Raw genomic sequence first — 144179 nt, 5'->3', positions numbered from 1 at the left:
AGTAACCTCCCCATAGGTGCTGGGGGGGCTGCTGTCAGATCTCCCAAAGCCATTTCTTCTCCAGGCTGTCACAGCCTCTACTGAAATATTTTATATAGATATACTGGTATTTTTAATATACTGATACATATTTTAATACAGAAAAAAATTAGCTAAAGATGGCAGCTAGTCCAAACTGGTCAGATTCTGCAAAGTTTTTTCAAACAGAAAGGGAAGGAACAAATATCATGCCAACTTCACTACATCTCTTCAGACAAAGGAATTAAATCGTACACTTTGTCTGATAAGCCATTTCAGGACCTCACAAATCAGCAAAGAAATGTGCTAACTTTTCAGTAAGTATTTAATGACATTAGAGTAAAAGAGATAAAACATTTTTCAGTCCTACATTAACTTTTCAAATTCTGCTAGGATACATTTTTCATGCAATACCAGCTTTTCAAGGGGAAAAAAAAAAGAATTTCCAAAAATTACACATTTTTAGAGGCTGTTCTTGACTATTGAGCATTATGAGTCATTTGTGACTGTGGAAGTTCCAGTAAATCAATGGAGTTACATCAGAGCTGAACTGGACTCTCTAGTTTCTAACAATACATCCTAAACTACACAAGCAAACGAACTCCCCAAATGTGAAAGGAGGAAAAAAAATATTCAAAAATGGGTGTTAGCCTCTTCCATATTTTAAGGCACCTCTCAATCGCCCAGATTAGACCCAAAGTTGTTCCCCGTTCTAGCAGGACACCTAAAAACCTGTGACCTCTGGATATACGAAACCTACATAGGTCAATCTGCGTCCTAGTCAAGTCCTATAAAGCTGAAGCCAATTGAACAAGAAAGAGCCCTGTGCTGTGGTGTTTGAAATTTGTTTCTGCAAAAAATAAAACACGACAAAATGGGGAAAGAAATGTTTTAATTAAATCCCCCAAAAAGTAACAGAATATCTTGAAATTTATTTCCCCATCAGTCAAACAAATAAATAATAACTAGAGGTGTAGCAGCCTTAACTATAAGCTACTATAGTTAGGTATCTCCTGGAAGATCCAAGATCTATTTTTCTCCTAGGAGGAATCTGGCATTGCATCCGTTGAGTTGCCTGACTGAGCAAAGTCAAAGTGACTTTTACATGATATCGACCCTCAACAGACATAAATAGATACATCTAAATTACTTTTTGCACAGCAAAGCCAACTTTCATCTGTTAACGATTCGACTTTCTGTCTAACTGGAGCATAATAAGATTTTTCGAGAACAGCAAAGAGCAGAATTACTTCTCTGGACTTCCCATCAATTCAAGACTTTCACAGAGTATTTTGGAACATGGAGCAAATCTTATACAGTGAAAGTCAACAGCTGCATAAGCACACTGGTTTACATTTTATACCCAGTGAACTCACTTACCCACGTGTTTCCCATTGCTTTCTGTGGGGAAGCAACAGAACGTCTATAACCAAACCACTGACTGTATATATTTTTTGTACGAGCAAATCACATCATCTTTCTGTTTCCTGTTCAACACTCTGAGGAGAAATTCCAGCCCCAGTATTGAGGAAAATGTCTTTACAGTAATAAAGGTCAAGAACAGTAGTAAGAGATGGAGCATCTACACAGATGGCAAGACTGTGTTCTCAATTACGTCAACATCCACACCTCCTCTTGAGTTCACATCAGCATAAATTTGATGAGAATTTAGTCTCCAGACCCAACAATCTTTACACAGATTTATCTGCTATCATTTCCAAAACTGCTGCTATTCTTTCTGCTATGAAAATCTCAGGTGTCCCTCAACTACATCTTGGACATCAATACTTACTACAACAATCTTTCCACACTTCAAATAAAGAAATTCAAGACCAGCAGCCTTCTGTAGAAGTTGCACCTGCAACAAAAACATGCTTGTTCTCAAAAATACCAGTATGAACAAGAAATTCAACACACATCCCTCCCAGTCCCCAAATGTCTCTGAAAGTTTGATTGCTGCAGTGGATTTGAGGGGTCCCCCTCCGAGGGCTGTTTTTTTATTAAAAGCAGTCATGTGCAACTTAGTGGTTTCAACTAGAAAGAGCAGCCATCCATCCTTTTCTTGTTTGTGGCAGCGAACACGAGAGAGCCCTGTGCTGTGGTGTTTGAAATTTGTTTCTGCACAAAATGAGAATTCATTTCAGGGGTGAGCAATGATGGCAATTGTCTTGGTCCTCAGGCCACAGGAAGGGGCAGGCGGGGAGGAGGAACCTGGGCCAGGTCAGGCAGCAGGACTCGTCATCCAGCATGTGGGCTGGAGGAGAGGGGCAGGGAGGGGTTCACACATTTGTCTCTGCCCTAGGCCCCATGCACCTCACCACCAGCTCTGCCCAAGCTCCTCCAGTGGCTTCCTCTTGCCCGCACCTGCGCGGCAGAGCCGGAGAGCCTGGCTGCTCGCCGCCGCCTTGCCCTTCCTCCGAGCAAACAATAAGGTCTCAATTATGGAAACACGTGGGTTGACTCACAGGTTGCTCATGTGCCTGAGTGGCTACAAGATGAGGGCCCCCTGTTTCAATACGGGAAGTTTCAACACAATAAATGCACATCTTAAGTTGTACTGAGAGGTTTTTAATACCTGCAAAACCCTTTCCCAGGGACCAGTGAGTTGACGCTACCCACGCCGCTCCCAGAACGGCATGGGAATCGTCTGCCGAAAGATGTGGCTGAGTCACAGAATTCACAGGAGGTTATGTCTATACTGTAGTCACAACTGATGTGACTGCAACACGGTGTAAACATAGCCGGGCAAGCTTTAAATTAGCTAGCTTGGGCAGCGGCAGTAGACTAGCCATTGAGTTTGGGCCAGCCTAACCACTGAAGTATTTACCCAGCTTTTTGGGCATGTTTTCCAGCCGGCTCCGAGCTCCATGCTGCCACAGCTGGATTGCTACCAGCTCCCCAGTTGACTAGTTTAAAACCTGCTCAGGTATGTCTGTGACTGCAGCGTAGACATACCTAAGCTTCTAAATCATGTAAACTCCTATTTGAACTCCTACTGTCTCAACTTCCACACTTCTGAAAACTTGGAATTACAACACTGGCATGTATCACCACTGTACTGCTGAGATTAAACATTTCGGGTGCAATAAATAAATACCGTTTTAAGTGTGGTATTTATGGTTCTTCCAAGACGTGAACTGTGTTTAACAAAAATTATGACCATGGCTGGCTATGTGACGACCTGTCTCTCACACCCTTCAGGAGCAGTTCAGTGAGCACCAGATGTATGAGGTGACTATCTGACCAAAAACTCTGCAGAACACAGTAAGTTTATACACAGATATCCAAATACCTCAAACATGTCTAGGCCTGTACCTGTGGACTAAGGCAAAAGTCCGCTGGTTCCAATGGACATTTTCCCTGCATAAATACCACTCACTGACTATATAGTACATTTTCTAATGCAGAGCAACTCGGAAGAAATGCCAGCTTAACACTTGCATTGCTTGGGACCAGCAAACCACTCCAACTTCACTCCATAAACTGAAATTGAATTAAGGACTGAAAAAGTACACAAAATTCTTAACTACTTCTTTTAACTGATTTTTGGGAAGCTTTTACCTTTGAGAGTCATCAATTTAGTACAATTTCAGTCACGTTCATCACAGTGGTAGTTTAGCTGATTGTAGCATGGGTTCATTTCACCATGACTGGATTTGATCCTTTAGCAGATCTCTGAACTATTGTATCTTTTCATTTAACATTTTAACAGTGATTTGTTCATGCCAAAGATCCATACGTTCCCGTCCACCCACTCTACGTACCACCTCCTGTCTGCTTATACCAGAAATCTGTATGTATACATTATCTCTCCCTAACGCTTCGCAGTATGAATCCTCAAGGCCCCGTCATGTCAAATTCTCCGTCTCACAGCAAAGGGCTCATGCCATGTGCTAAAACCAAAGGACACCCAAGTAATATTCTTTGTTCTTTCCATACCAAGGACTTGTATACCGCTGCTCTTCCTTCTGTTTTGAGAGAGAAGTCAATCAGCATGTCAACATTTGAAATGCTGCGGGGATGATGGGCAGAGCAAAGATGGAGGAGGTGTTATGCTGGAAGATGTTAAAGGCTGCCATCAGCCAGTCCTTTGATCCAGAAACACTTCCAGACCTGGTTAAAACCGCTGGGTCTGCTAACCAGATGGCAAGGACTGTGTTCCCAGCTTCTCCCTCCTGGTTTTTCAATTCCCGTTAAAATCAATGAGATTCTGCTCCCTTCAGAATTTGAACATCACTTCAAATTTTTTAACTGTTAAAGTATGAAAACCAAACAGGAAGGCAACAAAATGCTGATAGGTATACAATCTTGCTTGGCACCGCAAAGCATCATTCACAATCCTCCCTCTCCCCTTGCCAATATACATCCAAAGTGACTTCACAAGAAGACAGTAAAATTATACCAGATTAAAACAGGTTCATCTGAGGCCAGAACTAGGTAACAGACAGCAGGAAAACCCAGCGACTGTACCAGGAGCAGCATGCTAGCTACTTCTAAGTATTTTGGCATTTCTCATGATTTGACATCAAAACAGCTCTGCCTCTGACCTAAGGGTTCTAGTTAGCTGTGTAACCTCTGCTAGTTCCGAGAATAAAAGAATGCAAAACCGTGACATAACTACTTTATCTTGAGCATGTTCATGCAAGAAAACTACAGCTCCTTTTCACAGCCTTAATGAAATGGTTTGTGTCTATGTGTATGTTCTAACACAGCAATGCTGTTTATTTTATAGGCTTATAATAAAAAAATGACACTTTATGAGCTACATGATAGTATTTCAACAATACCTTGTTGTGACATGATACAGTGTAATTACTTAGCAGGAGATACTACAATTTATTGTTATGTGATTGAGTCATACCCTTCAGGGTTTCAGATTGCTGCCTTAGTTTGCTTTTTCAAGCCATACAGACTAGCAAGCTAAGTCAAGGGATGCCTTAAAACATCCTAGAAATAAAGACATAGACCGAAGATGTGCCTGCACACAGCAGCGCCTTTGAAAACATTTCCCCGATCCTTTCCCCTTCTCTCTTTGTTTTGCTTTTACAGCATTATTGACCAGGTTAATAATAATGAAAGAGAACAGAAATAACCACTCCAACGTGCAAAAAACAGGTATGTTACAATAGGGTCCTGGTCAGGTAATTAAATACACAGGCTGACCCTAGGGAGCCGGAGATGCTCAGCACCTACCACTGACTTTACCCACGAGACAGAGGATGTAATCAGAGTCCCGCGGGGTGACCTCTCATTCCACCAGCAGCACTCCTGGCTTTTCACCTATCCACGCAGTTTTCACTGCAGGACACGGCCTTGCTAAGCGCAGCATTTGCCTCTTCCTTGGCGTCAATTTTAGGTACCGTCAGGAGAGGACGTGATTTCATATGGCACACTGTAACAGCTGTAAGCACAAGACAGTGAATTAGCTGCAGCGTCTTCCCCTAACCCACGGCGTTGAGACAGAAGGCCAGGATAGCTTTTTTTTTTACAAAAAGCACTGCTCTGAGCGAAGTCCCTCAGTCTACCCGCGGGCGTGGCGCTCAGCGCTCCCGTTTCGCAGGCGGTACGCGCCACGCACCCCGCGGAAAACTCTTGTCTCAACCGGCAGGCGCTGCCCCGGGACAGAGCCAGCCCCCCTCCGCTGCCCCGGTGCCCCTGCGCCTCGGAGCGCCGGCAGCCGCAGGGCCGGGCCTCCTCCAGCCGAGCCGGCCCCGGGGCAGGGCGGCAGCCGCCGCTCCCCCGCTCCCGCCCCCCCGGCCGCGAGAGAAGTCCGGAAAGGGGGAGGCGCGGGGGCGGCACCTGCCCCCGGCCGGTGCGAGCCCGGCCTGGGCAGGCAGGGCCGGCGCGGAGGGGGGTCCGGCCCGCCCTGGGGCCGCCGCCTCCGCCTCAGGAAGGCCGAGCAGAGGCGAGCTGGCAGCGCCTCTCCCCGCCTGCCCTTTTCCCTCCCGCGCGGAGCCTCTCCCCGGCGGGAGGCGGGGGCGCACCCGGGCACGACGGGCTGGTCACAACCGTAAAAACACACCCCGGCACGGGCCCCAGGCAGCCAGCAGTCCCGGCGGCCGGGGCGGGCGAGCCGCCAACCCGGGGGGGTGGAGGCGGGCCGACACCCCCACCCCACGCCCGTCGCGCTGCGACTGCCGGCCCGCACCGCGGCCAACGCCCCCGGGCCGGGCCTCGCCTCGGCCCGCCTCGCCTCGCCCGGCCGCGGCTCGGCTCGGCCCCGCCACCTCCCCGGCGCGACGGGGCGCGGCGCGGGCAGCCCCGCGGCGGCAAGGCCGAGGGAACCGCCGCCCGGCTCCGCGCCGCCCCGCTCCCTTCCCAGCCCCCGCCAGCGAAGCCAGCTCTGCGGCAGCGCCCCAGAGCGAGCACCTCCCTTCCTGCCCCCCGGGCGCTGGGTGTTGCTGTTGTTTTGCCGCCGCCGCCGCCGCAGGTCGGCCGGGGTGGGCGCGGAGGGAGGGAGGGGAAGGGGTGAGCTGCGGTGCCGGGTGCCAGGCGCACGCCTCTGCCTGACACACGGGCGGGGAGGAGGAGCTGGACGGGCAGGTTTGTCAGCGGGGCGGTGGCGGACCCGCTGCGCTCCCCTCCCTGCCCGCGCTGCTGGGGATAATTAGTGTCTGTGCGAGTCTGTCTGCCCCCGGGAGGCAGGGCGGGTGGCGCGGAGTCAGTGCGTGCCCGGCTGTTTGTGCGCGGTGACTCGCCCCGGCCCCTCGGCGGAGCCTCCACCCCGCGGGCGGGGAACCGCCCGGCCCGCCCGACCGCGCTCCCCGCCGTGACCCTCCCACCGCCACTCACCCCGCCGGCCCGGGGAGCCTGGCAGGGCGAGCGGCGCCGGCGTCATGTGACAGCGCGGCCCGGTGCCAGGAGCCCGCGGGGGAAGGCGAGCGGGCGGGCTGGGCGGAGGGCGGGAGGCAGGGGCGGGCCGCTCCTTCTCGCACACACACCCGGAGCCACTGCTGAGGCGCCTCAGCCGCGGGGACGCGGGACACGCCGGCCTCACGCCTCGGTGCCGCCGGAGCGCCCCCAGCCCCCGCCACACAGCGCGACCCCCGGCACCGCGGGAGCCGACGGAGGCCCGGCGCCCTCCGCGCCGCCCGCCGACCGTAAGTGTGTGGGGGGGGGGCCGTGGCGGGCCGGGCTGGGCTGCGGCCGGCTGCGGGATGGAGGTGCCGGAGGAGGAAAGTTTCCAGGCGCAGCGAGCGGCGCGGAGCCCGGGGCGGCAGGGGGTGGGACGCCGCCGGCCACCCGACGAGCGGGAGCCGCGGCGCGGACGGGGACAGGGTGTCCGGCCGGCCGCCGCTGCGGGTAGCAGGACTCGCCGCGGGGGCTTACAGCAGGGCTCCCTCCGCGGTGCGTGTGGGACTTCCTGCGTGGCCGCCGGCGCGGTGAGGCGGCGGGAGCGGGCCGGGGGGGGCCGCTGCCGGCCGTCGCGCCCGCCCCGCCGGGCAGCACACCTGTGTGGCCGGCGGCGCCGCTCGGGGCCCCCCCCCCCCGCGGCGCCCTCCCCCGCCGGCCGCGCTCCTCGGCGGCGGGGCCTGGGGCCGCCCGCCCCTGCGGGCCACCCTCCCGCCGAGCGGGGCCGCTGCCCCCGGCCGCCCGCCGAGCTGCGGCGGTCCCGACTTCGGTTAGAGGCAGCGGTGTCATCGGATCACGCACGGGATATCGCGCCGGCCGAAGCAGAGGTGAAGAGCCCGGCGGATTCCCTCCGTTCCGAGGGCGGCGGGGGACATGCCGGGGCACGGGCTCGCCTCTTGGCCGTGTCCCAGCAGTAGCGCGAAGCGGCTTGGCAGCGCCGTGCCCCCGGTGTACCTCCCGGTGGAGTCAGGGATGGGACCGGCTGTCAAAAATTGATCCCTCGTGTCGCCGTCAAACCGTAGCACCGCTTAGCCATCCTGCAGGCGAAGTTAAATCGCGTGGCGCCTGGGACAGCGTGGAGTTGGAAATAACGACCGTAATTAGCCTCCTTTTTCTGGATGCCGGGTTTTTGGGGGAGTTTTTTGTGTTGTGTTTTTTTTTTTTCTAAAGCCGAAATGGGAATAGGAGTTATTTACCTTGGACCTTTGTCAGGTGAGCGCCTGGCTCACCTCGGGGAGCCCTGGGAACAGAAGGTTCCACGAGTGGAGCCCACACTGCGAGATCATAGCACCTAACAGTATCTTGGCAGAAAGACCTGTTTCAGAGTAGCTCAAGTGGTCATTCAAGAGTTAGACTGAAAAAAAAAATACATTAAAGTTGCTTTGTGTACTCCCCTGGTGATTCGGGTGCTGTACCTTCACTGTCTGCTGTTTTATTTGTTTCCTCGCCTTTGAAAATTCAGGAAGTGTCACTGTTTGCGGAGCTGAACTCTGAAGGTTTTATTGGTGGGAAAAGCTGAATTTGGGTGGCTGAGAGAGGTTTGAAGACTTGACTTTATTTAAACTAATATCCGTAAATGTTCATTACCTGTATTGAAAACAAAAGATTACACGGCTGCTCACTAATGACTTTTCCATAGAATACTTTTAAGATACACTGTCTTGATAATCGCATGGGGAACTGCTGCTTGTGTGAGAGGAATTACATCTGGATTTGATAATCTTGCCTGACCCAGAAGAAATTAGTTTGAAACTAACTTTCCTTTTGTATTTTTAAGACTATTTCCTTTACTACCACAATACAAAAAAACTTGAAGCTGATATCAGTGGCCTTTCTTATTTTTTCCCAAGCAGGCAAATACTTTTTTTTTTTTTTGCCCCCCTGCACACCGTGTTGCAGCTACGTTACAGACCGCAAGGGAGGCTGGGAGTAAGGGCAGGGGAAAAAAAAGGTACTAAATGGTCTCTCCCTTCTCTGAGAAACCAAGCAAAATTTCCTCTAAGTAGCAGAGCTGCAGGGCAGCCCTTAGGTACTTTGAGGATTTGACCAAGGCAACACCTGTTTAGCCAAAAGCAAAAGTCTTCAGATAAATAATGATGTAAATGTGAGTGAGATTAGTTGAAGGCTCTGAGATAATAGAGCTGGGAATTACACAACCAACAGATTATTTACTTTCTTCATACCAAATATCTGGAAATGTAAGGAACTGATACCATCGGTATAAAATCTACACCTACATGCTGTGTAGATGCCATACTAGCCAGTTGTCACCTCATGTGAGTTGTTAAACTTCAGGCATGAAACCCCACAGCAATTACTAGTGTTAACTGTGGTACTTGTCCACGTAATTTGCTGTTACACATTCTCACGTTGGATAGTATTATGTCCCACCCATGGTATATAAATAACCGATGCAAAATGTGTAAGAAGAGAGAGTATTTGAAACCATGGCTTTGAAGGAGAAGTAATGTTGAAGTTGTTCTGTTGCATGGCAGCTAGACAAGATGTGCCTTTCCTCTACCTCGTGTTGTCAGGTTTTTTCATTTATTTGCCTGTATGTTTGGGTGCTTCAGAAATAAAAGTATTACATCCACAGAAAAATCAGGTCCTGAGATGAAGTCTGAGTGCATAAGAAACAGGGACGTAGCAGGCTAAGTGTGTGACGACTTAGAAAAATATTCTTGGGTGCACTGAAGTGATGTTGGTCCTCAGCTATGGAGCAGTACTGGTCAAAAGCGAGACATGGTCCAGGAGCAAGCCCTGGCTTTACCAGTCACTCCTGCAATGGTCGAATCCCCCTCGCTCTGTCTGCAAAGAAGGTGCTTACAGTCAGGCTGGGCACTGCCGGTTTGATGTCGTGAAGCTGTACCTCTGTTTAGCTACCGGCATTCTGTAAATACAGTAATAAACCAACTGGTCCTGGGGAAGGTTTCAGCTAATCGTCATGACCTGTGGTGTCTAAAAATCTCCTGCTCCCTTGTGTGAAGGGAGCCTGTTTGTAAATAGGGCAGGTCCCCTGCATGAGGACAGTGTTTTTATTCACACCCAATGAACAAACACCTCCACCCACTGTTGTTGTTTTAAAAGACTCCAGCTGCTCATGAATATAGGGTCAGGGAGGGCCGCCTAAATGTTTCTCTGTGCTTTCTCCCCAGCGCAGCCAGCAGAGCTGTTTCCTGTTCTTTGTTTCAAGGCTGGGGTTTGCGTCACACATTCCAAGTGGCATATGTGGTGCTCTTTCCTGTTTCGGGCTGTTTTCTGGCAGATTGGTAGCCTCGTCCAGGCCCCTTGTCACTGCCCCTCAACTCCCAATCCCCACCCAATGAGTTATCATGTCTCTACACACTCACGATTGCTTAAGATGCCTGTGTTCTGTCATAACGAGGCTTCCAAGTTAACCTTTAACGCACGCCCTCGACTCCAGTATAGCTATGGGGGTGAACTGGCGAGCTGCGCTCCCTTCGCTGAAAACTCACGCTCAACTCTCCAGAAAGCTGTGAGCCAGTTTTCTGCTCTCGCTTGCTCCTCAGCCGATCTGGAATAGCTCCATTAAAGTCACGGAGTTACACTGGTGTAAAAAGGGCGTGAGAAGAGAATCCACATCTGTAGGCTCATACTTGTGAGAGGGTTTTGGTTTCTGCCCTTACCCAACCCAAATGGCCCACCATAAGCGCTCTGTATTTCCAGATCGCAAAAGGAATAGGTATTTTCTGCTTATGCAAACTAGAAGATTCACTCTCTTCCAGATGTGATACAGAAAATGAGGCACTGCTGGCTAACTTTTCTTTGGAATAAATAGGTATGGCTGTCCCACATTGAAGGCATAAAAATAAATCTTTTACTCCCTTTTTTGTATTGTGTCTTCCCCCGCTTCCCCTGCCCCTTGCAGGCAGACATAGAGAAATATCAAAAGGAAATTCAGAAAGAGAACATACATCTTTCGGTTGCTTTGGATCTGACAGCAGAAGAGCTAAAAGACCCAAGCCAAAGCTCATTGAAATCAAGAGAAAGACTTGCATTAACTTCAGTGGGCTTTGAATCAGGCCCTGGATGAAAATGCAAGATGGAGTGTCTGTTCTACTCTGTCACTTAGAGGCCAGGATATGCATCATTTCTGTACACGTAGAAATTTTATTTTACCCTTTTTTTTATTTCACTCAGTTTTTAAGTAATCTTTGAGCTCCTGCTGTTGCTCTTTCAGATGCTAAAAGTTATCTGTTTGTGATCGTTGCAGGTATCTTTTAAGAAGTATCTGAAATACATGCTTTAAAACTTCCTCTTTCAGGGCACTTGTATGTGAAAAATAATTTTTACTGAATTATGTGCACATCCTTAAGTCAACTTGTTTTTTGTCTGTTCAGAAATCCAGATAACAAGAAGTATTTGGCCACACAGTTTTGGTAAGTTGTTTATTGATTATTTTCATTTGTTACTCTTAGTTGGTTTTACTTGGTTGTTTTTCTGTTTATTTTAGAATACCATGGATGAGTTTATCCATTAGAACGCAATTAAATATCTTAATTCTGGTACTGTTAATTGGCACAGGCTTCCAAACATATCTAATCTTTATTTCCCATGACAGAGGAAAAGTGTTGCATCTAACTGCATTTAATATTGGAAAGTGGTGTATAATAAATGCAGTAAATTTTGTGGTTCACACATTTTGTAGCCAGAAGTCCTACAAAATCAGGGACTGAGATTAAAATTATAATAGCTTTGTAAACCAACTTTTTAATATTAATTAACACTGCTAACAGGAGGTCTTTTAGAGTTCTTTTATGCTGTCAGCATTGAAGCTTTGTGTTTTCATTCCAACGCTAGTTGCTTCCAATCCAGAATATGAAGTTTGGCAGAGCTGGTTTTAGGAGAGATTTAACCCTTCCCTGCTAAGCATCCACTTGATGCTGAGACTTCCTTTGAGGGTTTTGTAGCTGTAGTTGATATCTCCCAGGGGAAGGAAGTGTAAGTGTAGATCAGCCAAATGGAAAGATAAAGCTCTAACGGGTTTTTAATAGTAAACTAAGTCAGAATGGAAAAAAAAACAGACGGATGGTCAGCCTATCATGCAGTGTGTGTTACCAACAAACTAACCTGATCCATGAAGGCATCACAGACTTTCCACTTTTAAAGAGTCTAAGCTGCTTTGATCACTGTCTCATTTGTACCCGCTATGCTATCCAGCTCTTTTCCTTGTTTTGTTTTTTTTTCCCCACTTCGTGGGTAAATAGAAGTTCATAGACATTTGCCCTGTATTCAAATCCTCACTCAAATTAATCATTTGGGCTATTGTTCATAAATGTACACTTCCTTTCTTCAGGATTAGATTATTTTTTCTTCTTCCCCATACTATCAAAAATGTTGAATCTCTGTTTGGTGTGTTTCATGAAAGAGCAGAACTCTTTATGTAAGAGACACGTATTTTCTGCCATTCTTCCCTTGTAATAAAAAGATAGGATTTATATTTCTCCTTTTAAATTATCTTCAAAATTAACGTCTTAAGAAAAAAACAACAAAAAAACAAAGTTCAGTTTGGAAGGGAAAAATTATCATACCATTCCACATACTTGACTTGTTTTCAAAAGTCTGATCTTTTATCCTTACTAGACTGTTTCTCCTTCTAAGAAGTAGCTTGAGACAGGAAACCAGACAGCAGTCTGCCCTGATAAGGGAGAATAGTGTCTAATAGAGGTGCCTCAAGAGCTTTTCTTTCTTCTCTCCCTTAGGTTCAGTAAATATGTATCTGAAGGTTGAACAGGGTTTACATGGGCTCCATTTTTCCTTAGAGAAGATACCTCCTTAATGAGCGATGCAAGAACTTCTCTGCCCAAAATTTTTACGTGCAAGAAAGCCATTTCCACGCATGTGGCTTCAAAGAGCCTGCAACAGTATTATCGTAAATTTAATGGAAATACTGATTAGTCTGCTACACAGCCGATAAATGATAGTGTCAAAACAATTCTAGGTCAAACAAACTGACGTCAGCAAAGTTAGGATGCACAAGTTGTGCAAAAAACCAGATCTTTCAGCCTGCTTGCAGTTCTGAGAGGAGGAAGGTAAATGATTTTCTAGTCAATAAAAAACAAAAATCGTCTGAAATACTATATAACAGAATCTGGTAGAAATATTCCTTTTTCTTCATGTCTATCAAGTGAAACCTGCTGAAGAAAATTTTTGCCCAGGTACCCTTTTCTTTTTATGTGATATCCTAACTTTTTCAACAGTTATTACCGTTTCCCAGCGGAAAATCCAGAGAATAAACAAACGCAGAAGGCTGCGGATCACTGAAGTCTTTTCTTTGTGTACTAGTTCTTCATGATTCTCCCCCTGCTCTTTTCTTCATGGGCTAGCTGCTCCAGTCCCTTCCCCCAGCACCATGTCTGGGCCTTTGCTCCTTCCCCTGCTCTTGCCTGCTTTGACTGAGTCTGACTGCTGTGCTGAGCTGGGAGTTTCTTTGCCTGCTGCTATTTTGGGGCCCCGTGCAGTTAAGCGCTTGCTTACTTCCCATTAAAGTTAATGGAACTTTAGAAACACTTTTCTGCTGACTCGGGTCTTGATGAGCAACTGGTACAGTAAGTGCAAACACATCTTGTTACTAGCCCTGGAAAACACTTTTTGTACCTTTTGCAGGGAATCCTGCTCTCAGAAACTGGCTTTTTTCTGTCAAACTCTCTTTCAAGGTTCCACCAAAGATGACTTCTCACCCAGGTTTAGAAAACCTCCCCACCCTTTGGATTTCATCATTGGAGAGTCTTCCAATATTATCACTTCTCCTTAGTATTGGGGGAAGTTTGCCTCAAGGTTCACAGTAGAAGTAATAGTTTCAGGGCAACAGCCTAAGTCCCAAAGTCCATTTGGACTGAAAGAGCTTTGGCCACACGACTTCATGTTGGCTGCTAGGTACCAACAGTGCTGCAAGGGCTGCAGTGTCTTTGCAGAGGGCACTCATGCAGTGCTAATTTGGTAGATATCATTACATTATTCTGTAATTACACCAACAATAACAGTCATACCTTGAAGCTTCAAAGAGAAAGCTTCACTGTACCACAGGGCAGCATTCCTTGCTTCCCCGGGGTGCAGAGGTTGAGAAAGCAAACCCCATGCATGCTGTCATGCAGGGCGAAGAGAGTTTAGGATGAGTGAAGAACTTACGGTGCCACCCCCCTGTCCCCAGCAGGAGTCAGGTCACTGACTGCTCTTCCAGGTATTTAATGAGAGCAAAGGCTCTATGTTAAAGAGAGGCTTTGTAGTTGCTGGATTTGCACAGTCAAAACTGGCCCTCCACCCCACCCTTTCCTTTCATAACAGGTCTGCAGAGTTGGTGGACCTTGAAGGTAGATGTAGAGAGCTGCCGGGAGTAGCTGCAATGCGGTTGCTCTTCTCCAGCTGCTCTGCAGTGCAGATGTGTAGCCTGGGTGCGTTCTTTGACAGGTTTGCTTGTCTCATCCAGGGTAAATAATCTGTACAAGTCCTTATTGTCAGAATATACGTTAAGTACCTTTAAGCTTTCATTTACTCTTAATTATGTCTCTGAAACACTAAACCATACCTGTCAGGAAGTTAGTATGGAGAAGTCTTCAATCCTGACAAGGCGATGAGCTCTGTTGATGGTGAACTTCCCTTCTGGAAGGCATATTTTGCTGCATATTGGATCATAAGGGCAGAGTTTGTGTCTTTCCTGGCTTGTGCTGTCTTCACTGGACTTCAGATAGGAAAATACTGAGGGACTTTGCCTGGACTTTACCTTGCACCTGTCCTTATTTGCATACAAAAACCAATTGCTTCATTTGTCTTTCTGAAGTACAGGGTGTGAGCAGAATCTTATCAAAAGCCATGTCCTGTTTGGACAAGTTGGACTGACTTGGCAGAGATCCACAGGGTGGAGTGAATGGGAGGAGGCAAGAAAGTAAAACTGGGTGGCTTGTTAGCAGAAAAAGAGACGGAGAGCAAAAAAAAGAGAGGGTGGAATGTTTGCCTACCGGATTGTAGTTAATTATTTAGTTTCAGATTACACGCATTTTAAATTCTTTTAACCCACATGAAAAAAAACCTTTAATGCAAAATAGTTTATCTAATAACATGAAAGACAAAGGCCCTTATTTTTTAGTATGCTTAATAGTAATACATTGTTGTGTCCTCACTGTTTTTTCCAGGGTACCTCAGGAATGAGAGACGGTATTTTGATTTTCCAGAAATTAGTTGTATTTACTAAACAATTTGTGGTCTTTCAAACAAGTACATTATGAAATCAGTGTGTAAAGTAGAACCCAACTGTTTTTTCATTCCTCTGTAATAGAAACAGATAAGACTGTTTACCTTCCCTATTGCCCCCTTCTCAAATGTTTAGGAGGGAGAGACTGGGAGGTTTTGAGTTAGTAGGCATGATTTTACAAATAGATTAGGAAAAAATACTGACGACTTAGTAGAAGTAGCATGCTTTATTTGTGTGTGAGTGTGCATGCACGCATTTGCTTGTGAATGTGGTCCAAGCTATCAATTTGGAGCATTATTTTTAACTACAAAGAGAATTGTTTTTGAGTTTATTTGCAGCCTTAGGAAAATGTCCTCCTGAGCTAAATTTTAAATGCCAGACCCAAAGCTGGTTTATATTGACTCTATAGCAGCTCTATCGGTTTCCAACAATTAAGAATTTGTCCCTCTGATCTGGACCAACAGGACCAAGTGTTACATATTAATTAATTTTACTTCCTTGAAAGTTGGTTTCCAGTCACTGTGAAATGGGGAAAAGAAACCTACTGTTTAAGAGTAATGTGATAAAGAAGTGCTCGATTTCTGCACTGTGATGCAGCAATAAAAGTAGTGTTTTCCTCTGCTGTTCTTAGGTGGCTGCACCTGAGAAAGATTGAGAATTACTTTTCACTTTTGTTCAGTGCAGTACACTTTCTGTGTCTGTGTCAGTCCAGTTCCTACACAGTGATTGAGAGCCCTCTCAGGAAACGCTCACAGGTGTTGCATGACATGTGAAATGTGTATCAAGTGTCTTTCACACACTTTCTTGGAGTACAAAGTGAAAAGGAGTAACTCTTAAACTGAAGAAAATCCAATTTTAAAACAAGAAAAATGACAAAAAGTATAGCCTGGGAGCATGGCTGCTTACTTAGAACAAATTCTTTCCTTCTCTCTTTTCTTTCTGTTTTCTTCTGTTCTTCCTTCCTTCATTACAGTACAAATTGGTGGGTCACTTTATGCACATATAAACTAAAAACGGAAAGTTTCTAGAAACCTGAAAGCAAGTAGTTCCAAATTCTTATATATTGAGGTCTGAGAGGCAACATTTTACTGTAAACATTTGTTATGTCTAAAAGTATACCTGTTTTCACAAGGCATACATATGTGTGGGAACATGTGTGAGTGATATATAGATACACATACATGTATTTAATGCATAGATATGTGAATGTATTTCTGGGAAGACAGTCTTTTGAAGCATTAGTTCTAGCTATGTGAAATATTAAAAACCTGGAAAAGATAACCATTATACAATAGTATAATTAATAACCTTCTGAGAAACATACTTAAAGTATCTACAAAATTATCACAACTTGTAGCAAATAGTGCCATCTTACACAGCTGCTTCTAAAATAAAACTACACATTAAGTTTAAGCTGGAAATTGCATTGAGCTGCTCTATTTGTTTTACTTCTTTTTGGTGATTTGGTTTTATCAGGCCTTTGACTTTTGCGCGAAGAATTATGAAGATACTTTAATTTACTTTTGATACTTGTTTGTTTCCATTTTTCAAAATGTACACCGTTGTAATGTATTTTCAAAGTCTTGAAGCGTTATTCATATACCTGAATAATTAATCATAGACTTGTATCAACTCGTGCCATGTTTCTCTGGCAGCTCTTAACAAATTTTTATCTGTAAACACACATGATAGTTAATTGCAAGTTTGTTCATTAGTGTAGAATTGTTTTAATTTGAGCAGGTAAAAAAAATCTTAAAATTTTCATTTACATTTCTCTGAGAATTTTACGGCCACAACTACAAATCTGTTGCTGAGCCTCTAGCCTACTTCTGCAGGGTGAAATTGTCTGGATGATGCAGTCTGGCCGTATTTGTTTCTTTCCAGTGCCATCTGCTGGTCAAAATTGAATTTGTGTAATTTTTTTTTTTTTTTCTTTCCCTGTCCTTGCATCTTAATAGAGGTCGTACCACTTCCAGGCAGGGCTGTGAACTGTACAGAGTATGGTCAGAACTTGCTCCTTTAACATCCATATAATGTATAACCTCAAGTGATTTATAAAAAGCTCGCTAACATCTAAATGTCATTGAGAACATCTTTCCTTTGCTTCTCTTGGTTTTTGCTCTGTACCCTTATGGCTTTGCCCAGAAGAGGTATGGCCTCCTTTCCAAGTTGACTATGGTAAATGTGTAGTATGATAGTTAAGTTATGACATGCTTTATGCTAAATGCTTTTACTTAAGGCAGTTTGAGATAAGCTAGAATTGGGCGAGTGAAGTTGAACACTGTAAAAAAAACAACTGAAGCTGCATGGAATACAACCAGATTTTTTGAAGTGCTTTTCTTTTGCACAGTTAGCACAAATTTTTGTTGAATTGTAAGTAAATGTATTCTCTCAGGGAAATAACTGATGTATGTTCTATGTAAAGTCATGGCAGCGTGTTGAATGTACCTCTCGAAATGAGTTCTGGATTTTAATCTTTCTTTCGCGTTGATTTCAATGTCACTGTACATGAAAGTTTTAACTTTTCTATCAGGACTCTCAGGAGAGGGAAATCCTCTCCAGGATCAGTTTACTTGTATAAACAAGTTTATTCTGAAATTGTAATGCTGATGAGAAATGCCTAGTCTAAACTGTGATGTGTTTACACACTGTGACAGCTAATGAAAGTGACAATTCTGTGATCTTGGTATGCTGACATGCACAATAAAAATTCAAATTAGCTTTCATAAAAGTGAGCAAAGGTCCCTTTGTTTCAGTAGCAATTGGGAAAGAATAAACTTACAATAACTGAAATATTTAAATGAAGTCCAGTCAAGTATTTAAGAAGCTATGTTAGAGATGGATAAATATTCACATTAGTCTGATGAAATAGTAAGTTCTCTACAATTCAGAAAGTTGATTCGGGGATTTCCTGTGGCTTTCTAACACCTTGTATTTCCCCCGCAGGCCAAGACATCAGAGGCATCAGAACAGGTGAATAAAGAAGATGCTAATGTTTGACCCAGTTCCTATCAAGCAAGAAGCCATGGAGCCTGTTTCAGTGGTAAGATTTTTAAAATACATTAGCCTTTGTGATGACTCTATAGTTTTTCCACCTTTAAATTCATTCCAAGATTTCTCTAAGCTTTGGACTAGCTTAGGAAAGGCTGTGAAGTTATATTGTGCTCTTAGGGCAATCAAATTCACATTCTAGGAAAACTTTTCTGTAGTTTATGAATTTATTGCCCCTAAATGACCTGCCCCATTACCTCTGCTGATGCTCCCATCCCCAGAGCAGAGAACATCAAAGTACTCCTCAGCCACTGCTGTGCAAATACGATGTCTGTAGCTCACGCTGCTGATGGAGGTGGGTTGAAATTAAGCTGCCAGACTTCACAGTGAAGTGGCAAGAACCTGTGGTTTTGATGTTACACCTTTGAACTAAACAAGCAGCTTCTCTACTGTCCCCTTTTCTGTTTCTTTCCTGGTCTTGACGACATGAGCCTGGGGCTAACTGCACTCTAAACAGCAGGAAATTAATCCTGACAAAAAAAGCAATGGCTTTTTGCTGGGTAAGCTGGGTGTGTTACCTTACCGTGTGAACAGGTGAGAACCAGGGCAGTGGAGGAGGAATGGGCGAAAAAGGGAAGGGGAGACTTTTCAGTTGGGTTAATTTTCTGTCAACCTGGTATATAGGATCATCTCATGGGAAGAGTCTGATAAGCAAGAGCCACAGGAACATGTAGCTGGGAGGGGGACAATGGGAAGTGTGATGATTTAGGCTGCCATGGAAATATGGCCTTAGGAAGCAGTTCCACGTATACTTCACTTAGTCAACAGCAGGCTGCTGCTGAAAGGGGAGGTTCAGGCTTTTCTCTCTTCTTTCCATCTTTGTATCTCCTTTGTATGACATGAAGCAATTGTGCGGCCACAGAACGGTTTGGATCCTTTGGATCAGCTCATTGAATGGTCAGAATTGGTAACCCACCAAAAGTACCCATATTTTTTGGTCAGGTCAGGAAGCTGATCTGACTCATTCTGTGCAGCTGCTCAATGCAGGAGCAAGGGGAGGACAAGGGAGCAGGACCTCCCCCTTTCAGTAGCCTGCAATAAGATCAGGATAAGTGTAGCATGAAACCACACCCCTAGAAAGGCTGATCAGTTAAAAAGGGTGAATTCAGTGTGCATAGAGTTCATTAAACACATGCTCTGAACGGCATCTTTCAGTGAAAAGTTTGCTCCCTGTTTTATTTAAAATGTAGAACAAGTGTTTTCAATTTAAGTGCATCTGTAAGCAGTCTGATGTCCTCAGTGCTATTAATAACACTTTTTGAGAGTTAAGTTTATATTCATTTTAAAAGTACAGTTTGACTTTCATGGGGTTTATTTGCTTGAGAGCAGTGACAGAAAAATAACTTATCTATTGCTGAGAGTGATCTTTGGGTCAAGGAATAACCCTAGTATTGATCAGTCTGTCTGTCACTTCAATCATTATTGTATAACCTTATTAAGATTGGTGGTTATCTACAGTTATCTAAGGATATCTAGTGGTGTCCATCAAAGGCAGAAAGTGGGCCACTTTTACATAGTGTTATTACACGAACAACAGAAAATGGCTATAGAGAGACTGTGGGCTGTCCCTTGTATGCATCTGCCTTCACCTCCCAAAGAAGGCTCTGCAGTGGCTTACGACGATGCACGTGAGAGACACGAGATCCTGCCCCAGACAACTGTGTCCGTCTGCAAGATGGACAGGGTCGGTCCCTCGACAGGCTGACCGGGAGAGGTCTGAGTCCCCCCTGAACTGGCAGATGAAGGAAAAACTGCAATGGGAAGAGCAAGGGAGCATTTCTGAGCCAAGTGCATTTCAAGACTGTAGTTCCAAAAACGGCTTATTCTGTACCATATGCTCCTTGCAGAGGTGTGGTACCTTCCATGTGTTGGATCTCTGGAGTTATCTTGGATGTTCTTAAAACTTCGTGTCATCACGCTGGCCGGCCGTTAGAGACTATTAAGAGCATTTTACCAAATCTGTATACTTTCCTTTTTGTAATTGCAGAATGCTAAAAAAACAAAAAAGCAGGAAAGGAAAATCAGAAAGTCCAGAGGAAAGGACATTTTTTGAGTGAAGTTCCCCTCGTGGAGATAACTCTGTTTTCCTTCGGGCTGAGGAGTGTGTGTGTTTCAGCTTCTGTACACACACAGGCTCTTTAGCCCCAAGCCCTCGAGATCCTGGCTTCTCCTGTGCTTCTCAGTCTTGCAGCTTCCTTGGAGACCTGCTGCCACGGCTCCCCAACAGAAACTGCTCTGGAAACACCTCTAAAGGGAGGAATCGTGGTATGGAGAGAACATAGGAAAGGACAGTAGCCACTGAGCATATTAGTTCTCTTGACCTTCTTTTGAGAAGGTGGAAGGAAAGAGAAACTGTCTGTGAAGTTTTGGAGATGCTAAGCGTAGCATTTAGTTCACTGCAGGCTGACATAACTCAGAAATCTAAAATCAGGGTTGATTTTTAGGTTGGTATCTTTCATTCTGATAGTATCATTAGAGGCCAAACTAAATGGAGCCCCTGAGGAATTATTCATTATTTTACCTGAACACACGCTGTCCATAGGTATAAAGTCTGTCTTTAAAAAATCCCATTAGTTGGGGTGGGAGAAGGAAACAAATTACGGTTTTGACACCGCTGTATTTCAGGGTGTGTGGCTGAAAGGATTAACTATACTTCTCAGATGACTGAAGCTCACACCCACAGTATTTCATCACTCCAGCAATATCTCATGCTACTTATTTAATTGAATTACTGAACATATTTTATGATTGTTCTTAATGAAATAGTGACAAAGTTATCTGAGTCCTACCTAAATATTTGCTGTGAGAACTTTTTAAACATTTGGACAAATACCAGTGACCATTTAGTGAAAGAAGTTGCTTTTTTATGTGTTACCATCTTTCTTTGAATTGAAATAAACAGCTTTTCTCTGCCCTTCCATCAGTCCCAAAACTACTTGTTTCACCCATTTTTAAGGAAAGCTATGTGCTACATGAGGGGTTGATGTCTTAAGCAGTGTACTGGAATACAATTTGCATGTGGTGAGAATGCTTTTTCATGTATTAGCTACTATTTGGATTAAATCCTATTCATCCTCTTACATGATACTGACTTGACAAGTAGTGTAAATAGGTAAGCAGGTTCTTCATCTGTTTCTCTTTTTCCAAGAGTCTGGCTAAATTTTTAACTTAAGTTCATTGGGTCATGTAGTTTATAAAAGACTGGCAAGTTGCTTCAAAATCTGTTTGCCTGTACAACAAAGACGATGTTTCACTGTGGCAGTATAACAGAATTTAGCAAATTATATCAGGTTAGTGCTTGATAATGTCCCCTTGTGGAAGCAGCAGTCTTCTGAGTGGTGGTAGGTGTGCTTGTGACATATTTGGCCAGTCTTTATTCTTGATAGATTGATCTTGATCTTGATAGATTGTCCAGAGGAAAAGCATGATGATTCTTTCTCCTTTTGGATTTACTGGTCTAATTGTATGAGCCCCATGGATATGACTCATAAATATTAGAAGTTCCTTTGATTTATTTTCTAGTTTCTTTGTGGCTTCAGTGCTGTGTGTTTTATTATGGACAACCAGCAAGAAAAGCTAAATGAATTGCTTTTTAAGGTCCAAAGAGGGAAAGTGATGATATCAAACATAAAAAAGAGCTAGATGGAGACTGTAAAGGAATGTTTGTCGAAATACAATCTGGCATCTCTATAGTGATCTATTGTAGTGACATACCATTCTGCACAGGGATGTTTAGGAAAGCAGAATTTACAGGAAAGTGGGAGTTTGTTGGGTTTTTTTTCAATCCAAACCAAACCAAACTCCTGCATACACTGTTAATTCCCACAGTAGAAATCCAAGGAAAATGTATCAGCTTAAATTTTTTTGGTGAACAGAACAATGATACCTAATTTTCAGTTGTTCCACCGGAATACTTCGCACAAATTCTCGGACAGGTGAGAAAAGACTGCTCTTGCAGGCTATGAAGTACACTCCTGCTTCCTGCAGTTGGTGGCATTTAGAAAACACAGGTAGTTGGACTTCTTTTTTTGTTGGCTGTGTTTAATGCTCCCTATTTACAGAGAGAGACTGAAGTCTTCCTTACTCTCCCATCCAAGGGTTACTGTCCGCTTCCCTTGGCAAAGAATGGGAAGGTGACTTACAAAATTTGAAAGCAGTGGTTCATATTGACCTAATGAGAATTGCTGTGTCCCAGGGAGCTAGAAACTGAAACTTTGCTATGCTAAAAGGTACCGGATGCTTAACTTCAGAACCAGGAGATAGATCTGAGTGCGACTTACTCCAGACGAACAGGGTTTCAACCAGGCTTCATTGATAGCGAAGCAAAACTGTTTTCTACCAAACCGTCTGATTGACAGCAGGTAGATACTCTCCTTTTCATTGTTCTAGCATACTTCTCAACTTTTTCACCCTTTTTCTTCCCAACACAGATAATTTGTCGCACCACATTTTTCTACCACAACTTTATCTGCAGTTCAGATGGAAACATAGCAATTAAAATTGCAGAAGGAAAGTTTACAAAAATGATTCAGCTCCCCCAAACTGCCAGAAAAAATAGCTGATGTTAAATCTGTGCCATCTTAACTACAACAATGAAAACCTTCTATGCAAAATAACACAAGGCATATGGGGTAAAATACCACGTCCCTAAAATAATCACTTCTTTAAAACATCATTCTTTTCTTCCTAACTCTTGGAAAATATTTCTTGCTTGTCTAAATACCTTTTACTTAACTTTTCTAGATTATAGTTCTCTGCACAACATTTTAATAGTTTGGTATTTTTTCAACATACACACCTGGTGTTACTGGAGTTGAAAGAGGTTAACTGTTTATATAGAAAGGTTACAGCTCAGAGATGCTTTGTTCTTTATTATACTCGTTGACTGAAAACATTCCCTAAGATTTAAATTGTGTAGTCTTTTTCCTTTCTAGTATTCTTGCGATGGAAGAAGTGTTTGTAGGTAGTGACCTTGTGATCATCCCTGACAAACCTGCGGCACTGTAAACGCACTGATGTTTAGTGGTAGAACATTTACAGTTTGTTGAAGCAGAGTAGACTTCGTACTGTAAACCAATAACAGCAATTTTAACGGAAGTACTTAATATCTCTTCTGTGTTTAAAATTTTGAATTTTGCCCATGCCCATAACTTGATCAGATTTAGTAGGTATTAAATACTGTTAAATATTAAACTCTATCAATATTCAGTGGCCTGCATCACTTAGAATGCTAATAATTTCATCACTTGGCTCAGCAGTGGTGGGAAATCTATAGAACTTGTTTTAGCCAGCACTGCTTGCAATACTGTCATTTTAATAGAATTCTGAGGAACCAATTACCACTGAAGACGAAGGTTTTTATAGACTGAATTTGTAAGAATAGTCATAAAGAGAATAAGCAGTTTCAGAGGTTTTAATGTGATATTTATGGTTTGAAAATTAATCACTATTGTGTATGCTGCTTTATTCGAGTATTTTATGGAATAGGTGACTCAGCTTTGTTGTTTTATCACAGTGCTATGAGTGAAGCAGGAAAATTTAATATTTTCTAAACTCACTGTTTGAAACAGTAACTGAAAATAAGACAAATACATTTGGGTCGCTTTGCAAAAATACTTTTAGTTAACATTGACATTTAATTGTCCCTCACACGGAAGACAGAGGTTAAGAAACCAGGAAGATGTATTGCTAGAATTTTTTAAGCCAGGAAAAAAATAATTGAAATGTCATGGAAATGATTGTATAAAAATAAAATAGTTTTATACTTCTAGTCTGTTTCACTTTCTACCATTTTGAACTTTTTTTTAATCCCACTCATCAAAGTCTTTTTGGTGCCAAAGAATTCGACGGGTTTTTTTAATATTAGTATGAAACTGCTTAGTCTTAATGTGACGCTTTACTTACCTAGAATTCAAAGATAGCATTTTATTTCAAAAAATTTACAACATCTAAAGGCTAAAAAACTGTGGATTGCATTTGCTATGTCTTATCTATTATGTTAGAATATTACATCAGTTTCTGTTGTAACTTATCTGTTAGTAAACAACCTCAGTTTTCAACACTTTTTAAGTGCAAAATTGATCTGGACAGTTGTTTAATAATACTGTACTCTGCAATGAATGTTAATACTTCAATACTACAAAAATTATTTCCACTAAAATGTGGAGATTGTCACGTAGGTCAAGGTTAGCTTTGGGGTTTATATGATCTTGTAATGAGAACTGCTAGCTACCACTAACAGGAATATTCTTCCAACACACCAAATGTTTATTCTTGTACTAGTTTACCAAAACCAGACTGGCTAGTTAGCTGCTCTATTTTTAAAAAAAAAAAACGACTTGGAATTTACCTTTTGCACTCTTGAGTTTCTCACCCATTGCTTATATAGTTCAGGTCGGTATTTTTTATTGCTTGTGGGGTTCAGATACATAATTTATTGCTTTAGTGATGATTATTTTCCAATTACTTAAGCAGTTGATTGGGAACCATTACTTGCAATTGAACTCCCCTCTTGCTTCACTTCATGATCCCCAGTATATAGTTAAGTGCTGAGCATGGCACCATGTATCTCCCAGGTCAGTTAAGTAATATGCAACTTAGTATCTGAAAATGGGTTTTTAAGGGAGAAAAAGGGTTGAATAAGCCTTGAGGATTTGTTTTCATCATCTGTTTTACATTGCTTCTGAAACAGTGAATCAGTACTTGAATAACTTCCTTTGCATGAAGTCTTAGTCTTTATTTGATTAGCTTTTATTTAGAAAGTTCATTAAAGTGCTTTCTTGAAACTTTTTCATTTTGCCTCAGTTTTATTCGCCGCCTTTCTTTTTCAGCAATAATGGTGTTGTGTGTTGATTTATTATTTGATTTTCTTTTTTTTCCCCACTCCTTCTGACAGTCATACCCGTCCAATTACATGGACCAAATGAAGCCAAACAAATACAGCGTCATTTATTCTACACCAAGTATGTTGCACAATAAATTCTACTCAAACCCCGAAGGACTATCAAATGGAATCCAGATGGAGCCAGTAGACCTTACGGTGAACAAACGGAGCTCACCACCTTCAACTGGAAGTTCTCCTTCCCCCCTCAAATTTCAGACTGTACATAGGAGAACTTCACCCGGATTGACTCTGTCCTCACCCAGCTCACCTCTCAGTAAATTCACACCATCACCCCCAGGAGTACAGCCTATTTCCATGCCAATAACAATCCCACCTGTAATGGCCGCTGCTCTTTCACGCCACGGACTGAGAAGCCCTGGAATACTCCCAGTGATACAGCCTGTTGTGGTCCAGCCGGTTCCGTTTATGTATGCTCCCCATCTTCAGCAGCCCATCATGGTGTCCACAGTTCTTGCAGATGAGATGGAAACTCCAAATAGCATGCAAGGTTGGTGTTGTCAGAGTTTCTTCTTTTATGCGGTCTCATCCTGTAATAATAACTGTAGTATGCCCAGTTATTTTCCATCTTTTTGTGTGTTTTTTTGCATTTTAGGAAATGGAACATAATTCCTGTTCTTCTAAAATATGCAGGGATACAATTTACTGTGTGAATATTTTACCAAACTTACCAAGGTCATATTCTGATTTATACTTGCATAAAGCTGTTTATTTACTGAGATTTGGATTGATAAAAATGTGGACTGATGAAAATCAATAGAATTGGTTTGAATCATAGTTCTTCAGGAGATAGACTAAAACTGGAATATTTTGTATTTTAGCATGAATTGTTGCACTAAATATAGAGCTGGGGGATTTCTTTTGTTTAACTGTAGATTTTTAGGTACATTTTTTATTTCCATAACTCTATTATTGATGTGTTGCCTTCCTTATCCTACCCTCCCCCATACAGTGCCTGTCATTGAGTCTTATGAGAAGCCTGCACTGAAGAAAACAATCAAAGTAGAGCCAGGAAGTGAACCATCGAAGACTGACTTCTATCCTGAACAAATGTCACCTCCAGTGATGACCTCATTGTCTCCCCAGCAAGTAATGTTGCAAGAGTAAGTAGCTAACAGCAGTCCCAAGATCAGCAGAAGAATGAAAAGCAGTTCATGGCAGCAGTTACCAATTTTGAGAGTTGGAGAGTGTGTTGCTGTGCTTCACAACATGTGATAAAATACAGAAAAACATCCTTCCCCCTCCTCCTGCCACTGCGAAATGTGGTTTCAACCTTTTTTTCCCCTCTTTAGCAATACAGGAGTTGATACGTATTTATATGTCACAACCACATGGATCTGCCTTTTATATAATGCATTTCTAAAGCAGTGCTAGTCCCAATCTTAAAATTTACTGCAAGTAGTACTCCCAATAAGCTAGTGATACCTGTTTGTGTAAAACCAGCAGCAAACTGGAAAGATGCTGTAAAGACAATTCATACTGATCTCTGTACTTACGTTACCCAAAATACCTTTCTTTTAAAAGATTCTTGTGACATGCTTTTCTTGGAGGACCTCTTTGTCTTTTAGAAAATTTTGGCTACTTGGTGGAAAGAACCCCCTCAGGCCTACAATTTCTGTATATATCCAGTGAAATTCCATGTTTACCTGAGGCCATTGTTCCGTGGGTGGATTTTTTGGCAGCTCAAGTAGTTCCTGAAGCTCTCTTTCCTCCCAGCCAGTTGTTTCCACTTCATTACCAACTCATTGTGCTGGTACAACTGTCACTGGGGCCACTGCACGAACTGGATCACAGATCTAATTGGGTTTAAAACAGTCCTGTTTGAAGAAGGCAGAGCAAGGGCTAGAAACAAGAAGTGAGGTCTGGGGCAAAAACTTTTTAATTGGAAATACGAAAAATTTCTCAGCAAGCACCCAGGGAGTCATGGGCACACTTCCATTTCCCGTTTTCTTAGGGAAAGTTCTGTCAACTTACCAAATCATGGAACAGCCTGGAGCCCAGCTCATTCTTCAGCTTGGCAGTGCTCTGGCCAGGCATGCAGGCTGCTGCTGTGGCTTTGGCAGGAGCTGGAGCTGGGAACTGAGCTGGGTTCATGGTACCTCGGAATCCATTTCTGCCCTTTCTTCCTGCTCGCCGTCACCCTCAGAGCGGTTGTGTGAGACCTCACCTCCTAGAGTGGGGGAGAAAAGCTCCAAGCCAGAGCCCAAACCAGCATGTGAGTGTGGGGTGATTCAGAAAGAGAGAGAAAGCATAGGACGGGCGCTCTTCTGCATTTCCTTCGGAAGGCAGCCTCTTCCTCCTGCTCGTGACCATTCCCAGGTTAGAAGGCGCACTGCGGCTCCAGGGCTACCTACGTTCTGCACAGCCTTCTTGTGGGTACCCCTCCTCGTTTTCAAGTCTCTAACCAGCTTAGATCCAGCTTCTGGACTGCAGGCTCTTTGCAATAAGCTAGTTTCCAGCTAGCTTTTATAACTGCTATTTAGTTAAAAATAACCTTATATGTTTTATTGTAATAAACATACAATGAAATAGTAAACATCCGTGTTTACTAGGTAGTTACTTCCATAATGGACCTGCCACACAAGGGAGTCAGGTATGTATGTGCTTGGAATTAACTTCTGCTACATCTGAACTATGATGGTTCAGTTTACTTTTGCTAGGCCTCTTGAACAAGAGCAAACCAGCAAGTGCTGTTCCTGGCTGATGCCACACCCTTCCTCCCTTCCTCCAGGGCTGACTTATGCAAACTTGTCACATGCATTAGTGATCTGCATTAATTATTCCCCAGCGAGTCCAGTTTCCACAGAAAACCCATCTGCTGAGCAAAAAATATAAAACTTGGTATAACGTGTAGGTAGCATTGTTACAAAAAAAACATTTGAATAGTCCGTGTTTCCAGAGCATCTCCTCTGCTTGCCCATGCAGAGCGTTGTGTTTATGGAGACCCTGTCCTCACATCGTAATGGCTTAAATCGCTTCCTGGCTGTCCTGTAGAGCTGCCATTCTTGCTCATTCCTAAAGGCAGCCTGTTCACATTCTGCCCTATCTGCAACAAGAAGTTTGTAAATAGTAGTTTTTATCTTTTTATCATGTAAAAAACATATGTAGACAAATCACTCAAGTTACAAGATGAGAGACCTAGACCTTTATACAATTTCCTGTTGTCTCACAGCTTCATCAGCCTCTCTCTCTGCAGTATGAGCTATAGTTAGGCAGTGATTTTTTATCATTTTCCATAGGTTCCAACTGCCCAAAGTGCACTGTTCAAACATCTATGCTACATTAACAGGGCATAGGAAACCTTCAGTCTCACTTTTAAGTGGCTGATTTAGCTTTAGTGTTAAGCTTTTGGTATACACATTATACATATATATAATGTTGATGGCATTTCTATAGGGATTGCTGGACTCCCTAGTATGATAATTGACGTAACTATGCAGTTATTTCTAATATCAAACTTGAGGGGATAATCTCTGACCAAATATAAGAAGCCTCGTTAACGTTGTATTTTCTTGCGAGTGCAAGTGCCAAAGTTTAACTCATGCTGTCAACATAGTGTGATCTGTTAATATTTACCTCTTATTTTTGACACAGCCTTAACCATTTTTTAAAACTGCCACACCCTGTCTTATTATTGATAACATTCTGTAGTCTTGCCAGCCTCCTTTCCTCTAAAGGGAAAATGAGAGAGACGAATTCTCAGCACTTTTTTTACATGCTCTTAGATTGAAAACCATCACAAATGGTGTACAGCCAATATCCTTTTTCTCCCTTTGTCCAGATGTTACCATGTCCAGCACAAGCCTCCACACAAAGGGGTTTAAACCAAGTTTGCTGCTTGTCCTAAGCCAGAGCTTCTCCAAAAAGACTGGTATGCAACAGTGTTAAAACTGAGCATTGCTTTAGAGGAGCATTTCTTTGGAAGCTAAAAGCCTGCCTTTCTTATTTAAGAGTATGTACATCTGTGTCTAACATTACCATCTGGGGTCTCCTGCCATTACAATATTTTTAGCTAGTTTTAATATGTTCTTTAAGAGTACATCACTCAGCAATCACAGAAACACCCAAGAAAGCGAATTTGGCTCTCCATTCCAAGCTTGTAACTCTAGTAAGAGAATTAATAACGGAATTAAACTTTTCCCACACTGGTAATTCCCATCCTGCTGCTGTGGAGGGAAATAGGAATTTTTTTTCTTGTTAAACTATGCACAAGATTTCCTATCTTTAGCATATGCCCTTTGTTTTGCTGAGAGATGTAAGTGTTCAGTGCTTCTGAAAATTAGGCCCTAAAGGAACTTGGTTTAAGAACTAATGTAACGTAATGTTATAAAGTGTAATTCAATCAGTAAAGAAATGTGAAATACAGTAACTGAGGAACAATGGGAATTGTAGAAAGCTTATTTCTGTCACTTGGAGGAGCTGGTTTTGCCACAAGGAATGCTAATAGCTGCCCATTATATACTTAGTTTTGGTTAAAAGCTAAAAAATACCTTAAAAGTGCTGATCTAGATAGGCTAATGGGTTGAAAAGTGCAACTTTGTGAGGTTGCAAGATTTGTGATGTCACTTAGCTTTTTGACAAACGTACTTACTTCCTTTTCTAACACTAACGTGGAAGAAAGAATCAAGGTTGTCCCCAGTTCTACACTAGGGGTGTTGTTCCAACCTGAATATCCACAGTCAATGACACTTTTGAAGAAGCTTGATGTGTTTTCATGTGCGTGAACATTTTATGTTTTTGTTTGTTGCAGAAGTCTGTATGTAGTTAGTACATGTCTTACCTGCACTGTACCTGTGGGCTTCAAAAGCAAAAAATGATGTTTATGAAGGTGGAGGGACAACTTCAGACATCCTGTGGGTGTGCCACACAGGCTAAACTCTACTTTTAGGAATTGACGTCAGTGGTATAGGGAGGCCGCACCCTCCTGCCAGCACCAAACAGGAAATTCTTAATTACTCTCTAAAGGAGTGGCTGGAACAATAAAGATTGAGTTCTGCTTTGAAACCCTAAAGATACAATTTCTTTAATAATATGGAATAGCTGCTTACAATTACAAGTGAATTAGTTAATTTGAAGGAGGAAGAAAAATTCTGAACACATACAAGGAAAAGTTCACTATGAGCTCAGAGTTTGAGAAATCTGGATTTCACCGAAAAACAGGAATTTGAAGGGGGCTTTTCCTTTGTAAGTTTAAAAAAAGCTAGGGAGTAGTAAAAATGGCTACATCATGCCACAAAGTGAGTAAACATTTAAAAATACCACTGCTAGAATACACAAAATTTGCTAAACCCTCTTGAATTTTTCGACATGCATGTAATGGTGTTCTGTCTGCCAAGAGACAGAGTGGTAGTGAATAAAGGGCTCTGTCATGAATGATATTAGCTGAGGTTTGATGTTCTAAATGTTTTTCATTTTTAACGTTCGATTTGACTTTGCAGGAATCACCCATCAGTTATAGTTCAGCCAGGAAAGAGACCTTTACCTGTGGAATCTCCGGACACACAAAGAAAACGCAGAATACATCGATGTGACTATGAAGGCTGCAACAAAGTCTACACTAAAAGCTCCCATCTGAAAGCTCACAGAAGAACCCATACAGGTTTGAGCATTGCTATGCTTTTCTTTCATCAAGTCTGTGGTAAAGTAGGAGACTAAGCTTTTTGTTTGTGCTAATAGCCAGATGACCACAGGTGTAAATAACAAAATGACAGCAATTAGATCTGGCATTGTCCTGAATGTAATTATAGGCTGAGCAAAAGGGAGAGGATGAAGCAGGACAAACCCACAAGAAGAGACTGTAAGCCAAAGCAGGATCACAGTGTGTGCTGGTATGCTTTACATTCACTGGCTCTTCTCTCATTTTCTGTCCAGTTGCTTGCAGATTAGTCATTCTGCATACCATGTAAACACCAAATCAGTTCAAACTGCACTACCTCACCTCTTACATCACTGTCAAATTTGACTGAGACTTCCATGGGAGTAGCCCATTTGCAGAAGTCTGGACTGTGTGTCAAATACAAACACATCTGCTTCATGTGGACATGCTAACCACTGATCCGATTAGTGCTCTTTTCTGAGTGAGCGTTCCGATAAACATAGCCCCGTCTCTGTTCTCCGCAGAAATGTTCATCTTGGCATGCTGAATGAATATATGTACATCCAAGTTTTTTACAAAGTCAAGGGACACTTCTAGGTGAAATGGAGCCTAGTCCATGTCTGTCTTCTCTACGCAAGCCAGCCCTTTACCTGTTAGGCAGCGCAGTGGTGTTACGGAGAAGGAGGATCACACATTAGAAAGTAATGACCAAGGAGATTTTAAGTTGAGCTACTCGTGACAGTGGTGCCAGTTATTTATACTACAGTAACTTCAAGAGGTGAAGATTTCTACCTGCTGTGCTGAATGGTAACACCAGTCCTTTCCCCCAACTAATCTAGAATACAAGGTCCTGGTTTTGAAAATACTTGAACACATGCTTAAACCTTCACACTTCTGGGCTCGATGAGACAAAACAAGTGCTAATATGGCAGAGGGAGGAACACAGAGACAATAAAAAAATAAGTTGTGGCAGGAAACAATTTTTTTTAATCTGTTAACTTTGACTACGCAGTTTCTAGCACAGAGTACCCTGCAGCCCAGTGCTGTTTGGAGGCTTTTTGAGTAAGCGTTAAGTACTTGCTGAAATTTAACAACGCAAGAGGATAAATTTGTCAAATATTTAACTGATGTGTTTGTGTCTTAAATCCCCACTTCTGTGTTTCTTTTTCCAGGTGAAAAACCATACAAATGCACTTGGGAGGGATGCACGTGGAAGTTTGCTCGTTCCGATGAACTAACGCGGCATTTCCGCAAGCATACAGGAATCAAACCTTTTCAGTGCCCAGACTGTGACCGTAGCTTTTCACGTTCGGACCATCTTGCTCTTCACAGAAAACGCCACATGCTAGTCTGAATGTCTTCTGTCCCTGACTCCTGTCACGTTTTGTTTTTTTTTTCACACATGCATTTTAATTTGGATTCAGCTGGTCTGAATCTCTGAGTTTATACCATTAAAAGCTTACATATGGTCAGTAACAGATGTTATCTAACCCTTCTATGTCCTTGCCACGGGTCAGACCTAAAGAATGTGAACACTTTTTTTTTTTTTCTCCTGGGGATGCTAAGCAAACCCTTTCTGCAGACAGTATGTTTAATGTATTCCATTGTGAATAAGGGAATTTGTAAACTAACAGCTTTTGTTGGTTTCTTCATATAATCAACCCAGCATATACTGATAAAGTAGTAAATGTTACTGAATATCCAAAATGCTAGTCCTTGCCAGAGACTTATATTTATGTGCCCTGTAAGGGGTACACTCTCATTTTATGCTCTACAATGCAATGAATGGACTCTCCCAACTGTGTTGATTTCTGCAATACGGTTAATACCGCAGCTTCAGAAAGGCATCCGATTCAGAAATCCCCTCTGCCCAAACAGTGAGTAACACTGTAGAAATACATCTGAGCAATATAATACTTTACGGAAAGATTGAGTCCCAGTATCATTGACCCCAGTCAAGAAGAAAAATTGGAAGGAATTGGTCTATACATAGTATTGTGCATCTAAACCAATGTCGTCTGTCCTCTGTATTATAGTGTAGTATATATCCTTGTTTTTATTGCATAATGCCCTGGTGGATTTGTTAAATGAAGACCTTGTGTGACGCTGTATGTCTGGTTTCTGTGCAAGTGTATGGATGGAACACACACGGTACTCTCCTATGACATGGCATTAAATGATACTCGTAGAAACCTACCACACCTCATTTCAGGGATATAGACTATCCCTCTATAATCACTCCCCAGCATTTCCTCTAAATAGTTTTTCTCTTTGCTGTACCTCAGAAAATGGCAATTGTTATGTTAAAAATGCTCCGAACTGTATTGTTGTGAGTGCCACTTTCATACACTACAGTATTTAAAATTATTAATCCACAATATTTTTATGAGAAGATGGCATCAGATACGAAGCGCTTCTGATGATAAATTGAGTCATGTATCTGTTTTAGATAAAATTGTATACCAAATCATCCATTTGATAACTCTGATTTGTGACTCTGGTAGTCTCTCAATGTTAGGTAGGCTGATGTGTCCATCGCATTAAAAAAATCACATCAGAAAGTCTTAACTCCCATGTCAGTTAGCAAACACAACTCCGTAGATAAAATAAACCAAACTCAAGCAACCTGCAGTTGACCCTAGAAATGTTCCTGTCTCTGGGAAGCCCACTGACAGGCAGGTTTCTGTCTTTGTCATCTGGCAGATTTTGTGGCACTGCAAGGAAACGGGATGTATTTCTCTAGACTCTCGCGCACCAGCCCCTTTCTCTTCTTTCCCCAACGTGAGGTAACCACCGTTCCTGCAAGTTAAACGTAACTGAAGTCAGATTTTCGTTTCTCGTGGAAAAACCCACTGGCGAATGGAGGGGTGAGGGGAGGAGGAGTTTCATAAAACTCTCCAGGAGGAGGCAGGTGGGTATGCGTGCGCTTACGGGGCAGGCAGGCTGTGCTTCTACATCATGTGGAGTCCGGCGGCAAACTTGAGTCTTGCAAGAGTTTGAGCGCAAAGAGCCTTCCCGTGGCCGTAAGAGTTCACCGGCTGCTCTGCGGACAGCCACGTACCCGTAGAGCTAGAGAAGGAGAGGGTCTGTACTTGTGGAGAAAAAGGCTCCTACAGCAATCGCTATGAAATACGAAGTGGTGGTCCAGTTGCGTAACTAACCATCCATGTGGGAATACGAAACCGGCAATTTTATTTAAGGAATAGAGCCCTGAAAGGTGCGTTGTGCGAAGGGGAGAGCGGGGATTTGCAAAGCGGGGCTGGGAGAGTTGCAGCAAAGCTTTTGCGAGGAAGCTCCGTGCGCTCTTGTCACCGCACGGTAGGTCCTCGCCGCTTCGCTGGGACCGAGGGGAGCTGCGCCAGATCTGCCGTGGAACTGGCCCTCCCCTGCTCGTCCGTGGGGCTGAAAAACCGGGGCGGTGCGTGGGTCTTTTCGGGACTGGCCATGCTGTTGCTAGCGCTGAGGAACTTGGCGGGGAAGAGAATGGCAGTAACGAGCAGCGGTTCTAGAGCGGGGATTTTCGTTGGGTATTTCTGTTGCCAGCGGCAGCAGAATCGGCCGCCTTCATCAGGCTCCGGGTTTCGTCGGCAGCTCCATAAATGCGGACGCGTCGCTGACCGAGGGGCTGCGTGGAGCCCCTGTAGCATCAGTCACGAGTCTACCTTTAGTATCCTGGGGTGAAAGCAATTCTCTAGTCTATTCTAGGGGAAAAAGCAGATGAGATTCTGTAAAAATAAGCAGCTTAATGGCAACTGGTCCCATTTTTAGTGTAGCAAATGCAAACGGGTAAAATTTGGGATGTTTAAGGAACATTTCTTTCCAATGCTCTGTTTCTCTTTCAAGGCTTTCACAAAATGTTTTCCTTAATATTTCCCCCCCTTTTTTTTTTCTTTGAAATTGGAAATCTAAAATCAACTACCCTAAAAGCAGAACTTTTTGTAACTAAGAGTTACTTTTGAGAATTTAGTTTAGGTTATTTACCATGTTCATTCATTAATCTATGTACCTTTTTCCTGAAAATATTTATGCTAATGGTGGGGACGAATACAGTGGATATTCAATAGAACTTTAAATATCTTTATCCATGTGCCTTGTGATTTAAGACAACAGAAATCTAAATATTAAATATAAATATTTGAGATTATTTCATGTAAATGCCTTTCATTATAGGATTTTTCATTTGTGTCTGGTGTCGTCGGATGTCAAAAAAGTCGCAAATACGCTTTCCTCTTTCAGCTGAAAATATGAATTTACATCTTAACTGGCTCATTGATTCATTTTGTCAAACTTTGATTTGAGGGGTATCTTGTGATTTTTAAATATACACAACTAATTTAAAGACAGTCCTTCTGTCTTTGCCCTAAAGAGAAGCCAGTTTAGATATAAAGATCAAAAACCCTAATCCTGCAGAATGTGTATATTTTAAAAACCCACTTTTTTCCCTAGCAGTATTGCACTGTGCAGTGCATTACAGGTAATACTGTTTTACTAAAATGTGCCTGCTTAAGCCATTTGATTGTAATAAATTACTAGTTTCCAAGAAAATCTCAAAAAGCTAAGCAGGTATTACTGTGTGTGGTTTTATTTAAATATACACCACCATTCTGCAGTGAGCTTTCTAATACCACATCTTGTCCAAATACGTTGTTGTCTCTGTCAAGGTTAGCAACATGTAGATGAATACAAATCCTTTCTATAAAAAACTGCAGTGCATTTTACGTATCTTGAGGGCTATACCAGTTTTCATTATATTTTACAGATATTAGCACTTTTTTTAACGTACTTTAAATATTAGAGGGTCAAAATAATCTTTCTGCTTAGCATCTCTCACCTGCAAATATAGCAGGGATGTTATATGTACCTGTATAAACTATGCAGAAAATTTTTAATAAAATGTAATATATTTTATAAGCTAATAAGACTGAATGGGTAATTAAAGGTTTCTAGCGTGCATTACTATAACTTGCAAATACGGAGACATTTTGGTAATCTTTTTCTTACTAAAGATGTGAACGTTTAATGTACTTTCACTGTTTCTACTTTGGTAGTCCAATGGGAATTCAGTAATGACATTTTGTCATGTCAAGCTGTGAACATGAATTTGTACTGTACAGTCCTCCTACTCTATTTAGTACACAGTGCATATGTATTATACTTGTTAATAAAACCCGCAGAAGATTGTTTGTGGTGATGTCATCATACGCTGTACGAGAAAGAGCAATGACACAGGCACACGGGTCAGGGCTGCGCCCAGGCATCCCTGCCGGCACGCGGGAGCCCCTGGGTTTTCGGACGGCCCCTCTGCTGCGCCCGTGCGCGCCTCCGACAGGTACCTGCCCCGCACGCCGCCGAGGGCAGGAGCAGGCAGGGCAGGGGCGGGCAGGGCAGGGCAGGAGCGGGCAGGGCAGGGGTGGGAGGCATTACCCGCGCTTCTTGCGGCTCCCGCGCTGCGGCGGAGCGGTGCCCAGCAGTGCGCTTCCAGGCAAAGGGCATTCCAATTAGTCCACTGGCGGGTCCGGAGCACCGGACGTGCAAGTTTGCATTTCTTATCTCTCGCGAAATGGCCGTCTGGGCCTGCTCCTTCAGCCGCGCTCGTCCCCGCAGCCCCGTCCCGGGCCAGGGTGCCAGAGCAGACGGTGCAGACGCAGACTGCCAGCGCGTCGACACGCGCGAATCCTGCTGACCTCTGGGCGCACCCGCAGGCCTAGCTGGGCGGTGATGATGTGTAGAGCTGCCGAAGAACGGGTTTATTTCTTCACACCTTTTCAGATGCCTAAAAGGAGTGAGCCCGGTTGAATTCAGTATGCACCTCTTCACGCTTTCCATTCCTGCTGGGGTGACTGCGTCGGGATGTTGGCCTGTTGCTGCCTGGGACCCAGCGGATCAGCCTGGTGAGCGCCTACGCCATGCCGGGGTGACCTCCAGAAGGGAAAGCAGGTCCAGCAGAAATGAGGCATAGAAATCATAGAATCATTAAGGTTGGAAAAGACCTTTAAGATCATCAAGTCCAACTGTCAACCCAACACCACCATGCCCGCTAACCCATGCCCTGAAGTGCCACGTCCACACGTTTTTTGAACACTTCCAGTGACGGCGACTCCACCACCTCCCTGGGCAGCCTGTTCCGATAAAACCCTGCAAACAGCAAACAGACTGTGAGAAAATGACTGGCTTCTATTACTGGGCGTCCTGCTTGAAAGTCAGGATTGCTCATTGTCAAGGAAGAGTCAGCGCTTGTATCATGCTGTTGATTTATAAGGTTCATTTGTTAGCGAACCAGTCGGTATCTGTGCTCCACAAGCCTACCGGGCAGGAGGGACTGATGGCGAAGGGGATCGAGTCCCAGCCGCTGACCCAGCGTGGGAGCTGCCATGACGAAGGGCTTATCCTGACCTGTCTGCTCCAGACCACACACACCTGCAAGAGGCTCCTGCATCTGCTGGGCCCATGTGTTTGTTTATTTCAGCTTCCCCAAGAGGCAAAATGCGTTCTATGTATTCAAGCATGAGCGACCATTTTCAGGAAATAGTCAATGATAAACTGATCGGCCACCGGGTGTCACTCTTAGTCTGAGAAAACGGCAAAATTGAAGCGTACGAAGTTGTGATTTAAGAAAGTATTTCTTTTCTCACAGTTAAGAAATGAAGCTGTTCCCTCTGTCTTACCTTCTATCACTGAGTTAGATCCTGTCATGCACAGAAATCTACTCCAGGATTCAAGATTGATCTTTGTTTCTCTACTGCAATCTTTAGCCCTAAAAAAACACATTTAACTTACCCTCTACAATTAAAACTCTGGTCTGGCCAAACACTAACAAAGTCCACGCACAAGGTCACTTTCATGTGTGGTCCCAGGCCTCTGAGCTCAGTGAGAGCAGCACCCGACATCATTTTTATAAAAATGGACATTAGCATGACAGTATTTCAAGAGTTCAACCAGATACTTGAGTCTGGTAAGCCTTGAAAAGTTCTCCGCAAGAAACACCTCTATGAACACATTTTACAAAACAATCTTCAGTAGCACATTGCCTCATAAAAACCTGTGAAGAAAAGAGTTTGCTACATTTGCACAAAACAAAACAAAACAAAACAAAATCAATATCTTATGTACCCTCTGAACAGAAACAGTTTCAGGGAAGAAGAAAATGGAAGTTCCAACAGAGAAGTGATGAGAAACATTGTCAAATGCTAACAAAAAACACCAAACAAAATGAATCTGCTTTATCAAAGGAACTCAGAAGTGTATTTTAAGCAGCTACAAGGTATAGTAGACTATGTAAATAACTGAAATACTTGGCATGTGGATGAAAGATTTGTGAGGTAGGAAGGACAAAGTATAAAGGGGTGTTACAGGGTTAATATCCAAAACCAATATAATTGGCAGACTTCAGAAACCAAATTATTCCTTTCACACCTGCCTAATTGTAACTTAGGTTTCAGAAGAGTCTTAAAGGTGAGGGACTCTTCCACGGCCCAGACCCTGTGCTTTATTTAGGACATAAAACCCAGTTTGCTGATGCATTACATTTACAGAGACCGGAAAGCCTGATTTGACAAATTTTACTTCCTCTTTTCTCATCTAGTAAACAGGACAGGGATCACACCCTCCCACTGGCTTGCTCACCACGCGTGCCGCTCATGGCTGTCACCAGCGGGCTTTGCATTTCCATTTAGCGGTAGGTATAATTACACAACTCCTCATCACCCGTGAAATGGATGACACCAGGAAATTTAATAACATTGATAAAAAATGAGAGGTTTATTAGATTGTCAAATTAAATCCAAGCACAGCAAATGATTAGATGTCTGCTATCAACACATACCATTAATCAGTTTGATTTTAGTAGAGAAGTTATTTCCCAGTGAAAATTACTCCTTTTTCACCTGCATGATGACCCTCACAACTCCTAACAGAAGGGCTGAGGTAGCAGAGTTCAGTGAAAGTCTGGAGATAAAAAGGGATTTACCTCCAAACATCAAGCTTCTGAGTTTAAGTACTTAGTAAATGACCTAATTCAGTGACAGTTCTGGTAATACCACTGTTTCTCAATGGTTGTGCAAGTTCTGTTTCCTAGTGTTCATTTGCAGCATTGCCAGTTTTCTATAAATATAAAGGGTTTCCCTGTTATTACCACATAAAATGTATTCTAAATACCTAGAAAATGACATTATAATGTAGGTTACTTGTTAGCTGCAGCAGAGAGGTAGCAGTAAAATATGTTCTACCATTTAACAAAAGAATTACAATGGTGCAACTGAGGGAAGTTTTTGTATGAAACAGTCATAAATTGAGGCATCTCATTTTTCTTTGCCCTCTTTCAGCTGAAAGAGTTCATAATAAGAAAAATATTTTATTGAAATAGATAACTATGTTTTACAAAACAGGAAAAACAAGCAACCCAATACAGCTTGATATGATCATAGCAGAAAGCAGAAATATTATAATACTTCTAGAAAATTCCTACGTTCAGATACTAACTATTATTTTGAAGATAATGGATAGTGAATTCTATGAAATCATGACTTGGTAGGTAAATCTAGGCAAGTGGGAATGTTTAGTACAGCAAAGGAAGAATAATATTAAATGGGAATTAATGGTTCTAGCTTTCAGCTCTGACCCAGAAAACTCTCTGTCTGTGATGAAAGTCTTCCAGGAAGGGAAAACAGACTCTTAATAAGGCCCAGTAAGGTCTGAAAGTGTAGGGATACTGTACCCTTGACATGTACTATACCAATGTACAGGAAAGGATTTAAACAAGTTTTCTTCTTAGTATTATTCAATTAAACCCAAGGAAGCAGATCTCTTCTACCTCAACCGCACAACATCCATCACAGAACAAAGATTAAATGCATGCCTTGAGAGTCCTGATGACATGGAAGCAACCACTACTTTTGTTACTTTCGAATATGGCTAGAATCAATGGGAAAAGTACAAAATAAAGGAAACCCAAGTCTACAAAAATCAGCATAATCACTATGAAAATTTCTCTCTCCTTCCCTTTGTTGATGATGGGCACATACAGAAGACTTCTGACTACTTTCATGAAGAGAATAAGCAATAGCAATTTCTGTATGTATCACAACTACATATGTAGTTGTATCACAACTACATATCTCAACTACATTCCTACAACAAGGAATACTGTAAAAAAGGATAAAATTTGATTAACACAATTTAATGTGAGACACTCAAGTCAATTATTCATATACTGACTTGCACTACTAATAGAAGTAACATCACTCTGCTCCTCATTTGCTTCAAAGGACGTTGGCAGGTTAATGCTAATAGCTGCCCTCAGGTTAGCCCAGAAAAGGGCACGCTTGCTCCTCTCCTTCGGCCACTCCAGGTAGGTTCGCTTTGCCATGAGAGCCTTCAGCTTGTGATACCGCGCAGGGATAATATACGGAGGGATCGGCTCCAGTAAAATGAGGATTAAGCTGTTGGAATTCCCACTGAATAATTTGTGATGGGCAAAGTACAGCTCATAGTGACACCACTCGCTCTGCACAAAGTTGGGAGACAACACAAAGATCGACTTGTAGCTCTTCTCAATACAATTAATGATGTTCTCCACAATGCTCCTGCCGGGGATGAAGTTTCTCTCGTGCTGGCACAGTTGTACACAGCCCTCCCCCTTCTCCAGGTTCGGGATCAGCTCGTTCTTCACCCACAACGAGTCGCGCTCGCTGTAGGAAATGAAGGCGTGAAACTGCAGAACGGTCCCCTGCTCTTCGGGGTGGTTGTGCCAAGCTCTCCGCTTCGTCTGTGTCCACTGCCACGTCATCTGCACATACCACGGCACATCCAGGTAGACGCACAGAAAGGTCACGACAGCCACCAGCACCAGCGTCAGCAGCAGGGCTGTCACAAGCAAGAGCGTCGTGTTGCAAGCCAGTTCAGTCAGGTGGAAGTCCTTCAGCTGCGTACCTCGCAAGTCTTCCGGGTACTCGCACACGTATGCCGCCGGCCAGCCGAACAGCTTCCCCCCAGACTGCCCCTCCAGACGGATAAAGTCTCGCAGTTCACAGGAGCACTTGAACGGGTTGTACCCGGCTTGGAGCTCCCTGACCCTTGGGCAGCTCTGGAAGAAGTCGGCAGATGGGGTGAGGATCGAATTCATCTCTATGTTCAGGAACTCCAGGGATGTAAAACCACTGCAGCCCGGCAGGTCAGCCAGCCTGTTCGATGCCAGGTTCAGCTCTTTCAAGGATTTCAGCTCAGCCATCCCCTTGGGGACACTGGTGATCTGATTGTTTTGTAGGTCAAGTATTTTGACGTTGACTGGCAAGCACTCAAACACGGAATCCGTCAACTGATTTGAGGACAAGTCCAGCTCTGTCAGAGACTCAGCCCATTGGCATTGCACATCAGCTCCATCGTGACTCAGCAAGTTGTTGCTCATGTCCAGATATTTCAGCGATTTCATACGTCTGGTCATGAAGCTTACCTTGGGAAGGCTCTCAAATTTATTCCTCTGCAAAATAAGTAGTTTCAGATCTGTCAGAGTGCCACAATTCTGGAACAATTCATCTGTCAGGGCATTATGAGAAAAATTTAAATACTGAAATGGGCTTGTTCTATTGGGGCAAAGCATGTGTGGCATACATGCATCGTATATTGTCAAGCTGGCAATATTCATCTCCGAAAACTGCCTGTATAGAATCTCCTGGTTGAAATAATAAACCTTGTTACGAACGTGCTCCAAAGTTAGCACTTTCATGGAGCCATCCAAAGAGATTAATTGTTCCAGAGAGCGTAATAAGGGTAGAAATTCATATTCATTCAGCACCCCCAGTGGACCCCGAAAAGTCAAATTTCTCACAGTCAAATGCTCCACAGGTGAATACCAAATAAGCAGGAAAATTTGCAAAATTATATTCCATTGTAAGTCCACAGTGTCAAGCATCAGAGCTGTTGTTTTGATTTTCTTCAGAAGCATTAAAGAAGGAGAGGGAAAATATTTGTAGCTCAAGGTATATCTTAAGTTAACTATTTTTAAGTTTTCTGAAGTGCTCATTCCATCATATAAGAGGGAAAAACTGAAGTTTTGGTTTGCTGCAAAAACAATGTGGAGGTTACTTGTACTCAAGGCTGTCAGACTCTGAGGCTCATACAGAGAAAAGTCTTCTAAGGTTAGGAAGACAGTGTGGAGCTGCAAATGTATGATATACCTGAAGTCTGTCCTTCGTATCATCGTCGCACTTAATCCTAGGTACTTCAAATGAAACATATCCCCAAATTCCTGACAGATGGGCAGGGCATTGAACTTATTGAAAGAAAGATCTAAATGTCTAAGATATGCAAGAGTTTGACAGTAAACTTTGAAAATATTATTATGAGATAAATCTAAATATTCTAAATCTTCATTAAAAATAAAGACACTAAAGTCAAACCCTGTAATTAGATTATGAGAAAGATTTAATACTTGCAGGTCAGAAAGATAAATAAATTCTGAGATACTAAGGCCAGAGATCCTATTATGTGATAAATCTAATACATGAGTATGGACTGGAATGTTTTTTGGAACATTAGTTAGCAAACTGCTTGAATAATTTGCAATAAATTCATTTTCCACAGTTGGGTGGATATTATTCCATAGCGTGAATGTAAAGACACAAGCAAAGACATAGATATTTGCAAGGGATCTCATTACGCTTTCTAGGTTTATCTTGTTTTTTTACAGAAACACAGAAGCATATCTTTGTTTTCTGTTCAATATGTCTCAGTGATGAGTCCAGCCCTATGAAAAGAAAACACATGGAATTTGCTGAAATTGTTGAATAGTTGAATTAGCTTTTTATTGTTAAAATAAAATATAAATTTTATGTAATAAGATTTTTATTTTTACATACTCTTGTTTTAAGTTCTTACCAATCCTCCTCACCTCCATTCTTTAATTCATATTATTGATTTTCTCAGTTAAGTAGAAATTTATTCCTTTATAATGGGAGGAATATAATCAGTGGTATGTTAAAAAACAACAGACATGTTAATAAAAATTTCTCAACAATCTTGAAAAATACAAAACTGGTACAAACAGACATTAATGCATTTAGGAGTAAAGGAGAACACATCAAGCCTCCCATTTGCTCTTTCTCTACATACCATGTCCACACACATTTGGGGACAGAACTCCAAAAGCCCCATGGGCCCCCACAGGAACCAGTGCAAAAGCAACCTCTTCACTCAGAAGAGCCAAAGGATATGGCTCTTTACACCCCAAAGACCCAGGACACAGCCATGCACCCCCTCAGGGTCAGCCGATCAGATAAGATGATCAGGTTTGTCTTTGCTGTAGCACAAAGACATAGGGGTCCATTTTTCCAGTAAGCCAAGAAGCTTGAGGAGGAATTATACTGTCTCATGAATATTGTAATGCCGGTCTGTCCAAAAGCAGAAAATGACAGCATAACCGGACACTACATATGAAGCAGTGGTATCCAAAATTTGAAAGAAAACACTTGACACTTCCAAAGACTCCAGAATTTCCTTAGGTGTCTTAGGAAATTTCCTATATTTCCCAAATTACCCCACAGTTGCAACTTGACAAAGAACCTCTCTAGAAATGGTGAGGGAAAATGAGTCTATTTCTAAGGATCAAAAAGCCCAGTGAGGGAAAGATTTTGTGGATATGGAAAATTGTCCAGTAGAATTAATATATGGTCATGTCTATCAATAGCCTTAAATAGTTTTAAAATTCCGCCCCTCTGTAACTTTTTGTTAAATAAACACCAAAAGCCTATTTTTTCAGTTCTAACATGTGTTAGTCCCCAATAATTTGATTGCCTGGTATCAAAACTCATCCCTTCCCCTCCAAGTCTTAATCAAGTTTAAGCTCAAACCAAGCTTAATCGAGTTTTATTTCAAATAAGTAAAGCAAAAATATGTGTAATTAACATCATCAAAGGCAAGAAAAGAATAAAACAGTCAAGTGTAAATTTATACCTCAGGAGAATCCAGTTGAGAGGTCAAATTCTGTCTTCAGAAAGTTGTGCTAGGGTATCTGAGTACAGAATAGAAACTAAACTGGGAGGGTTTGTCAAAGTACAATATCACTCACAAGAAGAACAAAGACAAGGAAATCGTCTCAGCTTCCTTCAAAGACCAGCTGACCCTGTTCTTCAGAGTCTGGTAAAGAACCTCTTGAATCAAATAAACTTTGATCTGGAACTATCTGGAGGAACTGTCCCTTGGGCAAAAGGGATGTCAGGAACAAAGCAAGAAATTTTCTGAAGGGAGAAAAAAACAATGGTCCATTTCTTCCATTGCTGTAGAAACAACCTGCACCTGAGATTTGATGGAGTCCAAAATCCATATAACAAAAAGAAGAAAGTAAAAATAATGAAGCAAATGTAACCCACCTTTTGTGTGTGGAATTCATCTCCGATCGAAGAACCAGCAAAAGACCTCTGCGTACTTGGTTAACATCCTCAAAAAAGCATTTTAAACATACGTAATCTTCAAGCTGGGGAATCTCACATGAGATGCTAATTCCTTAATCATTACTATCTCAGCAAGTAGAAATAACAGGGTTTTCTCAGATAGGCTATATAATTCTAAAAATTAATCAAATGTTCCTGCAATGCGGGTATTAAGAGCACAATGAAAGGAAACTTTTAACAGACCAGGCTCAAAATACATTTACTTCTGTAATACTTACATAACTGTATGGTTTGGGAGGAAATAAGCCTATCTGCCATACAGAATATTCACCAAGGCAAGTTTGTTTAAATAGTTCTGCATTTCTAATTTCATATCTGCTTCTGATGGTTACACAGATGTTCTAGAAATTTGTCAACTGCATCTCCTCTTTCACACACACAGAAAAGGGGAAGCAGAACCCTCACCACCAACTTCTCTTCATATTAAAATTTCTTGCAGAGCTCTACCCCACTGAGTTATTTTCCTCAGAAAGCAGCCTAATTAATGTAGCACATTAACAGATGGCAAAAGCTTAGATCTCAAAAGCTGGTAACAGGGGCAAACTGGCACAGTTCAAAACCTTTACAGGTCAGTCACCTTTACACTAGAGATGCCTCGGATGGTTAGCGGGGATGCCCCACATTGTAGCTTTCATCGAAAAATTATAAGAAATGAACTATAGAGAATATTCACTATGATACAAAAGCTGTAAAGAAGCCATGAAGAAGACAGCGATATAGAGCAATCTGGGGAAGGAGGAATCCAATAAAGCAGCCATTCAATTAACATCTTAAACAGGGACATGAGCCTACCCGGCAAATCAACAGAGCAGAGAGTGAGTGCATTACAAAGGCGAATGTAAATAACCAAAACCAACACCTCACTCCCACAAGCCTCTGAACTAATACAACATGCTTCAGGAAGATTAATTATCAAGGAAGAAAGAAGCTGAGATTAATACATGAATGAAGGTTTATTTAATCTTAATGAATTTTAAGATTAAATTCATGAAGTATGTAATGAATTCTTCAGGTATGAGCAAACTAGGGAGAGCACCTGGGCCCATTCTGGACTCAGTCTAGAGCTTATTCCACCCCATAAAACAGCGCCTTGGAGAAGAGCTGAAGGCAAGAAGGGATTCAGCTAAAGAAGCTGAGAAATATGAAAATTTACTCTACATAACAGTGCCAGTTATATTTCAAGCTTGCATTAGATTCCTTTGAAACTTTTCTTTTGCAATTACCTTTTCAACTTTGTAAAGAAGAATTTAACCTTTTGCTTTGCTGAAATAAAATGTCTGTTTTTCATTTTGAGATTGACGAGTAAGATAGTCTGAACTGAAACTGAACTGAAACCATTCTGCTTTCCTCAGTGCAGCAAATCTGAGTAATACATTACAGAAAAATCTGAGACATCTGTGACCCAAGACAAGACCAGGGATTATAAATGTTTTTCAGTAAGCAGCAGGAGTCTGCTTCTCAGCTGATACTGTCTTGTCTTCAAGTTAAAGGAGAAATTCCCATTGCTGGGCATTAATCTATGAAAATGAATAGACTAAAGCACTTGTTGACAGAACAATAATATTGCCATCAAACCGAGAACTAAATTATGCAAACCAGCAGCCATTTTACTTCCTATATTATTCATGAAAAACCTTGTTGCATGGACAAAATCAAATCACCATCAGCTTTCATCAGAACTGAATCCAGCGCACACAGAGTAGTAAAAAGCAAAAGTATCTACAACTTCAGTTGTGCTATGTTTAATTTCCTTACCACCCTTCTTTATAAGACTTTAAAAAACATTCAGATAAACAGTTTGCAAAAAGAAGAATTTGCAACTAGTTAAAATAAAACTGATCCTCCTGAATACCTGTTAAATCATTAAGAACATTGCATAATGTTATTTTTACTAACCAATTCAGCAAAGCTGTGTTTGGGGATGGTTTCAGTTTACTGATTAAGTAAGTGACCAGCACTATGCCCAAAGGTGTGAAGAGTGCCTCCAGCTGGAACTGCAGAAAGGAATTTACATGTGTGAAACACTGAGTTAAAACATAGCCAGAGCAGATGGACTCACCCAAGCACTCATGAAAAGTTAATACAGTTATTAAAGGTTGCAAAGCCAGTATTTGGTCATGTTGAGGACCTTATCTTCAACTGCAGCTCTCATTGTCACAACTTAACTCTGTGTGTCAAGTAGGTGAAACGGGGGCTACATGCCACCACAAGTCAAAATGAGCAGAGATTGTATCATATTTATGCCCAAGCTTATTTTGCTTGGGCATAAATAGACATAAGGATCAAAGCTGTGGAAATCAAACTGGTAACAAAGAGCCACCTTGCAGGATACAGAACTTTCTCATTAATTGGTTTATCAGTACTGCCTCTTCTTGACCTAACCGTGACTACAATAAGCATTATAGTCAATCTCAGTAAATGTTTCTGAAAGAAAAAACAGCCAAACTGAAGTCCTGAGTAAAAACACGGCTTTCACAAAGGTTTTTGACCTTCCTCTCAGCAGAATGCCTCACGTCACAGAGTCCCATTCTTCTCCCTCGAGCGCCTTTCCCTGCTCTAACCCTTTGCAGGTAAGCTTCAGTACCAATGCTTTGTAACATTTCTAAAGCTAAAAAAGCCGAGCTCTCAGCAGGGCAACCCACACTGCGTCAGGACTCCCAGTCTTTTCCAGTTCAATTTCCTTTATACTACACACTACTTAAATATACATAAAACCATTTACACTTTCACTTCATTCTGCTCATTTTCTAGGTTTTGCAGTGTATTTAAACCCCCATGTTATCAGTTTGGCATGTTGATATTATTATGTATGCAAAAATAGCATTCCTGCTAGTCACCAAGATGACTAGTCCAGTGCCAGGAATCTGCTCTGTAACATAAGCATCCTAGAATGGTTTGGGTTGGAAGGGATTTTAAAGATCATCTAGTTCCAGACCCCCTGCCATGGGCAGGGACACCTTCCACTAGATCTGGTTGCTTGAAGCCCCATCCAACCTGGCCTTGAACACTTTCAGGGATGGTTATACGGTATCTCCCTTTTCCTGATATCTGGAGTGCATTAGCAGTTACAGCTTTCAGTGCAGAACCAGTTGCAGACTCCCATCAGCAGGGTGCACAGAAAAGGGTAGCTACCTTCCAAAACGTGCAGATAAAGTGGTTGACATGGGCTGTGAGACTAACATATGGGCCCACATACGGGAAAAATTTCTTCTTGGACTAAAACTGCTTTTATAGAAAGTGTTCAGAGTATGGTGGAGGTGAGAATAATTGTTTAAAATATTCTGATATGTATTGCTTGAGAAACTCATTCTCTCCTGTGGAATCAGAGAAACTAGATGCAGTAATACACCATATATGTAGCTGTTTTGTCAATTATCTGGCATATAACATGGACAAAAATCTAACACTATGTGGGTTCCGTAGTACAAGTTTTAATTGCTCCTCACGTTCATTACAAGCCTCCCTTTCTGACATTATTCACAAAAGGATTTTGGACATATACCAAAACCCTGTAATTATGTATTTCTGCTTATGATCGCATCAGCTACATTGCCAGACGTCACAGAGTTCCCAAGTTCCTTCCAAAGCAGCAAGCAAATGCCTGCTCTAAAACCTTCCACTCCGGAAAGAAATAATTAACTTCTGGTAACAGCTGTGTGCTCCCACCTCAGTAATGGGAAGGACTCCTCGTGCACTCTGTGACTTCCAGAAGCTTTCTCCATCCTCCAGCCAGCAGAAGAAGCCATATGAGTTCTTAAAGCTTCACACACAACAGGGAATGTTAACTGTATTACAGAAGTTTCAAGGGCTACTGACCTAAAACGAACGCTTTCGAAGAAAATTTTCAAGCAAGCCACTGTGTAACAGTCCTGCTGTCCCTGGTTGTGTGAAAGAGATAGGCAAACCAAGGTAAGTCTGTCCATCTTCAGTTTTCTAAGGGTTAAATGAGTCATACCTGAAACATTAGTTGAAGGGGAAGGAGGAAGCACAGAAAACATTTCTTTCTGCAGTCCTGAATGAAATGCCTGCAATTTGATAATAGATGTGTTATATTAATTTTGAGGCTAAGTGGGATGAGAGAGCTACAGGTGTTAAATTTGACCTTTCTCCTACAAATGATTAAACAGTCACTTACAGTTCAAGACTTCAAGTTGAGAGACCTCAGCCTGCCTAAACCTAAGGCAAAAAAAAAACCCCACAATTAAAATATTTTGTTAATAATAACAGAAGACAAGGATGAGATAAGATGCAAACGGTCCATACTAAATGAGGTTTTCATCTTAAATCATGAAAATCATAAAATCATTAAGGTTGGTCAAGACCTCTAAGATCGTCAAGTCCAACTGTCAACACAACACCACGATGCCCACTTAACCATGTCCTGAAGTGCCATGTCTACGTGTTTTTTTAATACCTCCAGTGATGGTGACTCCACCACCTCCCTGGGCAGCCTGTTCCGATGCTTGACCGTACTCTCAGTAAAGAAATTTTTCCTAATATCCAATCTAAACCTCCCCTGGTGCAACTTGAGGCCATTTCCTCTCGTCCTATTGCTAGTTACTTGGGAGAAGAGACCAACACCCACCACAACACCCTTTCAGGTAGTTGTAGAGAGCGATAAGGTCTCTTCTCAGCCTCCTCTTCTCCAGACTGAACAACCCCAGTTCCCTCAGCCGCTCCTCATAAGACTTGTGCTCCAGACCCCTCACCAGCTTCGTTGCCCTTCTCTGGACAAGCTCCAGCAACTTAACGTCCTTCTTGTAGTGAGGGGCCCAAAACTGAACACAGTATTCAAGGTGCGGCCTCACCAGTGCCGAGTACAGGGGCACGATCACTTCCCTACTCCTGCTGGCCACACTATTTCTGACACAGGCCAGGATGCTGTTGGCCTTCTTGGCCACCTGGGCACACTGCTAGCTCACGTTCCACTGGCTGTCAACCAGCACCCACAGGTCTTTTTCTACTGGGCAGCTCTCCAGCCACTCCTCCCCAAATAGAATCTTAACATGCCGCCTTCTCTCACCTTAACGTTGAAACACATTTTCGAAAGGAAAACTTCCTGCTTGCTGGTCATCTAAGTCTGGTATTCCAGATGGCAAACATTGCCCCTTGTGGTGCAAAGAGGAAGTTTGTTGTGATTATCTTTAGCAGTTACGAATGTTTGTTGGAGCCCAGACATGTTTTTTGAAGGCAAAACAGCACAAGTACAGGTAGAGAGGCCTGCTGTATTTCCATAAAAGAGAGCAAATATTGTAAAGGTACCTTGTCTTTCTGACCCCATGAATAGAGGGTCTCGCCTGCTGTCCCAAGACCTGGCAAATTTTATCAGTCTCTGACTGGTTATTGCCTTTCTGATCAGAACTTGTAGCTGTGCTGCAAAAGATACTGTTTCGGCTGAAAAAGACAGATTCTTTTAATAATAAGCATAAACTAAGATATATGGGTGAGAAGAAAAAAAGTAGAAAGCTAAAAAAGAATAATGATATAGAGAATTATAGAATCATAGAACCCTTGGGTTGGAAGGGACCTTTAAAGGCCATCTAGTCTAACCCCCCTGCAGTGAGCAGGGACATCTTCAACTAGACCAGGTTGCTCAGAGCCCCGTCCAACTCGACTTGCCAGGGATGGGGCATCCACCACCTCTCTGGGCAACCTACGCCAGTGTTTCACCACCCTCATTGGGAAAAATGTCTTCCTTGTATCTAGTCTAAATCTGCCCTCTTTTAGTTTAAAACCATTACCCCTTGCCCTATCGCTACAGGCCCTACTAAAAAGTCTGCCCCCATCTTTCTTAGAAGCCCCCTTTAAGTACTGGAAGGCTGCAGTAAGGTCTCCCCAGAGCCTTCTCTTCTCCAGGCTGAACAACCCCAACTCTCTCAGCCTGTCCTCACAGGAGAGGTGTTCCATCCCTCTGATCATTTTTGTGGTGTCCTCTGGACCCGCTCCAACAGGTCCATGTCTTTCCTGTGCTGAGGGCTCCAGAGCTGGATGCAGGACTCCAGGTGGGGTCTCACCAGAGCAGAGTAAAGGGGCAGAATCGCCCCCCTCGATCTGCTGGCCTCGTTTTTTTGGATGCAGCCCAGGATATGGTTAGCCCTCTGCACTACAAGTGCACATTGCTGGCTTGTGTCCAGCTTTTCATCCCCCAGTACCCCCAAGTCCTTCTCGGCAGGGCTGCTCTTGATCCCTTCATCCCCCAGCCTGTACTGATACCAGGGGTTGCCCCGACCCAGGTGCAGGACCCTGCATTTGGCCTTGTTGAACCTCATGAGGTTCATGCGGGCGCATTCCTAGAGCTTGTCCACGTCCCTCTGAATGGCATCCCGTCCCTCAGGCGTGTCAGCCGCATCACTCAAGTTGGTGTCATCTCCAAACTTGCTGAGGGTGTATTTGATCCCACTATGTCATTCATGAAGATATTAAACAGTACTGGTCCCAACACGCACCCCTGAGGGACACCCCTCATCACTGACCTCCATCTGGACATTGAGCCATTGACCACTACCCTCTGGATGTGACCATCCAACCAATTCCTCATTCACTGAACAGTCCACCCATCAAATCCATAATTCTCCTATCGAGAGAGAGGGGTGTTGTGGGGGACCATGTTAAAGGCCTTACAGAAGTCCAGATAGACATTGGTAGCTCTTCCCTTGTCCACTGGTGTGGTCACTCCATCATAGAAGGCCCCTAGGTTGGTCAGGCTGAACTTGCCCTTGGTCAAGCCATGCCGGCTGTCTCGAATCACCTCCCTGTCCTCCATGTGCCTTAGCATAGCTTCTACAAGGATCTGTTCCATGATCTTCCCAGACGTGAGGGGCACAGAGGTGAGGCTGATGGGTTGGTAGCTCCCAGGGTCCTCCTTGCTACCTTTTTTAAAAATGGGTGCAATGTTTCCCTTTTTCCAGTCTCGGTCCTATCCTTTTAAGCTTCATTGAATCTGAGAAAACACTACCCAGGACCCATCTCAGGCTCTGGGCTTCTAGACATCTTCTCAGGATGTGTAATTTTCTTCCTTTCAAACAAATTTTAGCAAAAGAGGTCCTATGACCAAGCTGCCTAAGCCTTGTGATTAATGCAGCTCCGCGAACTCTCCAGCAACTCAATTACTTTTTCATATGACTATACCAACTGCTCCAGATTTTATTCTGCTAAGAAAAATTCACTAGAGTTTTTCAAGCTGTATTTCAAAACCCACATCCAAAATAATTTCTGATTTGCTATCTTTATCAACCTCAAGAGACTTGCAGTAACGCAAGTTGAATTTGGCCTACAGTTAGGAGGCAGCATAAACAACTAGGTAGAAACAAGGTTTTGTAACAGAAAGTTAAGTACATCGACAACCAATGGAAATCATAAAGTATTTATTGCTTCAAGAAGAAAAAACAGAAGAAACTCCATTAGAAAGATTCTTCATCTGTTTCCTCACACCTCTCTCCATCAGCCATTGGCAGGTTAATGCTAATAGCTGCCCTCAGGTTAGCCCAGAAAAGGGCACGCTTGCTCCTCTCCTTCGGCCACTCCAGGTAGGTTCGCTTTGCCATGAGAGCCTTCAGCTTGTGATACCGCGCAGGGATAATATACGGAGGGATCGGCTCCAGTAAAATGAGGATTAAGCTGTTGGAATTCCCACTGAATAATTTGTGATGGGCAAAGTACAGCTCATAGTGACACCACTCGCTCTGCACAAAGTTGGGAGACAACACAAAGATCGACTTGTAGCTCTTCTCAATACAATTAATGATGTTCTCCACAATGCTCCTGCCGGGGATGAAGTTTCTCTCGTGCTGGCACAGTTGTACACAGCCCTCCCCCTTCTCCAGGTTCGGGATCAGCTCGTTCTTCACCCACAACGAGTCGCGCTCGCTGTAGGAAATGAAGGCGTGAAACTGCAGAACGGTCCCCTGCTCTTCGGGGTGGTTGTGCCAAGCTCTCCGCTTCGTCTGTGTCCACTGCCACGTCATCTGCACATACCACGGCACATCCAGGTAGACGCACAGAAAGGTCACGACAGCCACCAGCACCAGCGTCAGCAGCAGGGCTGTCACAAGCAAGAGCGTCGTGTTGCAAGCCAGTTCAGTCAGGTGGAAGTCCTTCAGCTGCGTACCTCGCAAGTCTTCCGGGTACTCGCACACGTATGCCGCCGGCCAGCCGAACAGCTTCCCCCCAGACTGCCCCTCCAGATGGATAAAGTCTCGCAGTTCACAGGAGCACTTGAACGGGTTGTACCCGGCTTGGAGCTCCCTGACCCTTGGGCAGCTCTGGAAGAAGTCGGCAGATGGGGTGAGGATCGAATTCATCTCTATGTTCAGGAACTCCAGGGATGTAAAACCACTGCAGCCCGGCAGGTCAGCCAGCCTGTTCGATGCCAGGTTCAGCTCTTTCAAGGATTTCAGCTCAGCCATCCCCTTGGGGACACTGGTGATCTGATTGTTTTGTAGGTCAAGTATTTTGACGTTGACTGGCAAGCACTCAAACACGAAATCCGTCAACTGATTTGAGGACAAGTCCAGCTCTGTCAGAGACTCAGCCCATTGGCATTGCACATCAGCTCCATCGTGACTCAGCAAGTTGTTGCTCATGTCCAGATATTTCAGCGATTTCATACGTCTGGTCATGAAGCTTACCTTGGGAAGGCTCTCAAATTTATTCTTCTGTAAGATTAATGTCTCCAGTCGAATTAATTTGTCACATTGTTGAAAAAGAAGATCTGTTAAATCATTCTTTAAAAAATTTAAGTATCTGAAGGGACTGACAGATGAAGGACACAGCATATGTATCATTTCTGATTCAGCTATTGTCAAGGCTGCAATATTCATGTCTGCAAATATTTTGTATAGGTCATCCTGTGAGAAGTACAGATCTGTGATTAAAACCTTCTTCATTGTCAATGCTTTCATAGAGGTACCTGAATAATCAAAGTTATAGCTGTTGATGTCCGACAACTGTGTTACACTGTTAATATTGAAGTATTCAATGGATGAGTGCCATACAGTTTGAAAAATCCCAATGAGAGCATGCCAGTCCACTGTCACATTTGTCAGTGTCAGATTTTGTAACCTGGCACCTTGTCTGAAATTAGATAATAAAGTTACTAATTTTTTTGCGTTGTCATTTGTGATTTCTGACAATGACAGGCTTTCTGTGGTATTTTGTATCACAACCCAGTCAAAATTAGCTTTGGACTGATGACTGTTTTTATACAGGAGTGGCAGGCTCTTGATTCTTTTGTCAGAACCATCTTCTGGAAAATCTTTAGAACCAGATGTAAAGAGTTCATTTTCCACGGACAGGCTGACGTGATTCCAAAAAGTTAATGCAAACAGACACTTGTAAAGAAAAAGGTTTCTGAGAGATCTCATTTGCTGTCATGTGGGTTTATGGTTCCTTTGAGATGCTCAGTATTTCTCTTTTTTGTCCATCTTTGTTCTAATCCTGTAGGAAAACAAACAAACAAACAAACAAACCAACCCCAGATTTGTATCACTAAGAGGCTATGCAGGAGCCATCGTAGAGATAGATTTTCTTTTTTTTTTAAGGTTCAAATTTCTCATCTCTCCCTTTGACTCAAAAAGCAATGAAGGCACCTATTATCATTCAGGAGAGGCATTCTTTATTAAGAGACCACCACTGAAATTTCTATTTGGTAAACATGCTGTATTTAATATATAACGAGTCTGTTTCTTACAAAACACGTCTGATTTCATAGTTACTAAAATTTGCTACTTACTTACAGAATTATCGCTGTGATTAAATGTATTATGAAGGCTTCCCACAACTGTCTAATACACTGAGCAGAAAGTACAATATTTGATGTCAGTATAGTCACATCCTCTCCTCAGATTCTCTATTGAAGGATATGAACTAGACTCATAGACTTTTTTTAAATGGACTTGTGACTGTAAAACCTGGACTGAAACATAGGATGGAGGTTCAAGAGAGTGAATCAAAATCTAATGGCTTTAGGTAGCTGAGATTGGTCATTAGCACTTATTTTAACTTGGGAGACCAGGGCAGGGGATTAGGATGTTCTACATTTATGCTATGGGAAAGTCCACAGAAGAGTTCACTTCCCGTATGGGCTTGAGCATCTCCTGAATTTAGACTCTGAAAGTTGGGTGCCCCATGTCTGATTTGTTAGGTGTACACAGATGACACCAAACACAAATGGAAAATATTTGCATGCACAATTTTTGTGTGCACGCACACAAAAAAATAGCAGTTGTAGGACCTCTGCACACAAAATCTAGCCCTGTTCTAAGGACACTGACCTCAAATATCTCTGTTGTGAGAGAGAGGCTTATTTAAACACAACTTAGAGAAAAATCCTAACTGTGGCTTTGCTTTGATTTTCCCTAATGAAGGACGCTTTTCCTTTCTGAATGTAGTAGGTAGCCAGCCTCCCTTTAAGTCAGCTGTTGTGAATACCGCCTTAAATCTCCTTTTAGATATTGCCATAAATCCATTAGACTGCCTTTCTGAGAGAGGAACTGTTGAGAACTTAGCTAGCGTTTTTATATGGTAAATCCTGATTTAAAGTTGTTTTCCAGATTTCTGAAATCTTTTTCTTTCCTCGGAACATCCTTCCCCTCTTCCTCACATTACTTTTAAATCATAGTTGTTGTTTGAAGCTTTCCATAGTGCTTATTGATGACTGCACTGGTTTTCAACTTTCCCTTGATATTCAAATGGCTAAATTGTGAGTTTATATTTCTAGTGACTCTACAATGATTTCTAGTGACTCTACAATGAGACAGTAATAGCTGTCACTTGTTGGACTGAAGCTACAACCTTGAGGACTTACATCCTCTGTACCATTAACCATTCCACAAGCTTTCTTAGAATTACATTACTGGGTGTAAAATGTATTCTCCTTGATCTAACACAACCCATGTTATGAAATCTCAACAGTACAACAAAAAAACAATCCACTGAGTTCTTTTTTTGTAAAGAATGCATGAAACTAGGCTTGGGAATCATCTAGAAATAGCGAGGCAATATGGCAAAACTTTTCCAGCCTTCTTCCAGATTTTCATTTGGAAAAATTATATGCAGTCTTACCGTCGTAGCCCTCAAAAGGCATTCGGGCATGTGCAGAGGACAAAAGATAATCAGTATCCTCTATCCTGTTCTTCTGATTGTTTGGGCAACACTACTAACATGTATATAATGGAACAAAATATGCAGCTTCAAGAGAAATCTGTAAAGAAAAAAAAAATCTACTTTCAAATCATTATTTCTTCTTAGGATAAAATTTCAGCAATATCCAGGAAAGAAGGATATGATTCTTCCACACATGCTTAATTTTTTTTCTCATTCCTATATCCTGGCATTCAGTCAAATTACTTATGAATACCTTCAAACTTTCCTTAGAATATCCTATGAAGCAACAAAATTAACAACTGTTGTAACACATGACCTGTGATTTGGTGGCTGATACTGGAGAAATTATCCTTTGTAGTCATATCCCTTTTAATTCAGAAGTATTCTGAATTAAATTCAAGATATAAGCAGAGAAGCAATCCAGTAAGGTAAATAAACCAAGATCATAGCAAGAAATTGTCCTGTTGCTTAAAGAGCAGGAGAAGAGATCAAAACTGAGGTTTTAAGAGTTTTTCCAGTATAAACTCAGTATAAACCAACTAAAATTTCATATAGGAAATGTACAGAATGCATTGAGCTATGATGGTTCAAAATTAAGGCATGCGCTTCACAAGTTATCAGCATAATACAAAACTCAACTGTTAAAAATATGGCTTTCACATGGATGAAACATATCATCAAGTTAGACTCATTCCTGAACTGTAGAAAAACTACTTCCATTAAGTAGTGACTTAATGTGGGTCCACTGTGACGCCCTTAACTATGGGTGCAATGCTAATAAAAAGAGACTGCTATCTGGCCAGCTTCTTTGGACAAATATACTGAACATAAGCAACTTTAATTTCTTACACATACACTTGAAAGTACATCACACAGTTGCTAATATCCCTATATGGAAAACATGGCTCATTTTCAAATAAGATGCAGAATATAAAACAGTTTTATCTAAGTAGCAACCGCATAAAATCAATAAAATGAAAGATTTCTCACCAGAAACCCCTGCTCTCCAGAAAAGCAGAAAATGTACTCGGGGAAAAGAAAAAAAGAAAACTTCCTGAAACTCTACCATGCTATGTAATAATACTTGGGAACGCCCAAGCTTTTTCTATGAATGTTTGTGCCACCTACTGACAGTTTATGAAATGGCATTTGCTTTCCTCCAGATATATTTTCCACATACATTGTCATTTCCCCATTATTTAATTATTATTGAACTATGTGTTTTCATGCTTTCCAATAGATTAAGCAGGGGGAAAAAACCAGTCTTTTTACCAACTTTCTGTCTTCATCGAATTAATATGAAAATAAGTACTTCTTTTAAGCAGGTTTTACACTGAAATTCAAACATCTTCCTCTCTGAACTCAATAATGATCTAAGTCTATATGCATTATTCTGATTTTTTTTCCATTTAGCTATACCAATTTAGTTGTCAAATTCTTATTAAGGCTTTTGTAAACATAAAAGTACTGTTTGTCTTATTTTAATTTCCATTTAACGGGAATGGAAAAATAATCTCTCCTGCTTTAGCAGTGTTGTGATTGGGTTACACAGTGGACATGGAAACAATGAGGGGGTTTTTGGTGTTTGTTTTTTTTTTAATAATTAAAACAGAGCAGTGACTTTGGTAGTGAATGCCCAAACACTTGAGTTATTGCCCCGGCAAAGATAAAAACCACTCCTTATTTCTGTATTGTGATGGTCAGAAATTCCATCTTAGCTGAGATCTAAATACAGAACTGCCACACTACAACCTACCTTTCTGGGTTAGCATACCATAACACATTCATGATTTAACATTTCAGTGATTCAGGAAGCAGAGGAGATAATCTTAAAAATTACTTTTTCATTTTAAAGCTTACTCTGTACATCAGATTTCATTTCTCAGCTTCAATTGAAAAGAGGTGATCCAAAAAAGCGAAGGAAAGATAGGACAGGTAGCAAGAAACAGAATATGGACAATTCATATTCTCTGCTGTTATGCCCATGAGCCTTATGGCGTACTCTACTATTCTATGATTTTTCTCTCCATTTCTGTCAATACAGACAAGTATTCACCTCTGGTTTCCAAATGACACCTTATAATGTTGTTACATACACACCTCACCATTGTCTGCCCTTAACTGGAAAGATTTTGCTATTCATCCTTAGGATGAGATAAAATCGTAAGGTAAGTCCCTGCTTCTACCAAACACTCATTCTTGTTTTGGAATTAAGTTTAACTGCTTGAATATAACCTACCTGTTATTCTAATCAATACAGAACCAGACGTACGTTTGGTTAACATGTAATAGCTGCTGTAAATTAGAGACTCATATTTGAGAGTATCTCTTCAATTAAGCAACAGTATGAGCTGCCCACTGGCACAGTTTGAGTTCTCCAGTTCTGCCTTATATACCGTATAGATAGATAAAGCATATCTTACATAACAATATAAGCATATTACCATTAATCGCATTCCATTAGCTCTCAATTTTACCAATGCAATCACTGGATGAAGATGAATATATTCCTTAAATGTTAGGAATGTGTTTTGTTAAAAGTAGACAAATGCACTCGTTTCCTTCCATCTTTTCTTTATGTTTATCTATTTGTTAAAAGGCAAGTATCTTTTCTGCAACCCATCAGGAAGATGATGACACTCAACTTAAGAGTAATAACAAACTTCAGTGAAATCTCAGATGAGTAGAAGTGTTCAACCTCTATTGCTCATTCATTCCAAAACCATTTGCAATATCACCATAGAGCGAAAATACAAGTGAAATTAATAAATGAAGAATGAAAGAGAAAGAAAATCAGAAAATACAAGTGCTAAACTCAAGAAAGTAATTTAGGAACTTAGGAAACTAATACATCATTCTAGCCCAAGAGACAGACATATACATTCACACACTGAAAATGTTAATGTCTTCCTGAAGTAGTAACTTTATACTACAATAGTAATTAATAGTCTTGCAGTTCTAAAACATACATGGCCTTGTACAGAATCTGCCAAACTGACAGTGTAAGATCCACTTTACAGTCAAAATTACCATCCACCATGGGGACAAACTCCAGCTACTGAGCTTCATCTATCGTGATTCATCCTAAGACACTGCCCTTACTCTTCCGCAAGCTCCACTGAAAAGCAGAAGGAAATCCTTATGGGCACACTAGATTTAATTTTCAACAGATACATCTGAACATTAGTAAATTAACCTAAAAGCTGCTAGAACTACCAGCATGCCCTGATACTTAAATTGTCATTGAAACACCTTTGAAATAAACTTATTATTTAGCGATACAAACATTTGTTCTGCTACCACCTACCTTAGGGGGAAACTTCAAAGACTTTTGCCTGATAAGCATGTAAGTCACGTAGCATGATCCGTATTTGTGAAGCACGCTTCTGAGAACTGGGGCTTTATTTTGTGATCTCCTACAGCAGCTCTCCTCAGTGATTCCCAATATGTATTATTCTGCTTCCTGTAGCAACAAGTCAAGTATTTCTCATGGCAACAGTAAGTATTTCTTTCTTCAGCAAAAGGAAGATTAGTGATAGAAATTAGATACGATTATTAGATATGATTATTAGATACTATTAGATATGATGAATCGTGGAACTGCCTTTTATCATAGTAGAAGGGATCTTCACCTTAAAATGAAGTGGCAAAAAGAGGAAAGGGTATGAGGAAGAAGACAGAGACAAGAACGACATGTTGTTGGGCAAGAACCTGCAACCTCCTTGTTCAACCTAGTATTTTTGGTGTGGCTGTAGGCGCCCGGTGCCAACACTAACTTACTGGAAATGCACGCACACACCTCCCAGTTTCATTTAACGGCATTTCCTGGAAACATAGGTATAACGAAGGTGCAAGGTGGTACCTGAAAAGCTAAATCTCAGTTGTTTAATTCGCAGCCACACACTTCAGCAGGTGGTGAGCTGCAGCTCGCTTTGAGGAAGGATTAAACTTTTTAAAAAAAAAAAAAAAAATTGACGCCAGCTCAGTAACTAGACTCATGTAGACTTAAAACGCCTCAGTATGAACGTTATCGCATCAGCGTTGTCAAATGTACCCCTTTTTGCGTCCTCGGCGAGGGCGCGGGGGGGCAGCCAGCCTCCCCCCCGTCTTGGCCGGCGCTTCCGGCCGGGCGCCCAGCGCGGGGCCTGCCTCCGCCACCCGAGCCCGCCGCCCCCTCCGCCGAGCGGGGCCGGACAGAGCTGGGGGCCGTGAGGGGCGAATGGCTGCCGGGGCCGGCTCTCCGCGGCGGCTCGGCACCGCCGCCCCGGCCCGCAGCTGGGCGCCCGGGGGCGGCTGGGCAGCGGCGCGGACCAGCCTCTTTGCAACAGACGGCCGCCTCAAAGAGACGGAGGAAGGGCGAGGGAAGAAGATCCAGCCCCCCCCCCCCCGCCTCCCTGCGGCCCGGCCGGCCCGCGGCTGCCTGGCCTGCTCTGCCTCCTCCCCCCGCGCTGCTGCCGACGTGGCGGGGCGGGGAAGGAGCAGGGGGCGCGCCGGCCTGGGGACTGCTGAGCGGTAAGGAGCAGAGCGAGTTCTCCTTTTTCTCCCGCTTTTGAAACTGGCTGCGGGCTCCTCACTAATAACTCTACCCCAGAGGGGATTGCGAAAAGGGGGGGGGGGAAGGATGGGGGAAGCTGTGGCCGCTGCGGGTGTGAGGGAGCGGCGCGCCGGCTGCTCCTGCTTTGCCGCGGGCGCGGGGGCAGGTGGCCGCGGGGCGGGGGGAGCTGCCCGAGCGGGCGCCGCCTCAGCTCGCCGTGCCCGCGGCGCCCCGCGAAGGCAGAAGCGATCGCAGGCGTCGAGCTGACGGGGAGCGCGGTGCCGCCGGCCACAACAAAGTTTTCGCTCGCGGAGGCGTTGGTCCGTGTCCGAAGGCGCCCGTCGGCGGCTGGGCTTCGCTTTCGAGGCGGGATTAAACTCCTCAGGCGGTGGCTCGGCAGGTGCCCCCGAGCCGCGGCGGGAGCTGCCGCTACCGCCGGCCCCTGAGGGGCGGCCGGTCCCGTCGGCTGCTGCCCGCCTCAGGGCGGCTGGTCGCTGCGGGCGGGGTGCTCGCCCGCCGCCCGGCCCGGAGCTGGCCTTGGCATCTCCCTCATGAGCTGTCTGTAGGGAGTAATTCCCCTTGGGCGGAGTTGTCAGAGTGGATTTCGATCAGTATAGTTTCACGGATGACAGCTTGAATGACGCCTTACCCCCGGGTCAGGCACGGCTCATGGTTTCTGACAGATGCGGTAGTTCCTCTAGGGAAGGTTAGGCAGACAGCTGCAGGGACCTTGGCCCGAGCTGTCCCCCCAAGTTGGCCTATCCTACAAAAATTCGTGCGCTTGTGCATGTGTGATCCTTTACAAATTTTACTGGCCTGGGGCATTTTCTTATTAAGATCTAATCCCCGTGCAAAATTATGATGCAGGTATGTACAGATATTACGGGTTTTGCTAGAGGTTCCTCATATCTGATGGTGGAATTTGGTTTACGAATACAAAAATTTCCTTTAGGCTATGCTGCCCATCAGACAGTGAGTACTGTTAAAACAATGGCAATATTTACCTATGCTAAAGCATTTTATAGTATTTGCTATATTTGTAATGGAAAACTGCAAATACTTGTGGCAAATGCAAAGATTCTGACTGGTAAATGCATGTTTTCTAAAGATAATTAAGTTACAGTGGAAGCTAGAGTAATATAAGTGGCACCAAGTGCTTATTTGCTCATTTATGTTTCTTGTTCACTGATCCCAAATGCTATTCTTGGCACTGTTCAGACATCTGATCTGCAGTCAAGTTAGATAAACAGGCTGCTAAAGCCACAGATGTACATGATTCTGTAGACTTTTAATAAAATATACTGATTTAAATACATGCTTCTCGGGCAATTTTCTCCTAAATCCCAATTATATTTTGCTTTTTTTGTATATTTTGCTCTTTTCCCATATTTTTTTCCTGTTCTTCAATCTCTCTTAGAACCTCAGTCCCTCCTAGCAGGTACAAAGCTTTGAACCATATTTAATTAATATGGGAGTCAATGAAAAGACAACATCTACAGAGAGGACTGTGTGAGTTTATTTTACACTGTACAATTCGGCATATAGTCAAGAGCTTGCAGTGACAACTCTCTGTTAAGGGCTGTCTTCTGAGTAGAGTGCCAGGCATACTGTTGTTCCCAACAAGTAGGTGGTAGAAATCACTGTACAGTAGTCCTTTTGGACTCTGCCAATGCCACTCCTTAGTCAGCTGCAGAGCTTGCTCAATGGCCGTTTCTTTCCCTTCCTGGATCCTTAGCCTGATGGCTGCGCAGTGATCTTGTTCTTCTAGAAAAAAAAAGTCACGCTGGAATATAAGAAATAAATAAGAGAAAATTGATACATAACTTAAAAAAAATCAATAACCGTACCTCATGCAATCTTACCTTGGCTTCAAAACTGAAGTTTAATCACACAGCTGGAATTTTAGGAGCAGGTGAGAAGTGTTGCACTCCCCAAACGGTGAGCCTTTGAGACAAGTGATGCACAAGTGGTGTGAGCAATGAATACTTCCTGTCTGTGAAATGGCTGCAGGCACCGTGGCCTGTCACGTTCTCAAGCCATGCTCCTTCTCCAACACATGGACATCACCACTATTTTAGTCACATTGTGTTTGTCGTCCTCCTCTCCATCATTTAGCAGGCTATAGGAACCTGTGTATGTGGAAATGATGAGAAGGAGAGCAAGAGCTGCTTGGCTATTGCAGATGAGATTATCCTGTTCTCCACTGGTCCTTCATAAACATCTAATGGGGAACGTAGGAATTAACCCATGTGGAAGCTCTTATATTTGACTTCTCCAGACAAATGAACATCCTTTCTCCTTCACCAAACCATATTTTGGAAAACGGTAATGCTGTTTTTTGTACTTGAGTGAGATCCTGCAAGGTGAATAGAGTATTTAGAGTATCATCATGATGTCAGTGCCGGTGTGATGCATGTGTCACAGGGCTCCATGCTTCAGGAGGCCTTACATCAAAGCTGTGTTGTTTTTCAGCAATAGCTTATGGTAAATGCTGCATATTTTATAGTTATCCAAATGTTTATGGAACCTAAAAGATTTTTTCTATATATGTAGATTTGAAAATGTCTGAAGAGATACGTGATGGCATCCCATCTGAAGAAAAACCTGAAGTAATGGAAATGCCCAGCAATGAGGAACCATTGTCAGTACCACACCTTGTAGAAGCTGAGATCCTGCATGAGTCTTCACAGGATGAACATGGACAGGCCACTCAGAGTGCCAGTAACAGACAGGAAGGAGACATACTTATTAGTGAAAACCCTTTGACTGAAAAAATCATTGAAAGTCTGCCTTCCAGTGGAGAGGCGACTGAAGACATGCCCACTGAGTGCAATGAGACCGTAAGCCTAGATACAGAACCTGAATGTGAAGAAACTCTGCATGAACAAAGCTGTTCAGTAAGTAATACTTTCTTTTCCATAAAAGCCCTCCCTGCTTTGTAAGGACAGAATTTTGTACAATGTACATACTGTTTTTCACAAAAGCCTAGGGAGCTGTATGCAGAAAACCTGCGTGGAACTAAAATAAGTTAAATTGCAACACCAAGCTTTTGGAAACTAAGAATAATTGAATTTCTCTTTGCCAGTATGATAGAAGAGAAGGCTCCAGGAGAGAGAGGAGGGGAGTTGTGCCATGTTTTTTTGCCCTTGCCATTGTGCTATGGCCCCCTGCCAAGGGGAGACCTTACTGCAGCCTTTCAGTGCTTAAAGGGGGCTTATAGAGAAAGATGGGGACAGACTTTTTAGCAGGGCCTCTAGCAATAGGACAAGGGGTAATGGTTTTAAACTAAAAGAGGGTAGATTCAGACTCGATACACGGAAGAAACTTTTGCCAGTGAGGGTGGTGAAACCCTGGCACAGGTTGCCCAGAGAGATGGTAGATGCCCCATCCCTGGCAACATTCCAGGTCAGGTTGGACGGGGCTCTGAGCAACTCAATCTAGCTGAGGATGTCCCTGCTCATTGCCAGGCGATTGGACTAGATGGCCTTTAAAGGTCCTTTCCAACCCAAACTATTCCATGATTCTATGATTCTATGATATGAATTTGGTCTTTCTAGGCTGGTTGCAATAAAACTATACTGGACCCTAAATCCTATTAAGAATCTAGTCCATTTTGTATAGATATAATACTCCTGTGAGTTTGTTATCTGTCTTTCTGTACAAATCTGCTTCATTCAGTTCACAGAATGAACCTAGAAAAGGACAATTTACGCTGTGCATGCAGCACTGAATCTTGTACTTGACAGCGTTCAAGTCATTGACTTTACAAAAACTGCGTATGTTTCGCAAGGCTCAGTGGAACGTCCAGTAGTTTTTGATTTGTTCTAGGCCAGTAGTTTTTGATTTGTGATCCACAGACCTTTGGGAGTCCTGTGAGTAATTGCAAGAAGTTAATAAAAGAAAACTGACAAAAACAAGGCTTTTTTACAGTCTGTACATCATCCAAATCAAATACATGTGACATAGGTGAAGATGTTCTCATCTCCACTGAAAAATATACAGGCATCAACAAATTGGAAAAGGTTAAAACACATTGTTTTAGTCCTTTCCACCAGTGGGAGTGACCTACCTTGAAGAGGTGACAGGGGATGTGTACAATGCACAATGCAGAGCTGTCTTGGGATACATCAGCTTTTGGTTTTGAGTTGATTGCGTAGGGATGATGTTACTGGACACTTTCTTGAGACAACAGTTTCTTAATATGACTTAAATATGTAGTACTGATAATCGCTTAATACCACACATTAATGTGAAAAATGGGCAGCACCTCCTCTGGCTGTGTTTTTATTGAACTCAGTTGTTAGGAGTTCTCTGTGCACATCTACTGGGTTACACCTCTGAGGAGACTTCAGGCAGAGAAGCCGCTGACTCTGGCTCGCAATAGAACTTAGAAAGGAGACAGGTTCCTGCCTCTCCCTAGTAATACCTCTAATAAACTTGTATGGCTTTATAAGATCGGGTGCCTGAAGAAATATTAGGACATCTGTAAAGACAGCTCTGGAGTTTTAGGTGCTTTCAGCAATAGGTGATCTGAACTAAGCTTCCTATTCTGCTTCCTTGTGCCTAGTAGCTTGAATTCCATATAATACCCAATCTAGCACTGGCTGTAAGCATTTAAGATCCCATTAAGAATTTTTTGGGCTTTAGGAATGAAAAGACCTTTAAAAAGCTGGCCTTAGTGACCAAACTGTGAACATAAAGGCGATATAAATCAGTCATCATAATAAAGCTAGAGAAGGGGCATGACTGCCCAGGGACACTATACGTGAAATAAGCTTTGGTTTAGTATGACACCACATTCTTAACTAATTCTCCATATGGATGCTCTTGTTTCACATTGAAGTTGTAGTCATGCGTTCATTGCACAGATGTGTGCACCAGTATTAGTACCTTCCCAACTACATGTTACAATTCTTTAGCTGGAATTTACGCTCTGCAGGACAGCCTGCAAAACCCATTATGGGGCTTTTCAGTCAAAGCCTGCAAGGTTAGCTTAACCCACAACAAAAGGCTGTTTGAATTAACCTGTCTGATTTTATATTGAAACAGCCAAATGATCAATTTCACAGACATCAGGTTGGTGACCTTGGTTTCCTTCCGGGGCGGAGGGGTGGGGAGAAAGGGTGAGGTGAGAATGGTAACAACCCTGCAGTGTCATAAAGAATGACACCTTTCATGCAAGGACTACTTTGCACAAAAGGTTAAGCAGAGGAGCCGGTGTCAAAGCTTTTGTCAGTAGTTATTCTGGGCTATTTCTCTGTATCTTCTGTCTTTTGAGAACCTTTCTTCAGAAGGCATCACTATGATTAGGGAAGCCAAGTAGTATATTACAAAGTGCCTATTTGCAGATTATATACCTTGGTAAGCCATGGCACAACCATTTTTGCTGGTATCATCATTTATTAAATGCTGGACCTTGTTGCCTGCTAGGTTCTTTGTGTTTCCTTCTGCCTTTGGAAAGCATGAATTTTGGACAGTGGAGTAATATTTTTGTTCTTATAGGCCACAGACTCCTCATCTAAAGCAAGCAGATGGGGAGCTTGGGGTACCTGGGGAAAGTCTCTCCTGTCATCAGCTTCTGCCACAGTGGGTAAGTGTTCAATCAGTAAAGTACATAGAAATAAATCATAATTTTAATGTGTCATTAGACATATTAATGTTTTCTCTTAAAGATTCATAGACAGTTTTATCCTGATGTGCTTGGCAAGCGTGATTCTTTTTTTGATAGGAAGAAGGACCTTCCTAAACTATCAAAGTACCTAAACACTTCATGTCAGATTATGGACGAGGTATTAGGCTTGTTTGTAAAGTTAGTGAAGTACCTCATTGTGCCTTCAGCACAGAAAGGATACATAATCTGATACAATTACTGTTGGCCAAAGGTTTATGGTTTTTGAAGTAAAAAGTACTCCCGCCCAGATCCATGCACATGCATGTTTGTCGTTTATACACTGTGACTTCTCTTTACACAATATGAATTCACTTCTCGTAAATCATTCCAGCTTTCACTGACACCCAGTGAAACTGGTAAGTTATCACGCCAGACTTCAGCGAGTAGAACAATGTATTGAAACATGGACCCTATACTCCCTCCCCCTATACTCTCATTTCTGATAGTATGTCAGTGCAAAATGTCCTTGTGAAGACTTTAGGTAAACTTAGTCATTACACATTGAAAGCTCTCACAGACAAAAAGCGAAGCACGCAAATACCTAGTTACCAGTGGGAAATCATTTCTCACAAAACAGCTTCTAAGCTGTTAACTAATCAGTTCTCATAAAGGATCCACAAAACACCTTAAAAACATGAACCTAGGAAGTAAAATTAATTGCTAGTTACTAAAAATAATGGATTCAACAGAGGTACTGGTTTTATGCTCCCATATAAAGCTAAATAATTCTCTTCCTTATACTCCTCTGTTCCATGGGCAATAAATTATTTCTGTCTATTTCTCAGAGAAGGAGGGAACTTCCCCTGTCATCTCTTTTTTTTTTCAGTAACACCCACACTCAAGAGTTCATAACTACCTTTTCTTTCAGACAGTCCAACCAATTAACATATCTAATTAAACTCAGAATGGGTTTCTAAGAGGTCTTTAGGTCTTTTAAATTGACATAAATGAAGGTTGCTGCTCAAAGAAGCAGGCCTGCCCTGCCCCAGGAATGTGTTTCTTCCTTCTCTTATGCTAACAGTAGCCTTCATGTAGTGATGGGGGGACCTGGTTTATAGGACTGATTTTGAAAAGTACGAATGAAGTAAGAGCTGGATCTTTAACTGGATCAGTTTGTAAATTCCCTAATCTGGCTCACCATCTGATCACCCAAATGCTAATGAATGGGAAATGATGGGAACACACAGAACATGCCAGTGGAGACAAGGACAGTTTAAGTAACTATGGAACTGCGTAAGTGTTCTCAACTTGTATTTAACCTTAAAGTTTAGCGCTTCTCTTTCAGACTTGAGGAAGGGCCTCTGTGTCAAAAATTTTGCCCATTTTTTTCCCCAATACTATTAGTAGGCCTAATAAAGGGTACCGCTTTCACAGACTTCCACCAGCCTTGCCTCTTTTACATTCTCAGACTATCACAGCAACAGAATTTTGAAAAGAATTTGGCTCAGTGTAAATGACTAAAGAAGAAAATTTATGTGCATAAATGTAATTTTACTGTTGATCGGTTGGAACTGTAATGCTGATGAATTCTTCAGTTCCTTTTTATAGTTGCAGTGAAGGGTTTCTTGGAACAGAGCTCTTTCAGGTCATTCAGTTTTTGCCTGTGAGATAGTCATATTCTGTTTAGTTTTTGCAGTAAATAGTATTCTATCAAATAGACATTCCAATGTTGTTTGTGAATAATAAGGTTATTTGTTACCAAATAGTTACTGTTCTTGCAGGCTTGTAGTGACAGTCTCACTCACAGTCTTCCATTGCTTAGAAGCGTTGGCCTCACTGAGTAATGAGTTTAGTGTCCCAAAGTGTATACATTTCCTGTGGGACAGTATGGCCATAGATATTTTCTTGCCCAACTGATGCGAGCTTGCCTGAAAATGATGAATGCTGTTGGAAATTTGGGAGACAAACAAGAACGCGTGCTGTATCCCTTCGTAGTAAACAAGACATACTTTTTTACAGCGATTTGTTTCTTTTGTCTATAAAACCTGCTGCCAGCGTTGTATCTCTGTGGATTTCCATGGACTTTTTAATGATGTGATGTCATTTTATACAGGCCATTTTTATACAACCTTTTGATAGGTTGTGTGGTGTTGTTCCAAAAATCATCAGAGGGATGGAGCACCTCTCCTGTGAGCACAGGCTGAGAGAGGTGGGGTTGTTCAGCCTGGAGATGGCTCTGGGGAGACCTTACTGCAGGCTTCCAGTACTTAAAGGGGGCTTATAGAGAAAGATGGGGACAGACTTTTTAGCAGGGCCTGTAGCGACAGGACAAGAGGTAATGGTTTTAAACTAAAAGAGGGCAGATAGACTAGATATAAGGAAGAAATTTTTCCCAATGAGGGTGGAGAAACCCTGGCACACATTGCCCAGAGAGGTGGTGGATGCCCCATCCCTGGCAGCATTCAGAGTCGGGTTGGACGGGGCTCTGAGCAACCTGCTCTAGTTGAAGATGTCCTTGCTCACTGCAGGGGGGTTGGACTTGATGGCCTTTAAAGGTCCCTTCCAACCCAAACTATTTTATGATTCTGTAATTTTGAATAGGCATATTGTCACCATGTATATATATTTTTAGAATTAGTATTATTTAAAAATGAGCACAGTTGGAAGAGGTCAAATTTCTTAGGCAAAGGAGCATCCACATAGAGAAAAGGAAAAAGAAAAGTTTAAAATAATTTTGATTTTACATGAGAATGGTTGCACTATGTCACACTGAAGGCCCATCTACTGTCTAGTTTCTGGCAGTGACCAGCAACTGGGAAAGAGCCTAAAACCAGATGTATGTAAAGCAGCACTTCCCTGTTTTCTCTTTCCATTTCCTGGAATCTACAACTTAGACAGACTTCTTGACCCTGGGGTCAGGGTAGGGTTGAGTTCCCATATTACTATCTAATAATTTTGGATCTAACTTTTCTTTGTGAATTTATTAAATAAAATAGACTTTGAATTAAGCAGAAATCAAATGTACATTCTTCTATCCCATAGTCAGATATTTCCCCTCTTGGGTTTTTTTTCCTTATATGGTATCCTGAGTCTCATATTGGATCCTAAATCTTTAGGACAACATTTAAATTTATTTTCTGTGATATTAAAACTTGGGATGATAAATCAAACATTATAATATAGTTCACTGAACCCAACGTAACTTGAAAGACCACATAGATAATCTTAGATTTGTTCCAGGAAATCAATGCAGCAGGTAATAATTTATATTCCTGATATAGAGGGCTTATTCCCTAGTTGTTTGTTACGGAAATTCATGGTTGATCCTGTGAAGTATTTACTGTCTGTCACTGTCAGACAGGATATGGGACTGCATGTACCATATGTCTGTTTCAGTATGATAATTCCTAGTGAGAGACAGGTAGAAAAAAAATTAAAGCTATTGGGAATTTCTATAACCTTTCTTCTTTTTATTAAATTATTATTATTCCCCTTCAAGTTACTGCATTTAATATCTGAGCAGTTAACCAACGCTTCATCTCCTGTTCTACATCAGAAAGTAAGTTTGCCACGATTCAGTCCATTTCAGTGTTGCTTATTCCTTCGGTGTTGCAAATGGTATAAGTAAAGCTGCTTTCTTGGAATTAGACTTGTCAGCAACACCTTCGGTATGTGATTTTTCTGTTTCTCAGTTGTTATCTTTGTACAGCACAGCTGCTTGTCTGGTTAAGTATGACAAATATTTGCTATCATATTTTTCTTCAAAACTGTACTCTGTAAAAATAGCAGAAACCATTTGAGGTGGACTAGATAACAGCTTAAAGGCCTAACCAAATACATTCAGATTTTAACAAATAGTTTCATAGAACAGCCCAAGTTGGAAGGGACCTTGAAAATTCATCTAGTCCAGACTTTTGTGGGAAGGGGTGTCTAGATGAAATTATCTAGCACCTTGTCCAGTTACATCTTGAACGCCCCCAGCAATGGGGACTCTACCATGTCCCTGTGGAGGTTGTTCCAGTGAATGATCATTCTTACTGTAAAAAATTTCTTTCTTACATTCCTTTTTCTTTAAGAGTGAGCTGAAATGGTTGGTCCAAGGATCTCTGTTTCATTACACTTCAAACCCTGATTTAGAGCTCCCAAACAGATTAGCATTTTTACGGCATGACTACAGTTTGTTTAGCATAGCTGATTTTAGTTTCTAATAATAAGGCAGTTTCCATTTAATTTGTATCTTACCTCTCTTTAACTAACTGCATATATGGCCAGCGATTGTTTTGGTGGTGGTTTTTGTATTCTAAAAAAAAAAAAAGTCTGTTGTCTTTGAACTAATTTTGACATTGTTTGGATCAAGGTCCCCATCACAAAGCAGATGTGATACTCCTCTACACAACAGAATCTGTAATGCCTTTGGATTAGTAGCAGCCACTGCCTGAATCATGCTTAGCATCTAACACTAGATGTCACACTAAGAAGGTTATTGAATCTGCCCCATTAATGAGATGAAGAGTTTTGTTTTTAAAAGATGCAAGAATTTTGGTTTCCCCCCTTATGGAACCACAGTGGAGTAGATCTACTGAAATAGTTGCTGGAATGATGAGGTGGGAGAGGTAGGTTCACTGTGATTTGGAGACACAACTGGTACTTACTGTCATTATTTTACCCTCTTTCTTTTAAATTGTATTTTTTAGTAAATCAGCAATTACACCACCCAGTGTTTTTGTAACAGTGTTGATAAAACTCTGCTCTAACAGTGGGTTACCATTGCAGCTAAGCCAATCAATGGCTTGCAGCCACTGAAATGTGCAGTCCTGCACCTCTCTTTTCCTCGCATGTTTCTTCCTCCTCCCTGTGCCAGCACTTGTGCTCCTCTGAACTCCTGCTTCAGGAAGTTCCAGTTCAGGAAGTTAAACTGATAAAAGAATAACTCTAAAGGAAAGAAAAATCCATTTTCTGCCTCTTTAGTTTCTTGAACCAACTCACTGAGATAAGTACCAGGGCAAGCAGGAGGGACAAATATGGACCATGGAAGGACCTGAACCTCCCATACCAGCACGAAGAAGCCATTAGATCAGCTTAGCTGTAACAGCAAACGTTTTATCAGAAGGGCTAAGTGAGGCAAAATATATTCTCAGTCCGTACTTGAAGCTTATGGCTTCCGTTTTTAAAATCAACTTGTATGCTTGAAAGCTTGCCTATAAGTTTTTTTCCAATTAAGCTATCTGCTAGCTTAATGAAAGTTACGATCTTCTACAAGCCTTGCCTTTCATATGCTGTATTGTTTAGTATGGATGATGACGTGCTTACATTATGGTGCTCAGCAAGCTGCCTTTCCAAGCAAAGTCTGTTCTCTAACATGCTGTATGCATGTGCTTACCTCTGTGTAAGTTTGTGATTTTTACCTCTAGTGCCCTTGATAAGACACAATGAAAGTAATAGAAAATAGAACTCAGCTATTTAACTTACATGGTCTCTGAAATTCATACCATAAGGCTGCTTAATGCATCTCTCTCATGCATTGCTTGTCATTAATATTCTGCTATATTCATTATTTTGTGCTTGTGTATATTCCTCATCTAGTTCTTCACCTAGTAGAATGGCACAGGAAAGTATCAGACACCCATATACCTTGGTACGCTGAAACCTTTTCTCGTCACTCGCTGTGACGGAATGAAATGTCACTTGTGATGTCACTATGTTAATGAGTGTGGATATTATTACACATGGGTGTGCATAATAATCTGCATTGCATAGCTTAAATTGAAGTCTCTGTGAAACAGAAATGCAGATGCTTCGGATAACGTGAAACTGAAATATTTTATCATTGTAGTGCATGTAACCACAGCCAACAGTGCTGCCTTTTATAAGTCTGTAAATACCAGCACAGGAACTGTGTGCCTCCTTTTCTTGGAAGTATAGGCTTGTCTGCAAAACTATGAGAACCAAATTACAGAGTCTAAAAAAAAAAAAAAAAATTAAAAATCTTTACATACAGAAAATAACCCAGAAAATTAATCTGAAAATCCACACGGTTAAAGGGAAAATTTTGCTTAATGGTCGTATTTAACTTTTTACATAATTACAGAACAATAATATTTTGCTAGCAAGTCAAGTCCGTAAGAAAAATTAAGTCAATGGAAAGAATAGAATTCTTTTGCTCATTTAAAAAGTTGAGAGCGGGAAAAATGGAAAGGAATGTGAAATGGAGTATCTATTACATTTGTTTAAAGCACAATTAATAGTTATTTAAGTGAGTTCCAGGAATTTGGAGAGTAAATACATGACTCCAGAATCTATTCATGCTAATATTTTCATTCAACCAATTAAGATGTGCAGGAGATTGGGATTAGACAAAGTAGTACGCCGCTCTCCAGTATCTGCATTGGAACAGATTTTGCAAAAGGCAAGAAGTTATCCAGCAATTACTTAAATCATGGTGCTGCATAACCTACTATGTCCTGTACAGTTGGACGTATTGCTACATTTTATAAGACATGAGATAAAATAGACCAGGGTCATACTTTCTTTAGACAGGAAAAAGCATTGCCTGGTCTCTCCATTTCAGTGTAAAACCTCAGTACCTCATGCAGCTTATGCTGTCATATAGAAAATTACTTGTTTCTGCTCATCTGTTCCTTAGGGAACATCTGGTCTCTGTATTTACCTCCAGATACTCGAGTTTTCTTGTATGTGATCTTTCAGTAGTGCTGCTTCACATATGTTTTCTAGAGTATATTTATTATTGAATTCATAGAGCACTTGATGTGCAACCCATTTGGAAATCATAGAATCATAAATCTAAGCTTTCTTTCTTCCTACTCAATTTCAAATAGTTTTGCTGTGTCTGTCTTTAATCAGATGTTCAAAAGCATATTTGTATGACCACATACACATATGTATACGTATATTCAGAACACTGCAGAGCACTGGTAAATGATAGGCTATTTTACTGTAGTTAATATAACTCAGAAAAGGTGCTTTGAACTTTTCTGATAGGAAGTGCAGACAATTGTGGGAAAGTGTGGACAACATTTAATGAATTGTTACGCTTGACGTCATGCCTTAGATGTCTAGATATCTGCCTGAGCATCTGTATTAATGGCTTTTCTGAAATAATTTATCTATTTGCAGTTCAATTTAAAGTAACGAAGCAAAGAAGTATGAAATTGTCATTAATACTTCTCGTAAGTAGTTAGGCAGATAGTTAAAGGACTCTGTATTGTCCTGCTGCTAGAAATGATCAGTTTTACATGAGATGCAGTAACGGTGTATTATGCAGGAAAAAGTAAAATAGGGTCACTGAAGCCATTTCATTTTGTGTTGGAAAGAAATAGTGGTTGCCTGGTTGGTTGTTTACTTATTGTGTCTCAGCTGATGTGCAGAAACTTCCAGATACGGAAGACATGCTGGCTGGATCATTTGTAATAAGAGAAGCATACCATGAACATGTTTATGGATCTATGCAGAAGCAGAATAGGTAGTCTTTTTTAAGGGCAATGTTTTTCAACCACAGCTGATGCAGATCCAGAAGCTACTGCCTCCTTTTACTGACTACCAGGCAATCCCACCCTATCCTATAGCGGGATGTTACCAGTCCCTGTCATCTGCTGGTGTAAATAAATTCTGTATAGAAAAGCAGCAAAGCAATGCCATTCTTTCAAAATTACCCTGATAAAATCACTCATAACATATATTCTTTACATTAAACTAGACGATTTTAATAGAACAGAGAGTTAGGGAGTCACTGCGTATGCATCAGGTAAAGGTGGTAAAATGTCTGTAGGAGATCAGCTACACTGGAACAATAATTCTGTCTGTGTCATCTGACACCAACAGACTTTACAAAGTATGTTTAAACAGCAGCTTTGACGAGAGACACTTCAGAATTTGACTTAAAATGAGCAATTTTGAGGAGCCTGAATCCTGAAATAACTTTGAGGACCTGGGTCAGTATTCCTAAAATACTTACCTAACATAGCACCTATGCAGCAGACTGAAGAAAGACTCCTTACCTCAGCCCTGCAGTCACCCAGTCCATTAATTGTGGGTTAATTGTTCTAGACTTCTGAAAACTAGATGAGGCCAAACCCTATGGCATTAGGAGGACCATCAATTTCTGTTTAAACTAATTGTAATAGAATATTTAGCATTTTGAAAAGCAGTGAACTACTGTGTGCCATTGAAACAAGTTTTACATTTCAAGTCCAGTGTCATTTGTATTATACTTCAGTTTTATCAGTTCTGGTCAGTTAATATACTGGTAGTAGAACAAGTGAATTATTAACCTAGAAAAAAATTAAGCAATTAAGGTAAGTTTAATAGTTATCCTGATTGTCATCATTCATAGAGTATAAGAATAATATGCACTGTTAGTAATAAGTTTTCAAATCATAGAATCTAAAATACGCTTCTGCTGCAGGTCATGGGATAACAGCAGTAAAGGAAAAAGCAGGAACTACCCTAGGAATTCATAATGCAAGTTCATCATCTTCAGAAACAGCAGAGCCTCCTGCAGCTGAAACACCAATTATACGTAAGTTCAAGTTTACTGAAATTGGACAAAACTCCTGACACTGCCAAATTAGTCCAATTTACAAAATTTTAAGATTTTGATCACAGAATCCAGTTTACTGTAATTTGTGACTTGTAGAGTTGAAAGTATGCTGTAGCTTGCTTTTTTTTCTTTTGTTAAAAGCAGAAGATTCTCTGGACCAAAGCTCTTCTGAGAATATTCCTTCTTCTCCTTCATCTGGATCTCGTGGCATGTTGTCAGCTATCACTAATGCTGTACAGAACACAGTGAGTCATTTTAGCGGGCTTCTCTGCTCTAGTTGTTCTTCATCATTTTTAGATGCAACTTCACTATAGGTCACACCTAACAGGTGGAGTTTGTTAAGTTGTAGGTCTTTGTAAAAACAGTTCTGTTGTAAGTCTGTTTAGAGTCTCTTCCATGGCAAAATAACTGTATCAGATTTATAACAAAAAAGTCAACCACAACTAAGTCAGTTACTGCTATGGCACCAGTTTCAGTGAAAAATATGGTCTTCTCCAAAACTATATAGAAATCTGCAGATTCTTGGGAAATCTTTTTTATAGTTGTGGGACCATCATCTAATTTTTTTGCAGTTAAGTCCTTCCTTGTTATCATTATTGAAGGCAGATAAAATAAGAAAATACTCCATTTGCTTATTTTAAGGCTTTTACTAAAGTCTGTGTTGTTAGTCCTTTGCCCTTACCTTCACCTCTCTGTCTAGTCTCTCATTTCATAATTAGCCTCCCCAGAAGGTGGTCTGATTGCAGACTCAGTGAGGCAAAATCTTTTGTTCACAGTTCTTTCCTATATATATTTTTTGTGTGTTGCACTTAATCCTTTTCTGTTTTTCTGTGTTTCAGCTTTTTCAAAATCCTGTACAATAATGTTTCCAAATCAATTTTTGTGTCATCTTCTTCCCCAACATCTTTTACATACTATTACCATAGCAAATGTTTTCCTCTGAGGTTTTTGGTATGGTGTTTCCCTTGAAATTATGAAAGACTTTAAGCATCAGCTAAAAAAGCATAGAAGACTAACTCACTGTTGAGCATGTTTTACGAAGTGGCTATTCTTTTTTAGTGCATGTCCACTTCACTCTGAGTGCCTCATCACTAACATCAAAGATTTTGGGAGCAGAGGGAGATTCCTATAGACTATTCCTAAGACTATTGCTACAGAATCTGGAGCATCGTAAGGTTTGTGAGAGCTGGGCACCAGTGAGATCACCTGAGCATTGTATAAGATCTTCAAATAAGAGAAATGTGCTCTTATGCAAACCTAGAGGGACTACTATACCACAGTGATGAGTGTTGCCAAACAGAAAGAATAACAAGGTCTCAGTAAGTTGCCTGTAATGCCATTTGAAACTTTGGTAGGGTTTTCCATTCTATATCAAGTTACATCAGCACGTGAGTATCTGACAGATGCATAATCCAGATTGAAATGGAAATCTTTAGCCAGTGAAAATTCTTATTCAGGGTACATGAAAAATTGTGGACGAGGGCTAATGCTAGTATAAAGGCACAGAAAAAACAACTGTATTTTGATAGACAGTTCCAGAGTCATCACAAGTGTCAAAATTCTAGAAGTCAGTTAGGTAAGGCAGGGTCATCCTGTTCATGATGGACTTTGGCTCCATATTATTCACATCTAAAATATGTTCCTACAGACTAGATGCCACTTCGGATAAAACTAAAATGGTATTATTCATAATTTTTTTATTGGCAACAGGTGTTACATTTCCTCTGGTGTGAGTAATTTCATTAACTAGAAATATTTGTATAGTTAATTTTTTTTCTTTTTGAAAATGTATTCAGAACAAAGTATCTTAATTCTATAAATGTATCAATCCTATTGCTAAAGCATAGAAAATCTAGGGACCTGAATGTTCAAAGACGGTGTCATAAAAAAAAAAATTCTTTACAGTTCATATTAGCATAAGGTGGGAAGAAAATAACCACATTGCAATATTTTATACAGGGCAAAAGTGTATTATCTGGAGGCTTAGATGCTTTGGAATTTATTGGGAAGACAACCATGAATGTCCTTGCAGAAAGCGATCCTGGATTTAAGAGAACCAAAACACTGATGGCAAGAACAGTTTCTCTATCTCAGGTTGGATTTCTTTAAATACAGCTCTGTCAATGCAGCTTCAGAGTCTTTTTCCAGAATTTCAGATGCCTCAGGGAGACACTTGCTTTATTGCAGAAGATACTGGCTAGACTTATGGAAATAAGTATTATGCTTTATATTTGTTCCACTTACTTCCCCCCCCCCCCCGAACCACAAAAGATAATGTAAAATCATGTTTTCTGCATAACCCCATGTACAATAGCTGGTTTTAATAACATAGTATAGGTAGTGTTAAATCGTTACACTCTGTAGACACAATCTAATTGTTGGTGTTGTTCTAACAGCTGTAGATAGATATCATCCAACATAAACATCACTATACTACTTTCCTTGGAAATGAGTAATACTGGAATATGACATATATTTCACTAGGAATTAAAGCTGTGAAAAGTTTTATCTTAATGTCCATTTAAATTAATGGTACCTTTATACAATCATGACTCGTATATTTAAAAGTACAGAGACAAGATAAAAACAGAAGTATAAGTGCTGTCAGTACAAAATAATTTTAGCTCTCTAGACAGTAAGAGGAGTGGAAATCAATAGACATTGAAAAAAACTTTAATTTTACTACATGTTTACTTCCTTGTAGAGAGCAGTAAGGTATTTTTCTTTTAATGAGATGTTTCATCTTTAGTGGTGGTCGTTTTAAGTGTAAAAAGGCTGACGTTGTAGTAGGCCAAAAGCAAATAATTCTTGTTGAGGCCCACAGGGTTAAAATGAGCTTTTGAGAATACCTTCCTAAACAATATACATGAATCCACACATAAAATGTGAGGCAGAAGGTGACATAAATCAGTTCTCATGGCTTGCATAACACAGTGTTTCCTTTTCGATGATTTGAACATAAAACTTTGTGAGTGATCTTTAGAAGGTGGAGACTGAAAAATCTGCCATCATAAATCTTTTATAACAGATTAGTAACTGAAGACAATATTGTAGAAATTCTGACTAGCGTGTCAAGAATTCACCTTTATTCAGAGGCTTATATGTGACTTCAGATGCAGTTCACATTATTTAGCAGCTTTACTGTAGCAAATTCATACAAGAGGGCATTCCTTCCTGGGAATAGAAGAAAGGAATAGAAGATCCTATTCTATATTCTGTCCTTCTTATACACTTCTGTTAGCATATAAGAAGATCACTCCAAAATATCCCCAAGTATATGGAGTATAGTTCCGTCCCACCTTTGGTAGAAGTCATACCTTATTAGGCCGATCTCTTTTGTCAGTCCTGTTGTCAGATAAAACGGACTTTAGTATCTGCAAAAAATATTTTATAGGAAATATTTATGTATTTGTACTTGCATTATTTATGCAAGTAGGTTGGTAAGTCCTGAAAATTATATTCTTCCCATTTTGTGGTCTGTGGAATGGGTTGCAGGACTCTTTAAGGCTGTATATGAAATAGTCCTTTTAATTTTGTTTTCATTGTGATCGGTGGCTAGATTTATTATATGGTATCCACAGCTGACATTGCTTTTGAGAACATAAGCAAGATTATTTGTTCGTTGTTTTGGGTTTTTTTTAAATGGTTAGCAATTACCATTGGGAAAATCACACTTAGAATACTACTTAAATATTTTATTAGAGAAGTTTATCAAAAAAGAAGTTAGATATTTCACCTCTAAATTTTCAGCTCTGCAAGTGTGGTATAATCCCAAATCTTACTACTACTTCCTAGACGGGCAGAAGCAGAAAGTAATAAAATCTGTCATACCTACAGCACTACCAATAAAACAACAGGAATGATGTATATTTTTGCAGCTGTTGCGAGAAGCTAAAGAAAAAGAGAAACAGAGGAGGGCCCAGCAAGTTACAGTTGAAAGAACAGCACATTATGGACTACTTTTTGATGAATTCCAAGGTTTGTCTCATCTTGAAGCTCTGGAAATCCTGTCAAATGAAAGTGAAACTCAGGTACAGTATGCAGCCAGCATAAATCAAAATGGTTGGTAAAAAATTAATCTTTACATTAATTTCACTTTGCAGGTGCATGTGGAATGAACAGTAAGTTTTCCATCAACTTCTGAGAAAGCTGGATTGGTTCCACGGGCCTGTCCTTGTCTTCAGGAAATCAATCTCAATACACCTAAAATTTAACTCCAAAATTAACTCAAAACAAACAACTTCATAACTGAAAGTTATTTTTGTTAGGACCATATACAGTGTGTATTTTTCAGCTGTGACACTATGCAGATGTCTTTTCAGAATTCGCAAGGACGTTGAATTCTTTTGCTTTTGTATCAGGCACTGGTCCTTACATTCAGGAATTCCAGACCTACTACACCTGGAGGCTAGTAAACTAGCCTCTGAATCTGAATTTCAGATTACTTATTCAATTCCTAAGCCTTCTTTATTGTGTTAGTTTTTAAACTTAAAAAAACTTTTAAATCTACCTCCTGTGTTGTGGTTTAACCCCAGCTGGCAACTAAGCACTATGCAACCGCTCACTCACTCCTCCCCGCCTTCCCCGGTGGGATGGGGAGGAGAATCAAAAAAAATAGGTAAAACTCATGGGTTGAGATAAAGACAGTTTAATAGGACAGCAAGGGAAGAGAGAATAATAATAATGGTAAAAGAATATACAAAATAAATGATACACAATACAATTTCTCAGTACCTGCTGACCAATGCCCAACCAGTTCCCAAGCCGCAGTGCCCCTCAGGCACTGAATTCTGCCTGTGCTCTTTTTGCCTGCTGTCTTCACCCAAGCAATCCCAAAGTACTTATTACAGTTTGCAATTAAACCGTAGTTTTATAATTCAAAACTAATGTTCTGGGAAGAGGTAAAGACCTGATGATCTTGCAAGGCTGGTGTAATTTTTGTGATACTCATTTTTTTGTTGTTGATGAGAACTAAAGATGTGTCTACATTGGAAGGTTAGACACAAGATTTGAGCACAATAAGTTTCCATTTCTTAGCCTATTTTGGTATCAGGTTCTAAATTAGCAATTTAAGAAATGCTCTGTTTTGGTTAGGAATGCTTACTATACTTTCTTTTACAGATTCAGTCATATTTAGCAACACTTGATGGAGAGCAGTTGGAGACTGTGAAAAATGATTTAATTGCTATAAAAGAGATTTTTGTTCCAAAGGAGTCAGATGATGAAGTGGTGCAGGCACAGAAAGGTAATTAGAAATACAGACACTTAACCGTATGAACAATTGTCACTCCTGAATATAGTACTTTTAAAAATTACAATCCAAACTATAATTTTTCATATCCTTTTCATAAGGCAGTCACTAAAATTAGTACTCTAAAAGTTCTGAAAGCTGATCAATGCTTAATTTTGAATTTATATTGTAATTGAAGTGTGAGATACCGAATATACGTAATAACGTAAGGAAATATTATATTACTTTGCAATATCATCAGTGAAAGCAAAACACAACTGAAGAATGGAAAATAATAACCTTTTGGATAACTGAGGTTTTCTTACAGAATCTGTTTATGAAGTTGTGTAATCTGAAAGTTTTGGAGTGTTCGGCAATGCTTTTCTCTTTAGCAACTTCATCCTCACTTTGCATCCTCCCTTGCTAGCTAAGGAAAAGATTTGAGTGTAATGAAGGGACTTGAGAACCCTGACCTTTTTGAAGGAAAGTCACTTTGAAACATGGTGGCAAAGCTGCTTTCTAGGTATTACTCGGCAAGATGTGACATGTGCAGTGTGAGAAGTTAAAGCAGAAGCAGCGTGCTGTAACTATGACATAGTGCAAAGCACTATGGGACCAGTATGACAGTCCATAGATCAGCTCACAAAAGTTACAATAAAATGTGTACCTCCTATGGTTAGAGGCAAAATAGGTGTCTTAAACAGGTCAGGAGTTTTGGCATTCACCAGAACAGGCTGAGAACAGAAGGGTAAGAAGTTAGCTTAAAGCCACCATAGTTCATGTCTCCAGGCCTGTGAGATCCGTACCAGTAATAGAGCAATCCCCTTGACCTGACTGAGGACCGGCTCGTGCCATTAAACACCACATTGTTGTGTTTCAGAAATACAGAAACATAAAAAGATACGCCACATCCTCTTGATCTTCTTAGGGGTGCTTTGCCCATAAAACCTACATTTTGCAAGATGGTGAGGTATGATTTCTCTAGCCTTCAGAAAAGTTAGAAAAACTGTGTTAACATCCACATGTTTTAACTGGAAAGTCTTTTCTGCTAAGACCACTCTTTCTAGCAGTGCTTACTCAGTATGCCTGATTGTCTCTCACAGGTAGCTTACTGTTTCTTCTTGGGGACAGCGAGTGTTCAGTGTAAAGTCTTAATATTGTAGAGTTTCTTGCTGTTGGTTTTTTTTTCCCCTTGTTACTCTTTAAAACCCCACATTCCTCTGTGGGGTTGTGAGAAATAGAAGTCAAGAAAGTGTGTTATCTGCTTAAGAGTGAGGATTCATGAGATGTCTGTTGTTCCTTAATTTCTGTAGTAAATAGTTCTCTGCTTTGAAACCAGCCCCCAGGAAAAGCTCTGTTTATTGCACAAAGTGATGTTTTCTCTGTTGGTCAGAAGTTCTGTTCTTTCAGTGAATCACAGCTGCTGATCACGTTCCTTGAAACATTAGCTGCCCTTCTAAATAGGCTGGAACCAAGGCAATGTACACCTTAAAAAAAAAAAAAAAAGGCAAATTCAGAGTGTGCTGCAGGTTTTCCCCTGCAGAAGCAAATCGGTCAGCCGTGAAACATATCCTCCTCTCTGTGACAGCAGAAATAATAACCACATGCATGTTCCTTCCACCTTACAGCTGAATGGGTGTTACTTCAGGCTGCAGTTCAAAATTACTCATGTCCTGTAGTGCAGTCAGGCTCCAGATCTATTAGCATTTGAACTACAGATAAATATCATACATTAGTATTAAGTTGGATAAATTTTAGTTCCACTGGAGGACAGCAAAAGAATAGAAAGGTTAATCACTTTTCAAAGTAGTTTTATGCTAAGGCTGAGCTGACAATTCTGGGGTCAGGCTCCTGACCTGGGGTATGTGGCCTTTACTTCTTTCTTCAGCCTCTGACCCATAATCTGTAGTGCATGCAACACTGCGTTGAAAGTGCTCTTAACAGTCTGTAGTGCTTTGACACATCCCCTCTCGATAGGTTTGAGTTGTTCGGTTTTATTTTTAAACTGGAATTGTTTACTTGACATGACTTGTTGGACCTTAAGCGTATTTCTGTGGCATAATTAATATTTACACTAAGAAAATGGTCTGTGTTTAATGTTAGCAAAAATTTTAAACATGATTTGGCATCCAGCATAGATAAAAGACAGTAAAGTTTAACAACAGGTTGGCTGATCAGAATTAAATGTAGCTCATATCTTACTGCAAAGAGAAGGCTTGTGGTCATAGCTCAAGTTTGTGTTCTTAGCTCAAGCTAGTTAATACAGTTAAGGTCCTGTTAAGCACATTAATAGCTTTTACACTTACAAAATCAAGTCAGTAAGCCATATGCTCTTTTACTAGCATACTTTTTATTACAGAATGACATATTTTTACTTAAGCTAGCTAATCTAGCAAGAGGTACCGGGCTATGCTAAATTCTGTGGAGGAATTTTGAGTTTTAAACCTGCTTGCTAAACAGGTTAAAGCTACATCTAACTTCCCTTCAGTAGGATTTTAATTTGTGCGTCCTAGCTCAATAAAACTTGTGGTTTTTTCTTTTATGTAAGGAAGCCACCTTCCTACAAAAGACAGAGATTAACTAATGGTGTTTGAAAATGTTAAATTTTATGTAGGCACTGAGCAGTATTTGAAAACAAGTTAATTAACATTTATTGCTAATTTGTTCCAACTTTCTCATTATCAAAGTAATATTTTTATACAGCGTCATTTGTCAGTGCTATATGGATTGAGGAAAAAAAAAAAATACTAGCTGGCAGGAAAGCCAGTACTTCGCATTCAAGTGTTTCAAGAGGGTGGCAGTTTGTTTTATGTAAACTCTCAGGATCCCTTCTTATCCTAGACTCTCAGGATCTCGTTCAGAGATGTTAGTGCTGCTTTTAGTTTCTACCGTAAACACTTTCAGTCCTACACAATGAGAAATTACTGCAGTGGTCTTTGGAGGACTTCTTGGGAAAGGATTGGGGCTAGGCTTTGTTCTTGGCAACTTTGAAACTGGAATCATAGGGTTTTTGCGTCTTTGCTTAACAGTCAGATAGGTGCAAAATCAATACGAAAAGATAGAATGGGAAAAGATATTTTCTGACAGAAGTAGGAGAAAGCCAAATGCATACCGTTCTCTGATGTTTCCTCTCACTTTGATTATGCAGCCCTTTCATGTATTTTTCACTGCAGCTTCTTTTCCTTTCAGTTGTTTATGAATTAGTGAGAGGAGAATATCTGAGAAAGTAGCTTTACCTACATTTTGAAAGCCATTAACACCAAAATTTTCATATGTGAGGTTAAGGGAGATGGTAACCAAAGCGAGTATTGAATCAAATATGCCAGTTATCAACAATTTTGGGAATATTGTATTGATCCAGTAAACTGCTTGTCAGTTTTCGGCATGCTGCAGTTTATAAAACAATTTCGCATAATTTAAAGAAGTGAATTCAGTGTATCCAAGAGGTGTGCTGTACTGCAAAACCTGAAAAACCTATTGCCAAAATTTAATGATAAAGGCACCAGTGAAATAAACTCTGTGCATCTCTTTGGCCTTCCAGAATATGTTCTTCTTGACCTGTTCCCCTGCCTATTAAGAGGAAAGTTCAGTCTCTTGGTCCTTGCAGGTGAAGAGTTCTTCGTACTAAATACTAATTTATTTTATAGCACCAAAGATGGGCACTCTTTTTACAAGCCAGGATGAGCTATCCTTTGCTCTACAAGATTATAATCTGAGTGTCAGATTCCACCACCTTTCCCCATGTTGCAAGGTACTGTGTACTGTAACCAGTTCTACCAAAATCCCCAAACTCACTGGCAAGTAATGGCCCTCCACCGTTAAGCCCAGTACTGAAGATTTGCATAAAAATGGAAAAACTGGCCCTACCTAATAAATGGACAAAAAAGGTGGTAATACAGTAAGACATAAAAGTAATTTTTGAAGTAGCTGGACTTTTATCAGGCTCAGTAGAGGGACTTTGACCTTTTAGTGTAATCAGGCTAAAAAAAGTGGATTTCATATATTCCACCAGGGAATGTTAACGAAGATTCCCAACTCAGTAACTGCAGATGGACAGAACCAATGAAAATACCAATTTTTAGGAACTTAGAGCATGTTAGAATATGGCAACTACAAGGAGTCAAAGGAATATATATATAAAATAAAGATGAAGTTTGAATACTAGTGATATTTATCTTAGCTAATAATATAAGTGCAGATTCTTTAAGGCTCATTACTCCAAAGCAAAACAGAAAACATTCTTCATTTGTACAAAGCTTAATCTTAAAATAGAAAGAAAACACAGCTCTTAGCTGTCATTTGCAGAGAGAGCAATAGAGAACATCTTTTCCAGTATGTTTCCTCGAAACTTACTTGTATCTGTCTCTGCTGCTGTTTTTATTCCTTGGTTTGAAAGAAGTGGTTAGTATCTCTTCTTTGGTTATTTTGTGGGTCATGTATTTTTGTCAGATAACTAGGCATTATTCAACGTCTTCTCCTCTTACCTGTTTTTATGAAACTTGGTGGAATTTAGAACAGGGTGGAAAGAGTAGTCGAAGTGTCAAGCTAGCATATCTGGTTGTACAGGTCTCTCTGTTGCTTTTTCACTTCTTTATTCGAGCATACACACACACACACCCCCCCCTCCCTTTCTTGTATCACTGTCAGTGTTTTTCAAGTGCTAGAGTGCTTGGGGAAATTATTTGCCTGGATGTACTTGATCATGCAAAATGCTATAGTGATAACACCCTAACAAAAATTAATCTTGTTTTTTCTTGCAGGAGATATGGGAGAAGAGTTTGTCAGCATGCTTACTGAACTACTGTTTGAATTGCACGTTGCTGCTACTCCTGACAAACTTAATAAGGTTAGCACCTGTTAGTGAGCTCCCCTCTGTGTCTTGGACAACGAGGGAGGGCTTTATTCTGAAATCTGCCACACGGCAGTGCCTAGCTCAGTTCAGACAGTTCAGGAAGCAAAGAACAGGTCGGTGGGACTAAAACGATTCGTATAGAAAAGCTTTCATAGCAGCAAGATTGGTAAGGCAATACAGTTGCAATGACTAGCTAGCACAGTGGGCCATGTTAGAAAGCCTTGAACCAGGGATGTCTCAGTGGAACAGAGTTCATGAGCACAGCAGATTTGGTCCTACATACTGGGAACAAAGGTCAGGTTCAGAATTATTTTTTCTTGCTCATCATGTCTATTCTTCTGAGGGACTTCTCCAGACCTCAGTTAGAAGCAAAGTCTTGGGTTTATCTCATCTAGCTTCAGCCACCTAAAGGTTAGATGGCTAGAAGCTAGTCACATCACTAGTCACATTTTTACTGTCAGGCCCCTTTAAAGGTGATTGACCTGCTGATCTTAGACTTAGATCTTAACATATTTTAATTTGATTTCATGTTAAAAAAGATAAAGAATAAATTTCCTACTAACCATAACAGTAATCTGAAGTTGTATAAAACTTCAAGGCTTTTCCACTTTAATCTACTTTCATGCCTGGGAAGGCAGCTGAAGACACAGTGATTTTCTATTTATTTTTCCTTTAAGAATTTAGTACATCTCTCGTACTTCCCCAGTATTATTTTTTTCATTTTTTTATACCATCTTCTTGATTTTTATTTGGGAAAATTATTTCCATGTAAATTCCTTTGAAAGATACTTTCATAAAGTTGAAATGTTACTAAATGCCAGCTCTATGTGTTTGTTAGAAATATCATCCTGTAGAGGAATTATCCCTGCTGATCCATATTTATGCAGTCATAAATACTTCTCCCTACAGTTTCTTAAATATATACTTAACTAAATGCCACCCAGAGGCTTGATACGTTTAAACTTTTGAATGTAAAAAGGAATTGTTAATTAACGTTCAGCAACATTTGATATTTCCTATTTGAATTGAAGTTTGGGGTTTTTCTTTGTTTGGCAGGCTAGGAAAAAGGCTCATGAATGGCTTGAAGAAGCCAGTTTTTCCACCTCAGTAGACATAGAAGAGAAGCTAAAAGAAAAATCTGGAGAACCTGGTGAAGAAAAGACTGAAAAAGAAGATAAAATTGACAGTGATAAAACAGAAGTAAATAAAAACAAAACTGTGGAGGTAAAATAGCTTTTGGAGTATAAGTTTCATTTTAAAAATTGCCATACTTTGTTTGATAAGTTTACTTCTTTATCTTTATGTATTGTCCTTATTTTTTAAACTCATGGAAGTATTAAGAAATATTAATGTATAGCTACTCACTGTAGACCCAATAGGAAACTAACTTACACAAATATTTTTACTGTTAGTCTGTTCCCAAAAATAAGTAGCAGGTCCTCTCCCTGTTGCATTGTTTTTATTTTTTTATATCTGTGTTTCTGTGTGTATGCATGTGTATACGCAACATACAGTGAGCTGAGGGATTCTGTGGTGTAATTTCAATGGCACATGTAAAGTCCTACTTCAACATTCCTTGGTGTCCTTTTCTCCCAGTGACAATACATGGAAAAAATTCTCAAACTTTATTTAAACTCTTAAAGTTTACATCACAAATAGACGAAACAGAAATTTTATTTGGGCAACTCACAAGTGTTAGTTCTCTTTATGAAAGATAACACTTAAGGCTAAAAGTATTGTGTCCATTTAGACAGCCCCTCTTGTTGATAAGATTGTGATTGAATATTTTACACCAAGTTATAACAATGTTAAATGTGGTTGGTATCAAGATTTTTTGAATGAATTCAAACAAAGAAATTATCTGTCATGTTTCCTTGCAAAAAAGGTCCAAAGAAGGAAACAGCGTTACACTGTATATATTACAGATTTTTATGTGATTGCAGATTTCCAGCTGGCATCAGCTTGTGAAAGCTGAATTGCCAGAGTGCTAGGTAGAATTTTTTATCACTGCTGATAAAACCCACTTTTTTATTGGGAGAATTATCCATTTCTACTCTGGAGATTCCATCTGAGGGATGACTCAATAATTTTGGCTCCATATGAAAGTAATTATGACTTAGGCCAGAGTTAAGCATCTTTGTGTTTGTTAGGACTGGGTTTAACAGTGCTATTTTAGAAAATCCGAGAGCTTGACCTACTTCTCATCCAAATAAATGGTAGAGTTGTTCTTACTAATTTTCAAGTATGAGCGTAAGGTCTGTATTTTATAATCTGTGGATATTTCATTTTCCAGTATTGTTTGTGAGGATGATATTATTTCACTATGTATGTGGCAGTATTTCCAGGTGCGGTGGGGAGGGGTCCTATGTTTCAAATTCTGTTATACGTATATACCTATATGTATATTTATCAGTGTTGTTCTTATTTATTATATTATTCCCTGTTTTAAATTTAAGGAAATCTATATGCTGTCCATTGAAAGTCTGGCTGAGGTAACTGCTCGTTGTATTGAACAGCTTCATAAAGTAGCAGAATTAATTCTACATGGGCAGGAAGTAGAAAAAACAGCTCAAGATCAAGCAAAAGTACTGACAAAGTGAGTATTATGTACTTCATATATGAACATTTGATATTTACTTAAAACTCATGAAGATCCATTCAGCTTTTGGCACGTCAAGGCACAGTAAGTTCATGGATCAACAAACAGCATTAGCTTTGGGGATCCTAGTGCTATATTTTCTCATATAATCAAGTTACATAGGCTACCTCTCATTTTTTTTACATGGCTAACATAGTCATGTTTACAAAAACATGACCTATTCACAGGCTGGAAGTTTTTTCTGCCCCAGCAAGTGGATGTATATGCTCATTTTGTATGCATTTCCTGTCGCCTCTGCAGAAGATACTGTGCTAGCATGTACAGAATTTGCTTTTAGAGTGCATAATGCAGTATCTGCCAATAGAGTTTCATTATCTAGTGTTTATCTGCCAAAACATACAAAAATCAATCTGTAGTTCTAAGCAATAACACCACATTTGTTAGCAACTTTGTAGTAAACCACGACAAAACATAAATAAATTCAAGAAGCTAATCTGGTGGGATTCAAAATTCAGATCTCAAGCTCTCTGTAGTAGTCGATTCTACTGATTTCAGTGGGTTTTGACGTTAAGATGTTGTAAGTACTTGAGTCCTAAGGAAGTAAAGTATTTAAGCAAGTGTTTATCCTTAGGAATGTTAGTGTACACAAAGGAACACTTCAGTCTAAAACAAAGTACTTGAACAAGTATTTTTCAGAATTAGAGCTAAGGTATGGTGCACCTTGCAGGATGAGGTTCTATATGATGCACTTGTGAATGTTTAGCAAAACAGTGAAAGATGTAGGAATAGAACTAGATCTCCTTGTTCTCTTGTATTTTAACCACACGGGCACTTCCTCTTTTAGTACAGAGTAGATGTTTTATTGCTTAAATAGGAAACTTCTAACTGTTATCATTAAAGTTTGATTTATTTCCAAGAGTATTTCTAGGAGTTGTGTTGTTGCAATCATCAGAAAAAAAATAGTTAAAGTAGAAGCTTAGAATTTTAAAAATTTAAACATTGCCCTATCAAGAAAGACTAGTGTTTGAGCCAACATGGCATCATTTTCTGCTGTAGTCAGCAGTGGATTTTTCAGTGGAGGAATAGAAAAATTGTATCATGAACAAAGTCTACTCCAAAATATTTTTTAAATTACTAGAAGCAAAATTGCCTTAAGAACATACTTGGCTTCCAAGATGAAGTTTGTGGCTGGGACAGTCGTAGGGGTTTTATCCGTTGACAGGACAAGGATGTATTTTTATATTTGTCTCTCTTTTTTTTAAACCAGTTTAACAAGTGCCATGTGCAATGAAGTTTCAACTTTATCAAAGAAGTTTTCCGATTCTTTAACAGCAGCTGGGGTAAGATAACAGCATTTTCTGTAGCATTTGGGCTTTTTTTAACATAAAGAAATTATTACCCAAGTCTGGTGGCTTTACATGATGTACCGGCAATGAGAGCACATCTTTCCTCAGATCAAGAACACAGAGCTTCTTTACAGCAGATTCCCTGTTGCAGAGAAAGTTTATAGCCTTGATAGACTGCAGTGTGTCCCCTGCCTTCTAAAATCTCTTTTTCTAGACACCATTTCCCATTTTTCTTGATTACCACTCAGAACTTCTTACCTTCTTGCACTGAAAGGGCCTCATATTTGAAGTCCCACAACTTGATATTTTCTTCTCCTACTCAGCCTATCCCTTTTGAATGCATTTGTGTAAAAGTCATCAAGAGATAACGCCTCCAGTACCTTAAGATGGTTTCACAAGCTGTCTTCTTAGTCTTTGCTAAATCCTGTGGTCTAGGGCCACCGTGTTTTCAAACCGTTTAAGAGATTAGAAAATCTGTTTGGTCATCTATCTTAAAAAAAAAAAAATTGACTCTGTCTTGTATCTGAAGATATTCCATTGAGGAACATCCATTTATGTGTGAACATCTTTGCTAGAAATAGCATCCTGCCTTTCAAGATGTTTCAAAGATGACTGACATCTGAATATTCTATCAGGATCCGGAGGCAAAAATTGTGCTGTTGCTGAAATCATTCTGTAAATATCAGAGAAGAACAAACTCTGGCTCTCCTGTTCACTTCATGAAAACGTGAATGTACATCAGAGGAAATTTTCCCAGTTCTTCCCAGATGAGCTTTTCCAGCACATCTCTGAGCAAGTTTTTTCAGAGTTATTTGTAGAGAACATGATTTATTGGGTTGCTTTTATTCCGAGTAATTGGCATTTCTTCCCATTACTGTGGGAGAAACTGCTTATTTTGCATTTTGGGATTGGATTTTAGCATATCTCTGTGTGACATTTGCAATAAATACATGCACAGACATATAAAAATAAATTGCACATGAAATATTAAGCTGGCCCAGCTCAGAAAATTGGAAACTAAAGCTTTCATAAGCATTGCACTAGGTTTTGTTCTTACCAACTCTGTGCTTGGTTTTTAGGACCAGATTGTTTTTGTGGACATTTTGTGTGGACACATAAGAAATTGAGCACAAAGACACTTGCCATTGCCAAAATACTCTCTAGAAGAGAGTTCTAGTAGGGCAGTCTGTTGATCTTTATGTGCTGTCCTACCCCTGTAAGCTTTTGGAGGAAGGTGTGGGCCTTCTGCTCACCATGATCAGTAGGAAAGTAAGGAGCACGTGTCACACAGGACTGTGGAAAATCTACATCTTCTTGCATGTCCCGGTGGTTCAGCTTCGTCCTTAACCTGCCAACAGCACCTGGGTTCACAAACACATTCCAGTATCCTGCTAAGTGCCTTAACTCGTGGGAAACTAAGAAATGGCTTAGAACAGAAAATACTGTGTTTTTTCAAACATAATGCCATCTCTATAGTTATATCTGTATAATTCAGACATTAATTGTAGTGCTGGCTGTACACGTAGTCTGTAATGTTGGCAATGTTTCTGAGTGAGCAGTAATGCAGAAGTAAGAAATAACAGCTTTGCTTGCTATGCAAGATTTCTTTCAAACTTTAACTTATCGATTCATACAATCAATAGCATTTAATTGATACTGCTGTCTATCTGTTTCAGTTTATTGACAATCAACTAAACAGTGCACTTTGTAGTGGATTTTCCAGTAACTGACAGTAAAATTGCTCTTTTCTCTAACCATCTTCCATTCATTCTGCCATCTTTCTCCAAACTAAAATTAAGATGTTTCATGTTTCTTTAAATCTATAATAGGAAAGCTCTAAGGCTCGAAGTGGAAATACTTCAGTTAAATTAATCAGTATGGTGTTTCCTTTGTTCTAATAAACTCCACCATTTGATATCGAAAGAAAGCAACTCTTGCTGGAGGTTACTGTCGTTCTGAAAAAACACAATGCGAAGAACAGCGAGAATAAAAAAAGAAAAGAACTTTTGCCATTTTAAAAAGCAGAAGAGCTGATGAATCTTGGTTTTCTAGCCTCTAGTAGTGTCACTACTCATTGTACCCACTTTTATTCCTGTCTGGTGGTTGAGAAAAATGTTATCCATGCTGAGCTATGTTTACTGGCCAGCCTGCGTTGTCCAGCTCAACATATACTGCCTCCGGTTTGGGGATCTGAGTTTCACCTGTTCTTCCTTCTGTAGGGGAGCTAATCTCTGCCTTTCATTTCCTCCACAGATACATGTGAAACTTCTTAGAAGTTCATTTTCCTTCTGACCTGTATTTTTCCTTCTTGTTTCCTTGAAAACGAGCAAGGAGTTAAAAAAAATTGAGGGAGATGAAAAGGGCACTGACAAACAATATAATCGCATAAATCTCACATCCATAGGAAACCAGGCAATTTGAAACTGTCTGGTAGATGAAATAATGAAAAAGTAAAACCTTGGGCCCATCTTAGTTCATTGTACTCAGTGATAGAAATACGTAGGGTCTACTGAAGTGTGTATGAAATGTAGATGCAGTTATCAGGAATACTGAGATAAACAGCCTGAATAAGAACCAAGGTGAAGCAAGACCTTTGTAGAATTCATAAAACCACTTCTCAGATAAGCAGTATATTTCTATCAAATGTATTTCTTGTCCTAGCATTTCATTCTATTTTCCGGTTTACAGAGCAGTATGAAGGCAGAGGTTCTTAACCCCATCATCAACAGTGTGCTATTAGAGGTAAGCCTTTGCTTTTTTCACATTAGGAAATGTTCTAGTAAAATGATTCTGAAATGAAGTAGTCACATTTATGTCTGAAGAAAGAACTATATAAAAAGTAATAACAATATCATTCTGGCTGTTCAGTGCCAGCTCATAAACCTCTCATTTTTGTGTTCAGCCTCTCCCACAAATACTGTAGTAGTAATACTGCATTTACTGAGGATTCTTAAGAACTGTATGACTGAAGTGAGACTGGCCAGCTCTTAAATTCTGCTGCTGTATTGATCAGAGCACAGCAGACAATTTGCAGGGTGCTGTTTAGCCCTCTTCTAACTTGTTCACAAGCTGCCTGGGATAAGTCTATTCTTACTGATCTGTTACCTGCTTCAAATATTGCAAAGTATTTCTGATTTACAGATAATTTCAGACTATTATTTTCTTTAAAATTTGAGTTACAGGTATGCTACAGTGCTTCCCATCCATGGGCATTTAGAGTTCTACAAAGATTCACAGTCTAGCAGCAGGCTTGGTCAGCACATGGATAACCATGTGTCGGGCATCACCAAAATGTTCATGAGTGACTTCTTTTATTAGACACCATGATCTATGAGTCACCTCTTCTATTAGACACCATGAGCTATTTTTCATCAGAAAAGCACAGTGAGTAAAATGTGCCTCAGTTTTACCAAGAACAGGTCAAGAGGGAGTAATACGCTCATAAAGTACTAAAATGTGTACAGTCTGCAGCATTGAATTCTTTAACTCTGCTAATTAGATCACACTTCTCTTTAAATGTAAATAAACATATAGTAGTGACTACAAATCGTCATTCTGTGTCAAATAGCTGTGTTCCATTAAAAATGAGGAAAAGATTGGTTTACAATATCAATGTTGCACTGAATTAACAATACCTTTAAGGAAAATCACAGAAAGTTGACTAGAGCCATGGTAAAGATTACTGTGCTGTTGCTTTTGTAATAGGGTTAATTTGCTGTTGCAGCTGATGTATCTTTCTGTGCTCCATGAATTGCAAAATCTGGGAATGGCCAGAATTGTGGAATACAATGTTTTGTACTTCTTACATCCCATATTTGTGTACAAATATGTGTTAGTACAGCCTAGGTTCACGGAGAATTACAAGCTGCTATACCATTCAGTATTAGAAATTCCAAAAATAGTACTAGGTGTTAAAACCATTATAATAATTCAAACTGTTAATTTCAGTGACACTTCTTCCACTTACAGCAAATTCAAAATTAGTTCTGTTGATGGAAAAACTAGCTGGTTTGTATTTAAAAAGTCAAATTTACTTCTTAACACTGCAACATTTTATTCTACTCGCATTACAAACAAAACTGTCCAAGAGTTCAAACTGAGGAGAAATCAGATTTCTATATAGTGATTCAGGCTATCCTTGTTAGCTGTAAACTGTTCTAATTTATCATTTTTGTTATCAACAGATTCTAAAATCTCATGTGAATACATATGCTAATGTAGCATGATGCAGATGTATAAAAAAAAATTTTTTTTTAAATATAGTGTAATTCCTGAAGTACATGACAGCTGTACTGATGAACCCCATGTTTTCTCTCCCCATTAGGGTTGCAACAGTACTACTTATATTCAGGATGCTTTCCAGCTATTGCTTCCAGTTCTGCAAATTTCACATATCCAGACCAGTTGTTTGAAAACACCAGAGTGACAGTTTCCCAGCAGTTGTCACCACGGGGCTTAACAGAAACCACAGACCTAATGCCTTTAATGTATGCAGATAGAAGAGATGCCATGAGGAATGTCTGGCCACTTACAGTCCTCTGAAGACACTAAACGCGGTTTTGCACATGCAATATTGAACAACATTTTAAAACTCTTCCAGACTTTTAGACTTTAGAAGTAGTTAGTAAAGTGAGTAATTTCTTTTCCATTGGAGTATATCCTTTGCATTAATTTAAACTGAAGTTTATTGATATGAGCATTGACTTAAATTCTAAATGTTGACCCTTTCAGTTGCAGACGATGTATGAAGCAAATTAGAATATAAAGTTTTTAAAAACATTTCAGCCCAAATGACCATTTCTATTGTTTGCATCCTAATTGACAGTTAAAAATGTGTATTTTAAAAGTTGGTTTCAGTATTTAATTTTAGCCAACGTGAACAAATTATCATAATGTTGTGCTTGTTAAATATTTTTTTACAGTAGCAAGTAATAACATCATAATTATATGTACCACTTACATAACACTTTGCATTGAGAGTGTTGTACAGTAATAGGTATTAACTTTACTAAATGAAAATAATGGACAAAGAATTTTGTCCATATACTGAAAAGAAATACTGAATACTGAAATAGAAATACTCAATACTGAAAAGAAATTTTCTGAGCCAGTTAAGGGTACGGGTAAAGCTCTATATTTGCTGACCCATAATTTTATATTCATTTATGTCTATTTCTTTATTCCAACAGCTGAACAACATTGCAGGCAAAAGTAATCTTTTTAATATGCCAGGAATGGAAAATTTCCCTTTTGTTTGGCAATTGAAACACCCCCAAAATAACCTCCTCTCAGATGCCTTACCAGGTTAGCACTTTGGGGTTTAATTTGGGCTTTAAATGTTTTGAACCTTTTTATCAAATGGGGTTACTGATACTGGTAGTGTCAGTTACTGATACTGGCGTTTCAGAAATACAGGTTTTGGGCATAGAAAAGAAGTTGTGAAAAGAAGTTACAAGAGAATTGCTTTGGGTGAGGAGGTCATATGTCAGAGCAATCACCTTTTCTCCAAGGAGGTAGCTAGACAGAGCGTAACTGAGCAGCAGGAATGACGTTTCATAATAACACTAGCGACCGTGATAATTTGTCTATATCCTTAGCTTAAAACCCTGAGCTGTGAACCTCAGAATTTGCTTAGGCTAGTTTACCTCATAGGCAGGAAGAATCTTCCAATGATTTTTGTAGCCTGTTCTCCTGGATTTTCATTATTTCTTACATTTCTTTCAGCTATTTTGTATTTTTTTCTCTTGATACACTCACTAATTGTATTTAAATGCTTTTTCATTGTAATTGACATCTGAATATGTTTAATCATAGAAGCATAGTTCATACATCATAAAGATAATGAAATAGAGCATGAGGAAACACTATCCTGTTTGTTTAGAAAAGAGAAACCATGAAACCACGTGTCCGCTTTGCACATGGTAACTTTTTTGAGTCCAAGTAAAAGAGGACAGAAAGGTCTGTTTGTGTCTTACACTGTTGTGGTTTCCCTATTCGCTGTCACACACATTGTAACTTTTTCATCTGTTATTATTTGGAGATGAAATTTTCACTATCCCTGAAATAAGGTTGATTATGCAAAATCTGTTTTCTGCCATCCTGTAATTTAACAGGTTTGAGCTATCTTTCTGGTTAAGTAGAAGGGGTACAGTCTTCAAATCCACTTGCACACAGTGTAAAAAAAACCCAACAGCTTACGGCGATATGAACAAACATAAGCAAGCCCCTTGGCAGCTGAAAAGGCAAAGGAAGCTTGACATTCATTGGTGTTTATGTCACAGTGAACAGCTAACATTACCTCAACCCAGGAGAAAGCAGGATGCGGGAAAATGCAAACGGTGAGCAGACTCAGTAGCCCAAAGGTAGGATGCAGCTCCCACCGGCCGTTATATTCACGACACTTCTCTCTGGCATTGCTTTATTTCTGAAAGCGCCTTTTCAAAAGTGTATTACAAAATAACATTTAGCTGATGCAAAGTATTTCATCTCTGCCTTCTACACTTCGGCGGGAATAAGCAGACTCTTCTCCAGTAGTGCTGGCTGGCTGCTGGAAGAGACAGACGCTTGTACGTACTTGACATGGGGTGATTCCTGTACACACACTTTGACCCAGAAGAACTCCTCAGTGGGGATTACTGAGGACCACATACTTGCTCCATATACTTGATTGTGTTCAGTTTTCAGTTTTAAAGATCTGGACACCAGTGAAAGCACTCAGTAGCTTGTAAAAACGCTTATTTGTTTCAAGCGTTTTTTTCTGTTGTTCTCTGCTGGCAAGCAGAATGTAATACCTGGTTAAAAGCTGCTTTATTTTTCAAACAAAGACTGTCAAAAAAAGTCTCATCTTTTCACCTGTCAGTCATTACATCCTGGATTTATTTTTACTTTAATTTGATCATTATTTTTCATCAAGAAGCCTTTCTGTCCACATTGGAGTAGAGCTCTGCATCAGGTGTCTGTAAACATCGTATTACTGCCAAATGTTTCATATTGTTCCTATGCCAAGTTTATATTTTCAGATATAAATGGATTTAGTTACTTTTTCATATGGATCTTTTTTTTTCTCTGAAATGCAGTGCAGAACATGTAGCGTTAAACCTGTCAGAAAAATGTGTTGACTAATAATGGTGCCTTTTAGCAGAGGCTGAACAATATAGTGTTGGAAGCCTCAGGGGATAATGTTTGAAATTGTTGAAGGGCGTTCTTAAGACAAAGATTGTTTGTCTGAGATATTCTTTACTAGAGGTTTCGCTGTGTTGCTTAAATTATGTATGTATTGAATAAAGTACCTTACCCTAAAGTAAAAGAAGCTATAAAAAATAATATGGGGACTTAAAGTATTTACATCCATATAACGTAGGAAGGGAAATAAGGCTGATATATTCTATGAGCATAGGGATACTCCATCTGATCTCAGATGCAATCATCTTGTCCTAGGTAAGCTGAATGTTATTATCTTTAAGTCAATTTTAGGTAAATAATATTTCAGTAGAAAAGTACTATGTGGATGTAACCCAAATATTTTGTTTACGCTGGTTTGTATTTTTCCATCGGTCAAATAAATAATTTGAGATACTGAACTGAGACAGTATACTAAAAAGTATGTTTTGAAGAAGAATAATGTGATGGGAAGATGTACTCAGTGAAGTCTTTCACTTTCTGAGTTTGTGATTTACCTTTGGAGTAATGAGCATGATTTTACCGAGTCTGACAAAAACAGATGTTGCCTTGAACTTTGAAGGGAGAGTGTTCTTTCCTTCATCACCACTTGTTTCCAGGTCAGTACAGTGAGTGTGCCTTGGCACTTGCCAAACTACTGGGTTTTAAGTACTTATTTAAAAAATAACCTCGGTTGTGAAAATTGCCTGTTCTTTTGAGCAGATCTGTTTTTCATGGCACACCTTTTTATGCAGAGACAAAGGAGTCAGGCTTTTGCACTCACCGAGTTGAGAAATTTATCAAGATGAAACTTAAAACATCTGCATGACGTACAACGTTGCAGATGATCCACTACTATAGGTCATTGCTGAAGGATGAGCTAGAAGTAAACTATTAGACAAGTCATTCACTGTATTTGTGTATTAAAGGTATTCACCTTTTTTTTTTTTTTTTAACAAACAAAACAAAGCGAGCTGGAAGTTGTTTGCTGCTTTTTAGGGTATAGTCTATTCATGTGTAAACATCTCTTCCCCATGATTTGCTCCTACACTCCAGCATCCATTGCTTGAGACAGCTAAACAAAAGAACTGTCTCTTCCACTTTTTTCATGCTGCTTAGATCATCCACTGAAGCCATTAATACCTTCCTTTACAATGTGCCTCAATCATACAATACAAAATCACAGTCATTACAAGTTGAGATGCTTTTTAATGACGTTTCCCGTGTCACCCACCAGTCAGGATTCATAATGACTTTAATGAGTCTGAAATGCTGCAGTATTTTGAGTAACAAATGCAGATTTTCACCTTTTTTTTTTTACTCACAGAAGTGTTGTCACACAAGCAGTCACCCAGCTCATAGGATTATCTTTTGAGACATTCCAGTTCTATTTCAAATGACAGCCCTGTCCTTTCTGTTAGTCTTAAAAGAATGTAAAGAGTAGAAAAAGACTTTTCCTGAGTTCTTTTTAAAACCGTCTCAGAGCAAGGCTTAACGTGACACCATCAGCCAGTCTGACCTACTTTGAAATTCTTGCTGTCTGACTGGAAAGCCCTCTGGACTTAAAATGCTTTTTTTCTGTCTCAGGTCAGCCTTTGTTGTTGAAGCTGCTTTTTGTGTGTGAGCTGCACATTTTCCATGCTCTGACTCCAGCTTCAGCATTCATAATATTGGCTATGGTGTGCAGTTTTAGAATTTAAAAACTGAAAATAAAATGTCAAAAACTGAGCTGTCTTAAAAAGATTGGAGAGGGGAAATTATTTTCAAAGAGAAAAAAAAAAAAAGGATGTGCTCTGGAAATAGGAACCATTTTCAAGGTTGGATTAGAGAAAAGGTGCTCTCAAAGAATTTTCCAGCACTGTTCAGAATAAACAAGAGATGACACCTGATTAGTTCCAGCAGAACTGGAATAACGGCACTTCTGAAGTAAAACGAAAATCCACACGAACTTGAAGGAAGGAAGTCACAGATAAGAACATTCAAAGAGGAAGAGCTCGAAGGAAAGACGACGGCTAATGTTACCACTCTGCGTCTGCAGTGCTCATTCTCCCTGTGTTGCCTGCACACGCAGAGTCCGGAGCACGCTGCTGCTAAGAACTCCGACCTGGTCGCCCCACTTCGACCTTTTCACAGCTTCCCTGTACACACTTTCGAGGAGCTGCTCTAACAGACCCAAAGCAGAGTACTAGCTATTCCCTCTGCCTTTCAAACATTTTACCCAAGGAGTGGAAGAGTATTTCTTATGCAACACTACAATAATGGGTAGGAGTCTAAAAAAAAAAACTGCAGCAAGGACTATTCCTAATTCTTAGTGAGCTGAATTTGCTGCTGCTGTAAAGAGGAAGGCATCAAGACATTACTCAAACAAATGTCTGCTATTTCTCTTCCACGCTACAGGGTTGAGGCTGAAAGGCGTCTGACAAAAGGTGCCAGTTCTGGAGTCAGACAGTGTCGCCTAAATGAAGGCCAGAACATCGGGTAATTCAGCCCATTTTTAAACACCTTCAGAAGCCTTGGCCCATTTACTAGACTGGTAAACATGCAGTCCTACTCTTCCTGCCCTTGCTGATCTCAGACACCGTACCGGCAGCTTGTAGGATGCTGGCAGTCAAGGTGCCCTGTGCCTTTCCTCCAGTTCCCTTACCAGTTCTGCCAGTGTCCATTTTGCACGTTTCTACACGCTGTCGGTTCTGCCTTCCCCACCAGTTCTGTTTCCCCCCACTCTCCTCCGCCTGCATGTCTCCTTCCACCTCCTGCTCTCTGAGGTACTTCCCTCCTGCCTCTCATCTTGTGCTTGAGAGGCTGCACCAGGACACCCGTTCTCTCCTCTTTTTCAAAAGCTCAGTTTTGAAAAAGCCAGAGATGAAGACAAGGGGTTTAACCCTTGTCTTAGAGGACATGGGAGGAGAGAAACCAAGAGGGTCTCCAGAGGAAATGAGAAGACAGAAAACCAGTTGCTTTTTAGTCCCCTCCTTCCTCCTCCAGTGCAAGGAGGTTGGACCAGAGACTACCTGAGGTCGCTTTCAACCTGAATTACCTTAGGAGCACTTTTTTTCTTACCATTCTTAGCAGTGTCTCCCACTGTTTCATACAGACTGGATCATACTTGCGAGACAAGGTAAGCTCTACTCAACAGAGATTGAAAGCTGCTAAGAGCCTTTTGGGTTTACTTGTTCTTGGTGTTTTTAAAGGTAACTCAGAAGATAAAACCTTCCAGTGTAGTAAAACCAAACACTTAGAGAGCCGTGGCATAACTGTGGGTAGTAAAATAGTAAGTCACAGTTTAGCCATCCAAGGGAAAGAAAAGAGGGAGGATAGAGGCAGGAAGAATAATGGAATTAAATTATAGGAGAAAGGAAATTAAATTGGGGCCACAAGCCCCATTAAATGCTGTGCCACCACGTGAAGCATTTAAACACTGGCTAAAATGGCCTTAGCAATTCTGCAGTGATTTGAGACAAGTGCATCTCTTCACCTGTAAGTTGTTGTTCTATAGGAAGAAGGGAAAAAAAAAATCGAGAAACAAATTGAGAGGTTTATTTTATAGACTATTAAAAAATCCATTTCTGAAAAGCTTTAAGTTATTACCACAGATAAGCAATAAAGCCTGAAAAGCCCTCAAATCAAGAAAGTCAGTATTTTTCTGATTTTTTTATAAGATGGTAACAAACAATAGAAACAAATGCTTCAGACTTACCCAACTAAATATAAAAAATTCCATATGGCCTCAAGTCATTCAGAAGCTAATGCTCACAGCTATTCCTATTAAATCTGAACTGCTTGGTGCAGTATAATGACTGGAGAAGCAATCTCGGAAAGCTTCAGGAGGTAAAAGCTATATAAACGTAAGGGATGAAGGTTATAAAGTATTAACATGATGCTAAATTGCTGCATATCATATTTGCGATGGGCAGTTTACAATCTGTTCATCCTGACGGATTTAGCACAAGGGAGTCTGAAGTCCTGGCTCTGCAATTTCTGCCTCTGCCTCGTAATTGATGGTGGAATCATACCCACAAATAACACGTGGGAGCACTGAATGAGTTTGGGACCCTGCTCAGACCAAACAGCTCCATGACACTCAGAGGAGCAGTAATAAAGGGGGAGTAAGGAACAGTTCCAAGAGATGATGGGTCTGAATACTAATGCCCTAAGCTAGTACAAAAGGTACAAATGTAATTTATCAAAAAGTGCAAAACCCATTTGGTGTCTTAATGACTTATCAAAAAACAGTAATAACAATATTGTGGTTTGAAGCCAAATTACTTTTTTTCCCCACTATTTGAAGCCAAATTACTATTTTTTTTATTATCCACTGAGATGTTGCAGAATGTATGAAGGTCTTCCTGGTTTACTGGAGAAATTACAATGTACTGCAGAATTCTCTCTCCTATGATCCTTTGGCCACCTTCCTCAAGAGCCAGAAATTGTATCTTTTAAGCATCTTAGTGTCTTTAAAACAATGCTTTAAACCTAAAGCATTAATTAGGCTGGAAACTGCTTGTTTCATGGAAGTAGAGGATAAGTTCTCTCTCCAAACAGGCTTTCTTATCCTATGGAGAATATAAAATAAATTTCTTCTCCGACAGAAAATGAAATTATTGCAAGGATTTTCTCACAACCATCTGATTAAGTATAAATCCTGAATGAACTGAAAATACATGTGAAATCCATACTCTCCTACTGAAGTTGTTTCTGCAGCAAAACATGTTTGTCCACCGTTCATATTTTCTTAATACCAAATAGTTCTGGTGATGGATAAAATGGAGATTCTCAGCTAAAATGCATCGTGGGCATTCTCATGAGAAGACAGATAACATAGCTCCCCAAACTGGAAATGGAGATGCTTGCTTCTGTGGTGTATGATGTGTCTTGTTTCATCCAACAGTAATGACATTTCATATGGCGACATCTGAAACAAAAGAAAACAGTATTGGGCAAAAAAGAGGAGGTTAATTAGGTCTTTCCTAATTTATCTTAAATGTCATTCTTTTGACTTTCACAGTAGTGAATTCTCCTCTTTGTTACAAAAGAAAACAACATTGTAGCTAAGAGGCAGACAAAATAGACAATACACATCAGACTGCGGCAAAAGACCCAAGAACGATACCGGCCCACAGAACAGTGGTTTAGGTACCTGCCCCACGAGCGTATGATACAGGAACCTGGGTGAGACACACTCAGTGGAGCTGAGTGGACCTCACTCACTTTCAGGGAAGCTTGGCAACGTCAGAGTAGGCAGAATCAAAAGCTGCCCTGCGAAAGCATTCGCCACATCCACCTGGTTGAAGTGCTCCAGTAAGGACGTCTCTCAGGTGTCTCAAATTGGCTTTCTGCAGTGTCTCCATCTACAGACAGTCCAGTCTGGAACTGTCTTTTAAAGGTAGGTGGTGACTGATCTCTTTCCTTCAAGTAACAGAGCAAGCTTCACTCTCATCTTCCCTCCTGGCAGCTAGATGAGGGGAGAAGTTTTGTGTGGTATCTGCCTCCACTCCAGAATCTCTTGCTCTGTGTCAGCTCCTGGGCATCTCTTCATGAACTACTACCCCTGCAGCAGAGTGCTCAGAAGTAAATCTGGGGTATTAACAAGGCCTTGCCACAGCTGAGACAAAATAAGCTAAATTATACTAGTGGGGAAAAATAAAAATAGAGCAATCTGAACCACCAGCTGGATGGAAGAATTTGCAAACCTGTGCCCAACTACATTTCCTGTCCTATACTGTGGAAATAATGAAAGAAGAGCAGCTTCTTCTACATTCCCAAGTGATAAATAGTCCACAGTAATCATCAGTAAGAGTCTTGAAATTTGGACTGCAGCATGTGATGAGGAACCTTGAAATAAGAAAATGCCCAGATGCCAATCAAGCTCACCTTTCTTTTTAGGGATCTACACAATGCGATGAAGGGAGGCGGGGGAAGCGCAGAATTCCTGTACTTCTTACTCTCACACTGAGCAAAAAAGCAAACGTAGCTTGTCACCCGTTCTGGTACTTCATATAGCTGCAGGCCCAATAACAACATCTGTCTCCCTTTTTATTTACATCATAAGGACTGGGATAAGAAGTGATTCTTTGGCTGTGAAATTATACTAGAGGCAGCAGCTGCTGAAGTGAGCTAGAAAATGACAAGTGTAGGAAGGATACAGTGCATCAAAAATTGATGCTGGCTAATGGAACAGGGGGTTTAAACAGCCTGCACAGTGCTCATTACAGTCCAGTTCTGCAAGCGAGCAGGAGCGCTTCCCTTCAAAAACCTCTGTGTCTGTTTTGGAGAGAAACACATCCCGACATGCATGTTACGCAGAGCCCAGTATTTGTGCCAAGTGCCCTGGAATGTGCTCAGCAATCTGATCCTGTCAGCCCTTTCGTACAGAGAGGAGTTTCCCTTTTAATGTATGATCAAGACTTGAATCTATTATGGAAGCAGAAACAGAGGAGGAATTATATTTCATGATATTTAAAAAATAAATACGTAATTGAGAGGCTGCATACAGTCCTGAAAACAATTTAAAGCTGCATGTGGGCATAAATCTTTTTTCATAGTTATCTACAGGAATTCATGAAAGCATAAAAAATGATGTCTTACAAAAACAGCCAACTGGCAAAGCCAGTATGTCAGCACTAGTATGAACTTCTGCCTTCAGCAACATCACACCCAATTTTATGATACTTTAACCACGGTACATCTATCACTTCTGAGCCCTGAAATGATGCCTTTCAGAAAAAGTGTAAAAAGATAATTGGAAGGATTCCAGCAATTTAAAATCACACCTACTGTTCTTTACAAATACATGCCTGATTTACAATAACAGTGGAACTCTAACCTTTCTCTTGCTCCTGAGTACACTTGGTATGTGCCTTTGCTAGAACATTTTAAACTATGCGTTTCACTGTTTTCCCTGCATAATTTGTATCTTCTGTTGCTTGTGTGGGTGTCTTCCTTGAAGACAGACAAAAGAGGGATTCTGTTAAATATGAAAACATTTTTGAAAAGCCACAATCACATAAGGTAAAGCAGACAAAGAGTATTTTCAGTTGCCCTTCCTGTTTGTGCTACTCAGCTCTGCAATGATGGCATTTAGAGACCTCTTCAGGAAGGCAGCAGGGGCCTGAGCCAAAGCCCAGGTGGACCTGCACTGAATTTTCCTGGTATTGGACTGCACTCTGCACAATTAAATTTCTAAATTGCTAGGGGAGTGTATCCTCAGAAAATGACAGCAGTGATGATACTCTGAATGTGGCTGGATAGGAATCAGCCTCTCATACACTTAGTTACTTACTGATCTTAAATATATTTATATCTTAAATATAAAGACATCAAAAAGACATTTATAAAAAGAAACATGTCTTTTTCTGACATAAAAAGATAAATTCAGCAGGAAGTAGCAATGTCCCACTGATTATTGATCTCTCTCCATCTGTTAGCAAGACAGATACCTCCCTGTTGCAGAGTGGAGCAATGAGCAAATAATATGCCTTATACTTTGCTCTCCTGTCTGATCTGGATTTTTAACTTACTAAATTCCTGTGGCCAAAACCAATGCTGTTGAGCCTTTCAGCTTTCAATGTGTTGGGTCAAGGGCCATTGCTGAGGCCAGCAGCTGGTTGTCCAGCTCAGTAGCAATAATGATGGTGATAAGAGTGAGCTTTTCCATTTCCTCCTCCTTACAGCTGCTTTTACACCTACCACAACTACTGTGTAGCTAACCTCCTTACACGGAAATCAAATAAATGCTCTGTGCTGTGGTTAATGCTTTCTCAGAGGGCAGCTTCAGCTAGCTGGAAATGAGAAAAAGCATAACCCAAAAGTGGTTTGCCTGTCCTCATCTTGCCTGTTTGATCCAGGGCAGGCATTGAGGTAACTCTTACCAACTGGACTGAAGCCAGATTTGAAGCAGAGAAGGGCAGACGTAAGCACTATCCCCAGTGGAGCTCTTCCAGGTTTCTAGCTCAGGCTAGAACCCTTCCTTGTTTGAGGCTCTTGTATCGGTGGCCTGCAATGCATGTGCTTCCGGGGAGCAGCTGGTAGTGTGATACAAAGATGATGCTTTTTGATCAAGAAGCTCCTGGTACACACTTCTGACCTCCACCCCACCTCCTTCTTGGGAAACAACAGCTTTTATCAAGTTGATGGAGTCTATAACTGTCTTTGTCAATTCAGGGAATTTAATCATCTTGGCAGTTTTCAGTCTCAGTACTCAGCTGTTCATGTGCAGCACTTCTAATGCAGCCAGCTCCTCTCTGTTAAACAAACTAGCCTTTAGCAGCATTCTAGAGACTGCGTAGAGGCAACCCTAGCACTCGTGAGAAAAGTAGACCACAATCTCCTCCCACAGCCTAAGCAACCAAGAGGACTTCTAGGTAGCAAGTTTTCCTGTAACTGCAATGTCGTTAGCCACTGAGCCACCCACGAACACAAGCAGTAATGAGTTGAATCTGACCTTATCAGATGAAGGGGGAAGTGTTTCTTTGCAGGAAGTGAAGCAAAATTAAAGCAGAAAGTGCTTTCATTATTTTCACAGAGTCTTCAGCTTTGGGACAGTATTCCTTTCAGAAATGTTACTCAAAACCTAACATGATGAAAGGCAAGATCTAGATCTAAGTTCTTGCCTCTCCAGCCACATCCTTTAATAATCTTTCCATATAATGCCATGTAACATTACAATTTCATGTATTCGGCATTAATCCCACATGAGCTTTCATGTCACTGCCAGCAGTCCTTCGGGCAGGAAGACTGCGTTACGACCTGGAAAGCAAGCCTGCTTCTATAGAATGCAGCACTGGAACAAGGTATTTGGGGATTCTCAAGATGCTTGATCTTTTTCTTTCAGTCACTGACACATAGATTAAGGAAAGGGATAACTTTATCCCAAAGTATCCTAGATCTCATATATTGCCTCATAGACCAATCAAAGATCTGCCAAGTTGTTCCATCTCTTCTTTCTACCCTTTAATACATAACACTTAAGGTAATGAAAGCAAAAAGAGTGCTAGCAGGTTGATCCCAACTCCCACCTCTAGTAACACAAAAGTTAAATTTGCAAGGGAATGGGCCATGATGGTTTTTTTTCCTGCTTCTAAACGATGAGTTTTGGTTAACCCAGCATCCTGAAAGGACAATGCATGCTACTCATCAGCCATAATACTGTATAAATGAAGGCACTGAATACTAATGAGCACCCCTTTAGCAACACATCCTATTACAACCTTAGAAATGTCTCATTTTTAACCTGAGAGTAAATGTTCTCACAGGAAATAATTAAGGTGGGCAAGCACATGACAGACAGGGATATAGGAAGACAAGGGCTTACCTGGGAGAGAGTTGACAGGTATCAGAAAACGAAATGGTTTGTTACTGAAGTGGTTGGGAGGAGTCCCTGGGGAAAGGAAGAAGCTGCCCTATGGGAAGGCTGATGGGACTTCTTGCACAAGGGCTGCTCACTCAGCAAGAGCTCGTGATGTCCAAAGGGCAAACAGCTGAACTCAGATGATCTGAGAACTGCTCTCATCTATGTCATGGACATCCCAAGTCATGTTATCTTTCTCTGCCTCCTGATATCCTCATTTTAGAATAGTAATAATGACAACTCTCCATCATTGTAAATCCTGGTAAGATCTATGGATGGGAATCACTTAGAAAGTGGTCAGTATTTTCAACAACTATAAGACGCTGTCCTGTAGCCCAGCTAGTCTCTCTCAAGCCAAAAAATAATCTAGCTCAATTATTAATTTATTATGGCAGTATCTCATCTTTTGTCAGCAACGCTGTTCAAAATGTCTTCTTTAGCTCTGCTTTCAACATACAACTTCGTTGTTTATGGTTCCACATGAAGCACAAAAATCAAACTGCTCTTCAGTGCATCAATTTTTTGAACACATTAAAAAGACAGCATGACATGATATTGAGTTTCCAATAAAACTCCATCCAATTTAAATAAAGAAGGACCTTCTTAAGCTTTTAACCTAAAAAATTCACCATAAACAGTAATATAATCTGGGCAAGTAGCCATTACCTTGTCTATGCAATTGATATATTAGTCTGTATTACTTATTCAAGTAGCATCTGTTCCATTTCTAGGCAGTACAAGTATTGCCAGGAAGGGGTATCACTTACTGCATATTTCTCTTCAGGCTTGCTTACTTACATCTGGGCTTCCTGAAACAATTACTGGCATACAAGAGCTGGAGAAAGTTAGAAGTGGGAGACTAGTTTTAGTTCCAAGCTGAAACCAACTTCTTGTCACTCCTTCCAACTGGTATAATAACGACGGAAGGAAGATTTTTTTTTTGTTTGGGGAATTTGATCAGCAAACTATTTATTTCAAACACATGACTCTCTTCAGAGATTATTTGCAAATTGCTTCTTTCCTCTGCCCTTGTAAAAAACAAATGCCAGCATAAAGCTGAAGTCCAGGACACGATATTCTACACCAGAAAAATAGTGTCAGAATTTGCACTGGGGCCTTCAGGGACACACAATGTTTAAAAGGCTAACACATTAGTTTATAGATGACTCTTGGTAGCAGAAGGAAAACTGACTTTTTTTCCTTGCCACCTAGCTCTCATAGAACACATTTTCCAGTCTGTCATCTCATATACTTGGCTAGAAGAAGTAGTAATTTATTTTGAGCAGATATCGTGTACTATTAATTCTAAAAATATGAGGCAAAACAGAGTAATTGGAGTTCTAAGATGTTTACTTACCTTCTACAGTTGATGCACCCACAGGACAACGCTCTTGTTCAGGAATTATGGGCAGTATCTTTGTGGTCTGTGCAGTAAGTGGAATCTGTTGTTTGCTGGTTTTCACTGTTGAAAGTTAAAATAATTTTTATCCGTATTATTAAACAGAAAATACATCTGCAGAGTGTTAAACGTTGAATCTGTAAGTTTGAAAATAATTAAGACCTATCTGAACACCAGACAGGGGTGGACAGAGTTTTTTAGTGGGATTTCAGTGCCTAGAGATGCAGATACATGTCAGGAACTCCTGAAAGTACTAACTATGTTTTGTATTTAACTTCCTCTTGACAACTAGTGGGACTACAACATGCTGATCCTAAGTCTCCCTGGGAAGCAGCCTGAAGTAGGCAACTAAATTGCTCTTGGAAATTTTACTAGTAGTGACGATACAAAAGCATGCCGATTTGGGGTTAAGTAAGAGTCTCCCAAAAAACCCAAAAACCTACAGTTGGCCAGTTAAGCGGAAACAACTGAAATTTAGTGTGAACTTTCCGATTCATTTTCACGTAACAGTAGCCCAGATTGCCACTCAGGAACACGTGATGAGGCCTCAGCTAACTTGTCATACACATAAGGAGAGCTGCTACTGGGTATCATTCAGTTGTTAACAAAGATGACAGCATTTGACATTCCCTCAAAAGCAGGGAAAGGTGTGGTGATGCCTTTAGCACACTGACAACACAGATACTGATACGGTATCTTACTGGGATACAGATAAAGAAATGCAGAAATGGCATTGTCAGGCAAATTAACTCAGAGTTACTCAGAGTTACTCAGAGTATCAAAAACGATCCAATGCATTTTTCAAAGAACTACTGTAGAACACAAATAATATTTTAACTCCAGGTCCATCCTGTCCCTGACCATCCGTAACTTCTGTAAACCTACACATGGGTTTCTACTGAGTTCATAACAAGAGGGTGAACTGTGCCACTTAGCTACTTTAGCTACACCCCTTCTCCACTTACTATATCATTTGGGCTTCTCTCTTTACAAATGCAACTAAAAAGTATAGTATGGATCTTGGTAATTAAGCATCTGAATATGAAAAGCAAAGATAAAGTAAAACTGGGGTAGTTTTAAAAATAGCAATGGATCTTTTTTCACCCTCAGGATGACCCTGGAGAGAATGGGAATGTGGCTGTGTGTAACACTATTCTGCAAGCACACAAACTGAGCAGAGAAACGGCCCCTTGTGCATTAGTGCTCTATTGAAAGCATACAGGGGCTATGAAAAGCTCCCTAAAATTACCTGCATCCTATAGATTTTATCCTCCTTTCTGAAACATAAAAAAAGACCCAAAGTGGTAACAAAGCTTCACATTTTTCTCTGGAAGTGTTCTGTCTTGGGAACATGTAAGTCTGTTTTAAATATTGAATATTGTGACAAGCTTTTCTTTTCCCAGCATTATTCATCCAAGTTGCAGAGGAAAAGACAACTATTCAGCTATGTCAGGAACTGAGAAGGTTCAGAATCAAATAGGTGATGTGTCACTCGGCCAAGATTAAACAAATTTCTCCTTTCTTGGCTTCACATTTATTTGCTGCTGTAGAAGATGTATCTTGCCTGTCCTCCTTGCTAAAAAGAAAATATATTGCAGAATACAATGAGGAGCGAGTCTGAATTCACTGGGATGCCAGCCTCTGACACTACTAAGCCAGCATTTGCTTCTATTTCCAACATGTCAGCTAACTGGAAGCTGTAGCAATACATCAGAGGGATGGCAGAATTTCGCCTATTCCCTCTAATCTTGTAGGAGAGGAACTATTACTTTAATAGGATAGCACAGAAAAAAATACAGGAATTCAAATGACTGAGAGGAAATTTGTCTTGTTGTTTCTTATGTGCAAATTACAGCTGTCGAGCCCACTTACATCAAAGGCTTTGGATGTCACAAAATCTGAACAGTCCAGAAAACAACTGCAGGCCAGAAACCCTGAGCTTTTACTCTCCGAGTCCTGGTTGTCACCATGATCCTACAATGTCCTTTCAGGAAGAGTTATAAAATTACCATCCATCAGAATTAACTTTGTGTTACTGTGAGCCAGGCAAGTGAGTCAGGGAATCCTGTATTTGCATCCTAAAATGTAACGAACCAAACTGTGACTCTGTGAGCCGATGAGTATCACTGAAAATGAGAGAAGTACACCATTTGAGCCATGTAGAACAAGGCATTATATGTGAGCTACGGTTGCCCACACAGACTGTAGAGTATCAACATGATGATGTTAACAATGTTGTTAATGATATTAACCCTGTCTGCATGGTCCCATTTTAGTATAGGAATTGTAGCAGGGCTTTTTTCCAATACACCTTAAACTGCTTTCAAAACAGGATAAAAATAAACAAGGAATGTTATTCTTACGCTAGGAAAAGAAGGTCTAAATGGGAATTTATAGTGGTAGACTTCTAGTAATATAAATTCACACTCAAGTATAACCCATATAATTATATTAATGAAACTTCCAGTATGAAAAGACCCTGCGAGGCAGATTCACTGTAGGTATTTAAACACACAGATTTATGCAATCTGTTTCCTGTGCAACTTCTTTTTTTTTTTTAATAATGTAGTGTACAGTTCACACACACTGCCCTGCTCCCAACAAGTAATTCTGTGCCATGTCCCCAGGCTTATTTTTTGTTATGATACAGCTATATGAGAATATGGCTGAATACTTCAGAATAGAGAATACTTCAGAATAGAGGATACTTCATCAGTTACAAGTAGTGGAAAAGGTACTAAAGTGGGTTAGGGAAAGTGCGCTAAGGGAAAGGTGTAAGGGCAGGTTATGTATAGCTGCCTTCCCTTTCTCTGGATCTGAGGCTGATTTAAACTGTAAGCTGCGCATGACAGTTTAGCAGTTTCTATCCGAGTTCTTTTCAAAGACTGTGAGGAATACTGTCTAGTTCTAATTGATATTATTAATTTATTAAGTTGTTCCAAAACATCTTTTACTGCCTTTTCAATTTGAGAAAGCTCCTCAAAGAAATTCTTGCAACAAAAGTCTCTTATGTGAGAGTCTCCCTAAGATTCTCTGTCATGAACACAAACCAAGGAATTGACTTTTCTTCTATGGATTATTTTCCATGTGCTACTACTACCAAGTCCTATTTGATATGAAAATGCTCTGTGTCTGGAAATACAGATCAGCCACTTGAAGAACGCTTGCTTCTTGCACTGAAGAAGCAGCACCCTGTACTCTTTCCCTTCTCTTGTGGCTGCATTTAAGGGCAACTGTGTTTTGTCAATTCATACCATTCAAGGGACTGTTTTACATAAATACAATGGCAGAAACAGATCCAAACTCTAGAAAATGTGCTCTGTACAGCCCACGCTCTAATGCATACATTTTTAGCTTAACAGCACAGACAACGTTTTGTCGGTCAAAATTTATGGGTCAACATTTATGACCAGAACGCTCCAAAGCTCCCCTATCCTCACATATGTGCTTAATCCTTTGTAGCACCATGAATTTGGAAGGCTGTAACTTTAATTTTACCCCAGATAACATACTATACATTTTTCCTCCTTTCCTCTGGCCACCTGACTTAATGGTAATGATTCATGGACATAGAACCACTAACAGTTTCAAAAAACTAGGAACCATGCTGCAAATTATATTTTCATAGGACGACAGTGATATTAACATAGCAATTTCCTGAGCCTACCTAGGAAATCATTCTCATTCTGAAAGTATAGGTTTTGTCTTTTTCTTCCCTATCTTTTCTGAACTTTGAATAACCTTTTAGTAGGTACCTATACATCTCTTCATCTATATGAGATACTGTCACATCCTCTCAGATATACTGTTATTTTATTTAGTCTCATTACAGAGTTTCCAGGGTAGCTGTATTGTCTTCAGTGGATCTCAATGTTTTGTTTCAAGATTCCAAGCTATGCACTAATGATAGTGAAAATATTATCAAGAGCTGTTGAAGAAGTCATTTATAGCTATTTATAATCCATTCTCAGTAGCAAATCTTAAATTTAGCAACTGTGTAAAAAATAAACTCTTTTCATATGGTCTTGATTCCACGTTAAATTATATTGGTATAAATCAGGAAATTGACTGGACTGACTGGCATTATGGTGTGTGAAAACAAGGAATTTCATATTAAAATAAAACCCATTATAGCAGTTCATACAACTAAGCATCTTTCTAGGTTAAATGGATAGATTGAAGTAGGAGGAACATAGAAGTAAGAATGACAGACCAATATGGGATTCACAAAATCACAGAATCACAGAATGGTAGGGGTTGGAAGGGACCTCTGAAGATCATCTGGTCCAACCCTCCTGCCAAGGTAGGATCACCTGGGCAGGTTGCACAGGAACACGCCCACTCAGGTTTTGAAGGTCTCCGGAGAAGGAGACTCCACATCCTCTCTGGGCAGCCTGTTCCAGTGCTCCATCAACCTCACAGTAAAGAAATAAATTCCTGTTCTCTTCAGTAAAATCTAGTAAAACTAGATTTGAATTTCCATAAAACTTCATTAACCAAAATGCCTTTGGATATACAACACTAAAATTGCCATTGTGAACATGCTGATATAACAGGTATGGTATTAGGGAAGCTACTCAAGACAAAAGATGTCAGAGAGATAATTCCTTCCCTGCAGGATGAAAATAATGAGCTCATAAATACATCTTAGCGGTAGCCAGTGCTTTAAAAGAGAGGAGCATAAATTGTACTCCCAGGAGAATTCAGACAGACAGGGAGCTATTCACTCTTTCCTACGTAAAATTGAAATGCCATGAGTTACTGACTTGTAGAGAGAAATTATTGAGTCTCCTCTTACTCCTGAAGAACCAACAAAACAAACAGGGGGGTACCCAAGCCTAGCCATTTAAAACCATTTTTTTCATTTGCTGGCTTTGTATTTATTCTTGTTTTGGAGGGAGGTTTGTTTGCCATTCAGAGCTATTATTCTCTATGTTCATGTTAATCTTTTTTAAGATAGAGCTCCCTTCGCAAAACCAGAATCCACGGAATTTTTTAAAGCATATGACTCCCCCAGCAATATCAGTAACACTCAGAAGTACAGCAGCTAATTTCCCCTCACACAGAGATTTGTTACCAAATCATAATTTCTAGAACTAAAACTTTGAGTTTAGCCATGCTATTTAATTTATCTGTGCTAAACATACTACACTCTCAGAAGACTACATTTTAACTCCTGTCTGAGACTAGAAAAATTCTATTTTGTGGGAATTTTTCCCTAGAAATAGGCTACAAAGAGCCAGTAGAATAATTCTCTGAGTTCTGCTACAGACATCTGTTCCATCCTTTGGTAGCAGATTTTGTCAAGAGTCATAAACACACAGAGCATACATACATGTGTGTACATGTCTCTGTACTTTTCATAAACATACAAAGCACTCAGCTGCCAAACCTCAAATGTGGCACACAACATGATCAAAAATTAAAAGGAGGTAAAAAACCCAAAGTCATTAATGCAACACATTTGGAAGACTGAGAGAAGCTTTCCTATATGATATATGTAAGCCATCTTACAGTTTCACTGTCAGCATTATTTATTTATTATATAAAAATGTTTCCATAACATTGGCCAGATCCAATTTGTGTAGGATCAAGGTAACTCTGAAACAAACCTGAAGCATCCTCTGACAGGAAAGACTTAAAAGGTTTTTCTTGACCTCCTAGTGCCTCAGGATTTGTTAGGTTTTTATTTTACTTTTACATTACTTACCAGGAAAAGGATGAATTTTAGTAGCAGATATGGTTCTTCTTGCATGTCTAGAACTCTTTCTTCTTAGAATAGTAGAAACTGCTGCTAATCTGTGTTTACAATCTGTTTTAAACAAAATGCATTATCCTCAACTATAGAATTACATACAGCACTAATTAGACGGAAGGCTGGTCAATAGTTTATTCTTAAATTGTTAAACAACTTCCATGAAAAACCAGGAAGGTCTTGAAATAAGGTGATAAGGAAAACCTAGGGCCTGATGTTTTATATTTTCCTGAATGATATTTTCTGGAAATTCCATTCAGGGTTGCCCCTTTCAAATTATTCCTTCCCTCCTCTGTACTGTGTACCTTGAACAAGTTTTGGAAGGTTATCAAAGAAGTACATGTTCCAGTACACGTTCACACTCACACTGCTGACACTGGAATAGCAAGGATGGAGTCTACTGGCATCCTAGGAACCTGGCAGATTCTTTGCAAGTGTGGGGTGTTCATCTTTGGAAGCATCGTTTGAGAGCAAGCTCTGCACTGCTCAGAGAGAGAAAGATAGAGCTGGATTGAGCACCTCTGACTGTCCTCAGCACCCAGTGCATAAACTCTTCAGTCTTGCCATCCTTCTGTTGCTCTCTTAATGCTGTGCTATTGGTGGGGTTATTGCAGTTGATTGTGCAGCTGTTATGGTTTGCCCCGTTCTACAGTGACAGAAGTTCAGGGCTCAGACAGCTTCTGATGGTAGGCTTGCTCCAATTCTACATAACAGAATTTGGTTTTATCTTTTTCTTCTGAGAACACTAGAAAACTTCACGTTTAAGAAATTCATTAAATTAGCATTATTTAGGTCATGATTTTTTTATGAATAGACATCAGAGATCTCATGCGCAGAAGCCCTAAGCATGCTCTTGTAACAGTTAATGTCAAAGGAAGCTCTGGAAGTGGTCATAAAACAAGAGTGGAAGGGAAAAGGCAAAAGGACTAATTTCTAATGTAGTTGCTTTGTCACGAATCAGTAGTAACCTCCACCAAGTTTATTTGGATATTTTATTTTATGCACTCATGGAAATACCTTCATTAATGTTTCAAAGAGTCTCAAAGTCTGCCTAGCAGAATGTCTTGCAAGGTCTCAAGAGGAAATGAATAATTCCATATTTCTTAACAGCTTTCAGCAGTGCTCAGAAATTAAAAGAAAAATTACTAACAGAATTATGACTGTAAAAATTCTTAGCAGCTGTTTTAGGCACATAATAATATTCTGCTGTATCCTTTGGGCACCACTGAAAAAAGCAGTATGTAGACTTGCAATTAAAGGTGGCATCGTAATATATATGCATAAGGAATACAACCCTTAAATCTGATTTTTATGTGCTTGTCTTTTGTCAGTAATATATTGATGTAGTTTATAATGTCACATATTGTAAATTTAATTAATAAAACCACTATTGCTCTATTAACAGAAAATGTATTCTAGAAGCAAATCAGTAATTAGAAGCCTCAAAAGGGCATATTTTCCTCCCTATTTGTGTCCACGACAATTCTGAAAAAAACTTAATTTAATAGAAAACCAATGTTTAAGAATAAAGGCAGTAAATCATTAATCATCACCGCTAATGGTTCTGCATTAAAAATGAGATGTTATGACTCAAAGCATAGAAAATCATACTCATGACATTTATAGGCAGCTTTGAAATTACAAATAAAAAAGTCCTTTAAATTAGAGCATTTAATAGCTCGCTTATAAAGACCTAATTTACACTTTGTGGGATTTTCATATTCATAAAATAGGTCTCAGAATTTGGGTCTAGCAATAAGTAAAAGATCATGTATTTCAGCCAAGATAATCTCATAAGGAGTTTCTCTAATCATTGGCAGGGCGAGGGCACAAATTTGCCATTTTAAGCAACTGTTTTGCTTATTCATTAAAAATATATGCATAAAATATTTACATTATGCAAAAAACTCACAGAAACATTTTGTGTGTGGGCACTCTTCTCCCTTCTGTTCAGTTATGATTAAAGCTAGACTCCTCTTGCTCTTTCATTACAAAACAGCCTGTGGATACAGTAAGGACGATCCGGGGAATGGATATGGCTCATCATTTTTTTATTACTCCTGTGACCAAGGTCTCCATTCAGCAGCTTTGGACGACAAGGGGAATGGACATTTGCCTGCTAATAAGAACTAAATTGTGGTTGTCCAGAGGCATTCTGCCCACTCAGGGCTCACACAGGCAGAAAGTCTCAGGAAATTGCTGTGAAAAGCATCTGAGAGCTATTATCTCAGATAACGGGTTAAGCAACGCTCTTTTCATGCTGATGAAAGGAAGTGTGCTCCCTGTACCACCTACCTTGGGATAAAAAACAAAGACCAGCAGCTGACAAGCAGTCAATTTTCTGCATCGTTTTTGTGCAGAGGACTTTATCTTCATTGCTCAAAAGTTTCCTGCTCAGGTTACTCCTACACTTTTATTCTTGCTTTCTTCACTGTATATTTCTAGAATAAATACTGTAAATCCCAATTTCAACTTCTATCCCAAGTGAATTGCTTAGGAAAAGCCTGTCTTGGCTGGTGAAGGCATTCTGTAGAAATAATTGTCTCTGAACTAAGGACAAGTTCTTTCATGGTGAAGTTTTAGTCACTTGGAATAGTCAATAGTTCTGATTCAAAAATCACAGCAATATTTTCTTTGCTGAAATAACAGCAAGGAGAAGAAATGTCATCTAAGCTTAATTCAGCTTGTGGTTTAAGAAGATATAGCTTGGTTGACCTGTATGGGGTTACACAAGCACTGAATTTAGATAACCAGTTTTTAGGGCAGACAGCTGAGTGCATACCTCCCCATATCTATCCTGCAATTTTTCTTGACTGTGACCTACATGAATCATCTTCAGGGAGGAATGGGTATTTCAATCTCCTTATATTGGTCATTGGCATGTTTGCTTAAGACCTTTGACAAGGTTCAACTGTAGTTATTTTATCTACTGGAATCAGTCTGAAACAGAAGTTCGTATCACTAGGGATCATAGGCCACCAAGCATCTGTCAAAACCCACTTATTTCATTCATCATCAACGAGCTTGAATTTGCATCCACAATTCAGAGCTGAGGTGATAGTATCAATCCGCTGAGTATTTCAGCCCCTCTGTAAGAAGCTTTTACCATATTACAATTAAAATATTGGTTTCTGAACCACATTAATAATCAACAGCTTTGTTATTGAAAATTAATACATTTTTCATTGCACAAAAATCTAAATTCATGCAAATTAACTTTTTGTTACTTACAGTTTTGTTCATTTTCTTGGACTATTTTGTGGATGACAATTGAAATAGTAAACACAAAAACTACTGGAATCATAGCAAGCCAAATGATCTTCGTCACACACATTGGATCTGTCCATAAAAAGTAGAAGAGAGAAAATGAAGCAGGAAATCACTGGCAGAAAAAAAGCAGAGCAATCTGCCTTGGTGGTTTTTGGAACATGCCTATCCCCACAAATGACAATTGAAGCAAAAGAGAAGATTATGCCTTTTTCTTTCAGCCTTCTTTGTTGTTTGAAATTAAGTTCCCTATCTAGAATTTAGCTTCATTTTCACCTGTATGTACCTCCCCATGTCTGAAATATGTAGCTAAGTAAATGAGAACTTTTCCTACTTGTATAAACTGTTACATGCAACTGAGCCAGGAATAAAATGCTTCAAAGATCAACGTCAATATTTAAGGTAGAACAAAGGTAATATATATCCTCCCTTTGTTTGGATGGAGCACAGAAGCAGTTGGTCCACTGTCCAACACTGGTCTGTACTGGCCTTCCGAACCTCCTGGTCCACCTTCATATATGGGAGAAAGTAAGATTCTACATGTAGAAATTTTCTTACCAAAAAATGAGGAAATGCCACCAACAGGACCCCTCTGGGGAGTTCTTTTAACCAAAGCTGCCCTGGGGTAGAATCAGCGTGGGACTGGGTGTAGGAGGTAGCCTTCTCTTTCGGACAACAGGCTGCTGCAGAAATGCACCCACATTCCGCAGGGAATTAGTTCAGTAACTAGTACAAGCCAGGACTATATACCACAGAGAAAGGATGAGGGGAACTTTGCTCCCTGGTTTGAAAGACCTTTCAAACTCCTTTGGCAGCTGCTTGTTAATGCATACCTTAGCATTGTCAAATAACTATTTTAATAACCATGTTACTATTACTCATATAAAATCAAATTACAGACTATAGCCAAACCACTGTTTTCCTTCCCTTGACTTAGAATAGTATAATTAGACCTACATCAACTTCCCTTGTGTATCCTCTCCATTGAGAAGTCATGAGGGAACTGCCAATAACCCCATGGCTCTTTGAGGTAAGCACAGCTCATCACTCCTTATTCAGAGCTAAAAATATCTTTTATACAGTCATTTAGGCTCCTTTCAAACAGACTACTCTACCCCATCTTGTAGTGACTTGTACATCAACCTTGCCTAGTCAAAGGCCTGAGCACTGCTCTAGACTTGTTTTGAAGTAAATAGAAAAAAGTTGTGTTGTTAATTTTTATTGTTAATTGAGATAACTACTTCCCAGGTAAATCACCATTAGCAAAGGGTGGTTAGCACAGTTTTGACACAAGTTAGCAGGACAAGTCACAAACTATACTCCTCTCACAGCTAGACCGACTTACTTAAAAAAAAACTAAGCTGCCCTCTCTTCTCTAGGATTTTACTTGGACTTACTTAATATAGGTTTAGCCAACTCCAAAACACGTATTTTTTTTCCAGCAAAGGTACAGAATAAAATGAATGTGCCATACTAAATGAATGTAATAATTCAGCAATTCCCAGATGGCAAGCATTGCATACAGACAGGCTGGAAGCCCTGACCATGGTCAGACAACCAGCCAAAATACTCCTGCAGTACAAAAAGAAATTTTAAAAGCTGACAGGCTGACCTCTGGGAAAACTAAGCCTAGCTCAGAGTTTTCTCTTTTAAGTGTACTGTACTAAGGCTGTAGAGTAGGCTATTGCAGTACAACGTTAAGAAAAGTCAAATCTGTCTCCTGGTTCTTCTGACACTGAAGTTAACAGGAATTTTTTAATATACCACCACGACGACAAGGGTATGCCATTATAAGGGAGGGGAGAGGAAAAAAGTAATTCCAAGTTTTGTCATACATGCAATTTGTGAGTCTGTCACCACTAAGCAAAAAAATGTAGATACTTACTTTGCTGTGTTGCTTCTAGGAAAAAAAAGCCACAGCTAAACCTGCTTTAAATCGCTATTAAAACTGTCAGTTGCCTACTAAAGATGGTCTTTTACTGAAGGATGACCAAAATTGCATTCTTTTCTTGTGAAATACTTAAATACTTTCAAATGGTTGCTGAAAGCAAAGAACTACCGACTGGAGATTTTTTTGCAAGATTCATATTGTTTCTGGTTTGATTTCCATTTTGACTCTCCCTTGTAACTTACATTCCACATAAGACTTCAGTTGCACTGAAATATTTATACAGTCGTTTTGGTCTTCCATCATTGCCACTAGACAGGAATGATTTAGGTATTGTTCAGCTGCATTTCTTCCTTCGACTATAGAATTGTTGATGTGGATTTCCAGCAGGTAGTAAGTATTTTGCTCTGCTGCTTCTTTCTCAGAAACCGTCATGAAATTAAAATATTTATAGAAGTAAATAACATCTTCTGTTTTCACTTCAAGTGAGCCTTTTGCTTTTGGAACTAAAAATTAAAACAAAACTGTTATATAGCATGTGTTAAACAGAGACAACAAGAAGAACAATAAAATAAGTTTACTGTCTCATTTGCAAAAACATACAGTAGGCTTTTACATTATTGACTGTGATAAAATGGACAAAAGGATATCATGTAAAGTTATTCTGAACAGATCTGAAGAATTCTGTTCTATACAGACTGTCTATACAGAATACATTTCCCCTGCAAATTATAGCCCTTTTTCTGCTTTACTACCAGCTTCAGTGCTTTTCAGTTTTCTGTTGTTTTGTCGTCTGTTGTCAAAGCTAACAGAAACAAATATCAGGCTATGAAAAAAAATAAAAACCAAGTAAAAGCCATATGGTGATAGAGATCTGAAGTGTACATCTAGTCTATCTGCTATCAGTTGCAGAAGGTCCTTGTTTTACTTCAAACCACACAAGCTGTGAGACTTGCACAATGCTAACAAGAAACATAGGTAGGTGACACATTGTCAAAAGTGTTAGAGTTATATAGGTATAACTGAGAACAGAGTTTGTCCGCGTATTTTTTGTTTTATTTTCCACACTTGTTAAGGCAGCTATTTTGTAATAAGAAAATGATGCCGTTGGAAAAGAACTGCCTTTCTTATATTCAGGACTTGGCCTGTTGCCCCTGTTGCTGACAATTTTAGGAAAACAAAACTCATAGGTATCCTCTTCCCCAAAAGTTTCCAGATACTTTGCAAGTGTATATGGCACAGAGCAATACACTGCTACTGCTCTGAAAAGATGTGGATGTTGCTGAACTGCTCTCTGTATTGCTATGCCAGTCCTTATTCAGGGCTGCCTTCTACAAAACATGCAAGTAACAGATAAAAACATGTCTTTTATGTTGTAATTACGACTTCAAAATTAAATATTTCTCTTCCCCTACTTACTTTTTTTAGCTACTGGCCCTGATCCTTGATGATCAACATTGGGTTCACACTCTCTATGTTTAGTATAGGACTGTCCCCTCCTGGAGGACTGGCAAATACATGGAATATTTTGGAAATTGGAATGATTTACAATAGCCTTCAGTAAAATAGTCTGGTTTTCTCTTCTTTGTTGCACTGATCTTTTGCAAGAATTGTTAAAAGTACAAAGTGGAAAAGTGGTGTTATTTGATGAACAGGTATCCGTGCATGACACAATTACAGTGTTAGCTGTAAAAAAAAAAAAAAAAAGAGTACTATATTAGGAAGACAGTCATATAGGACACATGGACAAATATGGACATGGAAGCATCATGTAATAGATCCTTTAACCACCTTACAACGACATGTACTTTCTTTCTTGAGGGTTATGGCAGCATATTGAATGCATCAACAAGTGAGAAAAAGCAAGGGCAGAGTCTTCCCACAACCTCAATGCTGGATCTTATTGCTGAATTCTATGAAGACTCTTGTAATACTAACTTGAATTTGTGGTGGTGTCTAGTCACATTCCTCTTTCAAAGCTGCTCCAATTTGATTGTACTTGAAAAGAAGATGAAATCACTCATGTTCAGCGGGGGAACTTAGCCCTGCAACCGTGCAGTCACAATCCACCAGTGCAATTATGTTGTAAAATGGCTATAATCAAAACAAAAACTTTCTTTCCAATGACATTGAAATCACACAGTGAAAATACACAGAACCACCACACCCTTCACATTCTCCTATATTTAGTCAACAAATATGAATCTTAATTATGACCATTGTCTTTGGGATTCATAGTCAAATTTCAGTATCAAATTACTGTAATTAGAGTACATTAATGCAGTTCTGGCAAGTAGCAAAAACCACATAGAATTAATTATTAATGAGTGTTATCTTAGCTCTCTTCCACATTGAAGTAGGGCTTTATTGTATAAATTGTGCATTTTTACTTGAGTTAACTTGAATTATTTTCTCAATATGAAAAAAAAAATTAAGAATTAAAAAATTCTGGGACCCCAACATGAAATACGCATTTACGAATATAAATAACGACTTCCTGGAGTTGATGCGGCACTATGCAAATAGTTTTGTAGCTGAACTTCCAATTCTAGTAGTACTCTTGCATCTCTGTGAAGAGAAATTTTGCATCTACCTCCCATTATGAGTAATTGGAGTAATACGTTCATACATACATTCATAAATCCTTATGTCTAGAGAAAAAAACATAGCCTTTAATTGCTCCAGTGCCCGGCCGCAATCTGACAGCTTCAACAGGCCACCTGTACTCACATCGCAGCAGGCTGACCTCAGAAACAGTTCAGTGAAGGATTTCAGACAGGATACAGAAATAAAATCCAAAATCCAACACCAAAGTAAATTATCTTCACTTTACTAACACTACATCAGAGAGTCATAAAGTCCTTATAAAACATAATAAATTGAAATGTAAAATACACATCTAATGCAGGGAAGAAAATAATTAGCTTTAATAAAAAAAGGGAAAATGTCAGACAAAATTTAGGGCTTGATCTTTCCCTGAGGCAAGTCAAAACATTTTCCTTGAAACGCTTATGATCTGACCCACGCAACCTGGGGGATCTGACCCACGCAACCTGGGGTGGAGCAGGCTCTTGAGGTCAAATTCTTCCAGCTGAAGGAGGTGTTTAGTGCAGAGCTTTGCTATAGAGATGAGCCAGGAGCAGAAATCAAATGCTTATTCTGCTCTCATGGCAAGGTGTGTGTGCATCCGGGCAACCAGCCTAAAACCATTGCTACAGATCTCCAGGTCAACTAATGGTAATTCCCTACCAAGCCCCTTTGACCAAGAAATTTGTACGCGGACTTGGGAATCTGCTGACTGTGCTGTGACAGCAGTCTACATACAGCGCTATGAAGTCCATTTTGGACTTCACACACGGCTAAATAGGCTCCAGAGCTGCCTGTGAGCCATGTTGTAGATCTGTAAAAGGCATGTTACTTGAGTGGAAAAAGTCTGAATGCTGCCCTGTTAGGGAGGGTGCTTACCATCTTCTTGAAAGATGTCTACTGAGAAAGCCATTCAAATTACCATCTAGCATCAGTAAAATTTACTTTCTTCCACCTCACAGGACTGTGGACTTTCCAGGGAGGGATATATATTATTGAACACGGTAAGCAAGGCTGCAAAAAGACGAGATTTTCCAAGTGGATTACATGGCAGACAGAGAGCCTTACCCACATGAGGCTTGCTCCTTACTGCAGGACAGGGAAGCAGCCTCCCAAATGTAAACATCACTAGAAATATGGAAGGGGTTTTGTGAAATCTGAATAGAGGCGGCCTGAAGAGTTAAGAGGATCACTGAGATGAAACCATGCAAAGTATCTCTAGTAAAATGCTTTATATTCAAAAATCCGTAACCCTCATCCTTCATGTTAGGAAGTTCTGTGGTTATAAAATTTGTTTATTAAGCCTCTATTTACAGGCTGTTTTTCCATAGACAATCCAATTCCATTAAAATTAAATTATTCACAGGGAAGAGCTGAATTTGTAAAAAACTTGCTTCCTTTAAAGAAAATCATAAATATTTCATTGTGGATTGGCTTGACTTTTCATTTGATCTGTGGTAACCTGTTTCAAATCAACTTCGCAGTATATAAAATTGCATTTTTTATCACTTCCTTATGGAAATTACAGTCGTCACATAATATTGCAGAGGTACAAAGCTTACAGTATAAGTTGGGGAATACACAACTGAGAGATTAAAGGAGGTAGACTCCATTAAATCACTGGACCCAGAGGACAGGACTGGGATTGAGAGCATCAGACTCCAAAACAACAACCTCCTGCTATAAAGCAATATAGTTTAAAGGTTCAATGACTCCTAACCAAACAAGTGGGTTGCTTTACAAAGATGAAGGAAACAATTCACTTTTGGCAATGTTGAACTGTATTTTTTTGATAACTTTTTAAAGGCTTGGTTTTTCACAAATTGATTTCCCCCAAAATTTCTGTTTAATGAGAAATTTCCATTTTTATTCCTACACAGGAATGAAAATAAATGCTGGAACTTCCCTTGGGATAAAACATCCAAGTTTCACTTACTTCTGTCTGCTTTGCTTGCCAGCCATTTCAGAGGTTATATTAAAAACCCGAAGCACCCACAACATTAATGTGATCTTAGGAAAGCCTGTGGAATTAGGAGGTCTCTGCCACTCATTTAGGAACCTCTCACAGAGGAAGATAACAGTCACTGTGTTTATCATCTCAGAGGTTTCCAACAACAAATCCATGTGGTGAAGCCTCATAGGGTAACCAGCAACTTGAAACAGCTACAGCACAGTAATTCTAAACCTATTAAAAATCTATAAATTATGTTCTAGTTACTGTCATGTTTATTCTTTCTGGTTATTGAAAACAGATATTTAAATAGAAGTAACCTAATCTGGTTTCTTTTTTTTCTTTTTTTTTTTTTTTGAAAATTATACTTCATAATTTACTTCCTGATGCCTGGGAACACACACCATTTGTCAAAGGGATGCTTTTTATTATAATATTTTTCTATTCAAAAGCTTACTTAGGAATGGATGTGACAAAACTATTTTAATATTAATTTATGGATTTCTACGAAAGCACTGAATGCATAACTCACACACATATATTTTGCATTCATCCTAAATCCAGTGTCGACCTCTAGGATCACCAAGATTTAGTTGGGATTTATGTTAAAAGATTTGCTTCACTCAGTTATACCTATTCTGCTCTACTTTTTGTCTGGTTACCACCGCATATCTCTCTCACAGACAACATCTCATACCAGATAGTAATTGTACAAATTTTTATACGCATTTAACTATAGAAATGTAAAAAAAAAAAAAATTTTTAAGACATGAGTACCTCCTATAAAAGAACATATGCATTTTAACTACTCTGTTCATGAGGAAGATAGTAAAAGTACAGTTGCACGGAAGTAGTTACCAAAAATTCTGCAGTGAATGTGAGTGACAAAATCCTTTCAAATCACCACATATCATTAACTCTGTTGGTTAAAAATCTAATGCAAAAATCTATATGCTTTGCAAAGTCCATATGAGAACAACATCCTAACCATCACTTTTAGGAAAACACGTGCCAACTTCTCAATTGCAATTGGTCTTTAGAATAAATAAAAGGCTATTTTAAAAGCTGATCACTCACCTTCATGGATTTTGAAAAATTCAGGTAAACATAAAATAAACATGGTAATTATTCCTAGTACTAATCTGAAGAGCTCTGATTTTCTCAAAAGCAGGCACATGTCACTGAAGCACTCCCATCCAGTATAGTGGTGGTAACTTCCTTCCTGGTTTAGCTTTTAACTTCGTGCAGACTTTATGCAAAATAACGTCTATTCATTTCCTTTTTCTAACACGACTTTTCTTTTTACTTCTTGTTACGTTAAGTTGTAGAGAGACAAGTTCTGTTCTGACACTGACATAGATGAGGATGATTCAAATGAATATGCTGAAGATAAAACTCACGTACCATGATGAAAATAAGGAAAAAATCATGCATAGGAACTATTTTATTCATTTGGGTTAGTTTTGTTTTAGGAACATCACCCCCTAATGGCCATTTTCACATACCTTCTAAATAGTAAGAATCATCTTTGTGAAGGAATTTTGTTCTCATTTGGCCAAGAAGATTTTAAAAAAATGAGTCAGACCCTCATTAGAAAAATGAGTCAGATATCTCATGGAGATTTTGTTGTTTTATTTGTACACATATGCATTGGGGCCAGGGGAAGATAATTTTATGTAATACAGAATCTTAAAGACTTTAACAGACTATTAATTTGATCATTACAACTTAAAGTTTCTGATCTGGCAAATAAGTGATGTACTAAGTACAATGAACTGAGTATGAGATGTTCATATTATCATTGCTGCCGTATTCTTCAAAGACAACAGATGTGTTGCCAATCCATAGAGTGTCTTCAGTGTGTATGTTACTATCCTTTACGCCACAAGAAGACTGGATAGAGCCATTACTATTTCTATACATTGTAGTCACAATTTTTCAGCTAAATTTTCCAGCTAAAAAAGTGTTTAATTCTGACAACCACCATGATATTCCATAAATTCTTGTTACGGATAACTGCAATGAACATTTCTGAAACGTTCTGAATAAAAGTACTCTGAACAATGCATATGTAAAAACAAACAATTTGACTCAAATATAGAGTATATACACTATGAAGGATTTAATTAATTCAGAAGGCTCTTTTCTGATGTAGTATTTTTCCCACAACCCATTAAATATTGAGTACTACCAAAATGAAGTAATGCTGCTGAAGTTAGAATAAGAAATGTCCTACAAACCTGAAATGCTCTTTTCATCTAGTTATCTCAGAAGATGAGTAAGTCAGGTGGAAGGAAATACTGTATTCATTCTATAGAAAGACTCTTAGTGGAGCTCTAGTGAATATAAATTTATTAGTATGATTTTTTAAATGTAGCAATTTTATGCAATGAAAGCAATGTAACCAAAGCAAAATGAATTGATTTTCTTGTCAGTATGGCACAACAGAAGTAATAAGAATACCAAAAATCATAGGTATGAATTTAAAAAGTGAAATACACCCACTGCACAATTCATATTTGTCATCTGTAAGCAAATTAGCTCTACTTCGTGAGAGACTGCATTGCCCCTTAAGTGTCTTTTTCCATATCGGTTACTTATATTTTCCTGTTTTCAAGGTTGCAGGGTGTTCACCCATTCTTTCTGCCCAGAAGGAATGGAGAAAATACTGGAAAATAACATGACTTTGTCAAATAATGTATGTATGTACCCATTCCTTTCTGATACGTTCAGACTTTCATCATTGTTGCTAGTGCCCAGGGTCAGAATAGAAATTGCCCTGCAGGATCACACCCAAGTTCAGCTTGGTATAATAAGAGTCTGTGGAATATGTTGAGTTTCAGATTCTACAGAAGGTTTCCAAGAACTCTTTTCCAAGGTGGGCACTACCTATTTTAGGGCTGTTGTGATGGCACATTTTAGTTTAGTTTCTGAGTTCAGGAGGCCCATGTCTAATCTGTCCACACATCCCAGGGACATCCCAAGCTTTAGACACTATTACCTTTAGCAGTTGTAACTGTGTAAATTAGCTGAGTCATGTGCGTGTGTGCGGCCTGACCCGCCAAATGAAGTGAAAAACATGAGTTTTCCTTCTTGGGGACATGCTTCCCTCCACCTAGCTAATAACTTTTAAACAGCTGGAAAAATTAGAACCTTTGAAAACCCTATCCATTGGTCAAATTTAGTTTAAATTGGCTAAATGGTTTAAACTGAGCAGGTATGAGAACTGGCAGACAGGCGAAGCACACAGCCAGGTAGGCCGTATTTCCTTACAGCAGTAGGCAAAGAAAGCGCTATATACCTCATTACTGCATCAAACACGTACCACCACGCCTCAGCAATGATCTTGTGTGCCCTTAAAGCACTTTTATCAGTTGGAGGCAGATCTGACTGTCAGTCTATTAATTTGGAAAAGTACTCTACCTTTGGATGGCAGAGGTCACTGGTAAGGCATTGCTTAACAAGGCCAGCAAGGCTGGAACGTGTTTTCCCGTTTGACGGTGTCGGGCACCCCATGGTGCCAGGGTTCTGAGGGAATGTTAATGGTTAATGGTTGCGTTGTGTGTGTCCCTGTGGATTTATTTCACTTAAATCAGCGGGAAGCTATGTAAATGCTTAGCTTTGTGGTTTTAGAAGACAGGCAAGGGTACCCTGGGACAGGATGAGGCCATTTATAGGGTTAATCACGAGAAACCCCACAAAAGAGAAAACCGTCTCCCCCGCCGTTTCACCTGCCCCGCCGGGAGGGGGAGCGCAGCGCGCGCGCCCCCGCAGCCTCAGGGGAGCAAGCCACGTCCGCGCGCTGCCCGTACCCTGGGGCGCGCGGAAGCCGGCAGTTGGCTGGCGCCAGCCGCGCACACCTCCCGTCCCGCGGCAGGAGGCGGAGCCGGCGGTTCGGCGGGGTGCGGGAGCGGCGCCCCGCCCCGCCCCTGGGTCCTCTTGCCCCGCCCCGCCCCTCCTCCCCCGTGCGCGGCCGGCCCTGGGGTCGGCGCCGCCCGAGCGCGCAGGGGAGGGGCCGGGAGCGGGGCCAGCGGGGACCCGTTAGCGCCGGGGAGGGATCGCCCAGTGCCCGCGGCCTTCCCCGGCAGAGCGGGAACGCTGGCTGCCGCCGGGGCGAAGGGGAGGGGAGGGGAGGGAAGGGGGTCCCGGGGCCTCCCTTGCGATTTTTTTTTTCTTTCCCCGCCCCCTTCCCGGACCTTGAGAGGTGAGAAGGGCGGTCGGGGCTTGGCAGTCAGAGGAGGGGGTCTGGGGCTGCCGGGAGGGGGAGGAGAAAGCGAGGAGGAGGAGGAAGGGCGAAGGCTAGCGAGGGGCGGGCTCCCGCCCGCCTGCCTGCTGTGGAGGTGGCTCCCAGGGGGAGGGGTACCGGTCCGCGGGCTGGGGCTGGGGCGTTGGCAGCCCCGCCGGGCGCGGGAAGGTGCGGGCGCCCGAGCGGGCAGGCGGTGGCGGCCCGATGCAGGGCGGGGCGGGTCGCCGGCGCGGCTGGAGGCGCGGGGGTCCGTGTCCCGCCGGGCGGGGCGGCCCCGCGGCTGGCTCGGTGCAAAGCGTTCGAAGCGAAGACCCAGTAAAAGTGCACTTAACACGCTGGGCGTTCAGGTATTTGCCCATTTGTTTGTCTCTCAACCTTCACGATCATAGTATGAAGTAGTGAGAAACTAATGGGGGGGAGGCGGGGCTGGCCAAACAGTAGAGCAGCGACTATCGAGTCACCAAAATGGAGAGTGGTATTACTACACGGGGAAAAAAACGAAGTTTAAGTGTTCAACATCAAATAACTGCGGTTTACAGCTGTTCGTGGCCCATGTTTTTCCTTAAAGCCTTCAGCTGCGTGAGCCATGATGTAGATCAGCAGTCCAGCTGAAGTCAAGCTATCTATGGCTTATGATCAGGGTGTTCTAGCAGTAATGTCAATTTTTAGCCAGTAATGTCAGAACAGTAAAAAAGGGAGACTTGGGTTTGTTGGTTTCTTTTACTTAAAAGTTGATTGCGAAGTTATATAAGCTAAACTCCAAAGACAGTCTTATTTTCAAGCAAAAATTATCACTCAAGTCTTCTCACTAGCATGAGTAGGAATGAAAATTTGAACTCATGGTTATGTCAGTTTAGCTTTTTTATCTAGACAAACTCCATGTATTGTGGGGATGGATCCTGTTTAAAAACAGATCACAAGATCTTTCATGAGCACTTCATTAATTTTTCCAGAAAAAATCTCCGATTATTCCTCACAAAGGTATTTTTGCGTGAGAATTTCCAGAGGCATATGTGGATGAATATTTTTAAAAAAGAAAAAAAAAAAAAAAAAAAGCCTTGTTCTTGAACTTCATGGGTGCATTCCTGATAGAGGACATTGTGTTCCCATCGTATGTTTTTCCTGTTTTACACTTGCTGAACAATACTAAGGAGCATAAAGCAGGATAGAACCAAAATAATAATAATAATAATAATAACCCTAATCTGAGTCAGATACTGTTTTCCTCTGCCATGCTTCAGCTTCATTGAACTGTCCCTCAAGCATGTCCTGTGGATGGGCATGCCAGTCCACTACCAAAGCTGGCCTGTTTACTTCATGGTAGTAGATTTTAACACATTGCATTTCACAGAAAAAGAATGCAGGTTTGAAATTGAGAAGAATTTGAGTGAAATGAAAAAATCTTCCATTAGACCATTATGGTCAAAGAGTAATTGCAAACTGTCGCTAACAATGACAATTCATATTGATGAACTTGTTCCAACTCTGCACTTTTGTATCACTAGTGCTTTTAAAAAGATTGTTCTTTGGTTGCATTGATGTCATGTGTTTTTGTTGATATAATTCAGTGTTTCATGATGTGGTAAAGAAGATTACCTAATCAAACATAATGTGACCCAATAATGAAAGTTTCTACAGCTCGTAAGAAATTACAATGTGATTTTCACATTTCCGTTACAAAACTCTTAACTCTTACAATGGGAGAGTTTGCGTACTCCTATAGCAATTGAATTGCCCTTTATTGTAGCAAACTTACAAAGTAGAAGAATGCATTAATTACAAACCTAGCTATCCACCATTTGTTTTTTTTCATAAGAGCAAAATAACTGTTAAACTTTGATTCAAAATTATCAACAAAGCAACAATGACCATAAATATATGTATTAATTAGCTGTATGGCCTTAAAAAACAATCATCTAGGAGGAATGAGATTATGTGCTCCAGATGCAAGAATGAGGTGACATTACTATTCAGACAAGCTAGAAGGTTCTCGCAGCTATTGGAAAAGGTCAGAGCATGAGAGGGCAAATATTAGGTATCACATTATGCATGCAAGGTATTCTGCGGGCCCACGTTTTCTTTCACGTTAAAGTGGTTATAATCAATTTGTTTGGTGCTGAGCCGAAAGTAGACACATACTATTTCAGCAGGCTAGGTTTTCTGAGTACAGGTCTTTGGAAAATTTTTAGTGGCCTGTAAATTGGAAAGGGTTGAGAACCACTGTAACAGTAAGTGAATTTTTATAGAGCTGCTTCATTTATTGAAGCATGTTTAGTGGAGGTACTTGGCTTTATTCACCAATACAGACAATGTTACTCTTTGGCAACAGCGTTCAGTTTAAGTGCTTCATGTGGCAGAGCAATTCTTCGCTGCTCTTTCCTTCATGGAATTACAGCTAGCCAAAGATAGGAGTGAAAGTACAATAGGGTTGTTTTACTCAAAAAAACCCCAAAAACCAAAACCCCCTGTCTTGTAGCCCAATGTTTCTTGAGACTTTATGTATTCAAATTTTGTATTAATTTCCCGTCTTTCTTTGGAGTCTTTGTTGATGTGTATGTAACTTGAAGCATGGAACGAACTAAGGTGACAGTTGTGCAGTGACACACTTTTATCACCTTCCTCAGAAAGTTTAGGAATCATGGGACAAGTGGAAGGAAGTTCTGTCTGAATAGAGTAGGATCTGCATTCAAGATTTTAATTTTTTTTTCTTCCAGTGGCTGGTTCTTATTTGTTTGCACTATTATTTTTCCGTCCGTAGATTTTTTTATGCTACCTCACATTTTTGGAAAGAGGAAGACAAATGGAACTACGTGATTCTTTGAACACCTAGAGATCATTCTGGTGTTATAGGTAATTATTTTATTTACTCAATTACTACGAGTAAGTTATGCTACAAAGAATGTGATCTTAGCCCATAAAGGGTACTGGGTCTTCCTTATATCTGAAATTTCATCTTTTTTGCATTGTATGTATTGGGAGGACTTCCTTCTGGTGAGCATACACAAGCAGGAATTGACTTTGCTTTTGTGGACTTCACATCCTAGTGTTTGGAACATTTTTATGTTATTGCATCCCTTCTGCTCTTTATAAAAGCATGCTTGTCATGGTTTATCCAGTCTTATAAAAGACTGACAATATTACTTTAAAGTTCAATTTTAATCTTTTCAAAATGCATGAGAACCCTCTAACTTTGAATCTTTTAATCATGATAGGAAAAACAGGAAAGGTTGATACTGAATCTGTAAGAGAAAATACCACTTTAGAGAAATGCTTATGAATAGAGGCCCACCAACTGCACAGTCAGATCTCATTACTCCAGTAATACTGACTGGTCTTCACTCTCTTTTTTTTAGCAGGAAGGTAGTAAGACTGTTCTAAGCTAAAGTAATTTTCAAAGGGAATAGCTTTGACATTTACACAAAGCAAAAGGATAAAAGAATGTTGAAAACATGAATACATGCAAGAATCTGAACTCTCTGTAAAGTAACATTCTGCTGAAAAAATAGTGGTGAGGGTGGCACAAAAAAATGTTCCAATTAACTTAGGAATACTAAGATTTACTAAAATGAAAAAAATGTGCTTTCTTGACTGTGAGATCTCTGTGTTTTGGGGAATGTTGACAAAGAAACATACTCCTTTATTGTCCAGGATTTGTTCATGTGATGCAAATACAGGAGAGAGATGGTCTTTCTCACTGTTGTCATCATCTGTCACATCACTGGCAATTTACCATATACATAACATTTTTAACAGTAGATGCTTTAATTTGTTCTGTTGTGTATTTTTCTTGATAAACTTTTGCTATAGTATATTGTATAATTAATTGTATTTTTGGGGGCTGTAGCTTTCCAGAAGCAGTAAGTCTAGAGGAATGTTGCAGTTCTACATGCTGGAACAGCAGGACGTCAGGTTCATATAGCCCAGAGTGGTAGCTGAGCACTAGATGCAGTGTACTTCGTGGCTATCTGCTGAGGCAGTTCTAGCCTAGAAGTACCCAACTCTTGAGACATTTTCATTAAGGCTGATGACAAAGTACTTGAGAATTCTGGGTGTAGTTGTTACAAGGTCTTGCTTTTCTTTGGGCATTTTCTGTGCGTGGCCATTACACTCATGAGTTGCGAATCGTGAGTTTGGGAAGGTTAAAGTTTGAGTCCATTGCCATCTTCTCATTTCTTTGTATCGCTCCTTATTAAACTGTTGGGAGAAATTTCAGTATTCTTATTTTCTTTTGTATAGAATCATATAGATTAATTAATAAATTTCTTTCATATTTCAAATATTCACTTCACTCCCCATTAGTGCACCAAAAAAAGCTAATGTGTTTTTAGTTAGTGTAGTGACTATTTGGGCTAAATGAAATCCATCCTTTATAAGCCTCTTATACTTAGAAACATATATTGAAATAGCACTTTAGTATTCCTTTTTCTCTGGTCCCAAAGAAGAAGATGCTTGTAAGACACCTAAGGATCTTGTTCTGAGTTTATGGTTGCCAAAGTGGTACAGACATTGGCAAGTAATTGGCAGTCAAACCACTGGCACTAGCTATGGTAATCACCAGTACCAACAACAGGAGAGTATGTGGTGTTATATTCTACTGTGCATTTTCCTTCAATGCAGGCTTGTATAACACCAAAACAAGAACCTGTTTCTCACTCTGCATTGCTGTCATCCGTAACAAATATTTTAGTATTGCAAAGCAAAATGATGCTTTTGATACACCTGATGCTGCAAACTTAGTGCCCAGATGGACGTTGGGAGGCACCTGCTTAAGCTTGATGTCTTCCTCTGTCTTTACTCAGGTCTGATAAATTAAAAGCATAGGGTTATAAAGAACATGAGAATGAAACACAAGTGTCAGTTGGCCTTTCTTCATGTGCCTTGAGATTCAACTCGGTCTACAAAGATATTGACACTGTTTTATTTATCCTCTCCCTTGTCTGTTTGGAAGCCTTTCCCAGGCAACCTGTTAACCTAACAGCAATGATAAACAGAAAATTATTATCACTGAGTCATATATGTCTGGCATCAAGCAATTGGGGAAACCAGTCCTTCTTGACTGCCATATTTTCTGGGAAATAACAGGCTTTATTTAATTTCTGGACATAAAGGATTGACTTCCAATCAGACTTTTTTCCCTTTTCCTTTTTTGCCCTTTGTCCATTCTTTTCTCTCCTTCGTCAGTCTATATCCTTGTTGCTATCTTCCACCATAGATGACATCAACACTTTTCTGAGTTTTAAAAATTACTAGAACTGCTGAGGTTCCCCAGAAGTTACTTTGAGAACAGACTTTTTGTTTTCACTATTTTGCAATAGTTCAAAATACGGTAGCTCCACGTAGCAAAATAGCTGACCTCCAGATTGTCAGAATTTTTAGACCTGGCCTGCACCTTTTTCTCTAGTGGTTATGGAAGTTAAAAAGAATTTGAAACAAGTAGCAAAATGTACTCCAAAGAGAAGGAACTAAAAAGGTGGATCACTATGGGAGAAATCCTTATTCCTGTCTTACTGCAAGGCAGAATGACTAATTATCGAGCAGGGCTGCTGATTAATAATTATGTCTTATGGACTATGCTGGCATTTTTCCAGGGGACAAATTTATGTAAAATTGAAAGAGGTATTGATTTCAATCTGTTCAGAGGAGTACTTTGCCAATTAATTACTTCTTCTGGCAATTCTAAGTACAGCTGATGTTAAAAATCGTGATGTGTTCCATAACAACAGGATATACTTTGAAGAAGAATTTTTGATTAGTAACTTGGATTCTTCCAGGAACTTCCATCATATTTTCAGAATTAATGGAAAACTGTTTATAAAATTGTACAAGATATTTTTGTAAAACAGTGAAATTTAAGGTAGAGCACTGGCTTCAACTCTTCAAAAATGTGTCTGCAGAGACTTGTGCCACTGCCTTAGCTGATACTTTTGTCAAAATAGTAAATATATGTTGTATTGACTCTACTGAAAAGAATTTAACCAGTTGCTTAAAATCTGCAGTGCTTTCCAATTCAAGAAATTGCTACTTAAATCAACATTCTACTTGTGAAAACTCCTATGGCCCTGTATTATGCATTCAGTGGTGGTGGTGGTTTTTTTCTTGAAAGAGTATGTCAGTTGTTCTGGACATCTTTTTTGATACAGTCTAAGTGCTTTCCTACTTAAGGGATAAGTACCTTTTAAATTTTGAGAAATGTCACCCACTACAGTTTCAAAAAACCACTGCCCAAGTGTCTTGCATAATTACAGCCTTTTAAACCTTTGAAAAATATCTTGAAAATGTAAGGTGCTTCTCATGCTTACACTTACTGGATTTTATATGGGGGAGAGGAGGAGCAGGATGTGTCTTACCTAAAAGGAACGAAAGCCTAAGTAACTAACGAGTGCTGTGGACAACTTCATGATTTCAGACCTGTTTCTGACAGTCTTTCCCTTAATTATTTTGTGTGGGTTGCAATTGACTTTTTGTTGAGCTAGGTAGGCTTTCTGTCTCCAATAATAAAGCAATTCTCTCCTTGGCAAAGCGTTACTCCAGTAGCATTGGAAAGGACAACATTAAATGAGAAATTAATTTGTTTTTTGAAACGCTGGGTCTTGACAACGCCAGAACCGTGATTATTTCTTTCATCACTCTCTCTTTTGTGATTATAGTATTCTGTGTTTGGTGAAAAAGAAAACCCTCCCCTCCAGTCTCAATTCTGATTAGAACTTAAACCTGTAAGGAGAGAGGCTCTGCAGGAAACACTTTCTTTACTAACTGAGGTAAAACTTTCTTCTGAAATGCCATATTAATAGCAATTACCAAAAAAGAAAATAAAAAATACAGTCTTTTGAAAAGCTAAACACAAAACATAAACGCTAGTTTAACTTTGCAGTTGTAAGTATTCAACTGAGTGAAATATTTCTATTTTTAAACTACTTCTGCTCTGCTTTCTACTAGTTTTCCTGATGTTCTCTTTTTTCATCTTTTTTAGTCAGTTTAATAGGCAGTATATTTTAAAAGCTGGACTTAGATGGAGCAGAATCTATTTCCTATTCTTCCTTCCATGTTTCAAGCAATTTTTTTCAGATTAAGTGAGAGGATGTGGCAGTATGATCTGCTTATGGTTTTGTAACCCTTTCATGCTCTGTGTTGCTTACTGGTGGCCATAATCTCAACTGCAGGAATTGTTTACACATAACATTTTTAATATTGACTTTAAGTAGGAAGATCTTGCAGGCTTTCTGACACTTTTGAACTCATTTTCTGCATACATTTCTCATAGAACGGAAAGAGCAATGAAGGAAGAGAGAGAAAAGAAGAACCTGTGGTCAGGTCTTTATACCATCCTGCTCAAAAATTTCTTTCGAAGTATGCTAAGCTATTGTGTAATCATGGCTACTCATAACAAAAAAAAATGGGAAAACTACATTATCTCAAACCTCTTTTAGGTGTTTTTTAAAAATCTGGTGTTTTTCTGATGTGTCTTCCATCTCTTCCAGCTCCCCTTCTATCTCCAATATGTTATGAAGCTGTAAGAAGTAGTGATAACATTTTGATATGGGCTATATGGGCATGATGATGTAATCTGTCTAGTTCAGGTTTGAGTTGGTTTGGGGGGAAACAGTATCACTCATTATACAAGAAATAAAAAGTGCTCACCATCCGTACGCTTACTGTAGCCTCAATTTCAGAGCCAACAGAATTTGTGAAAATCAGACAAGAGTATACCATAGAATAGATGAAATATTCACAGCACCTGGCTGTGTAATGCGGTACATATTTATAGTGCACAATAAGACAAGAATCAAGTCCAGAGAGGTTTACTAACCTGAGCTGTAAATAATGTATAGTAATATGGCTGAATTACCAAATAAATTAAATGTTTACAAGTAGTGTGTTATGTGGTGAGGACACATAGGAAAAGCTCACAGGAAGATGATGTGTTTGTCAGTGGTTTTGATGATTGGATTGTTTGCAAGTTCTTACTTGTTACCAGAGCAGACATTTTATGTTGACTTTTGCACAAATAAGCTATTAGCCTGACAGTTGCCTTCCAGATAAGTAAAGCATTGATTATTCATTATACCATATGCATTTGTTTGGTAGATATTCTAAAATATATTCTAAAAGTACTTTTGAATATTAAATGACCTTTTGGTCCTTGCCAAAGATGAAATCAAAGTTTCAATCTTGCTCTTTTACATGCAGTAAGATAAATGGTATTTTGAATGTAGATGTAATCACAAGCTGGTGCATTCAAACTATAGTTAAAGTATTAAGAAGGTAGTGTGTTTAATGATGTTATAATTTGATAAGGCTTGGCAAGCTCTTCACCAGGAATCATAGCATTTTAAGCTTGGAAGTACTTTCCAAGTAAATAAAAGTAATTAACTAAAATTAATCTATGAGTTTATAAATATGTGGGCAGATCAAGTGATAAGTAATAGAACTTCACTCTTTTGTACCTCCTCTCACTTCTTGACAGACTTTTTTTCATTAACAAATACAAATTTAAATTGCACCTTCGCATAAGAAATTGATGTTTTGACCACAGAACAATTGTAATTAAAACAGATTTAATAGTTTCAGTAAATATTCAAATACTATCATTTGAAAACGTACAAGCTCAATGAATGAGAATACTTTTTGTAAATACTGAAAGCTAATTAGGAATTCTGAGAACTTTGGGCTATGGGGAGTAATGGGGAGGATAGATGGGCAAATTATTTCAGGCCATCTAAATCTGATGAGATCTACATGCATTAGTACAATATGTTAGTTTTGTATTTCCCTTAAGATTTAACCAGAGTTGATGGCGGGGGCGGGGGGGGGGGGGAGGGGAAACAAACCCAAATCAAAACAAAAAACCCCACTCGGTAAGCAAATAATGAAAGTTTTTTCTCAATTATGTCGTCTTCTGACAGTTTAGCCATCTGGGTTGAAGAGTTTTTTCTCTTTTTTTTGAGCATGCTACTTTGGTAGTGGACCTCATGCCCCTGTGAGTGCCAGCAGTTTGGATTAGTATCCTGTGTTCCTCCTGGAAGTTTATTTATATTGCTGTTCTTTACTTTTCACTCTCTACGCAGAACAGGAAACATTTTAGGATTCCTGTGAAAACAGGGGTGAGGCAGCTAAGATGGGGATCAGTATGCCTCTTAGGATAGCTGAACAGTTAACTCTTTAAGTACTTTAATGATTTAAAGGTTTAATAGGTCTAGATTTCTACCATTGTTGTCTTCTTTTTCAGGGTCATTTCAGTTTTAGACAGTTGTGGGAGGGTAGAGGCTCATAGTTGTATTTCAACAATCTGTCAATCAGATATTGTGATGATTTCTGTTTTACTTTGCTTCTAAATCCTGGGCTTAGGTGTTACATAGCCACTCAAGCTAAGGCAGTTGGGCATACTCAGAAGCAAAAGATACAAAGCTTGAGAGCCTGTAAGTTTCCCCAGAGGAGCTGGATTTATGTCTTTTGGTTTATCTGTTCCTCCCTAATAACATTACTGTCTACTTGCCAATTTCAGTCAAACTCTGACAAAATGGAGCCCTTATTGTGTTTAAATTCCTGACAGGCTTTGAAAATACATGGGTGGGTAGGGAAGGCCAAATAAGTAATACTAGTTGACCTGCCAGCCAATGGGCCCGTCTGCTTCTGGATTTGAATACAACAAAGGATTTGCTTGTCCTGCCTGTCCTGGTACTTAGTAGGGAGGGATATGTGTGCATGTGGGTGAGGGAGACTATGTGAGATGAAGCATGCAGGACAACTGGAGTTATTGTTAGAAGAGCTTGTAAAATAAGTAATAGTGGGGAACCAGAGATTACTTCTGCATGAAATTACAGAGACAGAATGGAGAACCTAAGAAACCAGTTTTCTGATTATATTTAGGAATGCATCGTGATTTGATACATAGTTTAATCTGAGATTTAATAGTATCCAAAGACAGAATTAAAGGATGTTTTTCCTTGTGTGCCTCCCATACACATTATTTTAAGCAACATTGACTCAAGGTAGAGGACTAGTTTTGTTTTAGAGTGAAGGGGATAATTATATGTACTGTGATTTGTTCTGTGTGGTTTTTCTTCCTAATAATACTTCCTTGAGCCAAATCACTGGTGAAATCAATGGAAACCTTTAATTAAGATCTCAAATTTAATCATGTTGCTATTACAACTTTGTGAAGCTTATTGTAACATGAAAAAACTATTGTCAAGATACTGTAATTAAAGCAAGTAACACAAGGCATTTTATTGTGTATTTATAAACAAATACATGTATGATCCAATCTAAACATCTGTGGGACTATGTGATTATGAATACTGCTCTCTGGTATTGATATCTCATTTTGGTACTTAATTTCAGATTCACAGTTACTGCTGTAAATGTCACTTGTTATGGAGAAATAAGATGAAGGAGTTGGGTTTTCTACTCTACAAGATAATACTTTCTAGTAATGTGTATCTGTCAGCTACTAGTATGTCTAACTATAAATAGGATTTTTAGTAGTGATTGGTGATGATTCATCTCACTTAAATGCTCTTTTAAAAACCTTTACTATAATATATATATTTCATAAGAAATTGAGATTGTTTCTTTGTGTGACATTTCTTGCATAGTCATTGCTTCATTTGTGTTCAATGAATTGTATAAGGAGCAATCATCACTGGCAAGCTCAGTTGGAAAAATGCTATTCTGTACTGTTGTATTAAAGTAAATCATGTATATTTAGATTTGGCATAGAAAATCTTAGTACTGTACTGAGGGGGGAGAACATGTGCACATACAGTATCCTTTTGAAAATGTTCTAACAAAATGCTTCTAAAGTATTTCTTTAAAAAGTAAGGCACTCACTACTTTTGTTAACATGGATGAAAGATGAAAGCAGTATTTCATTTAACAGGAGGATGAGAATAACCTGTTACAAAGCTACATTTCCATTCAGTAGTGTGAAACTGATGCGTTGAATTCCTCTCCTCCTGTACATCTAGATACCGTGCTTGGCAGTCATCTTCTGTACTTGTAAAGATCATAACCACACACTGGCAGTAGATCAAAATGTTTTCTTTCTTATCTGTCTAACCTTGAGCTTACCAAAATTAGTTATTTCTATGCAGATGTTACTTTTAAGGCTCTGATGGCATAAAAGCACTTAATCGATGTGAGTGCACAAATAGAATTAGGATGCTCATTTGATAGGTTATGTTGCTTTCATATTAACTTGTATGATAAATGCAGATTGTTATTAATTAAAAAAATAATTAAAGTCTTAATTAAAGTCTTTACTTGTCACAGCAGCCATTCCTGTAAAGTCAGTTTAAGGAAGGGACATAAGTCCATAGAATGAGTAGATGATAGTCAACTTAGATACTTGATTTCTCTTTTGCCACCTTACAAACAGATCAACATTTCACAGAATCACAGCATGGTTGAGATTGGAAGGGATCTCTGGAGGTCATCTTGTCTAACTCCTCCCTCGTGCAAGTGGGGTCATGAAAAGCAGGTTGCCCAGGACCATGTCCAGACAGTTTTTGACTGTCTCCAAAGGTATAGACTCCACAGCCTTCCTGGGAAACCTGTATTCAGTCATCCTCGCAGTGAAAAACTGTTTCCTTATGTTTAGGTGGAATCTCTTGTGTTCTAGTCATTGCTTGTTGCCTCTTGCCCTGTCACTGGACACCCCTGAAAAGAGCATGTCTCCATCATCTTTGCACCTTCCTTTCAGATATTTGTACACATTGATGAGACGCCCCTGAGTCTTCTCTAGGCTAAACAGTGCCAGCTCACCAGACTTTCCTCATATGAGAGATGCTCCAGGCCCTTCATCATCTTAGTGGCCCTTTGCTGGACTCTCTCCAGTATGTCGGAGCCCAGAACTGGACAGAGCACTCCAGGTGCGGCCTCACCAGTGCTCTGTAAAGGTGAAGGATCACCTTTGGCAACACTCATGATGCAGCCCAGGATACCATTAGCCGCCTTTGCTGCAAGGGCAGATTGGTGGCTCTTGTGCGACTTGATGACCCCCAGGTCCTTTTCTGCAAACTGCTTCCCAGCTGGGTGACCCCCAGCATGTACTGGTGAATGGGGTTGTTCCTCCCCAGGTGCAGGATTTTGCACTTCCCCTGATTGAACTTCATGAAGTTCTGAAGGCTGATCTTGCTAGTAAAGAGAGAGCCAGAGGGCATTCAGTACCTCAGCCTTTTCCATGTCCTGTGTTGCCAGGGCCCTGCCCTATTCAGCAGCAGGCCCACATTTTCCCTCGTCTTCCTTTTGTCACCTGTGTACCAATAGAAGCTTTTCCGGTTGCCTTTGAGGTCTCTTGTGAGATTCAACTCCAGGTGGGCATACAGTGGTAAGATTCTTTATATTGTAAGGGTTTTTATGTGAAGCTCTGTTTGACATCTGATGGTATGCATAATTGGGTTCCTGAAATGTTGTAAGTGCGTGTTTTGTGTAGATGTAATATTAACTCTTAAAACTAAAGAAGTTCTGTTTTTCAGATTAATGAGACACTAATATGGTTCTCATAAACATTAGTTTGTTACTTATAAACATTGATGTTATTCTTAAAAGCATTCTGCCTTTTAGTGTGATGATTGTTCATTTCATACTTTGATCATTTGTGTTGCCTTTCTGTGAACCCTGTATTCTTGCAACACTATTTTTGAGCTGTAATGATCAGCTGCACACAAGGAATTCCAGATGAGATCACACCATTTGTTTTATAAATATGTAATAAAACATGATAGCCTCATAGATTATCCCTTATACAGCCAAAAGTCTCAACTGGAAAGTGGAGAGGGTGGTGTTAACTGATGTTGATAACTAAACAGAGGTCCTCATTGAGAGAGTAATAAGTCTCTTGAGGTGTCTTTTGGTGTTAAATCATTCATTTAGAATGCTCATGTCTCTATCTTGAAATACTTTGCATCAGTAGCTGTGGCATTGCATAGCTTGACATTTAAATACAGTGTAAACTTTTTGCCCATGGACCTCTATGTATTTCTCTTAGAAGTTTGTGTACTCTGGCATTATCTTGTATTACCTAATCACTTGCAGATTTACTTCTTCACTGTTCTTTTACTGTGTTGTAATCTGGTAATTTTCTATATGGGGCCTATTGTAGAACTGTGAGTACCTGTAATTTTTCACCAAAAAAGCATCCACTTTGCTGTTGACAATGTTGATAGTGGTGGTGTTTACTCATTTTTCTGTGGGTTTTTGAGGAAAACTGAATGCCTCATCGTAGAATAAAGCTGCTGCTGTTTTGGAAAAATGTAAAAACATTTTCTTAAGTTTGCCTGCAAATTTGCCTGCAAAGGTGACCTTGGCTGCATTTATATTATCTCAATAAAAGGAAGCTGTCCTGGTGTGATTTTTATTTGGATTTGCCACAATCCTTCAATCTGTGGTATATGACCTTTTGTAGCTTTATTAGGCAATACCTTCCTAAACTGGTTCTAAAGTATGGCTTTACCTTCGGCAGGACTTTAAATATCTGCAGAACAGTGTTTTTGTTACCACTCTTCCTTAACAGTGACATTTCTAGAGGAGATGATTTGTGATGGTGTATTACTGTCTCTAGATTGATGACTTCACCTTGTTTTCATTAGAATCAGCAGTACCAGTATTCCTGGAGTGCATGAACTGGGAACCTTTTGCGTGTCTTAATCTTTGTGTGGCTATATGAGCCTTTTGGTACAGAAAACTGGTTTTGTGATTTGGGGGATTGGCCTTTCACGGTGCTGTCTGTTTTGTATCATAAATGAGTTTTAACTGAAAAACCACAGCTGATCTCATGTCAGAGTCATCAGTCACAGAGTACACACTTTTTGAGGGTGAATAAGCTTCAGGAGACTTACTGCGCTGTTTACTCAGGAATAGCTCTGCATTACGGTTTTTACTTGTAGATGATGCAGTTCCTGATAGTGCTTGGGTATTACTTGGGTAGACAGAAATCAATGTTTTGATGTTAAAGAAATGTGACTGTCTTGGATCACAGCTGTTGTTCCGTGTGAACCAGTATGATACTTGAGCTAAAAAACTCTAGGATCTGATAGTGTCGTCTTCTATTCTACGCGGAAATCTTTCTTCTCCCCTCTGCCACGCCCCCCCCCCAGCAAACGAGGCTGTTGCTCTGTACAGGTCTTTTCATGCTACTGTTAAGCTGAGTGCTCTAAAGTCAGTATTTCTAAACATATGGCTTGCACCTCTCAAGGGAAATGTGCAATGCAAAGTGGCAGAAAGTTGGGATGCAGTGCCAGTAATTTGGCTGCAGCTCATTTCTGCCAGTCAGAACAATGACTCGAAGTACATACAGCCAGTAACTGTAGGGTGTCTTCCTCTTTTTTCTCCTGGATGAACTGTGCTGTTGCTGCAGTAAGGGACTTTTCACATAACCGTGAACCAGAAGCGTTTGCACTTATAAAGAAACTTTGGGATAGGAAGCGATTGTTTTGTAGAGTCGCAGAGCATGAACATAGCTATCTTCCTGAAGTCTTTGTTGAGCTGTTTCTGTAATTTTGGGGCTGGAACACAGGAATAGGGAAGAAAAAAAGGAAGCATTTAACACTTCTTTTAACATCAGCATAGTTATAAGCATAATTGCAGTTTGGGGTCTGTCTATAGCAGTTTTCTTTGAACAGTTATTGTAATGCTTCAAATTTAATATTTTTAATTTTAAAAATCCCTTTTTAAAAAGTGTTCCATTTTGAATGCCTTTTAATGCTGTAAGTATGCATTTGATTAATTGATTAGCATCTTACAGCCAGTGAACCTTACTTACGCTTTAGAATACATATCTAGGCTCACTAAACATTGGCAATAATAATGGCCAAATAATGATAATTACTTTGTCACATTTTAGTGAGTCTAGTTATGTCTAAAATATATATTTTTATGTTTAATGCTTTTGTTAAGCAGTATTTTTTCAAGAGACACAGTCTCTTGAAGTCAAAACAAAGACTTTCCTAATTATTTTGATATTTTCATTCTTTATTGGCACTTAAAAAGATCATTAATATCTTCTAAGGACTAGATGAGCCTTTATGCCCCTAGATCTTAAATTTTAAAATGGATAATTTTAAATCCATTTGACAGACTAAATGCCTTGAAAATATTATATCTGAGTTGCCCTGAAGTTGAATGGTGATAGTTTTTTGACACCAAAACATAGCAGTGACAGGAAGAATGTTAACATGAAAAGTGGTATTGAGATTCAAATCTTAAAAGTGCCTCAAAAAAGTATTCCATAAACATTTGTTTATTTGAAAATTTAACTGACTTCCTAGTGAAAAACTCATCATGAATAAAAAACACTTAGACCTGATTATTTAAATAATAATTTTTCCATATTTCCCAGTGATATACTTAATAATATTTAGAGTGTATCTTCCCTCAAAATATATATAGAATTATCTTAGAAGTAAAAATGTTGTCTAAATTTTAACTAGTTATGCTGGATTGCAATCTTCCTTTAACACTGATTTGTATGAATAAACATACTATATATAATATCAAAGAATGTCACTGTAGTAAAGTTTTTGGCTAGTAAGAAAAAAAGATTTTTCTATCTCTGTGGAGATGAACTGTTCTAAAGATCCTGAGAAGAGCAATTTATAAAGCTGTCATGCTATGTTCTTGGCATTACCTATTTGCACAATTGCAGATTTAACATACGGTATGCATTTAAATGTTTTCCTTTTGTTCACAAGGCAGAATCTGGGAAACTGTCCCCCACTGCTAACTGCAGGAACTTATTACTTTGTGGAGCTGCTCGTATGAGTGAAGTTATGTACTTAAATGCTCAGGTGCTCCACTCCTAGGAATATCAATCTGATCAGTTAAAATCAGACTTCTTAAAATTATCTTCACAGTAAGCTTACACAACCTCATTAATGTGAACAGAATTATGTTCCCAAAGAGGACAGTCTACCTGTATTGTAAATGTTGTTATGATTCACCTCACCACAAAATAGAAAATGGTTATTCAGCTGCCACAGTGACAAATGTCAGAAAAAATGGGTATAAGCACTCTTGTTTTTTCATTAAACAAAAGCTTTTGCCTTAGTAAATGAAAAAATATTTCGGAATCCTTGCAAAGTCTCATGTATACTGTGTTTGACAGAGACAGTACTGTTCAGCTTACCTTTTTAGCAGGTTTCTCAGAAATGTGTTAGTGCATTAGGAAGACATATGATGGGAAGTCATAGACTAGGTGTGGGCATTTGGATTTGAGAGTGCAAATCGCCAGAAGAGATGTGGTCCTAGTAAGTGAAAGTTCTAACAATTCATCATTTGAGATCTCCTCAAAAGTCTCTTGAATCCCAGCAGGGGACCTGATAAAAGCTATCACATTATTCATAGTGATAAAAATTGTCCAGAACACGAAGAGCCCCTCAGTTTTTACTGAGCAACGTTGTCAATTTAAACTGAAGAATTAAGCGGCACTTGTATCATCTTGTCATTTGTAATACAAACTTGTATCTAATTTATCTGAAACAGATAAATATTTTAGATATTTATGCAGTCTGTCTTAGAACTGTAATTTGGAAGAGTCTGCAGAGGAGTGAGAGTTTGTATAATCTAGAAAAATGAAAGAAAATATAACACAGTTTTGTGTTTTGATCTCTTAAAATTACAGCATATTTTGTTTTCTCATCGCTGTTTGAGCCCATAGCTTCACAGCTGAAGAAAAGCAGTAATTAGGCTGTATTTCCCTGTAAGTCATGAGAAAGTGCTGAAAAAGCACTAGAATCGGCAAATCTGCCATTGTCTTAGTAAACTTGTACTAGGACAGCTTGAATTTTAAATGAGTCTGTTATACAAGAAAGAGAATCCAGGTCAGTCCTTATGTATAATGGATTTACCATGCCAGCAGAAATAAAGGTATTTAAAGCTTACTTTTCATAGTTAAATGGGTAATTAAAATACTACTGCTGTGGTGAATGTTAGCAAATACACCAGTCGCTTCTGGACCTGCTTCTCCACCCTTGATGGACACCTGACATCAACACAAAACATAAGGAGAGGATAAATAAAAAGATGCCATTTTGCTATTACTTCTTAAGCGGTGCTGTAGTTTCACCCAACTTGCAGTTACACAAATGATGGTGCTAGGACACTGCAGTTAAGCTTTTAACAATTAGCTGTATGTGTACCAAATGAGTAGGGTCTGCGTTTCATATAATTTTGGTTAAAGGTTGGTACATTTTTTTGTCCTGATACATTAAATAATTAACCTTCTTAATTACTTCCTTGTTTGTCTGTGTTTAAATGGTATCCCCATCAAAGAAGTAACAACTTTGCATATTTACCTACTTAATCATCTCACCTTCCAAGTATCTTCAGCTGTTTTCTGGACATGCTGCTAGGGCCTTGGTGTATAGCTTCTGGTAGGCCAGGATGATGGCAAGGTACATGTTCTGAAATGCAGCATCTCTTTGTGGAGAGCAGCTGGAATGTCTGTAGAAATGAGCTTTGCTAGCATTTGTGAGAAGCACTTTCATAAATAACTGTGTTCTGATGGGTGAGCTTTCCTGGTTAAAACTAGCTCGTGCAGCATTGTGGTTCCCAAGAAAATAGCTTGATTTACTCCTGGTGTTGAGAGTATGAAATGGAGTGGGGGGTTTTTTGGGTGGTAAAATCGGGCACTGTTTAAGTTTTCATATGCACTCTGCATATAACCAGTTTTAAAGGACACCGCAGGTGTCCTAATTACAAGATCACATATTTTATAGCTCATAATGTTCATCTGAGAGATAGTGACTTTCACTTTTGATGAAAACTGTAGGTAGAAAAGAAGCACTAATAAATTTGTTGCATATGTGCCCTGGAGAGTTGAACAGACTAAGTGAACTGTGAAGATTGAATATGTAGATCTATTTATCAAGGACTGATAAAATCCAGTGCCTCCTTGTTGTTCTAAAATTGTTATTACTATTTGCATGTGATTGGAATGAGTCTCAGCATTTTATACCTAACTAGCTTCGTATGTCATAGAGGAAATAGGCTAGTTCTCATAGGAAATGCAAATTGGTCATTGTGTATTTTGTCCTTTTGTCTTTCTCATCCTCATTCAAGTAAAAACTTTTGTTGGATATTTCAATACATTTCATAAATTACCTATCTAGAGGTAATTCTGTCTCTCTTTTTCACTGTTCCATCACAGTACTTTTAACCTGATCTGGAACAGGTGATTGTATATGATTAGAAAGAAACCTTTTGGGAAGTCATCTTTTGTTGTCTATTTTGCAGGGGGTGTTTCTGGTGTCTTGGATAGCAACCAGTTAGCTTTTTCTTGCTTTTACTTCTAGTGATGTGTAAGTGAACGGAAACCATTAGCTCATTTCAGATAGAAATTTTCAGTTCCTGCGGACCTAGATTTGAATCAAAGCATATCAATATGAAAGGCTCTGTAACCCAGTACTAGTCCCTTGAGCCTTCCAAGCTGTTCTTGTCCTTTTTAAGTTAGTGCATGTCCTGTAATGGGAAAAATAATTATTTACCGTTCAGTTTCTCCCCAGCATAATCAGTTATCTTTGGGTTGGTTTTAAGTCTTTTCTGTAAATTTATTCTTTAGCAGTACAGGAAGAATTTAATTTGCTTTTTGCGGGTTTTTTCCCCTCTGTAGTAGCAAGAGTTAACAGAATAAGAAGCAGAGATTCTAAGATGCAGTACAGGAATTCTCTGTCATTTGTGGTTTAAG

General features: G+C 40.0%; 5 protein-coding genes across 7 annotated transcripts; 2 read left to right on the top strand and 3 right to left on the bottom strand.

Annotated features, from left to right (window-relative positions):
• Positions 1-18065: 18065 nt before the first annotated feature.
• On the top strand, positions 18066-32569 carry KLF3 (KLF transcription factor 3; the record flags this gene model as incomplete). Its single annotated transcript, XM_081999691.1, has 5 exons — positions 18066-18122; positions 25026-25521; positions 25984-26134; positions 30470-30630; positions 31800-32569. 5 exons carry the CDS (start codon positions 18066-18068, stop codon positions 31979-31981), a joined length of 1047 nt encoding a protein of 348 aa, XP_081855817.1. The 3' UTR covers positions 31982-32569.
• A 7251-nt stretch (positions 32570-39820) lies between these two features.
• On the bottom strand, positions 39821-42277 carry LOC309404538 (toll-like receptor 1; the record flags this gene model as incomplete). The annotated part of the gene is made up of 1 exon (XM_081999033.1): positions 39821-42277. The coding sequence occupies one exon, from the start codon at positions 42275-42277 to the stop codon at positions 39821-39823; it is 2457 nt and encodes an 818-aa protein (XP_081855159.1).
• A 9187-nt stretch (positions 42278-51464) lies between these two features.
• On the bottom strand, positions 51465-53431 carry LOC309404347 (toll-like receptor 1; the record flags this gene model as incomplete). Its single annotated transcript, XM_081998781.1, has 1 exon — positions 51465-53431. One exon carries the CDS (start codon positions 53429-53431, stop codon positions 51470-51472), a length of 1962 nt encoding a protein of 653 aa, XP_081854907.1. The 3' UTR covers positions 51465-51469.
• An 8836-nt stretch (positions 53432-62267) lies between these two features.
• Positions 62268-92327, top strand: FAM114A1 (family with sequence similarity 114 member A1; the record flags this gene model as incomplete). 3 transcript variants are annotated; one of them, XM_081999498.1, is made up of 13 exons in its annotated part: positions 62268-62603; positions 65209-65296; positions 73740-73853; positions 74019-74119; positions 75834-75968; positions 77753-77905; positions 78996-79119; positions 83865-83950; positions 85013-85180; positions 86413-86552; positions 87823-87895; positions 90590-90643; positions 92226-92327. In XM_081999498.1, 13 exons carry the CDS (start codon positions 62268-62270, stop codon positions 92325-92327), a joined length of 1674 nt encoding a protein of 557 aa, XP_081855624.1. The 3 variants fall into 3 exon arrangements, with proteins under 3 accessions (XP_081855624.1, XP_081855623.1, XP_081855625.1); XM_081999497.1 differs by having other exon boundaries at positions 74016-74119; XM_081999499.1 differs by having other exon boundaries at positions 62268-62607; positions 65216-65296.
• Positions 80163-122428, bottom strand: TMEM156 (transmembrane protein 156; the record flags this gene model as incomplete). The annotated part of the gene is made up of 7 exons (XM_081999500.1): positions 80163-80591; positions 105763-105867; positions 111515-111616; positions 114791-114898; positions 116960-117220; positions 118134-118400; positions 122329-122428. The coding sequence occupies 7 exons, from the start codon at positions 122426-122428 to the stop codon at positions 80494-80496; spliced, it is 1041 nt and encodes a 346-aa protein (XP_081855626.1). The 3' UTR covers positions 80163-80493.
• Between the last annotated feature and the right edge of the window lie 21751 nt (positions 122429-144179).

This window comes from Phaethon aethereus, assembly GCF_964289735.1.
Source record: "Phaethon aethereus genome assembly, chromosome: 4".
NCBI classification, from domain to species: Eukaryota; Metazoa; Chordata; class Aves; order Phaethontiformes; family Phaethontidae; genus Phaethon; species Phaethon aethereus.
Note: the sequence above shows the minus strand (reverse complement) of the source record. Positions and strands in the feature narration are given on the sequence as shown.